Source organism: Pinus tabuliformis, chromosome J (genome assembly GCF_031772625.1).
Source record: "Pinus tabuliformis cultivar Carrire ecotype Pingquan chromosome J, CPIR1, whole genome shotgun sequence".
Lineage (NCBI taxonomy): Eukaryota > Viridiplantae > Streptophyta > Pinopsida > Pinales > Pinaceae > Pinus > Pinus tabuliformis.
Window position 1 is genome coordinate 1,015,252,689 of NC_142295.1, and position 144,179 is coordinate 1,015,396,867.

At 38.9% G+C, this 144,179-nt stretch overlaps 1 protein-coding gene across 4 annotated transcripts; it reads left to right on the top strand.

Annotated features, from left to right (window-relative positions):
• The first annotated feature begins 8,540 nt into the window (after positions 1-8,540).
• Positions 8,541-115,943, top strand: LOC149230308 (polyadenylate-binding protein-interacting protein 12-like). 4 transcript variants are annotated; one of them, XM_089378936.1, is made up of 10 exons: positions 8,542-9,416; positions 66,154-66,264; positions 66,571-66,615; positions 66,727-66,805; positions 66,914-67,026; positions 67,182-67,241; positions 67,392-67,439; positions 67,554-67,622; positions 115,338-115,399; positions 115,485-115,943. In XM_089378936.1, exons 1-10 carry the CDS (start codon positions 9,003-9,005, stop codon positions 115,540-115,542), a joined length of 1,059 nt encoding a protein of 352 aa, XP_089235062.1. In that variant the 5' UTR covers positions 8,542-9,002; the 3' UTR covers positions 115,543-115,943. The 4 variants fall into 4 exon arrangements, with proteins under 4 accessions (XP_089235064.1, XP_089235065.1, XP_089235062.1 ...); XM_089378937.1 differs by having other exon boundaries at positions 8,543-9,416; positions 66,733-66,805; XM_089378938.1 differs by lacking the exon at positions 66,571-66,615 and having other exon boundaries at positions 8,541-9,416.
• The last annotated feature ends 28,236 nt before the right edge of the window (positions 115,944-144,179 follow it).

Below are 144,179 nucleotides of genomic sequence, written 5' to 3' on the forward strand. Positions count from 1 at the left end.
GTGGTTCCCTTTCTAATGTTTGGTTTATTTAATAGATGATGAGGAAGATGAGAGACCATTCCATCATCCATTCTCTTGGGAAAAAAATGTTGTGAGAAAAAGGTTTCCCTAGCAGTAGTACGTTGATTAAGGGCTCGAGGGTGGCCAGTGGTAGAAATATTATGTGCAACTGAGCTTATGGTTGGGTGGAGAGTCGTCCCCAAAACTTTGTTGTGGTTAGTGGGGTTCAAATAGCGTTCAACTCCGAAATTACAACTAAGGAATATCATCGCTACAGGTAAGTTGCCTTTGCTCCTATTTCTCAAAAATTCTATGCTAATTAGTGGAATAGTTGTGTGTTGATTATTTATCATATAATTTGATGTAATTATTTATATATCTTAAATCGAAGTTGTTACATATGCTCTGATACCATATGTAACAACTTCGATTTAAGATATATAAATAATTACATCAAATTATATGATTAATAATCAACACACAACTATTCCACTAATTAGCATAGAATTTTTGAGAAATAGGAGAAAATGCAACTTACCTGTAGCGATGATATTCCTTAGTTGTAATTTCGGAGTTGAACGCTATTTGAACCCCGCTAATCGCAACAAAGTTTTGGGGACAACTCTCCACCCAACCGTAGGCTCAGTTGCACATAATATTTCTACAACTGGCCACCCCCGAGTCCTCAATCAATGTACTACTGTTAGGGAATGCTTTGTCAAACAACGCTTTTCTCCCAAGAGAATGGCTGATGGAATCCTTTGTCTCACAACACTTTTCTCCCAAGAGAATGGATGATGGAATGATCTCTCATATTCCTCATCGTCTATTAAATAGACCAAACATTGAAATGAGAGTCGCATGCACAAATTCCATGTGTCAACATGAAACTTTTATTTTTTATTTTAAGTTTTACTTAAGTTAAATTTTCTCTTAATTTATTTCTGTTTTATTTTCTTCATTTTTACTTTTTGATAACTTTATTTATTTTTAATATTTTTATAGTTTACTTATATATATTTGTTTAGAACTCTAGTATTGTTAGTTACTATTTTATTTATTTGTTATTATTATATTTATTCATTATTCATTATCTATTTAATATTATTATCTTTTCTTTATTATTTATTATTTATTTGCTTATATTTTAATATTATATTATATTTATTATTATTTTTATGATTATGGGACATTACATACTCCCTCTCTCTAAGGAACTTCGTCTTGAAGTTAAATTGAATCATTTAAAATTTTATTTATTTAGTTATTTATTACTTCATGTTTGCCCTATACCCTCTATTGAACTAGTATAACTAGCAGGCATCGAAAGTTTACACAACACCCGGGAAATCTCAAGGAATCTCTGTCATTTTTCCCACTTTCAGAAATAGACATAAACCTCATTGGTTTGTATCCTAGCCCAAGGCTAGCCCCAAGGCTCGCGCCCAACTCAAACCTCATTTGCCCCAAGGCAGGCACCTAGTCCCAGTACTCAATGACTACGGGCATCTCAGAAGGCTGGCCCACTCTCTCCACACCTACTAAGGTGCACAGCCCTAGGCATCGAAGTCCGTACACCTCCACTAGACTCCGTCATCCCAATCCAATACCAGGCACCTAGCCTACAATATCAGGCACTTGACCTCCTCAAGATGGTCCCATAGCCCTTCAAGAGCTATCCATCAAAAGTTATACAAGACAAAGGAACCACTGGCATATGTAGTGTTGATTGAGTATGTCCCCAGCCCATGGGAGCTCGTCACCTAAGAAACTCCATGGACTTGATCTAGTGACACTCCACAGACAACATCGCCAACAAAATTTGCAGAAATTACTTTTTTCCCCAGCAGAGACATCGAATTGTAGAGCCATCTATATTGTGGCCTATTATTACCCACCGAAAAGGTGTCAGGGTCTCGCGGTGGAGAAATAAATCTATCGGCTGCAAACGATTTTGACTAAATCTTATCACGGTTAAACTTGAATTTACAGTTTACCCTAAGGGTAGATGCCGTTAAATCAGATTTTGAACATCAACAAACCCTTTGATGTGGACATGTGTCCGAAAGTGAATCCGTTTTAATTTGATTACCTGCCCGGCACTCCTGAGTCCCGAGGTAGGGCAAAGGGATTTGAACTGGCCACTAGAAACATGCGCAAGGACAAAAAAACCATACAGATAATGCTGTGTTTGAGGAAAACACTTGGCGATAATATAAAATTACATGAAAAATAATGTAATTTCAAATTGACCCATATAAGACACCTATTTTCAACATAACACACAGTGAATACACCTTCTTTCAGCATTAAATATATAATATATACCATTTGTATATTTATTGAGTAAATATTTTATAATATCTATATTCAAATACCTTTATAATTATAATAAAGATTTCAAACTCTAAACCATGTTAATGGTAAATCATGTACTCATCTTTTTTTTTTTTTTAAACTAAGCCTATTGCAGGCTAACAACTTATTATTTTTTATTTATTTTTTTTAACTATAGATTTATGTATTTTCATATATCTATATATATATATTTTTTTTAAATGTTTTTTTTTTTAATTATAATATATATATATATATTTCACAAAAATTATGGATAAACTTAATTAAGTATCTTATCCAAATTTATAGCAAATTTAATTAAACATCTTTTCAAATTTTTACCTGTAGGTCACACATAGTTGAATTCTTGCTTTGATATCATATGTAACAACCCCGATTTAAGATATATAAATAATTACATCAAATTATATGATTAGTAGTCAACACACAACTATTCCACTAATTAGCATATAATTTTTGAGAAATAGGAACAAAGACAACTTACCTGTAGCAATGATATTCCTTACTTGTAATTTCGGAGTTGAACGCTATTTGAACCTTGCTATCCGCAACAAAGTTTTGGGGACGAATCTCCACCCAACCATAGGCTCAGTTGCACCTAGTCTTTCTACCACTAGCCATCCCCGAGTCCTCAATCAACGTACAACTACCAGGGAATCATTTGTCTCGCAACACTTTTCTCCCAAGAGAATGGAATGATCTCTCATCTTCCTCATCGTCTATTAAATAGACCAAACATTGGAAAGGGAACCGCATGCACAAATTCCATGTGTCAACATGAAACTTTTATTTTTTATTTTAAGTTTTACTTAAGTTAAATTTTCTCTTAATTTATTTCTTTCTTATTTTATTCATTTTTACCTTTTGATAACTTTACTTATTTTTATTATTTTTATAGTTTACTTTTATATATATTTATTTAGAACTCTAGTATTGTTATTTACTATTTTATTTATTTGTTATTATTATATTTCTTCATTATTTATTATCTATTTACTATTATTATATTTTCTTTATTCTTTATTATTTATTTACTTATATTTTAATATTATATTATTATTATTATTATTATGGGACATTACACTGTAACTCGTAGGTGAAATGCGTTGCCCTCAACATGCAGTGATGAGTTAGACATTATAGAGGATTTGAACATGGGGCCTTGTACTCACATTTACTTTACATTTTCAAGGGCTTGCCAAATGAGCTCCCCCCGGGGGTGTGGGGTGGGGGAGAAGGGGGGTGTGCTACTCTTTAGCGAGGTATCATTTAATACTTCACAAAAGATCATGCATCATTAAATTGAAAACACAAAGTTATCTTAAGTTGTAAATATTTCACTATCAATTGTTCACATGTTCTTGCAACGAAATGAGAACACAATATATCGTTCAAAGGGAAACTGAATTTAATAACCACACACACTGTTCATAAAATTAAAAGAGCAACTGTAATTAATTATACTTATTAGTTTCTACAAAATATAAAATGAAGAGCAATAATAGTCAAGTCGAAGGGCCCTCCCAACTGACTTCATGCATATTAGAAAACTATCGTATTGTAAACTGAATACACACACAAACTATCTTAAAACACTATCTCAATGACTTTGTATTAATGAAATGAAGGATGGACAATACATGTCGATGTAATGTCTTTATTCCTCGACCCAACAATCAATGGATTAAAGGATAAACTAATTGCCAAATTACATAAACAATTCATTGATTGAAGATTGCTACTTTTGTTGTTACATTACATCACTTTTTATATAGATTGTACACATTACAAAAGGGTGTACAGGTGAACCCTGATCAGATCTCCTATTCTATGCATATTGAATACATATCACAAAAGGTAAAAAAAGATAATTTGGTAATTTTGCTTTGCAAGAATAGACCACGATCAACTTAAATGAGATAAGGAAAACCCTAATTGTTGCCCTCCACCGATTCACTAGCTAAACACGCTGTTATTGGCATAATTTGATACAAGTTTGACTAGAGGCTAACACTTACCCTGTCCGAACTAGTTAGATGAACATGGAAGCACCTCAAGGCATCTAAGAGAAAAACCAGTCTTAATTTCCATTTTAAAAGCATGCAAATATGCTAAACAACGAGGTCAATTATAAGATATATGAATTACAAGACATGAATTGGCTAAACCATCATTAATAATAAAACAACTCCTTTAGCCCCTTAATTCACTAAAAAATAATAGAAAAGCTATTAAATTAACAATGTAATTACCTTGTAGTTTTCACATGACGTTTGCATTGAAAATATGGTTAAATGAATGATAATGGGGTAAAAAGGGAGTTTAATATGAGTTAAAAATGACTAAGTGACATTTTTGTTTTAAAAGCATGCAAATATGCTAAACAACGAGGTCAATTATAAGATATAGGAATTACAAGACATGAATTGGTTAAACCATCATTAATAATAAAACAATTCATTAAGCCCCTTAATTCACTAAAAAATAATGGAAAAGGTATTAAATTAATAATGTAATTACCTTATAACTTTCAAATGACATTTGCATCGAAAATACAATTAAATGAATGATAATGAGGTAAAAAGGGAGTTTAGTATGAGTTAAAAATGAATAACTAACATTTCTGTTTTAAAAGCATGCAAATATGCTAAACAACGAGGTCAATTATAAGATGTAGGAATTACAAAACATGAATTGGTTAAACCATCATTAATAATAAAACAACCCTTTAAACCCCTTAATTCATTAAAAAATAATGGAAAACTATTAAATTAACAATGTAATTACCTTGTAGCTTTCAAATGACATTTGCATCGAAAATATGGTTAAATGAATGATAATGCGGTAAAAAGGGAGTTTAATATGAGTTAAAATATAGGAATTACAAGACATAAATTGGTTAAACCATCATTAATAATAAAACAACTCTTTAAGCCCCTTAATTTACTAAGAAATAATGGAAAAGCTATCAAATTAACAATGTAACTACCTTGTAACTTTCACATGACATTTGCATTGAAAATATGGTTAAATGAATGATAATGCAATAAAAAGGGAGTTTAACATGAGTTAAAAATGAATAACTGACACTTCCGTTTTAAAAGTACGCAAATATGCTAAACAACGAGGTCAATTATAAGATATAGGAATTACAAGACATGAATTGGTTAAACCATCATTAATAATAAAACAACTCTTTAAGCCCCTTAATTCACTAAGAAATAATGGAAAAGCTATCAAATTAACAATGTAACTACCTTGTAACTTTCACATGACATTTGCATTGAAAATATGGTTAAATGAATGATAATGCAGTAAAAAGGGAGTTTAACATGAGTTAAAAATGAATAACTGACACTTCCATTTTAAAAGCACGCAAATATGCTAAACAACGAGGTCAATTATAAGATATAGGAATTACAAGACATGAATTGGTTAAACCATCATTAATAATAAAACAATTCTTTAAGCCCCTTAATTCACTAAAAAATAATGGAAAAGCTATTAAATTAAGAATGTAATTACCTTGTAGCTTTCAAATCACATTTGCATCGAAAATATGGTTAAATGAATGATAATGCCCTAAAAAGGGAGTTTAACATGAGTTTAAAATGAATAACTGACACTTTCGTTTTAATATGAGTTAAAATATAGGAATTACAAGACATAAATTGGTTAAACCATCATTAATAATAAAACAACTCTTTAAGCCCCTTAATTCACTAAGAAATAATGGAAAAGCTATCAAATTAACAATGTAACTACCTTGTAACTTTCACATGACATTTGCAATGAAAATATGGTTAAATGAATGATAATGCAGTAAAAAGGGAGTTTAACATGAGTTAAAAATGAATAACTGACACTTCCGTTTTAAAAGCACGCAAATATGCTAAACAACGAGGTCAATTATAAGATATAGGAATTACAAGACATGAATTGGTTAAACCATCATTAATAATAAAACAACTCTTTAAGCCCCTTAATTCACTAAAAAGTAATGGAAAAGCTATTAAATTAAGAATGTAATTACCTTGTAGCTTTCAAATGACATTTGCATCGAAAATATGGTTAAATGAATGATAATGCTCCTTAAAAAGGAGTTTAATATGAGTTAAAAATGAATAACTGACATTTCCGTTTTAAAAACATGCAAATATGCTAAACAACGAGGTCAATTATAAGAATGCAAATATGCTAAACAACAAGGTCAATTATAAGATATAAGAATTACAAGACATGAATTGGTTAAACCATCATTAATAATAAAACAACTCTTTAAGCCCCTTAATTCACTAAAAAATAATGGAAAAGCTATTAAATTAACAATTTAATTACCTTGTAGCTTTCAAATGACATTTGCATCGAAAATATGGTTAAATGAATGATAATACGGTAAAAAGGGAGTTTAATATGAGTTAAAAATGAATAACTGACATTTCTGTTTTAAAAGCATGCAAATATGCTAAACAACCAAGTCAATTATAAGATATAGGAATTACAAGACATGAATTGGTTAAACCATCATTAATAATAAAACAACTATTTAAGCCCCTTAATTCACTAAAAAATAATGGAAAAGCTATTAAATTAACAATGTAATTACCTTGTAGCTTTCACATGACATTTGCATTGAAAATATGGTTAAATGAATGATAATGCCGTAAAAAGGGAGTTTAATATGAGTTAAAAATGGATAACTAACCATAAAAATCACATCAAATCAAAGACATAGCATTTTCCTAGTATTTTCTTCCTTTCTTTAATTATGATTTTATTTTCTGATTTTTTTTTTTTTTTTACCACATATCATTTCAAATTTAAATAAAATAATACAAAATTTATTAAATAAAATGTAAGTTAATTACCAACATTATTAAAATATAACTTAATTAATACAATTTTTACAATTTTTAATTATTATTTATGTGACTACCATTAGGGTGGCACACCCAATTTAAGCTACAATAAGTTTAAAAATATTGAATTATAAGTTTAAAAATATTGAAATTATATGTTTGAGCAATTTTACAAGTTTCACATACAACAATAAAAAAAAATTTAAACTATAATCATTATATCCTCTTAAACCATACAATTCATAAAAACACCCTATAAATGTAGAGTTATTATCAACATAGATTTAATAATCTAACTTATTAAATGATCAAAACAGTGATCAACACATATGAATATCTTATCTAATTTCCCATTTATATAAATTATTATTATGAATGCATTCCTAATTTCCCATTTATATTAATTATTATAATGAATGTATTTCCTAATTTCCTATTTATCCTGCTACTATATATTTATTTTCCATACTAAATTACAACTAGATATACAAAATAATGTAACTATTTACTACATTATTATGAATGTATTTCCTAATTTTTCATTTATATTAATTATTATGATGAATGTGTTTCCTAATTTCCTATTTATCCTACTACCATCATATATTTATCTTCCGTACTAAAGTACAATTAAATACACAAAATAATATAACTATTTACTACATTATGTGAGTTAGTTAATTTATGATTTCCAACATTATTACTTTATCTTATTTTTTCGGTTTATTTGTTATGTGTTTATAATTAAATACACAAAATAATGTAACTATTTACTACATTACGTGAGTTAGTTAATTTATGATTTCCAATATTATTACTTTATCTTATTTTTTTTGGTTCATTTGTTATGCGTTTATTGATATTTAATGTATAAATTAATTAGTAATTGACACTTAACTTTTCATTAAAAATATTTAATTTGTAATTTCAAATAAAATCAATAAAAATACAATAAAACCAAGAAAAAATTAATACTTTTAAATTAATATATATTTTTAATAAAAATAGAATAATTTTATCATATTTTTCTTTTTCATATATCCCAAATAAAAAAAAAAAATTGTAAATACAAAATAATTTTGGTCATAATGCAACTTTTATATAAAATATAATTAAACAAAAAAACTTTCACCTATTTTAAATCCATTTGTATTTTTAAAAATGTAACATAACATTAAAGAGTGATATGAATTTTGAACGGTTATACCAGCAAAAGTCTAAGCGTCCAATCCTACACATCAAACTAACCCATCTTCATGAGTCCTTCCTCTGTAAAAAGTCAATATGATTGATGACATAAACCCATAGCATTCAACAATTGAGGCTAACCGTTTTATGGGAAATGTAAAGCAGCAATACCATGGGAAATTGAACCACTGATTTAATTTTTCGATTAGCGCAAACACAATCACGAAAAAATGGGGAAATGTAATATTTTAATGCCAAGGACATGCAGAGCTGACTGATATAGAAAACGAGGAGGGAGCTGGAAACCCTGCCGAGGAGCAGATCCATAGCTCACAGCGTCATTTCTCGGCCAAATTTCACCAATGCGAATCATCGCCATGGCGCAGGGTAGGGATTAACTCGAAATCGATGGCCTTTTAGGTGCTAATGGGCCCAAATTCTGTCCGAAACGGTCAACTGTACGTTGAGTTTCCAGGTGTCCTGGTCATGGTTGGCAGTCGGTAGGTGAAGATCGCGGAGAACAGACCGAGCTGCGGCGGGTACTGTAACGAAGATTATAAGTTTATTTGTTTATTTATTTATTTTTGATCGGTCATCATGGCTGTCGCGGGCGATGGTGGCGCACAGGACTGCGAGGGATTGGGAATGGATTTAGGATCTTCTGGGAGTTTAGGGCATTTGAAGGATCCGGACAGGAATAAGGAGAATTTGAGCTCGGAGGGCGGTGACATGCAGCAGACCGGTGAGATTCGCCAGAATTTGAAGGAAAATTTAAGGCAGATCTCGAAGGAAAATTCTCAGGCAAATGTGGAGCAGAGCGGGCAAGAAAATGTCCGGCAGAATGGATATACTAACAATGATATGAAGGAATTGGTGGAGCTCCTGTCCAAATTGAATCCTCTGGCCAAGGAATTCGTTCCACATTCCCTCGGGGATACGTCTGCCAATGGCAATGGCAATGCCGTTGCCGCCACGCCAAAGAGGAATGGGAATATTGCTGCCAATAGACGGGTGAGTGCTGCGATCTTCATGCACGTTGGTACATTCAAGTCTTATTTTGCTCTGGCATTAGGTGATTGAGTATATGGCCTTGATCCCGAATGCCCGATTTTTATGCTAATGAAATGAAATGCAATGCAAATAGAATAAATTTATTGGATTCCTCGGGACACCCTGTAGGATCTTTGCAAGGGATCTGAAAAATACAATAACAGGGTTGCATTTTCTTTCGTCTTGCGACTTGACGAGCTAGAAACATTACCTCCACTCACAAACGTTCATAATTACAAGATAGATAAACATCTATACTAAGTCGTAAATATTTTCCTGTATATATAACTATTTTTTTGTTGGGAAAATGAGATTGAATTGTAATTGAAAGAGAGACAAAGATCCACAGACGAAAAAATAGTACAACAAAGATAAACAATTTCCTCAGAATTTTCGGGTATCTATAACTTTTTGCTTCTAAATTAAGATTGAATTAATTGAAATAGATACAAAGATAGAGATACTAAAAAACAGTACAAGATAGATAAACAGCTGTACAATATTATCAAAATTTTGGAGTATCTATAATTTTTGTTGTTGCGGGTTAAAATGAGATTGAATTAATTGAAAGATACACAAAGATATTCCCACGAAAACAGCCATACAAAGTCATCAAAATCTTTGAGTATCTATCATATTATTTTCCTGTAAAATAAGATTGAATTACTTGTAAGAGATACAAAGATACACAGACTATTAATCCGATAGGAGAGTAGAGTAATTATTAAGTCATCAAAATCTTTTAGTATCTATCATATTTTTTCCCTGTAAAATAAGATTGAATTACTTGTAAGAGATACAAAGATACACAGACTAAAAAACAAATGGGAGAGTAGAGTAATTATTAATGTGAGATGAAATCCCATCACAAGGATATAACATTCACATAGGTAACAATTACAAATCAGAGAGGGTCCACAAGGCACGATGTCAATACTACCAGTGATATTAGTACCAGAGCAAAGTGAAGTGAAGATGCTATGTCATCAATCCATGGAATTGCATCCCCAAGTAATTGTCTAAATTGGCAAAGCTTTTGGTGCAGGAAATGCCTCATAAATTCTCTTTGATTCACAATTGTTATGCATGTGGGATTATTCGGAGCATGTACAATGAGAGTTTCCTTAGATTCAAAATTGGCAATAAAAAAGCTTTGCATCTCGAGGGTCTCTCTTGGTACTTGGTAGATCCAAAGTGAAGATGGATTTAGGCTGGTTCTAGTTGTAGGTTGTCACAAGGATCATTGTTATATATATGTATATATTTGAGATGGAATCTGATCATGTGAAATTTACCAAGTATCATTTATAATATAGATAGTACTATGAAAAAGGAAATTCCAAAACTATTGGTGTTGAAACTTTAAATGATCATCTTTTGATTTGTCTACACATGGTAACTTTCCCATGTACTTGTTGGAAAACTGATTAGGGCAACATATTTAATTTAATGTTTTCCTTAAATGACATTTACTTGTGATATTAGGATTTTTTTTTTCTTAATTATGATTATGTTTTCATCATCAAATAAATGCCAAAAAAAACATATGTGAACACAAGATATAGGCTGCACGCCATGGCAAAACCCCACAAGGGGAAAACCCAGAACTTCTCTTCTTATCAATTTTCAAAGGAGACTTCCAAGACCCAACACAAGACATCTAACTCCCATCAAGATACAAGTCAACCAACCAGCCAATCTTCACTTCTGCAATTTCGTTACTTCTCTACATCTGTAACTTCGGTCTTGTGGAAACCCTAACAAAATCTTTCCAAACTGCAGACTAGAAAACAAAGGGATATGTGAACTTCACTCTTGTCTTTCTTCCATCCTTGCTGGGCTCGTCTAGCCTCCAAATGATCTTCGCACGCCTCTCTAAAACTACAGACTGAATTATTTGATGATGATGCTCTCAAATGAGGTCGATCCTCCTTTATATATAGCCTTCCAAAAGGGGTCCATTAGCCCTCTCTAGGCCGACATCCACTGGTTGGCCGACTTGATCTTGGGAGTATATCTAGACACTTCTATATCAAAATAAATTTCTCTTTTCTTGATATAAGTGCCCAAATGGGTCTTTTACATAATAGTAATGACCAAGACTCATGACAAAAACCTAAAAGCATACAATGGATGCTTGACCTATTGACCAAATGACATAAGCATGAAACCCATGCTTTATAAATATTTTTCTTTTACATTTTCTTTCTTCTTCTTCTTTTGACAAATATAAGAATTACATCATATCATGAACCGAACAATAATTATGATGACCAACACTAGTTACATTTTCCAACACTCCCTCTTAACTAGGGAGGTATTCATAATTGTTTAACTGATACAAGGACAATACTCACTTTGAAAAGTTCTCATAAGAAGAGTATCACAAACAACATGTACAGAGTTATAAATCTAGATACCATCTAGGCTAATTGCCAAGGTATCAACCCATCTAGGTACCACCTAGTCTACCTGCCATGGTACCATCCAAATAGGGATCTAGGTGTCATCTAGGCTACCTGCCAAGACACCAACCCTAATAGGGTTTTAGGTATAATCTAGGCTACTTGCTAAGATACCAACTCAACAAGGTTCTAGGCGTCTTCTAGTCTACCTTCCAAGACACCAACTCAACAAGGATCCAAGTGTCATCTAGGCTACCTGCCAAGACACGAACTCAATAAGGATCCACGTGTCATCCAGGCTTCCTGCCAAGACACAAACTCAACAAGGATCTAGGTGTCATCTAGGTTACCTGCCAAACCAACATGTATCTAGGTACCATCTAGGCTACCTGCTAAGGTACCAACCCTAACAAGGATCTAGGTATCATCTAGGCTACCTGCCAAGATACCAACCCTAAATACCATCATACGGGCTATTCAACCTAAGGTACACCAACTCACCAAACCTCTCTGAGGTCATTAATTTCTTTGCACATTCCATCTTCAAGTAACAACGAGGTACAACTCCATCTTTAATGATCAATGTGGACTCTTTAATATCATGATAACATCTCCCTCTTTCCATCATTTGTATCAACAATGTTCCTACAACTTCCTCTTTCCATTATGCCCATCATGAAGTCTTTTTTAAGCACGAGATTTACTTTTGTCTTGTTTCTTACATCTTTTTCATACAATCATGTACTTTTCAAGATAGGGGAGGTGCTTTGATTCTCAAGATTTAATACGAGGCTCCCTTTGAATCAAGGTTTCGTCTTCAAAATTCTCTCTCTTTTAGGCTCCCTCTGAGTCTAGTTTCAACCTCTTGACTCTATATTTGATGAACAGTCTTTGGAAGATACTTGCAATCCTCTTCTAGGGAGATTATAAAAGAAAAGGTTATAATCAAGTAATAATAAAACTAGTAATACTGAGGAAGTCAACAATAATGTAATGAAAGAAAAAAAATGGAATACTTATCTTTTGTGAACAACAATGACTTCATATGGATTTTGTATTGATGTTGATATCATTGAAGTATTCTTATATTCATTCATTTTATTCTCTATGGATCGAGCTTGATTACCAAGCTTTATTATTTTCCTTGAAGTTGTCATTATTTATGAACTCGTTAGCATCATGCTCATCATTAATTGCTTTGCTTAGCCATCCTTCTCGTTTTGCTTCCTTCATTATGTTCCCGCGATATTCACTGACAAGTACCACCAAGAAAAATATACAAGTACAAGAGCAAGATTATGATTTTGACAATCTAGGGATTCCATGGTATCTTAGAGAGGGAGAATTTCTAGGGTTTTCAGATCCAAACCCTAATTTCCTTGATATTTCCCTTTGAAACATCAGCCGTAGGTTTTGAATCCCAAATTTTCATCCGATTCCACCCTCACTAGGCTTTGCCATATACCTTAGGTTACTTGCAAACCCTAGAAGTCAAGAGCTAGGGTTTTATGAGGTAACAAGCATATTAGGGTTAGGGTTTCTGTTGAGAAATCTAGGGGAAGCTAGATTAGGTGATTTCTCTTCTTTGATGACTGCTTGTGAACCTGTGATGTATAATTGCTAACTTGATCAGTTTCTTCTTTCACTTGATTATAGTTAGTGTTTTTATCATCAAAAAACTACCAAACAATAAAGAACAAGAGACAAGAGGACACAAGATACAAGCTATCAGCTAGGGCCAAAACCTCTCCTTTTGAAAGGAAAACTCACAAGAGCTCTTCTCTTCTTATAGTCCTTCAATTAATGAATTCCAAGACCAAGTCAACCTTTTCCTTTTCTAGCAAAGTCAAACCAAGTCAACCTTTTCCTTGTAGCTATAATCTCTCCTTTGACCTAGACTTCGGACTTGCAACCTTAGGTTGCAATTTTGACTTGCAATTTTCAGCTACTGTAGAAACCCTAGTTTCTGCACGTGTGGGAGAATGCAGTGTTTTCACCCTTCTCTCATTTTCGCTTGGACAATGGCTTCTTCTTCAGTAGCTTGCAAGATGGCTTGTCTTACACTTGTTCTTGACCTTGTATTGTGACTGCAATAATTCGATCTTTGTTGCAACAAATAGTACCCAGACTTCTTCACGTGTGAGGAATTTAAAACAATCTTCAAAAATTCAGATTCTTTCTTCTTGAAGTCTTCTCTTCCTTCCCCAGTTTTAAGTCACCATTTCTTGCTTTGATCGAACTTCTTGATGCTAGATGTCTGTCTCCTTGAATGAGGCCGAATGCTCCTATATATAGGCTTCCTTGAGTGCCCTAATAGGTCGACTTGTCCCTCTAGGTAGGCCGACTTGTTTGTAGCACTATGACAAGGTCTTGGAGGGTCTTTGACTCTAACTTTGACTCAAATAAATTTTCTTTACAATATGTAACATGCCCAAAAGGGTCTTCCATACATGACAATGACTCAATTGACTTGTAGACTCAATGACAAGCCCTAGAAGCACTCAATGGGTGCTTGACCTATAAAACAAATGACCTTGAGCATGAAACCCATGCCTCAAGAATAACAATAATAATTTTATTTTCCTCTTTACATCAAACACATGAAATCATGATTACATGTCATTATGAAGATCGAACCTAGTTACATATTTCAACAGTTTCCACATGACTAGGGTTTCCAAGTGCCTTCTTGGGTTTGCAATTCCTAGATATCAACAACCTTCAACAAGATGAAGACCACAAACCCTAGAATCAAACATGTGGCAAAACCCTAATACAATTCATGTTAGACCCTTTATGTATAAAAACAATTATACGTACCTTATAGACAAAGACTACATACCTTAGTCTTTCATAATTGAAGGAAGTCTGCTACAAAGTCTTCTTATAGATGCCATGATCTTCTTACTGTTTTCAAGAGTGAAAACTTCTAAGATGCCAAAGCTAGAGATTGCCTTCAAACGTACTACTACTTCCATTGATGTCATGATCCTTTCAACACTAAAACAAGATGCTCTTTAGATGGTGACTGATAGATTTTTTTATTGTTACTGTCCTTCATCATTCAAGATCTCAAGAAACTGCTACAAAGCTGTTACAATCCTTCTTTATTGAAGCTTCCACGATCTTCTCAGACCTTTAGACACTTGAGGTTTTTATTGTAGTTTTAGTCCTCAAACTGAGGTCACATAAATGACCTTGCACACCTTCAAAGAGATGTGAACTTGGAGATGTCATAATTTTGTTAAATTGAAGAAGAATTTGGTCTTTCAAAAGAGATCTGGCATCAACTTCTGTTATTGTTCTCCAACTTTGGTCCTTAGCACAATCTTCTATAGTAATTTAGAGCTTTCCATACGCACTTCTAATGTGATTTTTTCCCACAAGCTAGGGCTTAGCTGGCCTCAAAGACTATTTCTAGGTTTTGGAAATTGTAGAGTAACTACAAAACTAGGCCTGTCACAATGCTATTCTTTCTTGACAATGCCTCTTCTTTGCCTTCCAGATCTTGTTCAAGGATATAGTTTCTTAGAATTTTGGAAGGTGACTTCGGCCTAGCATAGTTACTTGTAATGTCTTCTCAGATCAGAGTTAGTACTTCGCAAATTTTAAATTCACAGAACTATAAGGTCTTATTTTAGTGCTTACAGGATTTCGGTCTAATTGAGACCTCTCGAATCTTCTGAATGAAGTGAAGAGTCCTTTGGCCTCTAAAAACTTCGGACGCTTGGAAAGGTGTTTCTGGTTACTTCAGGATTTCAGTCTTCTTGGTATAGGACTGTGGCCTTACCATAGAGATATTCCTTCAATCCACACTTGATTTAAATGGTACTCTTGTAGATTGAACTCAGAGGCTTTTGATGCAAAGATCAGTTCTCAGAGATTTTCGGTCTATATGCAATCCCCATCTTGATTTGAAAAGTCTTCACCATAGTGATCTTCTAGCTGCCATAGGTACTGACCTTAGCTCTGATACCATGTTGGAAAACTGATTACGACAACATCTTTAATTTAATGTTTTTCTTACATGACATTTACTTGTGATATTAGGATTTTTTTTTCATAATTATGATTATGTTTTCATCATCAAATAAATGCCCAAAAAAACAAATGTCAACACAAGATATACGATCCACGCTAGGGCAAAACCCCACCAAGGTGAAAACCCACCAAAACTTATCTTCTTATCTATTTTCAAAGGAGACTTCCAAGACCCAACACAAGACCTCTAAATCCCATCAAGATACAAGTCAACCAACCAACCACTCTTCACTTCTACAACTTTGTTACTTCTCTACTTTTGCAACTTTGGTCCTGTGGAAACCCTGACAGAATCTTTCCAAATCGCAAACTAGAAAACACAGGAATATGCAAAATTCACTCTTGTCTTTCTTCCATTCCTTGTTGGCTCGTCTAGCCTCCAAATGATCTTTGCATGCCTCTCTAAAACCACAAACTGAATTTTTTGATGATGATGCGCTTAAATGAGGTTGATCGTCCTTTATATATAGCCTTACAAAAGGGGACCATTAGCCCTCTCTAGGTCGACATCCACTGGTTGGCTGACTTGATCTTGGGAGTATACCTAGACACTTCTATATCAAAATAAATTTCTCTTTTCTTGATATAAGTGCCCAAATGGGTCTTTTACATAATAGTAATGACCAAGACTCATGACAGAAACCTAAAAGCATACAATGGATGTTGGACCTATTGACCAAATAACATATGCATGAAACCCATGCTTTATAAATATTTTTCTTTTACATTTTCTTTCTTCTTCTTCTTTTGACAAATATAAGAATTACGTCATATAATGAGCCAAACAATAATTATGAAGACCGATACTAGTTACATTTTCCAACATTACCCACACTTGTTGTCTTTCAATCTTTTCATATTAATCATATGGGAAAGGAAGTTGATTTTGATAAGCATTCAAACACATAAATATGGATTCCTTGTCTTTGTTGATTTGCAATATTAATAGTTTCTTTCTCTAGTATCTTACAATGCCCCACCAAGTTTCTATAATGTGGGATGTGTGGGAGCACCCCCAAATTTTAGGGAAATTCAAGGGGGATAAGGCACACGGGAATGGGATTATGCATAGGTATATGCTCCCACACATCCCCCCTATGCATAACCCCATTATATATAAATGATTCAAATTTAGTAATGAAATTCATTGATTCATACATTATAAATGAATCATTCATTATTCATCATTCGTTATTTTAGGATCTGATTAGTACTAAGCAAAATAGTAGATATTAAAGTTTGAAGACTCGAATAGTAAATTGAAATTACTCAGACTCAAAAATAGTAAAAAGTGATAGAGTCAAACTCTTTGTAATATTCCAAATTGAAAATTTACAGTAAATAACATAAACATGTACAAGGAACAACAACCATAAACAAATACTGCACATGCATATCAAAACACTAGGAAAATAAAGTAAAACAATTGAACCATTTTATTACTCTCGAGAATGATGAGTGCAATGAGTAAGGAAAGTGGAACCAGGGCTTGCTCCTGCAAGTTATGCAAAACTCAGGTGAGACAACTCTGATTTGGAGGAAATATTGGCCCAAACTGGTACTGCGCACTATCCAGGAAATTACCACTGCTACTGCTAGAATGGGACTGAATATTCTGCTTTGAAGAATGCCTGGATCACCTTGAAATTGCAGCCACAGGCTTCATTCCTCATACCCAAAAATACCCAGGGAGGGTTTGGCCCAACTCCAAGCCAAAACTAAACCCACAAAGTGATGCAAATTTACCAACTAATCAACAATACGCCTTTCTATAAGAATGATGATTTCGGGCCTGAATATCGCCTAGAAAATTTTGTAAAATTTGCCAGAGTCGTCTCTCAATAAACCCACAAAAACCTAGAAAGGGTTTGAGCTGAATTCATTGACCCCCGGTGACCCCCAACAAGTGTGAATTGCCTAATCTGGCCAGAAAATGACCCACAGTTTTGGTACTACTGAATTATGCCCAAATATACGACGAGAAATTTCTCCCAGCTCCGACCAAATTCTCCATTGAGAAATACCTCCTATCTTCAACCCTTATCTCTCCTGGCTCCACTTCTTTAAACCCCTGTGCAACACTTGGTCAAATAGCTTCTGTGCCCCTGCCAAAAGATAGAAAAATTGACCTAGGTAATAACCTCCAATCCAGCCTGGCAAATCGTTGTCCAAACTCTAGTCTAACAATAAGAAAATTCCCTGCAAAAGCCTTGAGCCTCTAACCCACGCGTGCTCCCACAATGTGCTCCACAAAAATACCTCTGCGCTCAAGAAATGCGCATTGCTGAGTAAACTCTTGCAATGATGTCCAATGGAAGCTTTGAATTGAGCTCCCTAAATTGCCTCACTAGGGAGACACTTGTAGTTCTCCGAATTGAGGGTGGAATCCCCACTCGGAAATTCCTTGTGCAGAAAAACACGGGTTGTCTTGGCTAAGTAGCTCAAGAGAACTAGTGTTAAATTGTCAAATGATCAAAAGATACTAAATGGAGGCCTCTAAGCTCTATTTATAATTGCTAGCCCTTTCCCTTGGTGGTCCCCACCTTCCACTAATAAAATATTACTTTGCCGCCATTTTTCATTAAAATAATAATTTCCACTTTTCTCCCACAAAATAATATTTTCTTATTTTTATTTAATATCACCAAAAATTGGCAAAACTTAGTGAATTTTGCACTCACAAAAACTGGGAACATTATAGTCCTCCCCGCCAAAAATTGCTTGATCTCAAGCAATATCCTGTTGCTCCAAAAGTTGGCCTAGCCATTGTTAGGGTCCCAAATGTGCCACTGAACCACTCCTCATTGTTGAACATCCTGCCATACTAGTGACACTCCCCATGTCAACAACGAATCACTAGAACCCAATGGAAGATCTGAATGATCTCCCCTTGTAGAAACCAGCTCACCCCTGAGGGTAGCTGAACTGCCAAATCCTGTTGTACTCGGATCCCATGCTAGTCTCAGAAGGGTGCCACCATGTTGATGCTGCGCCACTCTGACTATGACAAACTACCCATCATGATCAGACTGTATCCTCCCCTCCTGAAACCCGATGGTGGAATATCTGTGAAGGCCAAGCTTATCTTGCCTAGGCATCTCCATGATGTCAATGTCTACCCATCCACTGTCAATCTCAATCCTGAGCAGCAACAAGATCAATCTACCTCAACATACAATGGAGGTTTCAGCGATCTCCCATGCATCACAACGAAGGTGAACTAGATCACCCTCTCCCATGATCTCGCTCATCATAGAATGGAGTGTCCTATCAATCAACTGGATCCCTGAATCCCATAGCCATACTAGAGATACACAACTCCCAAACCTCCCTGCCTGCGGTTGTGACCTACTGCTAGCTGCTGGGACCCCTTTGTGCCTCGTCTCTGACCCCTGTATGTATCTAATAGATGGACCCCAAGTATTAAGAATCTGTCCCACGCATGCCAATCTGCCTTGCTCTTGCCAGACCACACTGTGAAATATGCTATCCCACCTCCTGAAAGTGCACCCCGATACTACCTAGAGTATAAACATTTTCCTATAGACGAGGTTTACCATCCACTGCACCTCATGCTCATATACGGCCTCAGACTGTCTCGCCGAAAGTGCATCATGCAACTCCCTTGCAATCACCTACCTGAGTGTGAGCCCAGGGGTGGAACACATGCTACCTCGGTAGTAAACCACGCCATTTGTAAGCCTGTATCTATCAGCTTGTGCACCCACCAAATGTCTCAACTGGGGAGTCTCCCTCCTGCCCATGACACATCGTGTTTCATCCAACTACCTAGGGTGAGCCTCCCATGTCCTGTTGCCTGTACTAAGAGCATCAAGGGGTAACAACCAAACACTTTGTGACTGTAAGCAATATTGAAGAGTGATGGGTTGGTAGGTCCCCAAGGGTATGATCAAGAGTCAACAAGGATATTGAAGAGTAATCCTATGGACGTCTCTCTCTCCGCTTCGAATATGTTGATAACCCAATCAAAGACCTATCTCCACTGAACATGGCATCCCCAGATGCTCAACACTGTCCTCATTGAGCCTGTGTGAGTTGCACCCTATGGTACCTTTAATATCCCTGCTCGTAAGTCTCCTTGGAGGCAATGCTCCAAGAACCCACTGTGACGCATCATATGCCACTGCATACCACCATGTATCCCTGTACTCCTTGGCATGCCACCGTACACCGCAACCTGTCCATGTACACCACTGGATACCCCCTGCTACTGCTATACCATCCTATACCGTCTCGTGTCTTACCTGTGTCACTATACCTGTCACTCCCCGCGTGTACTCAATGCGATGTGAGATGCTCCTCCTACTCCACAACACAATCCAACACACTACGACACACCACCATGCATCTCCATGCCCACTTGCAAACCACTGCTCAACGCTGGATGCTCCTACACATCCTTGGATGTCATGGCCTAAAGTTGTGACAGTACACGTCGGCCCACACCCAATCGACATCATCACCTCCACTGTCGCATCACCATACCCTCCGATGAATGAATCTCCCCTCCAAATCCTCCCTGAGGGACCCGAGAAGTGAATCTCCCTAGGTACCAGTAGCGATGCCACCACTGCTCTGCTCCTTCGTGTCCTTTGTGCCCCACATAAATGTGGAGAATCCCCAACCCCATTCAAGGCATTGTTTGGTGGCCTGCCAATGCCACCACCTCCGACAATCTCTTGCTAGAGTGTGTTGATCATCCCGTGACCCCAAATACAACCAACATAACCATATGACCCATTGATTCCCCTCACATATCGACCATCCACTAGTGCTAATTGAAACTTCCCTAGCAAATGTGTGCACTCAACTGCTGGGTCAACTATACCACCAATGGTATAGTCAATCCGCATATCTGGTAAATGGTAGGTAGTCCTACATGGATCCCAATGCTACCAGGGCCTCTAGTATCTCGAATGCCTGAACGCGCCTGTTGACTCTCACTCTAAACTATGACGGACTCCATAACCTAGCCCACTCCACCAGGTACCAACTCAGAATCTCTCGCCATCCAACCCCAAGGGAAGGATCAAAAGCACGAGCCCTCGTACACGGAACTAGCCCTCCAACCTTCGAATGTTGTGTTGAGGAATCTAAGGCAATTAGATATTATAGGATTTTTTTATACTTGGTAACAATTTGTGAAGCACTTTTTCAATTTAACTTGTTAGCTTGATCTTCTTCTCTTATTATTATTGTATGTGTGTTTACTTCATCAAATTGCTACCAAGAACACAAGAAACAAGAACACAAGATATTGGCTCTCTACCAGGGCAAAACCTCTCTCTCTTAGAGAGGAAAACCCTTCCGTAAATTTCTCTTATTGAAGCTTCTTATTGATCAATGCCAAACCCTAGACACTTGACAAGAATATCCTCCAAGTACAAGTCAAGTCCTTCCTTCTTTTGGCGCTTTGTTTCCCGGCACTTCGTCCTCCTTCTTCCGGCACTTTGTTCCCCGACACTTCGTCCTCCTTCATCCTTTGCAACTGGTGATAGACCTTGTTTATGTGAGCTCTATAAGAGATACTTATCTTTGATACTTAGTGAGATCCTTCACCTATGAAGACATCTTCCTTCTCTTGTCCAACCGAGCTTCTTCTTGATGTGTAGTTGCAGACTTAATATGACAGCACTGCAGCGCTAGTTTCTCGCACATGTGGGAGGTTTCCTTATATATTTGACTCCTTTTTCCTTCGCTTGGGAGAGCCTCTTCTTCACTTTAGTGGGTTTCCTCTCGCAACTGTGATATTGCTGTTGTAGTGACCGCAGACAACCCTCCTTTCCTTGCACGTGTGACTGTAATCTACCCTTAGAACAACCCTTTACACTTTGGTTTTGTCTCCTCCTTCTTCGCTGCATTAGAGGCTCCTTATGCTCATCTTTCTTCACCCTTTTCTTGGCTTCTTATCTCGTTGATTTCAGAGGCTTGATTGCTTGTTGTTGGAGGAGTGGACAACCTCTATATATAGAGGTTTGTCCCTCCTTTAGGTCGACTTGAGGCCGATTTGAAGACTTAAGGCCGACTTGAATTTTCCACTTCATTTTTGCTTCTTTTGGTGATGTCGTTGTATGGAGGACTTGTGACTTTGCTTGGAGGGATATCTTTGACTCTTATACAAATGTATACATAGTGTAACATGCCCTTAAGGGTCTTCAACATTTTCTTTTGACTCTTTGACTTACCTATAACACTTTGACATGTGCTAGACCTATTTCAATGAGCAAGAAACTCATTGATAAATATAACAAAAATAATATTCCTTTCTTGTATAAATACAAATACAAAAGTACATTTATGAAGACCGAACCTAGTTACACTTTCTTCAACACTCCCTCTTAACTAGGGAGGTATTCATAAATCATTACAAGGTGTTTGGCTATTTTTCAATCTTGAAGAATTCACAGAAGAGAAACTGGATTGGCAATTCATCTGTTATAGCATCATAGTAACCAACATTGTTTATAGCAAGGCCTTGACTAACAACTCTATCTCTCATAAGATCAAAGCACAATGTTGGCAAGATCAATGACTTACAGACACCTTTGTCATTGTCTCTCAAGGTACATACCCACCCGGGTGTTCACTGAGTATGACCTTCTAGGACTATTCTTGTCTTGGGTTCCCAGCCCTCAAAGAGTATTGATCCTCTTGCCTACTCTTGTCTTGGATGCCCTACACATCCTCATAGAGTATCAGATGCCAGATGATTACCCAATCCTTCCATTCTTTCTTCTCAAGTTAAGACAAGAATGTTGTGTCTATCTCTTCCTCTTAATTGGGGAAGATATGCCCAAGTTTCCTCCGACCAGGAACTTGACCAAGCTCCTTTGTAATTAGGAACTTGTTAGAAACTCCCTTTTAGCTAGGGACTTGTCCATACATCATTAACTTCTTCTTCGTGGGTTCTTCAGCTGCTATATCTCCTTCTTCCTTTGATGTCATGAAGTCTTTGTTTGAACTTCTTCTTTGTAGGGCATCGACCATCGATCACTTTCCTTCCTAGATTGTCCTGTCATTTCTTTCTTTGTGGAAAGTTGCCTTCTTGGTGTATGTCAGGTTCTTTCATCATCTGGCTACTCCTTTGTCTTCTGACTATGCTTCAGAATACTTATCACATAGATGCTTAGTTGTACTTGCTTGTTCCCATACTTCGATTTAGTAGCCCTTCATGACTTTATCCTGACATTACTTCAACATCGAATAGTGATTTTGTTGGATGGCTTCTTCATCATGACATCTTTGTAGAGTTGAATCAGTTATTTGTACATTAATATCTCCAAGGCCTTCATAGGTGTCAAGGGTCTTTTGATCTTTTTCTTCCTTTGTCAGAGTTGTCATGCCTTCTTTCAGGAGATGTCTTTAATGGATCTTGTTAGATAGTGATTCTTTGTGACCATGGTGTTCTTCACATGCTTGATCTCTTTCTTCATTTGCTTCTTTTTGGATTGATTAGTCAACCACCTTATACTCCTTATGGGAGCACTTCTTCATGTTGACCTTTATTGCATTGTAGTACATGCCTTCGAGCATGTCATTGGTGAAAGAGATCCTTTTATACTTGATCATGCTTTAGAACTATTCCCATGACCCAATAATATATATGATGACATGACTTTAAACTTTGATGCATACATACCTCATCTTGATTCTGCTTTGATCATCTTGGCTTCATTTGATGGTTCTTCTTGATTGGTGTAGCCTTTCTTGCTTCATCTTTTCTTGCCTACATATCATTCTTTCTTGAATCCCATGAATGGGACTCCCAATGAGACATCTGCTCTTATTTATGAACCTTCTTTTGAAGATTCTATCAGAGGATCTTGAAGACCCTTATCCTGCAAATGTTTCTTCCTTTTGATGATAGAGGCCTTCTAAGATTTTAATCATGATCAATTATTCTTTCATTGTGGATGAGGTCCTATAATAGGTATGCTCCTTCTACATGAATATATTGAGCTATATCTACACCATGCTCCTATATTCTAGAAGATGCTACTTAACCATGCATTCTATCCTATCTCTATATGCTCCTATGCTACTCAAAACTTTGAAAGAAGACATATGTAAAGAAGTTGATTTAGTCATAGTAGAGATCTAGAGGATCTTCCTTCTTCTGCTTCTTGTCTTCTTCTTTCACTTCTTGAGTTAAGTGAGCTTCTTCCCTTTTTCTCTTGTTGTTGTTGTCCTTCTTAAGTTTGGGACAATCCCTTTTGTAGTGTCCATATTCTTGACATCCAAAGCATTGGACTTTGGACATATCTCTATTGTTGGTTCTTCGTGGACCAAATTTGTCAAATTTTCCCTTTCTTTTAGCCATGGTAGCAAATGCTTGCTCCTTTGATCTCACATCATCCTTGGCTTTGAGTCTAGTTTCCTCTATCTTGCATAGAGACCATAGTTCACTTAGTGGGGTAGCTTCCTTCTTGGCATATATGCTTGATGTGAAGTTGCCCCAATCCTCAGATAGAGCATTAAGTACTACAATTGTCATTTCTTTGTCAAACATGACTTCTCCTAGTTCTTGAAGTTGCTCTCTCATCTCAGAGATCTTCATGAAGTAGGGAGCTATTCCTTCCTTTGATATCTTCATCCTGTACAAATCATTTCGTAGAGATATCATTTCTTCAGCTTTGCTTACCAAGAATAACTCTATTAGTTTATCATAGATTTCTTTTGATGTTTCAAATTTGGAGACATAAGGAATGAGAGAGTCTTAGATAACTTCTATTAGAATTCTTTGAGTTCTTGTCTCATCCTTATTGTACTTGGCTAAGGCTTGAGTTTGTTCCTTAGCAGGGATAGTGGTATTCTCCTTGATGAGGTCTAGAAGTACATTCTCTTTCAGAAGTAAATCAATCTTCTTCCATGCAAGGAAGTTAGTAGTCTCAACTAATTTGTTGCTTTCCTTCCAAAAAGACACTGATGTATGCTCATGAGGGGACATATATACTTGATAGAGTTTGAGATGTAGTGGACTTGCTTTCTTCTTGAAGACTTGATGGCTTGCCTTCTTGGATCTTGATGTTCTTCAAAATGCTTTCTTCAAATAGACTTGCTTGATGATGCGATTTGCTTGGAGAGTGATGACTTGACTTGTAGTTATTCGTCCCTTGAAGATGGTGTAGCTTGATGTAGGTCCTTCTTTTACTTGATCTTCTTGTAGGTGCCTTTAATATGAAAGGATTTTCTTCTTGCTTAGTAGTCTTCTTTAATGGATAGTAGATGGTAGACCTTCTTGTCCTTGATGCATTTGAGACTTCATGACTTGATGCTTCAACCTTGTAGTTGTTCTTGAGGTGCCCCTTCCTTGATGTGTCACCTTAGCTCTGATACCATGTTGAAGAATCTAGGGCAATTAGATATAGTAGGATTCTTCTATACTTGATAACAATTTGTGAAGCACTTTTTCAATTTAACTTGTTAGCTTGATCTTCTTCTCTTATTATTATTGTATGTGTGTTTACTTCATCAAACTGCTACCAAAACACAAGAAACAAGAACACAAGATATTGGCTCTCTGCCAGGGCAAAACCTCTCTCTCTTAGAGAGGAAAACCCTTTCGTAAATTTCTCTTATTGAAGCTTCTTATTGATCAATGCCAAACCCTAGACCCTTGACAAGAATATCCTCCAAGCACAAGTCAAGTCCTTCCTTCTTCCAACACTTTGTTTCTTGGCACTTCGTCCTCCTTCTTCCGGCACTTCATTCCCTGGCACTTTGTCCTCCTTCTTCCTTTGGCAACTGGTGATAGACCTTGTTTATGTGAGCTCTAGAAGAGATACTTATCTTTGATACTTAGTGAGATCCTTCACCTATGAAGATACCTTCCTTCTCTTGTCCAACTGAGCTTCTTCTTGATGTGTAGTTGCAGACTTGATATGACAACACTGCAACCCTAGTTTCTCGCACATGTGGGAGGTTTCCTTGTATATTTGACTCCTTTTTCCTTCACTTGGGAGAGCCTCTTCTTCGCTCTAGTGGGAGGCCTTATAGGCCTAAGTTTCTAGCCCAAACAAAGATAAATATGCAACTGTGATATTGCTACTGTAGTGACCGTAGACAACCCTCCTTTCCTCGCATGTGTGACTGTAATCTACCCTTAGAACAACCCTTTACACTTCGTTTTTGTCTCCTCGTTCTTCGTTGCACTAGAGGCTCCTTATGCTCGTCTTTCTTCACCCTTTTCTTGACTTCTTATCTCGTTGATTTCAGAGGCTTGCTTGCTTGTCGTTGGAGGAGTGGACAACCTCTATATATAGAGGTCTGTCCCTCCTTTAGGCCGACTTGACTTTTCCACTTCGTTTTTGCTTCTTTTGGTGATGTCGTTGTATGGAGGACTTGTGACTTTGCTTGGAGGGATATCTTTGACTCTTACACAAATGTATACATAGTGTGACATGCCCTTAAGGGTCTTCAACATTTTCTTTTGACTCTTTGACTTACTTGTAGCACTTTGACATGTGCTAGACCTATTTCAATGAGCAAGAAACTCATTGATAAATATAACAAAAATAATATTTCTTTTCTTGTATAAATGCAAATATCTAAAGTACATTTATGAAGACTGAACCTAGTTACACTTTCTTCAACATGCTGCACCCTGCGCAATTCATGTCTTCTCGTCTCGCTGGTCTGGTCAACACATATAATTTGTCTAGGTAACTCTGCCTCTCCATCTACAACGTGTAGAGGCAACCTGCCAGTGCTACAAGCCCTATATATGTATGTCTGAAGAGGGCTGCTCTGACGCTCCAATGTTTACTCTAGTTGTAGCCTGTACCATTAGGGAACCCACCCATTCCCCAATGCTAGTTAGTTTGGTCGCTGACTCAACACAAACCGTTCTCATACCCTCCAGCTCCTTGTTTTGTTGTAGAATGGCCTCTCATATTGTTGTGGCCTTCTTTTTCAATGCAAAAAGGCCGATCTGGAACTGACGAAACTACTGTGGGCGACTATTGTCTATAAAGTGGGTCACAAATTTTGACTCCTCTATGTCTCCTGGCACCTCGTCAATGATAGATATGTTGCCAAGAACCTCATCAATCTGCTATGGGTGGTCATCGTCTGAAAACTTGGTCAAAACGCTGGGTACCTCATCAATTGTTGGCACATCGTCCATGGGTGGCACCTCCTCAACAGATGGCCCTTTGATTGTATGCTCTACTTTCTCCATTGAGGTATCAACCGAAGCTAGCATGTGGATCTCCAACAAGGGTGACTTCCACGTCACACTGGGTGTATCTACGTGCTCACAACACCACGTGTCCTCTACCTCATGCTCAATCTCCTCCTTAGGCTCCTGATATGTAAAGCCAGGTCTCCACTAGCAGAAGCTCCCCCTGGTCTCACCCTCTAATTGCTGTTGCCCTGTCCACTCCTTTTGAGGAGCTTTGGTGCCCTGATTCTGTCGACTTTCCCCACATGGTGTAAATGGCTGCACCCCCATGACCTGTGCATTTCTATTGTCTCTGCTATAAGGCTGAGGATGGGTTTGGTATGTCACCTTCCTCAACTGGGCCAACCTCTCATTGTTCCAGTGGAATCCACCCCAAAATTCCTGTGTATTGAATCTTCCTTGAGCCATGGGTTTGTCTATGGTTTCACCCATCCTTGTGCATACATGCCCAACAACTTCATGATCTTGCTAGCTTCCCCACAACTGGAAAGGTCATGCTTTGATACCACTGTCATATTCCAAATTGAAAGTTTACAGCAAATAACAGAAACATGTACAAGGAACAATGCATATCAAAACACTAGGAAAATAACGCTGAACAACTGAGCCATTTTATTAATCTCGAGAATGATGAGTACGATGAGTAAGGAGCAGTTTGACTTAAGTGCAAGAGTTGGAGGCTCAGTTCATTTGTCTCCTAGTGCAAGTTATCTTTGGAAAAGGACAAGCAAGTGAGCTTCAGTTTCTATTTGAGGCAGGACAAGTTACATGAGTCAGTTAGACTCAGTTAACTTAGCAATCACAAGTTTGAGTTCCCAAAATAAACTTGCCAGATTTAGCTGATGCGAATTGCTTATAAGGAGGACGAAGGCACATAATTGATCATTGTTTTGTGTGAGCACAAGGTTGTGAGACAAGACAATAGAGAGCATGAGTTTGTGTGAAGGAGCTTGTGAGAGGAAGAGCATACTAAGGAGAAGCCTGTGTGCAGTTGATAGAAGGCAATTTCCTTGAGATTTGCACTAGGAAATATGGAGCAGGATCAGGGCTACTTGCAAAGTGTTTCAAGCTTAAGTCAAGCAGGGAGAACAAGGTTGTTTTCTATTGAAACATGATTGTATTGTAAGATATCAATTGCTCAAGACTCTATCAATAAAATTCTCAAACTAGCAAAGGGTTCCCTAGAAATTATTGTGCTTTTGCTATCGTGTGACTATGTTTTATTTCTACTCTATTCTGCGGCAAAAGAGTAGAGAAATTTTGTGTCTTGGTGTTACAAATTAATTTCAGATTTGTTCACTACAACAGTTGCAGAATTTCAATGATTTTCTACAATTTGGACTAGGAAGCCTAGCGAAGCGGTGAAGATACACAACAACAACTCGAGAGCGAGTCATCACAAAGAGAGATTTTCTCTAGTGTGAGTGGCTCAGTGGAATGGATCACAGAGGAGGAGAAGTACGGGAGAATTGAGGGCAAGTCTAGGAGGTTGAGTTGAGGAGATTGCAGGGTTGAATTGTTGGGGTAAGATCAATTTGATTTAGAGAAAGCTGAATTGCTGGGGGGTTGAGTTTTCCTGAGGTGTAGTGATAGCTCGCAGGGAGAGTGCAGGTCGATTTGCCAGCTGATTGATTGGGCTGAATTTCTCCAGGTTGATCTCTTCCAAAGACTGATTTCCTTGGGCTGAATTCATCTTGTGGGGGCCGAGTTACAGGTTCTAGTTATTGTATTTTCCCTTGTATCTATGTGGGTCAAAAACCCAAACTTTCCAGATTAATAAATGACAGAGAATTGTTGTGGGTGAATTATTTTTGCAACATGTCATTGATCTCTATTTAAAGTCCATTGCATATATGCATTTCTAGAAGTTAAAAATACCAGTGATTTTATTTTTTGGTAATTCAATATTTATTTGGTTAAATAAATTGTTGGGAATAAAATAATTGCCATGAGAAAATAAATCTTGCTGGTATTTGGAATTTAACAATTTATTTATTATAAATTCAATAGATATCTTATTCATTGTTTTCTCAATACTTTTTGGGCGTTTTTAAATTTTTCTATTACGAGTTCAATAAATATCTTATTTTACATTTGCTCGTATGCTTTTTTGGGTAAATTCTTCATTAAATATAATTACATAATTATTTCTAAGCTGACGGAATGGATTACATAATTACAAATTTACACTGATTGCAATACCATATGATCTTTAGTGTGTTTTATTGGCTCTGGGCAATGGTGGCTATGATCATATTTTAAAATTTTTTTCATAGTCATACTTTTTTTAAATATATTTTTAATGCTTTATTCTGACAAAAAAACATTTAATCAAATCAAAGAGTGCAACATAACGTTTCTACATTGTTGGTGAATTATACCACTCATGCCATTCGATTCAACTCTAAGTTGTCAGCATGACATAATATTTAACCTAGAACTGATTATAACTAGAAGTTGATGAATTGATTATAACTGGAATTTGATAAATTGTTAGCAAATTACAAATATATTTTTGGATAATCGCTCTATGAAATACATATAATAATTAATAACTAATTATGTTAATAATATATCTTATTTCCTGTGTTGCACGGGTACCCGCACCCGGGGGTGGGGTTCTCGAACCCGTCCCGGGTTCCCACACCCAAGTACCGGATTCGGGTATGGGTTCTTCCCAGACGAACCCAGAAGGTTCTTAAAAATTTTTTGGGTTCTTTTCCTTTAATGGGTTCTTGGGTTCTTCGGGTGCTTGGGTTCTTGGGTTCTTCGAGTTCTTCGGGTTCTTCGTGTGCTTGGGTTCTTGGGTTCTTCGGGTTCTTTGAGTTCTTCATAAAAAACTATATTAAAAATTTAATTTTCAAATAATTTTTTTTTATTGAAATTTAAAAAATGATATGCCATAGAATATAGAATATATGCCATAAACGAATGATATCATTTTTGGAGTCATTGATGGTCATTGGTCTGGATTGTTCTTCAGAGATGGTTGTAAGGTCTTCTGAATGTTTCTCAAGGAAATTTTTTGCCATCATTTCCAAAGATTACAGTTTCCAAAGACTGTCTTTGTTCACATGCCTTAGCATTGCTCTGTGGGCATGACGTGCTGCTCAAGGGTAATGAATCATTGTAAAAATTTATCAACAGTGATAAGTTTTTCAAAACTTATGAGCGACACAGTATTATGAAATCATATATGATTATGATATCTCAATATTATAAAAGGAACATTATGGGTGTACAATCCCACAAGCAGAATATCATATCATATTGGCTGTAGCTTTGTGGAAATATTTAATAAGGTGATGACCATAGTTGGAAAAAAAAGGGTAGCTGTTTGCACATTCATGAGTCCCTTCCTACCGCAGGAGACTCTTATGATCAGTCTCTCCATTAGTCTTATGCTATAAATTTATAAAAACAATTTCAAAACTTATGCCCAAGGTTTCTTAGAGTCTCAATGTAAATTATGAATCTCTTGTATTTGTGGATCTTCAATGCCTTTAATATTATATGGCATCAAAACCAGAACTGGAAAAGAGACCTCTTACTCTGTAATTTGAGCCTGCAGATTCTTGTAAATCAATTTGGAATGAATTTATGAAACATTCATTCCCGAGCCAAATAAGTTAATAACCATCAAATTATAAACTGTAAATTCACACATACAGGTTCAGACATTTTCGGTCCAATAGAAAGTAGGATTGAGACCAGCCATAAGCTGTAATCAGCTGATGTTGTTAAATGGCGAAGGGCTATTTTGGAAAATGGCTAAATTAAGTATCAAAATCTGCCAATTTCTCACAGCATTCTGATAACATCATGTTAAGATTAAAACTAGGAAAATATGCCTAAAAGAATAAGCGTGTTTTGTGGAAGGGTAAGGCTGCCACTGTTTTAATTTTTTGGGATTGTTTTACCACAGAGCACACCATGCATGGGGCAGGTGGATGATTAGACATCAAGAAAAGTCTAGACCACTATCAGGTTGAGAAGAATCTCCTATGAAAAAATTGTGTTTTTATATGGGAGAGACTAAACATGTTTAAATGATTATCATTAAAGTTTTCTTGTTTAAAGTTGAAAAAATATACAAATTCAAATTTAATATATATTATTAATTATAAATTTATAATTTATAAAATATAATTATTAAAATTTAATATTATTATATTACCCGACGAACCCACGCACCCTGTTTCTAAAAATGTCGTCCCCGTCCCTGTCCCCGTCCCCGTCCCCGTCCCCGCACCCACGTTTCCTGGCAACATAGCTTATTTCTCTTTCTTCTAAAAATAATTACACTTTCATAATATAAGTCTTAAATGTATGCAATCTAATATCTTAACATCATTTGAAGATTATAAATGACTCTTATTCACCCATGAAGCAATGTAAATATACCAAACAAATTATGTGTGGTGAAAATGTGGCCCACAATATTGACTTTGTTGTTGGGCTATGGTCTTCTATAGATTTTGCTGATAATCTTCAGCAGATCACTTATAACCTTTTATAGATCTTCTGCATATCTGTAGATAGCACAGCAATATGTGCTCATGTTTTGTAATTTTTTTATTATATATATATATATATATATATATTTTTTTTTCTTTTCCTTTTTCATTTTTAACTTGAGATTAAAGCTGATATTGTATTTTTTATTTACTTAATATTTTATTATTTTTCAAATGGGACGCATGCCAGCTCTAGGTTGAGCATGGAAGGAATTACACATCTCCCCATAGTTTGAGCTGTATATATTATAAAGTGCCTCTCGGTGCAATTACATAGATAACAACTAGAAATCAGAGACATCCACAAGGCATGATACCGATACTAATGACGTTAGTGCCAGAGCAAAAGGAGGAGGAAGACACTATGGCATCAATTCAGGGACTTGCATCCCTAAGCCAGCATCTGAATTGGTAAAGCCTTTGGTGCGGAAAATGTTTCATAAAACCCTCTCTGTCTTACAACTTTTATGCATGTAGGATTATTCACAACATGCACATGGAGAGATCTTTACATTCAAAATTGGGAATTTGCAAGATTGCCATAAGAACAAAAAATGGATTCATGGACTTGTTCTGTCATTAACACCTGGAAAAACCAGTTAAAAGATGACTAGGGGAGAGAGCTGCTTTTAACGTAATTGCTATCCACTCTGTCTTTTCCATATTACCTTATGAGCTTCTGCTTCACTTCTTTCTTGTCTTCTAATTCCTTTTCTGCCTTCTAAATTTCTAGTTCAATCTTATTGTAAATGACTAGTTGTTTAACTGGCATCTCACCAGGCTATTTTCCTCAGGCTTTCTTGCTTTATTGAGGGCTGCAGTTTTTTCTTCTCATACATTGCGCAATTTGCGTCACATATTAATGAAAAATGAGTGAGATTACAAAATGCATAATTTACTATGCTGGTGATGATGATTATTTTGGTACAATTATGTTCTTTTGGGTTTCTGTAAATAATCAACTATACCTTGTAAAGGGACATTTTAAGTTTTCAATACGGTTTGTGCTGGTAATAGACAATCATACTAAATTAATACTCAAGAGCATTGTACGTTATGATCTTAAACCCTATGATCATAATTTCTTGTCTTTTGGGCTATAGATAGAGTGGCAAGAGTCAAGACCCTTTGAGGTGGCCTGATGTGAATCCTGCTTGAGTCTGGAGGAGGGGACTAGGTGTATCCCCCTAAAAAATATATGCTTATTGTTTCCAAAAGTTCTATGTGCAACAATTCATTTGCTGTAATTCATTACACAGATTCTTCCCAATCCGAAGGTAGGTTTGGGGCCTGGGTTGATTTCATAGACTCCTCTCTCAATCTGTTTCTATTTTGATTAGATGTGCATGTGTGCTTTGTGGGTTTCCTTGCTAGTGATTGTGATGTCTTGTTATATACAAGCTTAATAAATCACTGCCCCATATCCCGCATCGAGGATCTTGTTCCATGTTAATATGGCTATTTCCTCGTGACACAAACCTAGGTTGAGTGGGTGAAGGGGACAAAGATTTTGGGACACATGAGCAATACAATTTTCAGGGTTTTAAATTCAAGAATGTTTTCCTTGTGACTTGTGTTGAGAAACCAAGTCCTAAGCTAAGTCACCTGACACGGGGATTCGGGACACGTAGGATTCGGGATTCGTGGTGTCGGATTCGGGACACGCTGACCCCCAGAACAGGACACGTTATATATTATTTTATTAAATATATATATATATATATATATATATATATATATATATATATATATATTAAAAATTAGTTATTAGCATATTTCTTACACAAATTTTAATTAATGATACAAATTTATTGATTTCAAACATAGATCTTCATCTATAGCTATTAGCATGCATAGTACATACAAAATTCAAATAAATGTCAGTGGTACTGGTCACATAAATAATAAATCTATTAAAAATTTAAATCATGATTCATAATTCATAACTGAAAGACAACTTACAACTACAAGATAGTAAGATAAACACACTGATAACTGTAGTTTTCTCATTAAGTCATCAAATCAAAATCTGTTACATAGGTAGTGTTGGTGCAATGCCAATGGCAAATAGAAATAGAAAATATAAAACAACTATAGGTATACAAGCCTCAAGGCATCAATCAGCATCACTGTCCCCATCATCATGGTCCCCACTGCTCTCCTCTGCATCCTCCTCCTCCCCTGTATCCATAGTCGCCTCTGCATCGGCTGGTATGGAGGTTGACCCCTCTAAGTCATCAAAACTAATAGGGTCTAGCACTGGATCACCGAGATCCATGTTGGCCAATGCCAACTCAACAGTGGTGTCCAACCCCTATCATCAGGAAAGACATCCCACATCTTTGTCTTTCCCCTCAACCACTCTTCCCTCTGCCTGTAAATAAGACGAAGGTTGGTGTGCACATACACCATTGTCTCTGCCCTGGACTGCTCAAGCCTGCTCTCTTCACAGTATGCAAATTCCCATATGTGCTCCAATTCCTCTCGCAACAAGAGGATGAAGTCACCTGAGAGAGGAGCCTCATGGCTAACTGCTGAAGAGGAGGGCTTGTTGCCCCATGATTTGCCCACCAAGAGTAGGGCTTCTTAAGCCCCCTGTCTCTAATCACATCATAACCTCCAAATCGACCAGTGCCAGTGGAAAACTCTGCAAAGGCATCCTCCACCTCAACAAGCAATGCACTATCCTGATAAATCCGCTTCAATGCCTCTTTTCTCCCCTGTGAGATTTCACCATCCATGTGAGGAGGGAATCTGCGGAAAGGTCCACCATTCAGCCACTCATGGCTGTAGTATTTGGGGTTCAATGAGTGAGCCAAACAATGTAAAGGTGTACAATTCTTGTCCCATCTGCGGACAAGAATATCATGTATGGTATCGCAGAAGGCCTCTGGTGATGTCTCATACTGGGGGCACTCACTCTGTAGAATAATGCTCCTCACAGACTCAATCATGGAATCCCATCCCTCATAAACCTCTCCTAGGATGGGTTTGTCTGTATCTGCAACTCGAAGCAAAGAGATGATAGGGTCCATGATCCGAATAATTAGATCTACCCTCTCCCACCAAGCATCATCTAGTACCGTGTCCTTCACTCTTGTAGAGGCTGCTTGATCTGTCTTTCTCCAAAAAGACCAAAACTCAGAAATAACCATGGACCCAAGAGCAGTCTTGACCTCCCTCAACCTCTTCAACATCATGAATGAAGATGCAAACCGTGTATCAGCAATCTTCAACAATGATAGATTGCTGTACTCCTTGTAGATAGTGAGGGCATTTGTATGATTTTGCACAAAGTTACGGATATGTCTTGCATCCTCAATAATGCTTCCAATCCAAAGCACATCAGAAGCAATGGATTTCAGTGCTAAGTTCAATGAATGGACAATGCAAGGTGTCCAAAACACTTGTGGACATTTAGCTTCCACAATCATGCCAGCCGCCTTGCAAACAGGTGCATTATCTGTAATGATTTGCACACAAGAATCAACACCTACCTCTTCAACAACTCTAATAAATAACTCACCCATAAATTGTGCATCCTTGTATTCGCCAAGTGTATCCACTGCTTTCAGGAAAATTGGACCATTCAAGGAAGACACCATGAAGTTGATGATTGGGTGTCGTGCTGGATCTGTCCATCCATTAGAAACAATGCTAACCCCAGATGTTGGCCATGATGCCATAATAGGCTCAAGCATTTTTTGCACCTCTTTTTTTGCCTTCGTCAACAATGTGGTTCTCAGCTTCTCTGACCCAGGAGGCACATACCCTGCTGGAGCCCCTTGAGTTAGAGCTCGGCACATCTCAACAAATAAAGGTGAACGTGCAACATTAAATGATATGAAGTTTTGATAGAAGAAGAAGGCAATGGTGAGATCAAGCTCTTCCCGTCTCTCTTTTTGGAAAATCTTGTCCATTGGACCAAGTGATCTTCTTTTTAATGCTTGTCCCCCAGTAGAAGTAGAACTCTCAAATGGAAATTTGGTGGTGGCTTTCCTCAAAAATGGAAGGGGGTCTTCATTCTTGCCCTTGGGTGCTTTTGATTTTGAAGCCAGTGCCACATGTTCCATACCAACATTGGCCTCCTTTTCCAATTCTTTTCTTTTTTGTGAAGTAATAACTTTACAAGATCCAATCCCACAACCAGGTATAGCCAACAAATGTGATTTCACACGGTAATATGTGCTTTTGAAAGAAATGTTACAAAAGTTGCATTTCCATTGCACATTGCCTCCTCCCTTTCCCTTGTTGTTTGGCCCATTCTCTCTTGTGACATATTTCCACAATGGATATTTTTCATTGTCTTTAAGTCTTCTTCCCTCAACATTACTTGCAGCAGACTCTGATGATATTGGGGGAGGAAGGGCATCTCTACCCATGACATTCTTGCCCTTCCTTGCTGCCTTTGATTGAGCCATGTTACCTCAACCTGTAAAAAAAATGAACAAACTGCTGTAAAAATTTAAAAATGCAAAAGAAATGAACAAGAATCAAGTTCAACACTAATATATATATTAATATCACTATATCAGTGGCCACTATCCATAATATCTTAAATATTTTATACTATATCAGTGGCCACTGGCCATGCATCAATTTGGTATTGGTTTGAATAGGTGCGCATTTAGGATTTGGTCTAGGCATACAAGCTAAACATAAGGAACATGGAAAGCCTTTCTGGTGGCTAAGAACAGAAGTACGTGGTTCTTGAATGCCTTGGAGCTGTAGATTTCTATCTGCAAAAGTTGTTGCTGAGTATGGTATGAGGTCCAACATTAATATGCTTAGGCAAACTGGTGTTTTGAATGTGGTATACTACTACAGCTGAATGTAAAACAAGGCTTTAAAAAAAGAAAGAAAAAACAAAACAGATAGATGGGAAAATGAACAGGGTAGGACATCTAAGACAAATGATACATAGCAGAAATGATGCAGAGTCAATGAGTTCACCCCTCTGTATATCCTCCTTACTATCCATTATAAAAACTTTGTACTTTTATGGTCTCATGCTGAATGATAATCAGTTTCGATATCCTGTAGGAAACCCTGCTGATTGAATGCGATATAACGTCTGCGTCCTCAAAACCATAGAGATTTTAGGCAAGAAGGAAGTTAGTAATGTCAACAGAGGCTCTATATACAGACAATGCTGAAGCCTGAGAATCTGAGATTGATATCAGTGTATCACGGAAATTGTGACTATGTCAAGAATCAAAGCAAATGGGCTTTTAATAGCTGAAGCATGACAAAACGTGCTAACTTGATGCTCATTCACGGCTTTCATGGTGGCGATTGAAGGTTGTAACCGGAGGTTTTATTCTTTTTATATTAGAAAATAGAAACTTATGCTATAGTCATCATACAAAATCTGTTCTGCACAGCCACGTGATTTTGAATAAACCGTGCCTTACCTGAAGTTCTGGACGTTGGGTGGACTGTGGACTTGGGCGGTCCGCTCCTCGCTGCAACAAAGCAATGATGCAATCCTTTGCGGCTTTGCCAAATACCTTGCAGAATGACTGAATCCTTTGCCGTCAACTGAGAGAGACACGCCCCCTTTTAAGTTTTAACCTAGCAGCAGTTCCGAAAACGAATCCGCAAACCAGGACTCGGCAGAAAAATCGAGACACGATTTCGAAATTCGGGCACGCTACTGGACACGACGTGCCACAAGAGGACACGACGAGTCCTGCAATCCTGACACGAGTCCGGACAGAATCGTGTCCGATTCGACCGATTCGCGATTCGTCCAGGGTTTTGGACGAATTCGGTTTCATAGGTCCTAAGTAATTTAATTCTTGATTTCTCTTTCTTGATAATTACTTGTGAAATACTAGCTATCTTCTTATTACTTTTATGTTACTCTTCATAAAGTAATTATACAAATGTTCAAAGCATAAAGATCACAGAGAGACAAAGAATACCAGAAATTAGGCTTCAAGCCAGGGCAAAACCCCACGAGCCGGAAAACCCAACAATCCCTCTCTTATAGAATCATATCAAAATGAGATATCCAAGACCAAGACTGAGATGAAAACTGCCACCAAAAATGCCAAGTCAAACCTCCTCCAAGTTAACTCCAATGTCAAAATCAATGATGGTTAAATCGTCCAAAATCTGGTCAACTCCTGAAATTTCGGCCCTTTAAATTTTGGGACTGCAGTAGCACAGGAAAAATTTGGCCTTCAAGTCTGAAATTTGGTAAAGCAAAAATATTCTTCTCTCTTCTTTGACTTCATTTCTCTCTCCTTTTACTTCTGCTTCTTGTCCTCCTTCGCATGGTTCAAATGTACTTCTTGTGTATGATTGGATGATCTCCAAGAGGGTCGAGCTTGCTTCTTATATATAGTTGTCTAGGAGGTCGAACAAGTGTCTCTTGGAGGCCCAGGTTGACTTGTTCCAAGGAGGGTCGACTTGACATTTTGTGGACTTATTGACTCAACATAAAATTCAAAATTCTTTTCTTACAAATGTCCAAATGGGACATGACTCAAGTACATTTTTCTTTGACTCATAATAAATTCTTTTTGACTCTATAAGCATGAAGAACATGCTTTGAACAAAAATAAATATAATAATAAATACATCAATGATTGTTTTACATTACATTATGAAGAACGACACTAGTTACAACTTCAACACTCCCTCTTAACTAGGGAGGTATTCATAATGACTCAACATGATATTCTTAAGTTGAAATATTCATATAAGAAAGGATCCAAATTGATAAGCATCAATGATGACTACATCATCATAACCAACATTGTCAAACTACCAAGGCCTTGACAAGTACACTCTATCTCTCAACTAGATCATAGCACAATTCTGGGAGGCATTAATTTGGACACCATCACCTCTTCCCAAGGTATGACTTCATAGGACCATTTCCTAATCCCAAGGAAATTTATGCCCTCCGGACCATTCTTCACCAAATTCATGTATCCAACTTAGGATGTTAATTCTAATCAACCACAATAAATGACTCAAGAATGTACGTCCCTGATGCTTATCTAATCCACCATTCTCCCTACCCGTGTTCATGCACTAGGCTTGTGACTGTTAGTCCTAGCCATAGTACGTGATACATGAAGAACACGGTGTCCATCCTCACTCCCTCTCAAACAGGGAGTTGATAACTACAAGCCCAAGCTTGTGTTGGAAGTACTCATACTTTGCTTACATCAACTACTTGTTCTTTCATGTAGATCTGTTGTAGCTTCTCGACTCCTATTTACATCGTACTCTGGAATCATAAAGTGCTTCGAATCCAACATCTTATCAAGTAGTCCATCAAACACCTTATGGAGCTAAAATTCTTCACCACTGATTGTACAGGCCTTCACATCTTCTTCTTTCGCATTGCAACCGAATTCTACATCACGCTCTTTCAAGAAATCATACCAGTTCCCAACCATCGGTGGTATCTTTATCAACATCAACACTGTTAACACAATTGATGTTTCTTGAATCGAATATATCAGGGAACTGTGAGAATTCCTACACCGGAATCCCTATTGCAGCAATTGATGATATTTCTCCTATTTGTTAGATTCCTTTAAACAAAATACTTGCAGCGTGCTACAACAAATATCGAAATACATACACTGCAACCTTCACTTAATTAAATGTAATGTGGAAAAAAGAAACTCAGCAAGAAAGTGTTGACAGTGCTGGACCCGCCAACATGTCAAGGGGATCTCCCCAGTAAGAAGTCCCAATTATACCTCAGACCGTTTGGTGTAGGAGTCCCAGTAGTGGGTCGTACGGTAATGCCTTGACCGCGGTTTCGCACAGAGGCAAGTAAGATGTCTCTGTTGGTAGCAAGGGTGTGACAGTTGCAGTAAGCCAAGGAAGGTGCATGAGTGGTTCTAACACAGAGGGTGAGGTGAGTGCGCCCCTTGGAAACCTGTGATAGCACAGAGTTAAGAAGGGAACACACGAGCAAAGATGCATCACAACATGGAAGGCAAGTTAGCTAGCAATCCAAAGTGATGGTTAAACCAACAACACATTTCAGAAAGATACATACATACATATACAGAAAGCTACACATGCATGCATAAGCAAACAGATACATATATCATTTAGAGTACTCAAGATAGCTGAAATACAATACAACATATGCATGAAACATGCTGGCTATGTTATATTAAGAAGTGTAAGTTCCAGTCATACAATACATCCATGTCCAACCACTAGTTTCGACAGCGGAACGTTATAGCCACAACCGCCTGCTCCTCCAAAGAGATATACTAGCTCTGCGCAATGGAGAAGCCAAGGTGCGTTACAATACTGTCCAAGCTCTCTCTAAGATAGTCTTATCGGAAACTTGGCTGACCAAAAGCCTTTACAATGAGTTATGAGGGACTATTTATAGCAAAGGGTGGGGTGGCCCTTGACATTCCCCTTTGTGACAATTCATCTACCCTCATGACTCTTCACCTACTCTATGATTGTTACATCCAACTATCAACACTTGAACTTACACTTAACAAGACGTTACATTACAATGCACATGTACCCATGTGAGACAAAATGGCTTGAGCAAGCCATGCAAGACATCACTATGACTCGGACAACTGTTGGAAGACCAACTCTTCGACATCCTCATGGTGATCGACAGTAGCGAACTAATGCCAAGCTTGGTAGTTCGTGTACTCTAAGGTGACATCTTTCTGGAACTTGACTCTTGCCTCCATAGCATCCGGGTACACTGCTCGGGCTCCTCTGTCCAACTCATCTGATAGCATGCGCATCTTTGTCTTGAGTGCGGCCAGACCAACAACATACTTGTGCATGGTGTCTGCACTGATTGACAAGTCTAGGTTGGTGGCTATGCGCATCAACTTGTCAAAGTACGAGTCAAGCTCTAGTCGGACCTGTGCCTTTATCTTTGCCTGGGTGAGTGTCCCAATAGATGGGATCGCATGTGCGCGCACAACAACATCCATACTCTTGAATACACGTGCATGGGAAGCCTGTAGACTAGTGATGAGCTGCGGGAGCTCTTCATAGTTCCGGATCTGACTCCGAATGTGTGCCTTCAGCTCGACCGCTCTGGGCTTCATCATCTTAGGTAAGTGAAGCGGGGCTCCCTTGTATCTCATCGTCCATGTTTGCATGTAATCAACAACAGCATGCACATTCGACAAGATACATTCTCTTCTAGCACATCGCTGCTACCATCTGTTGAGATGGATGATTGCCTTATGCACGGTACCAAACTTGGAATAAAACGCCCACATGACTGTGTCAAGGGACAATACTTCATCTAGTATTGCCTTCTCCAATTTTGCTCTGGCAGATGCTGTAACCAATTCTCCTCCCTGCTTGGCCGTTTGTAGCTCCTTCGCCATTCGCTCGTTCTCAGCTATTAGGAAGCGAACACTCGAGCTAGTGGCTTTGACATATGCTCTGGTAGCATCGGCTAATGCTGCTGGATGTTTGTGCACGTCAAACACGATCACTCGTTCCTCGAATTGCACACGAGATGTATGATCATCCGAAGTCTACACTCTGCGAGATTGCACAACTCTATGTTGAGACTCGTCAAATGAGATGTTGTGCATCTCCTCCTCCGGATTGTCTCCAAGGATTTTTGTGTCTTTTTTGTCGCTTGGGACTTGCTCCTCTTCTGTACACGGTGAAGCTGGTGGATTGACCTCTTGGTGATGAGGCATGAGGTCAATATCTTGCTCTAACTCCTGTTGCTCCATATCCGTATCCATCTGTTCAAGCGCTTGCTCTATCTCCTGAGCGAAGTCTTGCTCCTGCAATGGTTCACCCTGTTTGCTTGATGCCAACTGTTCTGATGAGTCCACTACCTGTACGGGCACAGTTTCATCTGTCTGTACAAGTTGCGCCCCTGCTGTACTTGTTCCTGCTGCACTTCCTTCTCCTGTCTACACAGCTCCTGTTCCTTTCGGAGTTGCTCCTTCAACTCATGCAACTCCTTCTCTGTTTCCTCCATTCTCCGTTTCTCTCTTTGCCTTTGCGCGTTTCTCTTGTCGCGTTGTTGCCTCTTTGCCTCTATGGCCAAAGCTGCTTTTTGCATAAGTGGGTCTGCTCGGAACTTGCAGCTTTGCTATTCCTCCATGCGGTCGACAATCTTCCTCTTGCCTTTGTCGCGCACTAGTATGTTCACCCCTATTGCTGCTGCTGCTGCTTTTGGTGATCTTCGAGATGATGCTTCGCTATCCATTCCACAGCGAGGCCGACCGGTTCATTGAGTCTGGAGGAGTTGTAACAATATCTCCATGGGTCTTCCTCCGCCCAATGACATGCCCCATGGATCTAGTTGAACTGTACTCTCACGCAGTGATCTTTCACAAGACAATGCGGGTCATACGGATTGTAACTTCGGAGGTCGAATGGATACTTCTTCATCTGCTCTGCTTCGACATTCGCATGCTTGAAACTCCGTATCTCGTATAACCCGATCCGCAATGGAAGAGCGGGCCAAGGTGCCTTCTTCCAGTGCAGCCTAGCTGTCAATCCTGCTGAGATGTGATATGATACTTCCTGCATGACGAGCTTGTCCAAGGCAAACTTCGGTAGAACATGCGGAGGCTTCTCCGCGCTGTACATCCGTATGAAGGTGCCAGACGGTGAGGCATACCAATCAGCTATGTCAATCAGTGCCTCCATTGTTGCCTTCGACATGTAGGGTGGATCCTGTTCGAATATCATCTTGTAAACCGGGGTGACAAAATGATCAAACAGCTGTGTGATAACTCCTCTGAAGCTGCATTCAGACAACATCTTACAATAAGTGTTCATAGCAGTCTCCGCCAGTGTCCATGCCCACTTCAAGCCTGGGAACTCCTGACAGGCATAGATTGCATCCAAGATGTAGGCGGACATGTAGATTTCTGCTTGCATACCTTTGGGCGGTTGTCGAGCCCTTGTTACCTGTTCCTTCAGTTGGTGAGCCAACATGTTGGACCAGTTGCATGCTTTGCCTTCTCTGGCCAGTTGGTCCAACGCGATCACCCAACTCTGTGGGAAGGTTTCCGTGCTTTCTTGGCCATACAGTCAACATGCAAAGATGACCAAGTATTGATACGCCTTCCGCAGTATCTTCGTCTTGTAGACCTGGTTGGGTGTCATCCTGAATTTGGCTGGCTCCTTCACCCAGTTCTTCAAAATGTCTCTGGAGTTGGCATTGCTGCTGGGTATGCTGAAGGGAGTCTCCATGATGATCACGGGCTTCGACATCTAATACATCTCATCATAATCCTGTGCCTTGAAGGTAGCAATCTCCATCCCACTGGCACTGCTCAATATCATCGTCTCAGGATTAGTGTGCGAGATGATCCAATGTATCATGTCCGTGCATGGGAGTACAAGATACTTGCATGCAATTTGGTACAAGCCGGACTTGTGGATGTTCACATAGACTTGGCGGTCTTCGAGGTCTTCCCCAAATGTTCTTGCAAATGCATCATTGACCTCTTGCCATTTCAGCGTGATGTCCTTGTCTACAATCAGCTTGATATCTTTATAGATTGGTAGACTTGTAGACAGTCGCTCAACTGCTGCTCCAGTTGCACTTTCGTCGGTGTCTTTTGATCTTGCTCTCTTGGAGGCCATTGATCCTGAACTGGCAAGAGGCGGACGAACACCTGCTAGATCTGGAGACAAAGCGACATGCATGGCAAGAAATTTGCCAGCGAAAACCAAAACAAATTGAGGAATGACATGCAACATACCTGGGGATTGACTGGCAAGGATTGCGCAATTTTTCCTGTGAGGCTGGGAGACTCGCTGCTAGAATTGTGCAAAAGGAAGTCTGGGCTGTCTGGGGAGGCTGGCTGGCTGCTGGAATTGCGCAGTGCCCTATTTAGGCTGGCCTGCTGGAATTGCACAATGCGCAATTTTCTGGGCCAACAGTCATTGTCCCTCAGAATTGTGCAATGCAAGACTGGAGGACAGTCATTGGGTAGAAATGCGCATTTCCTGAGAGGAAGACAGAGCCTTCCTTCTCAAGATTGCGCAATGTTGTCTTGGTGAGGCAGAGTCCGGGCCAAGGCTGCCTAGACCCGTCGACGGGCAACTGAAAGCAAATGTGAATGTGATTGCATGGTGATACTGAGTGTAAGCAGGAGTGAATGATCGTGCATGCAAACAGTGAATGAAAGATTCAGAAAACGGAACAACATGCATGTGGGTGAAGCGAGTCGCCGAATCGACGACCGTTCGTGCAAAACAGTTTCATGCATGCAATAGTAGTGAGATGCTAACGAAAAATGAAACGATGCTAGTACAAGCTAGTATGCATGTAAATGACAACAAGCGTTCACAGAAATCAAGCAAACAACACTCACACAAGCGAAAACACAAAAAGCGACAGAAATGCTGCAAAAGACAAGTTAAGACAACTTACCCGTGAATAGCTGAGCTGGATGTGTCGAAGACTCCTGGATGTGCTGTGGGATGTTAGAGCTCCAAGATCGATGTGAATAAGTGAGATTTGAAGGTCGAATAAGTAAGTTGAGGCTCACGACGCACATGCCACAAATCTAGGAAAAAACGACACTTGGAGGAAAGATTCTAAAAAGATCTTTGCATGTAACCTCTAGTTGCTAAAAATAGCTCCCTAAAATCTAGGGAAGCTTTTTGCATGTTGCTTTTTGTTATTTTGGGAAAAAGAAGCCCATGCATGCAAGTCAAGTTTTCCTAGTCCCAGGTGGAACAGTCAACCCAACTGCACATGCAACAGTCTGCTCAGCTGAGGGAAAAAAATACGCATTTCTGGGAGGGAGCTGGGCTGGCTGCCTAGAGGGATTGCACAATTTCTGGGCAGAGCAGCTCACTGCTACCTAGAATTGTGCAATTTTCTCAGTGAACAGTGACAGGCATATTTGCGCAATTCTGGAGCCCAGCAGGCTAGCAGACATAATTGCGCAATTTCTGGAGGGAAGGCTGGTTGCCCTCCAGAATTGCGCAATTTCTTGAGGGAGCTGCTCAGCCTGTAGCTAGACCAAGTTCAGAGAAACAACCTGTGAGGGGGATGCAACAGGCTCTGATGCACAGGCTGACATTGTGCAAGAAAATCACTGAAGCTTGTGTACTTGACAAGGCAAGACATGCTGTTGTGAAAGGTTGGTAGGGAGGCTCCAAAACGAAGTTAAGGAAAAATTTTGGAGGGTGGTTGTAGCCGTTACAATAAAAAGAAAATGCAACACAATAACATCGTTATTTTTGGACAAATGTCCCCGAAAAACCCAATGCGGGAAAACCGGTGCAACAGATCTGAGGGTTTTATTATTATATAGTAGTAAATCTGAGTACAATTCTTTGGATGCTGAACTAGAAATCCAATACAGAGAGAAACTGGACAAAACAAATAGTGAGATGCTGTCACCCTGTCACTGGAAGAATCTGATTCTGATCACGCTGGATTGGATCCTTTGCGTGGCTTCTGCACAAAATTGCGTAAGCCTCACGCAGTCTCTGCGTCACCCTTGTTGGGAATCATGCTACTCCTTCTTCGGATCCTTTGCTGGCTGGAAACTCCGAATTTTTGCCTGTTGGTTTCACACCCTGGCTCTCGGCTTTTGAAACTCGATTTCCTCGGCCAGAATTCGATGTCCCTCTAAGGCTTGTGTTGCCACTGCATCAGCTCTGCGTGGGCCAACATCTGCCTCTCTTTGGACGTCGTTCTGCCCTCTCTGTCTTGTACTCTCTGGCCCAGGAAAACTTCCCTCTTCCGGATACTATCTTTGCCCCTCACTGTAAAAGATCACTTCGATCACTCCTCTAGCAACTGTTGCCCCGTCCTCTCTGAGATATTCGATCTTCTTGATCTCTCTCGGTGTGTTTTTCAAATGACCCTCAAGCCTCCTTAAATAATATTCTCGTTGACATTCAACAGCCCAAATTAGAAGCTAATCAATGGCTAAGATCATTTCTGCTTGATCCTCGTCTTCTTCTAGAAGTTACACCCATTAATTATTTTAATTTCCTAAGTTTATAATTAGGGACACATTAAAAATAATTAATTATTTTAAATAAAATTCTCTGAGTGGAATTTCCCAAAACGCTTTTTGGGTTCTTTGGAATACATGTGCCCAAGCCTCCCTGCAAAATTTGAGACTTAGAGCACATCCGATGCTACTAGAAACCAATAGGAACCAATCAGCCGCTGGTATAATGATGTATCAACAATATCAGAACTCTTCAACTTCTTGCTAAAGGGTACTGCCATAGATATGTCATCCGTCCTTTTTGATCACAACTTCTTTGCCAAACTTCAAGTAGTATTGTATCCTTCTTAGATCTTATAGCTCCCTCTTTTTTCAGTTAAGGTAAGTAAACTTCTTCCCTTCTATTAAATCTTGTTTTTTTCATGTTGCCATCTAATTGACTTCTTTGATGCGTACTTCAAAGTGCTTTCTCCTTCTTTATTTACATCTATTAAGATTCAGAAAAATCTTTATGCTTTGCTACGTTCTTCCAATTCTTCCATTTGTTAGTCAAGCTTAGATAGTTCCTGTCTTGACCTTGTCCTCACATCAGCATGATGTCATTTCTGTCATCTTCAAGAGCTAGATCTTCTTCTTACAACGGAAATGATTAGTTAGGGTTTTGTTCCTAGGGTTTTCTAATTCAAACCTTTGCTAGGGTTTACAAACTCTAGATGCTTCAATATTTAAAGTCTTCAAGACTTTCCATTTAAGAATTGCAAATTCTACAAGCATACTAATGAGTTAGTTGCAAAACCCTAGAGATGTTATTGACAAGCCATCTATATGTGAGATTTCATTCATAAAAACCTAGTCTTCATATGCAAGGAAAGAATTTGAATGCTAACATAACGATCTCTAATATATCTATACAAACTCCTTTATTATAAATCACTATCTTTCAAAGGAGCATAAGATTGTTAGCTTACTTTTCATGTTCATTTCTAAATGTGATTTCACCATGACCTAGAAGACTTAGCATCATATGCAATATAGTTGACATAGGTCATTAGTTGCAAATGAACAAAAAACATATGTACCTCTTTCAACCTTACCTGCCTATCCTTGTAGTCTTTCTATCGCAGGGATTTGGTTCAAAGATTGTTCGTCTTTATATCATCTTCCTTCTCAGATCTTGTGAACTTAGTGTATCAGATAGGTCAGCTTTGTTGATACTAGTTACTGTTAGTTTTTGTAGCATTAGACATGTGTTCTAGTCTCATTTTGTGTCAGAGAGGCTAAGAACACGAGATCTTAAAAACCCAGAAAAGGTTTCGTGAGATAAGCTTGTGAAACGCCTTAATTAAATTAATTAACCATCATTTAAATTTTTCCTATGTGTAACTTAGGAAAATTGGTTAATTAATAGTAATTAATTAAGGAAAAGTGAGAATGCTCTAGAAAGTCACTCGAATTGAGTTTGAGATGATCTTAGCCATTGATGGAGATCTAATCATGGCCGTTGGTTCACCAACAAGAGATTATAAGAGTAGGTCGATGGGGATGGAGATAGACGCACCAAAGACACATCTAAGGAGAGCGAGTTCCTTGGTAGATCGAGCTATCCAGTTGCAGATGTCGAGCAGGGAAGAAGAGTTCGAGCCAGAAGGAAAGCAGAAGCGAGAGGGAGCAACAACAGTGATTTTCAGTGGATTTCCAATGTCGAAGAGTCATCAGCGAGAGGGCCACATTATTCCTAAGTGAGGCTTTGTAGGGCCTGCGGAAAAGGCTTTAGAAGGCAATTCGATTTAGCTAGAGAGGAGGTCGATTCAGGTGCTAGTGGCCAGAAGATGTTCTAGGAAGCCAAGTGAGTCATCTCTATTGGAAAATGTAACTAGGTTCAGTCTTCATTAAATGTATTTGAGTCATCATGTAATGTACTTGTCAAAAGAATAAAGAAAATAATAATAATTATTATATTATGACTTATTAAAGCATGGGTTCATTCTGTCAATTTTCTTCTGATCCTCCTACTCCGCATGGAGAATCTTCCAGCAATCATCGTGTAAATATGATTAAGTTTGTACCACCTTTTGATTGTTCTTCTGAACAAAGTTACAAGCATGTATCATTTTTTAATGTTCAAGAAGAACTGCTTGTAAATACTGTTGCTCCTACTTCTTCCCGAGGTTTGGGTTTTGTACAACAGTCTGCCATCCCAGCCTACAGAAGAAGTCCTATAGACAAAATTCCCAATTCAATTGAGATTCCCTCTGATGAAGAAATTATTGCCTTTCTAAATATTTTTAAGGGAATAGGACCTTACAATCCAGAAGATGACTGGAGAAAGAAGATGTTCCATTGGGACATCTACACTCATGAGAAAGAACACCTGTATATGCAAGAAGTGCTCCTTTTGGAGAAAAAGATAGAAAAAACTTCAACCAGCAAAATAATGAAGCATGGAAAGAATGGATGAAAACACAAAACCAATGGATATCATTCTATGAATGGTACTATCCCTCTGCAAGTCAGGTTGAAGAATCCTTGATAAAACAATTCAGGAATGAAGCCAAGCAAAAGAAAATCAAAGAGCCTAAAAAATTTGTAGAGAAGAAATTGGAAGAGAATCGTGTTATCATTCCTCCTCCACTCCACACTCCTGTTTTTTCTCCAAAAATCCAGAATATGCTTTCAAAGCCCAATGTCCTGAAATCTTTGATAGCAGTAAGAGCAAAACGAGAAGAGCTAATTAAATCAATATGCTCACAGTTCCATATAAATATGATCAGATCCGGAACTCCTGGAAAGCATAAATGGGAACTCCTTGATGGTTTTGTCCATGAAACAGACACAGAGTTTCCACCTTGGAAAATTTTTGTCATTCGACAGCAGGATGGTAAAATGTATAAGCTTCTTCCTTCCCATCCTGATGATCCCTCACTATCTGCAAAAGAGTCAGTAGCAGCAACCAACTGGACCAATTTGGCTATATCCAGTTTGGAAAAATTTATGAGAAATAAATTTGATTATGTAGAAATAGCCTGCTCAGAAATGAAATTCATGCTTGGTAGAATTCTACAGAAACAGGACTATAATACTGTTTGTTAAAATTACAGTGTGAAGACTCTAGCTGAAAATGATCAAAGCATTGCTCAGAGTCTGGACAAGTTGTCCATATAGACAGACAAAAAGATCCATGAAGCAGCTGTGGCTCATGGAAAAGAACTTGTTAGGGTTAATACTAGCCTTCACATAATGAAAAGACAAGTATGGGTTATTTCCACAGGAGTATAATCTTTGAAGAAGCTTAGTGCAGAGGCCTACAAGTCAAATACTCTATTCTCTGGCCCAAAGCCTTCAGTCCCATACTCAATAACTCCATCAGCGGAAAGCCTGATTAAAGCCCCTAGTGCTATAAACTTTCCACCTCCTAATTCCACACATCCTTACTCTCTATTTGCTAATCCCAACGTCTTTAGCAAAATTCCTTACTCACCAGAAAAACCTTCTGAAGAAAAATTCCCAGAATTCAAAGGAAGTGTTTTTGAATTTCTATTTAGTGAAGGTTCTGAAGAAAAGGATGACCCGGATACAAGCCTTCATAAAATTGAATTGACTCCAGAACTTGAAGACCTTGAAGCTTGTATTAGTAATTTTTCTGCACAAGACAAAGAACAGTTTGGCATTTTAGATTCTGAAGAAAATCTAGAAAATCAAATCAATGCCACTTCATCCAGGTCCAAGTGGAATACTACTTGGAATCCAGCTCTAGACTGACGAGACTTAATGAAGTCTGAATATCATAAGGACTGGACTGCAAATTCCACTTACTCGTGGAATATTGATAATTGCACAGAAGCAGAAGTTATGTCCGTTCTTCATTCCATGTTAGTATGCTACAGGACGTATCTTGCTGGTGACATTGGTCCCGTAAATGCCTGTAGAAGAATTATTGGTGGGTTTGAAGGCACTCTTGATTCCTGGTTGAAAGCTGAAACCTTAAAAGAACCAAATCTTCTTCCCTCTTGGGAACAGTGTGTGATGCTAAATGAAGATGGAACCACCTATATGGATCCTGTTACCCATCTTCCTATGAATAACATGATAGGACGCCTGCTCTATGGGATTACAGTAAATTTCATTGGATTCCCACAAATCACCAATGAAATTACCACAATAAGTCTGCTAGCTATGAAGTTGCATAATATGCAACATTTTGATGAATATTTTAATGAGTTTCTCCACAGGTTGCACACTCTATCTCCAGACTTAATTCTTGAGCCTAAATGGAAAGAGATTTTTGTTGCTTCTCTTCAACAATGGGTCTCTTCGGCCATTGCCAACAAACTTCCAGGGAGATTACAAATTTGGTGTTATCAGGCAAGCAATCAAAGCTGTTATTGTTGAGCTATGCTCTCAGATGAAAATTGCCCGCGCCGCAACCAATCCAAAGAAGCCGCATGGATACCAACAGCTTTGCAAACAATGGCATCTTGGGAAAGCTGGTAATTTTGAGGGGCAAAGAAGAAGGCACAAGCATTCAAAGAAGAATTTCCAGAGTTCCAAAAGCACATCCAAGAGACATTTCAAAAAGAAACCCTACAAACATACTGAAATGTTTTCAAAAGAAAAAGAAATAATATGCTACAACTGCAACAAGAAAGGACATACAGCAAATAGATGTCCTGAGAAGAAAAAAGAATCTTCAAAGAAGAAGATAACATACAGAAACAAGAAAGGAAAGATCAACTTCTTTGATCTTCCGAGCAGTTGTGATGAACTGATATCTTCTGAGTCTGAATCAGAAGATAATTTAAGTCTTTTGTACTTCGATTATTCCTCATCATCTGACGAAGAACTATGCAGGGATCCACATTGCTTAGAATGCAAAGATTGTAGTTGCAGTGATCCAGATGTATGTAACTGCAACACTGTCAGGATGATGAAAATAGATCATGAAGAAACCAGTAGAAATCTTTTCACACAAATGATGGCAGCAACAGATCCTCAGCTAAAAGAAATGTACAAATCATTATTGATGGATCATCTTAAGCAAGTACCCTCGGGTTCAAAGAACTTGCCACACAAAGGGTATGTTCCTCCTGCCTCTTTGTTCTCAGTCGAAGCCTTGACCAGACAGTTTAAAAATGAAGACTTTGGAGAAGATTTGCCACAGACACTCCCGAGTATACACCAGGCCATAAAGGAACTGAGAAAAATAGTGAAAGAAAATAAGAGGTTATGCATAGAGAATCATAGAGATCTGTCTGTGAGATTGATGCATGCAAATACAGCCTCCACAACTTCCACATCACAAAATCCTCCAGTATCAAGAAAATTAGAGAATTGGACATTCCATCCGAATCCAATCTCTGAACAAATAAATCAAACTCCCAACACAGATGATGAAGAAGAAACATGCAGAATGGGGTTGGGATGCAATATGGTTAATAAAGATGTGATGTACTGCGTCAAGATGAAGGTAAAGATTGGAACCCAGTATGAATACTGGAAGGTGTTAATGGATACTGGTTCTAGATTGAATATTGTAAGCGACACAGTGGTCAGCGCACATTTGAGAAGACCAACTGCCTGTCCCAGAGTCACCACGGCCAATGGAGACATTATTACAAAAACAGAAGCAGAAATAGATGTATTTCTGACTGAAGACATTGGAGTACGACTTGTATGTCCAATAGTTCCAGGAATGGATTGTGCTATGTATCTTGGAACACCCTTTTTCCAGAATTTCGACAAGCATGGAGCCAAGCTAGATACTGCTACTCAAAGGTATGGTTACTTTGTCAGCCTGAATGGTAAAGAGATATTCTTTCCGTTTATAAATTCAAATTCACCCAATAGGCTAAAAAGAATAGAAAGATTGGAAGGCCTATTAGCAAAAATGGAATTAAAGAAAGAATCTCTAAAAACAGAAGAGCTCCTAGATAATGGGAAATATGCCAAGGAAATAGCGGATATCACCGTTAAGTTTAAAGAATGTTGCTCAGATGATCCAAACGCATTCTGACATATTCACAAACATGAAGTTGAGCTTCCCCTAAAAGCAGATTTCAGTGGAAAGCTCAAGAGATCTAAAGCGATAGCCATGAATCAAGAACAACTAAAGATGTGTAAAGAAGAAATTAGAGATCTTTTAAAGAAAGACCTAATAAGAAAGAGTAAGAGCCCTATTGCATGCTTTGCCTTTTATGTTAACAAACACTCTGAGATTGCTAGAGGCAAACCCAGGCTAGTTGTAAACTATAAGCCTCTAAACAACATTCTTGATTATGATGCCTATCCTCTGCCAAAACCATCTCTACCATTTTGGCCCAAATATCCAAATCAAAGATTTTTTCAAAATTTGATCTCAAGTCAGGATTTTGGCAGGTTGGAATAAAAGAAGCTGAGAAATGGAAGACAACTTTTTCAGTACCAGAGGGCTATTATGAGTGGAACATCATGCCTTTCGGCTTGATCAATGCACCCTTTGCATTCCAGAGAATCATGGACGAAACATTTGAAGGTATGGATGATTTTCTGAAGAAATATATTGATGATCTGTTAATCCATTCTGATAATATTCCAGATCATATTAAACATTTGAAGATTTTCTTAAGAAGAGTTAAAGAAATGGGAATTGTCCTATCAGCATAAAAAATGAAACTCTTCAAAACCATGATAGATTTTTTGGGATACAATATCCAATATGGTTCATACAGTGTCATCCAGAGAAGTTTAAATTTTGTGGACCATTTCCCAGATGAAATAACTGATAAAAATCAGTTGCAGAGATTTCTTGGGAGCTTAAACTACATTTCTAAATTCTTGAAGCATTGTGCCCAAGAAAGAAAATTGTTAAATAAAAGACTCCAGAAGGTACCAATACCCTGGAATGAAGACTGCACTCAAGCAGTTAGAAGAATAAAAGACAGAGTCAAGAATATTCAGCCTCTGTCTCCCATAAGAGAAGAATGGAGAAAAATCATAATGACCGATGCTAGTCAAGCCGGTTGGGGAGTAGTGTTATGTCAAGAAAACCATGATAGCAAGAACTCCAGCAGCAAGAAAGAAATAGAAGCATGCCAATATGCATTAGGTCTCTGGGCCAAGAACCAGCTGAATTGGTCCAGCTTAAAGAAGGAATTGAGAGCGGTCTGCCTTGGAATTGCAAAGTTTAAAGACTTTGTTATTTATACAAAATTCACAGTTAGAACAGACTGCCAGGCCTTAAAATATGCTATCCACAAATGTGAATTTGAAGATGCAGCAATGGTAAGATGGGTAATGCAGTTGAGTCAATACACCTTCGATATAGAATTTGTCTCCAGTGATAAAAATAGTTTTGCTGACATGCTAAGCAGAGAATTCCTATCAGAACATTCAATTCTTGCCTTATCATGCAATTTCATTAGGAGAAATGAGAACACTGTGGAAATTGAAACCCCGTCAAGTTGGGTTAGCTATGACTTGGAAACTCCATTGTTGGTTCATGATGCCAATTGGGTCCCAATAAAAGAAATCAGATACAGAATAGGGATTCCTTATTTGTGGAATGAAACAATGCAGGATGAAATGAATGCTGAAGCACTGGAAGCATTAGATTATTTGGTATACATTGGAAGCATCACTTTTATCCTGGACAGAGATGAAGATGATGATGACCTAATAGAAAGCTGTCATATAGCCCTCCGCAAGTTCAACAATCATCTCCATCGAAATGATTTTGATGAAGATAGACAAAAGGAAGCATTTTTCTCATGCATGAATCTCCAAAATTATGCTTCTAATCTATTTCATTCCTTGTCATTTACTTTTCTTTATGAAGGTTGGACAGTGGAAGCAATGGAAGCTGAAGATCCTGTTCCTGAATGGTTTCATGAATGGTGGAAAATCTATGGATTATCTGCTTTAGTGATAAAACCATATTCTCTGCACCTGCTAAAGATTTACGGATTCAGTGAACCTACAACTCATCAGTCAGGGACCGTATACAAATCTGTGGAAAATATTGCCGACATTGAAGACATTCATTTCCTAAATGGAGTGAGAAGGTGCGGTCATGTTAGATGGTTTGTCACAAACCATTACAAAGCAAGGACAATCAATGACAACATCAATTATGAAGATTTCCATGATCAAATAAATCCGGAATCAAATCCTTTTGAGAATATCAACTTTTAGAACCTTCAGACAGTCATCCATCACAAGTGTGGGAATCCGAAAAAGAAGTGCGGGTCCAGTATTTCTCAAATCACCTGATCGAAAGACTTCGATATCAAGACTATTCTCATCCCCAGATTAGACATTATGTGATTTGATTGTGTTGTCTTTCCAGCCGACTTTGGTGTTGGACGAGCTTTCGTGGGTTCACTCGTTCATGAACCTCCACTGTGTAAAATCTAGAGTACAATAATAGAGATCATATGTCTTGATTCTCTACTTCACTTTAAATCTAATCTATGTCCTAGATTCGGTCCCCATATGCTCGAATCTAGTTTGGTACGCATCTACTTTCGGTGTTACACGGATGTTTGTCCCCCTAAAGTTCTATAAATAAAAAGAACTGTAAGGTAAGGCTCATTCGGAGGAGCACATTCAGAGAGAGAGAAGTCTAGGGTAGATAAGTCTGTCTAAGCTTGAATTCCCTGCTCTGCATCTGCGAGAAATTTTCTTGATCTGCGTGCATCACGGAGTTTGGGTTTTAAATCTATAAGTCTGTGTCTATAAGTTAGTTTTCTGGTCTCAGCCTGCATGCATGCCAGGTAGCCTACGGATTTCTTATCATGCTTGGGTCGTAAGGTTTTAGGTCAAATTCCCCATTGAGGACTTCTAGGATTTATTCTGAGTTAACAGAGTCATTGTACTTTTAAAGAGACACTTCATGGGCTTTTGAATCATGTAAAAAGGTATAGTATTGAGTCAAAAATGAAATATGTTGCCTCCACACCAAGTAGGCCTTAAGATGATCAAGTCGGCCTCAAGAAAGGCTATTCGACCTCAGCTAAAGGCTATAAATGAAGTAGTTCGAATTCCATTTGGAGGACATCAACTCAAGAAAGTTCGATATCTCTTTGAAGCTGGGAAAAAGTGTGAAGTAAAGGAGGAAAGCAAAAGGAGTGCGGGTTTGGTCTAGGAGAAGGAAGGAAGGAAAATCGAAGTTTTGGTGCATCTCTCTCTCTCTCTCTCGTGCCCTAGATTGGAAGATCGAAGTTCTCTTGTTGATGTCGTAGCCAGTTGCTGCATGTTGTTTCTGCTAGGTAAGAGTATAGGTCGAAGTTGCTATTGTTGGATGTTGCTGCGTCAGGAAGTTGTATTGGGCCAAGATCGAAGTTTCTAAGTGAAGATCGAAGTCTTTCAGTGAAGATCGAAGTCTCCAAAGCAAGGTCAAAGTTGTTAGGTCCAAGAAAGTGTTGCTATTGCTGCTGTTGCTGCCAGGACAAGTGGGATCACCTGAAAAGGAAGAAGAAAGCTGACTTGGTGTGGAGGAAAGTTTGTGTCAAGGTCTAGAGTCTTGGAATATCTCAGGAAAACTATTGAAGGAAGAATTACTGACTGGGTTTTCCCCTAGAGAGGGGTTTTTCCTTGGCTGTGTGCCTATATCTGGTGTCCATTGATTTATGTGCTATTGCTTTGGTAATTGCTTGATGAACTAAAAGTAAAGAAGATATAAAGAAACCTAATGAGAAATCAAGAGCATCACAAGTAATTATCAAGTATAAGAAAATCGTTTTGCCTTTTTGGTTTTCTAACATGGTACAAATCTTTGGTGAAGAAAGAAGAAAAATGCAGTCTCAAGCACTTGATCAAGGAATCATTCAAAAGTATTATTCAAGGGAAGAAGTCTACTATCTTCAAGGACAATGTCTAACACAATCAAGGGAGAGAACAAACTTGAAGGAGCCTCAAACTACAGATCTTGGAAAAAGAGGATTGGCCTCATCCTTGAAAAGAACAAGGTACTAGACTTAGTCAAAGGAAAAGTAAAGAAGCCTACAGATGACTCCAGTGATGCTGATAAAGTAAAGTTCAGAGAATTGGAATTAGTGGCCATGACTCTAATGGTAGAAGGAATAAAGGACAACCTTGTCCCATTTATAGCCAACATTAATCATGCTAAAGAAGTGTATGAGGCCTTGTCAAAGTTATTCATTATTCAGAACATTGGTTAAGTAGCAAGCTTGAAGAATGAACCAAGACCACAAAGATGACTAAAGAAGATACAATGGGCTCCTTCTTTGTAAAGATAGCAAGAATCAGAGATGATATTTTGGCCATTGATGAAATTGTTCCAGACAAAGAACTTGTGATCACTGCTCTATTAGGATTACCACGTACTTGGGGTGCATTTGCTGCAGGACTCAACAGTTGGAAGGAAGTTCCCACTTTTGAAGAACTATGGACTGCTTGCAGTCAAGAAGAATTAAGGATGTCATTAGTTGCCAATCCTGATGGAGTTTCAAATGCCTACACTGCTCAACGCAAAGTAAACTTCAAGAATCGAAAGGACTGAAGAGGAAGGTAGACATGTCCAAAGTAGAATGCTATCAATGTCATAAGAAGGGTCACTATAGGAGTGACTGTCTCGATAATCCAAGAAATAAGAAGAGAGAAAGAGATAAAGCCAATATTGCTGAAGAAGAAGACCTAAAGAAAGCCAAACCCGAAGAATCTGATATAAGGGACTTACACTACTAAGTCCTTTGCTTCTAGTCTTAGATATTCTATTTTGTATTTTTGATGTTTAGTATTTTTAGGTTTTAACATGTTTTTGGAAAAGAGATTTTTATTGTTTTTATAAGCTTATAGGTATCCCTCAAGCTTTGGAGGGAGCCCTCAACATCTCCCAAAGATAAGTATCTCATTTCCTTTTTAGTTTTTGGTTTCATGTACTCATTTAAGTTTTGGTTGTATTAAATACTAATCACCATTCTCCCTTTATTGTCTTAATTAGAAAAACATCTGCTATATCCTCAAGGAGTATGAAAGAGGGCCTCCCAAGACAAGGTTTGTCAAGAAACAAAGGTATGCCTTAAAGAATTATAATGATTCTTGTTTTGGGTGATTCATCATTTGATAAATCTACCCTCCTTATATCCTTGATTGTTCTTATAGAACCCTAAACAGGTTCTTTGGAAAACCCTAACCTAAGGGTATGAATCATGATAATGTTAATGTTTGAAACCCTAAAACTGCTTAGGGTTATTGGGAAATGTTATTTGAAGTTTTTGTTGATGATGTCATGTTTGGGGTTTTGATATGATCGTGAAAACCCTAAATTGTTAGGGTTGAAATGGTGTTGTCTGAAATCCTGAATCTTTGAAGTATCGGTGTAGTAAGGTTGCTTTGCCATGTTATGAAACCCTAGATCTTTAGGGTTTGGTTGGGCCAATAAGCAAGTCCTTTGTTACGTATTTAAAGATCCTAGGAATGAAACCTTAGGTATATATGTGTGTGTGTGTGTGTCCATTGGTTGAAACCCTAGCTTGGTCTAGGTTAGTGTCTATCTAATGTATTAATGTTGTCTGTGATATGATATGCTTATCCCTGATAATGAATTCCTAGATATGTGTGTTTACCCAATTATTGATGGTCACAAGTCTTATAGTTTAATCTAAGCTCTTGACTGAATTTGATATTCTAGATGATTATTGAATTGAGACTTCTGTGATCCATATCAATTGTTTGAGGAATCTTCGGCGAAAATCACATAGAAAAGTTTTTGTCGACGCGTTTCGAACCAGCCAGTGTGGTTCATCGTCAGGACAAGTTGAATGAGCAGAAAAACTTTTGTCGACGCGTTTCGAACCAGCCAGTGTGGTTCATCGTCAGGTCAAGTTGAATGAGCAGAAAAACTTTTGTCGACGCGTTTCGAACCAGCCAGTGTGGTCCATCGTCAGGACAAGTTGAATGAGCAGAAAAACTTTTGTCGACGCGTTTCGAACCAGCCAGTGTGGTTCATCGTCAGGACAAGTTGAATGAGCAGAAAAACTTTTGTCGACGCGTTTCGAACCAGCCAGTGTGGTTCATCGTCAGGACAAGTTGAATGAGCAGAAAAACTTTTGTCGACGTGTTTCAAACCAGCTAGTGTGGTTCATCGTTAGGACAAGTTGAATGAGCAGAGAAACTTTTGTCGACGTGTTTCGAAGCAGCCAGTGTGGTTCATCCTCAGGACAAGTTGAATGAGCAGAAAAACTTTTGTCGACGCGTTTCGAACCAGCCAGTGTGGTTCATCGTCAGGACAAGTTGAATGAGCAGAAAAACTTTTGTCGACGCGTTTCGAACCAGCCAGTGTGGTTCATCGTCAGGACAAGTTGAATGAGCAGAAAAACTTTTGTCGACGCGTTTCGAACCAGCCAGTGTGGTTCATCGTCAGGACAAGTGGAATGAGCAGAAAAACTTTTGTCGACGCGTTTTGAACCAGCCAGTGTGGTTCATCGTCAGGACAAGTTGAATGAGCAGAAAAACGTTTGTCGACGCGTTTCTAACATGGTACAAATCTTTGGTGAAGAAAGAAGAAAAATGCAGTCTCAAGCACTTGATCAAGGAATCATTCAAAAGTATTATTCAAGGGAAGAAGTCTACTATCTTCAAGGACAATGTCTAACACAATCAAGGGAGAGAACAAACTTGAAGGAGCCTCAAACTACAGATCTTGGAAAAAGAGGATTGACCTCATCCTTGAAAAGAACAAGGTACTAGACTTGGTCAAAGGAAAAGTAAAGAAGCCTACAGATGACTCCAGTGATGCTGATAAAGTAAAGTTCAGAGAATTAGAATTAGTGGCCATGACTCTAATGGTAGAAGGAATAAAGGACAACCTTGTCCCATTTATAGCAAACATTAATCATGCTAAAGAAATGTATGAGGCCTTGTCAAAGTTATTCACTATTCAGAACATTGGTTAAGTAGCGAGCTTGAAGAATGAACCAAGACCACAAAGATGACTAAAGAAGATACAATGGGCTCCTTCTTTGTAAAGATAGCAAGAATCAGAGATGATATTTTGGCCATTGATGAAATTGTTCCAGACAAAGAACTTGTGATCACTGCTCTATTAGGATTACCACGTACTTGGGGTGCATTCGCTGCAGGACTCAACAGTTAGAAGGAAGTTCCCACTTTTGAAGAACTATGGACTACTTGCAGTCAAGAAGAATTAAGGATGTCATTAGTTTCCAATCCTGATGGAGTTTCAAATGCCTACACTGCTCAACGCAAAGTAAACTTCAAGAATCGAAAGGACTAAAGAGGAAGGTAGACATGTCCAAAGTAGAATGCTATCAATGTCATAAGAAGGGTCACTACAGGAGTGACTGTCTCGATAATCCATTTTTTATTTATTACTAACTAATATTTTCGAAATTATTTTATTTTACATAAACTTTTAATTTATATTCATTAATATATTTACATCATTTATATATTAATTCTAACATTGTCCCTTACATTTTAATTTTAATATTAATAACCAATAAAATTTTCTTTTTAAAATTAATTAAAATAATAAAATGAATAATTTTTTTTTATATATATTAATATTAATTGACCCTTTATCTGAGTCAATCTAGCCGTTATCCAGTCAATTCTAGCTGTTGGTTGTTAACCGTTAAGTCATGGGATTCTCTGCCCTATCTATTTAATGTGCTTAGTGAGATCTGCTCATTCAACTTGTCCTGACGATGAACCACACTGGCTGGTTCGAAACGCGTCGACAAAAGTTTTTCTATGTGATTTTCGCCGAAGATTCCTCAAACAATTCTAGATGATGCTGATAAATCTAGGGTTTTGCAGCTAAACCCTTGTAGTAGTTAAATTCTATAGTATGTGTGATATGACAATCTGGAATCTATCTATATAGTAATTGTTGAGATTGTGCAAATATGAAATCTATGGTGTACATCAAACCCTAGTAGAAGCTAGTTGTTTTGCTGTGATCAGTTTTGATTGTTGAAGCTCATGTATAAAATCTAGGATATGTATGAAATCCTAGTGAGGAATCTAACATATGAGTTCTGAAAGTTGTTAGATTAATTGATCTAATTTGTTTCTAGGGTTTGCTATATGAAAGAACTTGTCATGTCATTGAAAGAATATTGAAACGCTAGATATAATGAGTTTGATATCTTGATGAGCTGTGGATGTGACTTAGGGTTTGTAACAAAACTTGGGCAAGAAGTTGAAGTATTAAAGTGTATCTCTTCCTGATTATGTTAGTAAAGTCTAATGCTTTCGTTATTATAAATTTTTGATATGGCTAACTTCATGCTTCTATAGTTTTGGTTGTACTTGCTATCTAAGTTGTGCAGGTATATAATCTTCAAAATGGTGAAGTTGTTTGTAAAGTAAAGTTGATGTGTTAAGCATGATGTAAATGGTGATGGTAATGATAACTCTAATGAGATGAATGGAAGCCATGAAAGATTCTCCGATGTCGAAAAGAAGAAGTTGGTCTCCCTAGGTTAAGAGGGAGCTCGGATAGAAGAGATCTCCCTGAGATTAAGAGGGAGCTTGGATAGAGGAAAGCTCCCGGGTTGAGAGGGAGGGCATAACATAGTTTTGTTTGGAGAATGCATTTTGAAGGATATATTGCTGTATATGAAGTAGGAAAGGAGAGTGTATGATTGAGGAATCTTCTATCAAAGATTTGGTTGATAGTCCTACTGTGTTGAGAAGCAATATCCGTTGTCTAAAAGACCTCGAAGGTTTGTATTTGATTATGTACATATGAAAATATATTATTAATTGGGGTTGTGTTTGTACAGGTAAACCTCTCGAAGTTTTGATAGCATGCTGGTTACTGATCAGTTTGATTGGGAGAGATTTGTTGTCCTTGATCTGCTGGATCAAGGAGTGTTGAGGCTTTGTGAGTGAAGCATTGCTTGGGAGGACATCTGGCCGACACTTTGTGTTGATGTCTAGTTCTCGAAGTAGAAAAGGTGGCGTTGGTCATTGAGCTTTGACATGCACTTGAATCTTTTGGTTGATGGTTAGCAAGTAAGCCTCATGGTACCTGTTGTAGCTATTTCTTACACCAAAGAAAGCTACATTTTTTTTTTAAATCTGCGAGTTTGTTTTCTAGCAAAAGGGTACATATTCTCATGACTAAAGGATGCATAGATAAATTCTTGGTTTAATTTTAATAATATTTTTTATATTATAAATGAGTTTAATTTTATAGAAATATTATTTTTTATAAATTTATTAATTTTTAATATAAAATTATTATTATAAATTTTAAAAGGACAAAAAAAGGGTGCATGCCCATCCTCCAAGTTATCAAACTATTATGAAGTGTCAAACCAAGTCAAAATCCATCGAGCATCAAGTCACAAGTCAAATCGAAAAAGTCAAAATTAAATATATGCCCCCACCCCGCACTTAACTATTAAACCACCCTAATCTTTCATGCCTCGAGATATGTGCAAATTTAAATCAATGGTTATTGATGGATTTCGGGGGGGGGGGGGGGGTGGCGGCGCTAGCCTTTTCGATTTTTAACTTACCCCCTCCGAAAAGCAATTCCATCTTTACTGCTTTTTACAATTGTCAAGTTCTAGTTCACTTCACCCCCCCCCCCCCCTTCCTAAACCCCTTACTACCTACCCCCTCCCTCCCCGAAATCCATTATTTACGATAATTTAAATCTTATGATATATGGCGGGAAGGTCATTGGTTCCATTTGATTAATCGAATTTCTCTGGAGTTGGAGCTTGGATTGATATGTCTATGAAATAAATTTTCAGATGAAAGACCTAGTAAAAAGAGATTGAGGTCAAAGGATATTTTTATAGGTCATCCATTTAAGTAAATGAGGTTACAGGTGAAAGCAAAAGGAGGCCAGTAAAAACATTTTTTTTACAGAGAATAAAGACGTTTTTTTTTTGCTATGGTATAAAGAGGATATATGCAGGCGACATAGATTTGGATAAATAATAATCCAAAAGTTTTACAGGAGTAAAAAGACAAAGTAAAAAATACTTTACCAACCATGGCCAAGCAAGACATGGTTTTTAAAATCCATGGGGAGGAAATCAATCAATGGTTTTTATAAATATGTTTATGAATTCATTTATTCATCAATATATTAATTCATGGCAAAACAACATATGGTTTCCAAAACCTTAGGAAGGAAATTAGTTGATGGTTTTATGAAATATGTTTATGAATTGTAATTATCCATAAATGTATAAATTCAGGGAAAAACAAGACATAGATTTCCAATCAAGACATGATTTCAAACAATGGATGGATTTACGGGATGCAATTATTTGAGGAGATATTTTGAGAATTTCATTTAGGAAATTCATGAAAATAGAGAAATATGAAATTCATTTACAGAATATTTGAATTTTTTTTATAAAAATACTTTCATCCAAAATATTTTACAACAATGGTGAAGCATTGTCAAAAAGTGACATAAAATCATTAGTCAAATTCAAGCATTGGAGGTTCAAAGGACACCTAGCAAAACAGATCAGTCAACTGGATTATAGACATGATTTTAACATTTGAAGGAGGAGGAAGATCAACAGTCATTCCTATTCAGATTTAGAGGCAGAGATATCAACATTGAAAAGACACCTAGCAGTAGAAGATCAACAAAATGGGATCAAAGTGCAGTTTTCAAGCAGACAGTTTGAGAAGCTCAAAAGTTCAAGGCAGAAGACTTGCAAACAACTCAAAGTTGCCAGCACATAAATTAGAGATTTTTATTTATTGTTCATGATTTTATTCCAGAAATATTGTAACAGTTTAGGAGATATTTATTCTATATATTGTTTCATTTGTAACGTAAAAGGGTTGGCTTTTGATGCCAAGACCTGGTCACTTTGAAAAACTTTTATTATAGAAATCCTAATCAAAGTATTCTAGTTCTGGTTTTTGACAGAAATTGTGTTTCCTATATGTTTTTATAGTGCTTTCATACTCATTTCTGCACATGTTTAAAGTAACATAGGCGATCTGGGTAAGAAGAGATTGAGTATCAATCTCTCTGAAATCCCCTGCAAAGTTATAATCATTTACAGAGATTAATTAATAGGACTGTCTGTCTTGGTTAATTCCTCTACATCTGTTAATTGTTGCCTTTTGTCATCTCTTGAATGTGTCTTGTTTGGCTGTAGAAACCCTCTACACACATTGAAATTTGCTTGGTTGATTAAGTATTCAGTATGACTGCTTAATTATCACGAATTCCCTTATATTCTTTTGTCAAATTCTTTAAAAATCATGTTATTCTGTCAGGATGGATGTTGGCACTTTGACCAAGGACTCTGTAAGAGGGGTATTCATTCATAAACAGAGATTGGACAATCATCAACAACCACCCAAAATTAAATCATAAATATGGCCATTGTGCTTCATAGGCTGCTGTCTAGTGACAGTGAACAACGTTAAACAAAGCCTCGTAACAATTGAGGGAGTCCCCTCTGGTTCAAGGGCCAACTTGAACCTAAAGACTGGTCGAGTTGGTTTCTCAGCATAGTTTTTGCAGCTGAGAACTGCCTACGAGAAACAAGTACAACAATATCTAAAGAGGCTGAAAGCTTGAGTACATCTTAGTCCCACTTGGATAGATTCCTTGGTCAGGAATCTAGTCCATGGCATTGTGGTGCCTGAAATTCTTCTTGGTTCATATAGTTGAGATCTTCTTTATACTTGTATATGATGAATACCTCCCTAGTTAAGAGGGAGTGTTGGAAAATGTAACTAGGTTCAGTCTTCATTAAATGTATTTGAGTCATCATGTAATGTACTTGTCAAAAGAATAAAGAAAATAATAATAATTATTATTATTATGACTTATTAAAGCATGGGTTTCATGCTTGGGTCATCATGTTTTAGGTCAAAGTCCCCATTGAGGACTTCTAGGATTTATTCTGAGTTAATAAAGTCATTGTACTTTTAAAGAGACCTTTCTTGGGCTTTTGAATCATGTAAAAAGGTTTAGTATTGAGTAAAAAATGAAATATGTTGCCTCCACATCAATTCGGCCTTAAGATGATCAAGTTGGCCTCAAGGAAGGCTATTCGACCTCACCTAAAGGCTATAAATGAAGCAATTCGAATTCTCTTTGACACTGGGAAAAAGTGTGAAGTAAAGGAAGAAAGCAAAAGGAGTGCGAGTTTGGTCTAGGAGAAGGAAGGAAGGAAAATCGAAGTTTTGGTGTGTGTGTGTGTCTCTCTCGTGCCCTAGATTGGAAGATCGAAGTTCTTCTGTTGATGTCGTAGCCAGTTGCTGCATGTTGCTGCTGCTAGATCAGAATATAGGTCGAAGTTGCTATTGTTGGATGTTGTTGCCTCAGGAAGTTGTATTGGGCCAAGATCGAAGTTTCTAAGTGAAGATCGAAGTCTCCAAAGCAAGGTCGAAGTTGTTGGGTCCAAAAAAGTGTTGCTACTGCTGCTGCTGCTTCCAGGTCAAGTAGGATCATCTGCAAAGGAAGAAGAAGGCTGACTTGGTGTGGAGGAAAGTTTGTGTCAAGGTCTAGAGTCTTGGAATATCTCAGGAAAACTATTGAAGGAAGAATTACTGACTAGGTTTTCTCCTAGAGAGGGGTTTTGCCCTGGCTGTGTGTCTATATCTAGTGTCCATTGATTTATGTGCTATTGCTTTGGTAATTGCTCGATGAACTAAAAGAAAAGAAGATATAAAGAAACCTAATAAGAAATCAAGAACATCACAAGTAATTATCAAAAATAAGAAAATCTTTCTGGCTTTATGATTTTCTAACAATCTCTAGTGGTTGAGTTGGGCAGAACGACAGAATCAGAGCAGCGCCATAGGCAGTGCGAATAGAGCATGCGCAGAGTTGACGTAGGGGTTTCAAGTAGCCCAGACAGAGCCAATTTCGGAGTTGAGAATAGTTGTCGTCTGAGACAAATTGACTCACTAATATTTTGGCCAGATTATTTTGCTGGAGGATTGTTAGTTTGGGCATCCAGATATTGTACTCAGATTTTGCTGCTGCATATAATAAATAACCCTCATCTGCTGCACCTGTTCTCCCAGTTGGGTTTTTCTGGGGACTTTTGTCCAAAAACATTCGTGTCATTTTTATTTTGTGTGTGTTCTATTTTCTTAGTTCCAGTTTATTTTCCGCAGTGCAATTTTATTGTGAAGAAATTGTAGTGTGATTTATTCGTTATTTGCCGTAAGAAATAAACTGCATAATTAATCAGTTAGAAAAATAAATTCTAGTTGCTGCATTTCAAGGAAATTGTCACAGTTACAAGTCTTACATTACATTATGAAGACCGACACTAGTTACAACTTCAACAACTTGAACCTTGGTTGAATAAATGAAAGGTGTGTGAGATTATGTTGCACTTTTTTTGAACAACTTCCTCTTATCATGATGTGAAAAGTGTGGTCTTCCCCAATTTTGGAGTTTTGCATTGCAGTGTATGTGGTTTACAACATTCTGAAGAATCCTCTTGCTAAACAACTTGCTTGTGTGGGCAAAATGGCCCACAAAAGACGAATGATGTCTATGCTGATTTGAACCTTGTGTATGGAATATGAGCACCCCCACTTAACCATCAAACCAAGACCCTATTGACAATTAAGAGATACATTCAGGCGTCTATTCATAGGGAACCTTTAATTTCTTGCATCCTCCTCTATATATGGGCCTTTAGCGTGATTAGGATACATTTCTTCCTCCAAATTTGACCATTAGAATGCATTCAAATGGTTATAGGGAACACTAAGATGTGCCTTAGTACATATTAACATAACAAAATATGAAAGATATCTGAAATGTTTTCCAAGATGTTTGAAACAGCAAAACCCAATGTTTTGGTAAAAGATTGCAGAGAAAGAGAAAATGATCTGTATTGTAGTTGTTAAGATTCATCCCTTTATTATATCATATTTCTCATGCAGTCATAATAGAAAAACACAGGTCAAAAAATTGAAGAAGGTCACTGTATCTAATCACCTCAGCTTAAAAGAAATTCCACATTCTGTTGCTTATAGAAAATGAATCAAGTTGTGTGATCTTGATGCAAGAGTTACTGGATAGTGATATAGGAACCTTTGAAGTCCCTGGGCTGGCTGATTTAGGGACATTTACAATCAGTCAATCCTAGCCCAACATTACTACCAACTTTAAAAAACTAAACATTAACAGCACAGACAAATATCTATTCCACAGTTAAGGAAAAAAGTGTAAATGCAGAATAGACAGATGCAGAGACAGAAAAATCACAGTAATAAGAAACCCGGTTCAGCAGTGCTTTGAAATGGAGTATCGCACCATACAAAATGAGGGAAATTGTCTCTGTTGTTTGTATACACAGAAACGTATATATACATGAAGAGTACAAGAGCAGAACTTGAAACTCCCAAGTGTCCCGTGCAGCCTAAACTTTTCAGCTCTCTGCAGATGGATTTATTCACTATGTATACTCTATGATTGAGTATTTAGTATTTAAAGCACTGAACAGAGTGCCTAAAGTAAATCAGCTCAAGTAGAATTGCAATCACTAACCTATGTCTAATTGGCCAATGATGGGATATAGGTTGGAAGGAAGTCGTTCATTTTGTCTAAGTTTAGCAATAATACATGATTTTTTCGCTTGTTTACTGACTTAAATTGTTCTGTACACCCCTTAGAAACGGAATGGCTACAATCAGGTGAGACGGCGAACAAACTCCAGAATCAGCAGGGCACAGCGTGAAGAAAGCATCAGGAGAACTGTCTATGTCTCAGATATAGATCAGATGGTTAGTTTATTGTTTCTATATTTGAATAATTTCTTCAATATTTAAAGAAATCATCAGAGTGAACATGTATAGCAAGTGCTATACAAGAACATCATAAAAAATCTCAAAATGCAAAATAAAGGAAAGTGCAATGTTGTTTTTGGAGTGTAAATAGTACATTTTGTTTAGCAAATGCTGTTGTAAATCCTCACATATACCGCTTAAAAGTAGTAAGTTGCAGTGCTGTACCAAAGACAGCTTCCGTTAAGGCATTTTGTTCTTCATTCCTTAAATTTTTTTTTGTTTGCTTTTGATTCCCTAATGAAGGTGACTGAAGAGCAACTTGCAGCTCTGTTTATAAATTGTGGACAGGTAATTTTCTCCATCCAGCTCCATTTATCTTTTTCTCTTTTGTCATTATCTCATTTCCTTGTATGTGTAGATTGGGATAAATGGTTGAAAAACTGACTTTCTTTTGTTTAGTTGCAGGTTGTTGATTGTCGTGTTTGTGGGGATCCAAATTCAGTTCTTCGCTTTGCTTTTGTAGAATTCACTGATGAGGGTAAGTCGCAGTTTATTAAGCTGGAGCCTGATCACCAAGCTAGTAACATGCATTATTATGTTTTCTTCCTACTGAGTGAAATTCTGTTTTGGTCATGTGAATGTGCAGAAAGTGCTAGAGCAGCTCTTAGCCTCTCTGGGACTATGCTCGGGTTTTATCCAGTTAGGGTCCTCCCCTCAAAAACAGCAATTCTTCCGGTTAACCCTACATTTCTCCCCAGTGTAAGTAATGTGTTCGTAGTTGTAGCTTACAGGAAATGTATCTTGACATTGACAGGCACTCTTAATGCACACAAATTGGTAAGGTAAATTTGAATGATGATTAATTTGGTGTTACGCATGAGTGGCTGTTAAGTAATTCTAAATTTTCATTGCAGTCAGAAGATGAAAGGGAATTGTGTGCCCGGACAATCTATTGCACAAATATAGACAAGAAGGTGATGATAAGATTTGCTAGAAAGATTATAGTTGGTCAACTTTCTTTAGTAGTTTGACAGTGCTTATTCAGCACGTGTCCCTTTCCATGTTTGTGTAAATCTCAATAAAATACCAGTCTGAGCAGTGATATTATTATGACTGTTTTGCAGGTAACTCAAGCAGATGTCAAATTATTCTTTCAGTCACTTTGTGGAGAGGTGGGGCATTTACTTCATCTTTATGAATAATTAAGAATTGTGTTTATATAATTAAAGGTATTTTTGTAAGAAATTCTCACTGACATGACATAATTCTTTATATCCTATATCAAGGTTTCTCGATTGCGGCTACTAGGAGATTATCAGCATTCAACTCGGATTGCATTTGTTGAATTCGTTCTTGTAAGTAATCAATCCCTATCGACCAGCAAGGATAAATTTAATCCCATGATATAAGACATTGTTTCTTTGTTTTCATTTGTTGAGGTTGGAACAGTTTGTTAGATTGTGCGGTCAGTTTAGATGTTTAATAATGCAGTAGTAAGTGTTAAATTTTACATCATAGTTCAGATCTGCACTCAAAGAATGAAACTGGCTGGTCCTAAAATTTGGAACATAATTTATGCCTGTCAAAGCCTAGATCTGCATTTACTAAAGCCTCTATAAATTGAGTCAAGGAATGCAAACACTGCAATCTGTGTGTTAATTCAAAACAGCAGATATAAGGAAGCTAAATACATACGTTTGCAATTTGGAAATTACAAACAGTTATGCAGATTCCAACATAAATCAGATCAGGTCACTGTTATTCAGAAAATAATACTACAGCAGCTATTACACAGATTGCTTACACTTGCTCTCACTGCAACACATTGTAGAACTTCTTAGAATGCTTACTAATAAGCCCCTCCTCATCCCTTTTATAGACTAAGGAAGAGAGGTACAAAGTGGGCCATACATGTCTATGGAACACCCCACTCAAGTTCATAAATACACTCCACTGTCCACCAATAAAGCACACCCTCTAGCCTAGAGGAATGCTTTGCACTTGATTTGGAGTAAATGCTTTAGTTAAGTACGTCCCTAAGGAAAGGTACTACCTGCATTAAATATGCTATTAGGAATTAATGTGCCTATCATGGAAGAAGGTAACCAACATTAACCCATTCCATCACTCAGTGCTAATGCACCCTACCTAAATGCACTCTAACTCCTACAAACCAAAAAAAGGAAGGTAGAGACTTATAAAACCAAAGTGCCCTTCTTTCTTCACTATTGCTGCTTGCTCACCATTGATGAGGGATGGTCAACCGTCCCTCATTTTTTCTAGGGATGACTGAACTGTACTTTAAAAGTCCCTGAATTCGGCCATGGATGGATTGGGAATGGCTTGGACGTCCCCAGGTCATTGATGACATCCCTGTTACCCCAAAATCTAGCAGGCCTAGTGCGAAGCCCCACTAGGCAACCTTGTTAGTTTTTGGTAGCATTGGAAGTGCTCTAACCTTGAAAATTGGTGGAGAGGCTAAGGCACATGAGTTCTAAAGAACCCAGAAATTATTTGGTGAAATTCCACCCGGATTGTATTTTATTAAAATAATGAATATTTTTAATGGGGTTCCTAAGTCTAAACTTAGGAAAATTAAAACATTAATGGGTATTAATCAAAATATGTGTGAGAATGATCTAGAAGGCGGATCAAGTCATGTTTTAATCTTAGCCGTTGATTAGAGACAATCTCGGCTGTTGAAGACTCAACAGGAAAAATATGAAATGGAGGCTTGGGGTTGATTTGGAAACAGAGAGAGATAGAGAGAATTGATCTAGAGTTTGATTTCTGGGGCTAGGAAGATGAGAAATTCGAACTAAGTGATCATTTTGCAGCAGAAGGGCAGTGAGAATCCGGGAGAAGGATGTTCTGGAGAATACTGACAAAGAGGCAAAGAGAGCTTGCAGAGAGGTAGCGCGAAAGCCGGGAGAGTTGATGCTGGGCCAGTCTGGGCCCACGCAGTCCTGACGCAGAGCCAAAAGGGCCAACGCAGAGCAGAAAAGATGCTTGTCACAGAATCCAGAACTGTCGGGAACAGATGGAACTGCCGAAACAACTGGGATAGTTGATGCAGAGGGAAGAGAAGCTGACGCAGGGTTGACACAGAGCCTGAAAGGCTGACGCAGGGCCAACGCCGAAATAATCGGGGTTAACCAGTCTTGTGTCAGATCAGCTAGAATTTTGCCAGGTGAAGTGAGGTAAAACTCACTCAGATTTTCCGCCAGTATTTTATCTGTAAAGGATTGCTAGCTAAGCATCCTAGATATGTATTTAGATATTTTTCCCGCAAAATAATAAACCCTCAGAACTGCTGCACCTATTTTCCCGCATTGGGTTTTTCCGAGGAATATTGTGTCAAAAAATAAGTGTGTCTTATGTATCTTGTTCTTTGCTCTGTTTTCTTTGCTCTTAGTGTAGGCTGTAGAAGTAATTTGCTTCAATATTCAGAAGAATAACTTGATAATGTATGTTAAAAAAAATCAAGTAGGTGAAGTAGATTCAGATTTACTACAGTAGGGGTTCCTTCGAGTCTAGGAATTTTCACATGGTATCAAAGCATTGATTTTGAAACAGAAAGAGCAGATTCAGTGCTGAGCAGTGAGGCTGAAAGCTGCACTTAGAAGCAATTCGAATCCCCTTGAAGGGATTACATAGCCCTTGCCGGAAGCAGATCCGAGGAAATCTCTCTCTCAGTGAGATGACAGAGAGGGATGATTTCCAGTTCGTGAGTTTACAGAGGCAGAGGGAGTGACGCAGAGCCTCAGCGCAGTGCTTGAAGGGCGCAGTTTCTGCCAAAAATCTTATGGAAAAGAACGAAGACACGTAGAAGGGGAATTTTCTCCTTAGAGAAATTTCCGCCAGAAAGTTCAAATTTCTCACTTGCTGAGCAAATATGCAGTGCTAAGAAGTGACTAGAGGAGTTAGTTCGACAATTGGGTGAGATGGCATCGCATGGGCTCAGAGATCAGGACAGGTTGGAAGGTGCTTCCAACTATATCAAATGAAAGACCAGAATCTTAGTTGTTATGGAGGAATATGATCTCGAGGCCTACGTCAAAAGTTTTGTAGTTGTTCCTGCTGATAACGATCAAAAGAAGTACAAAGCCGAGTAGGGGAAGGTAAAGAGGCTCATTCTCGATAGAGTTCGAGATCATGTGGTCTCACACTTGCAGGGCAAGGATACAATCGAGAGATGTGGGAAGCATTGTCTTCTTTGTATGAAGGCTCTTTCGAAAGGTGTATTTAGAGCAGAAGTTGCAGCGGACTTTGATGCAGGAAGGAAAAGGGGTGAACCTTTAGCTTCAACATCTTCAGGACACCAGAGACCAACTTGCCACAGTGGGGTCCACTCCTCAACCAACCGCGATGGTGAGGATAGCCCTGAATGGAGTCTCGGATGAATGGAAAGTTTTCATCCAAAGCATATTGGGCAGAGAAAAACTACCTTCATGGGAGGAGATGTGGGCGACTCTTCAACAGGAGGAGTTAAGGAGGGACCTAGTGAAGGTCAACCTCAGTGGCAACAGTGGGAGTGGCACAAAGACGAAGGAGGAGGAGGAGAACACAACTCTAGCATCGAAGGGACAACAGAAGCCAAAGCGAAAGAAGGACATTTCGAAGGTGAAATGTTTCAGTTGTGGCGAGATGGGCCACTATGCATCCCAGTGTCCTTTGAAGAAAAAGGATAAGGATGAGAAACATGATCTTAAGGCTGCTTTAGCAAAGATTGACGAGGATGAGTTTGCCATGAGTGCCCACACATCTCCAGGAGGGAGATGGGGTGATATTGAGCTGTAGTTGGGAGGACTACATGTGGGCAGGATCCTTGAGGAGTCCACCTCTTGGATCAATTCCTTGCTACGGGAGCCCAAGATTCAGCAGTAGCAAGATGGACTTAGTGTCAGATGATGCAGTGGATTGTTTGGAGGACAGATGCAGTAGCTGGGGACCAGAGACTGATCAACGCAGAGCAAGGTTGGTAGCAGTGCAAGAGTCAGCAACAGCACAGAAGATTCAGAGGGTCAGAATCAGCAACAGTCAGATTCCAACATTCATTGTATTATGCTAAACACAGTTAAGTTCAACTAATTTTGGATGTTTTTCAGTTGCTTCTCTCAGCAACTGAGTTGCAGTACGGATGCAGTGTTAGCAGTGGCAGTGCTAGCAGCATAGCAGATGTAGTGTTTGAGAGGGAGTTGTAGTACAGATGCAGCAGTGGTAGTGGCAGTGTCATTTCCTCGCTAAGAGGGAGTGTTAGTTTTTGGTAGCATCGAAAGTGCTCTAGCCTTGAAAATTGGTGGAGAGGCTAAGGCACATGAGTTCTAAAGAATCCAAAAACTGTTTGGTAAAATTCCACCCGGATTGTATTTTATTAAAATAATTAATATTTTTAATGGGGTTCCTAAGTCTAAACTTAGGAAAATTAAAATATTAATGGGTATTAATCAAAATATGGGTGAGAATGATCTAGAAGGCGGATCAAGTCATGTTTTAATCTTAGCTGTTGATTAGAGAGTTAATTTCGTTTGTTGAAGACTCAACAGGAAAATTATAAAATGGAGGCTCGGGGTTCATTTGGAAACGCACAGAGAGAGAGAAAGAGAATTGATCTAGAGTTTGATTTCTGGGGCTAGGAAGCTGAGAAATTCGAACTAAGTGATCATTCTGCAGCAGAGGGGTAGTGAGAATCCGGGAGAAGGACGTTCCAGAGAATACTGACAGAGAGAGCTTGTAGAGAGGCAACGTAAAAGCCGGGAGAGCTAACGCTGGGCCAGTCTGGGCCCACGTAGTCCTAACGTAGAGCCAGAAGGGCCAGCGCAAAGTATAAAAGCTGCCTGTCACGCAAAATACAGAACTACTAGGAATAGTCGGAACAACCGGGATAGTTGACGCAGACGGCAGAGAAGTTGACGCAGGGCTGACGTAGAGCCTGAAAAGCTGACAGATGGCCTACACAGGGCCAGCGCAAAAATAGCCGGGGTTAACCAGTCTTGTGCCGGATCAACCAGAATTCTGCCGGGTGAAGTGAGGTAAAACTCACTCAGATTTTCCGCCAGTATTTTCTTTGTAAAGGATCGCTGGCTGAGCATCCTAGATATGTATTCAAATATTTCTCCTGCATAATAATAAACCCTCAGAATTGCTGTACTGGTTTTCCTGCATTAGGTTTTTCTGGGGACTATTGTGTCCAAAAATAAGTGTCCTATGTATCTTGTTCTTTGCTCTTTTTTCTGTTTCATGAGATCAAACATTTAATTAGCGTAGGTTGCATAAGTAATTTGCTTCAATATTCAAAAGAATAACTTGATAATGTATGTTAAAAAAAAATCAAGTAGGTGAAGTAGATTCAGATTTGCTGTAGTAGGGGTTCCTTCGAGTCTAGGAATTTTCATAGGTCTTATGGCAACAAGACATTGAGCACCACTGTCATCTTAGTGGGTTCTCTCTAACTATTTAGTGGTGAAATTAATCCCACAAGGGAGGCTTCCCTATGAAGATCACTAGAAAGGTATTCAATAAAAGAGAGCTCAATGGTGATACAAGGTCTAATGATTTGGGGGAAGATATCGGCAGAGCCTATAAAGGCTAAGATAAGAGTTGCCGATAGTTCAAGTACACTTCCCTAAGACCTTTATCATTTACAAGATAGTTGTTATAAGTTAGGGTTTGTAAGATATGCAAATTTATGGCACACTATGGCATATGGCGGCTCTAGAAGATAGCTTATCAAGTGTAAATCAATAAAGAAGCAAGGCTATCAAGGGGGTAGATAGGGTTTAGGGCAAACAATGTAGTTTTTTATGGCTGAAACATGCATAAAACAATAATAAATAAGATGAAGTCATCCCTAGTTTAGGGTTTTGATATGCAATTAATGCTAAATTTTGTCTTTTTCAAGTTTATAAATGCAATCCCTTTACTAGGGCAATAACACAAACATAAAATGCAAATTTAACCTAATCCTAACCCTAGTTACCAAGGAAAGAGAGAAAAATAGAAATTAAGGGTTTGATCAACACTTATGAGACTAGTGCCTTTACCTAATTAGGCAATGGAGTCATTTAGGATAAGATTGATGAAGAGGCTGAGAGATTGAAGATCCCTACTTTGAAACCCTAGCGACTTCTTTATATTGGAGATTTTAAGTTCAAGAGATGCATATAACAAAGTTCTCTTAAATGATTCTTGCAAACAAATTTTACATACCATGAAAAGTTAAGATCCCAAGAAAAGATATTCCAATTCTTAGTATGGCATACATGGAAAACCCTAATTTACATAATATAACACGCAAAATGGAATAAAATTAGCATGTAACTTACACCATTCCACAAGAGTCACTTCAATCAATCCCAACAAAGTCTACCCATGCAAAAATCTCCTTCACAAGGCAAATTTGCTCCATAAAAATTACATTGCATCTAAGTAGAAGACAAATAACTAGTGCACACTTCTTAAGAGAAGAGAAGTATGATGAATGATGATGATGAATAATGGAGAGTGACTCCCTTCTATTTATATGAGGGCAAGCAAGTCACTTTTCCATAATTTTACAAAAGAAAGGCATAAAAACATTTTTCAAGTGTTCAACTATGTCAAAGGTTACAAGCCAACCTTGAGATAGCTCAAAAACATAATAAAAATGGAAAAATAACCAATGTTACACTAATCGTTATTGGGATAATTTTGGCACGGAGAAAAATTGGAAAAAATCGTAAAAACCGGGACAAAATCGGTAATAATCAAGAAAAAATCGTAACATACAAAAATATTCATTTTTTTCAATTTTTTTAATATCTAAACCATCTACAACATAAAATAAATACATTGACACATAAATATGATAAAAGAACTAATATATAAGATGTTTAATATCATTTCTAGTGCTACATCACACATAACAGTGAATCATGTCCTGAATAGTAAGTCCCGACTCTTGAGTCCCAACTCAACCTCAAAATATCAACAAAAAATATAATAATGTATCTCATGAGTCATATCATGAGTCATAATGTCATATACAATGAAATGAACAAAATAACTAAAGTCTAATACTATTGATTTCCTCTGCCCCTCTTGCGAGAAAATGCCATAGCTTTCCCTTTCCCTCTAGATGTACATGTTGGTGCTGGTAGAGTTGGCAGTGGACTCTGCTGTGCTCTAGAAGCTGAAGAACTAGGAGTAGGAGCTATAGGAGGTAGACCACGTCCTCTACTGGTGGCAGGGGTAGCCCGGGCATGTGGTGTCACTTCCTCCTCCTGTTGCTCCGCCTCCTCCTCCTCCTCCCCCTCCACTACATTCTGCACTAACCAATCATCAACAGACTCCATGAGAGGCCTCTCGGCCTCAACCCTCCATGTAGCAGTGGTGTCAATCCCATCCAATGAGATGGCCTCCATATCAGGTGTCCTCTCAAGTTGCCTCACCCACAATCGAAGATTGTAGTAGACGTAGACCATGTCATTAATTCGCTGGGACTCCAACCTGTACAAAGATCATGAAATACTAACTATAAAAAAAATATTGTTTAATGAATTCAAAAAATTATTTGGAAATTTGCAATATTTTAAATTTTTAAGTGTTAACCTATTGCGCTTCTTGTTGTGTATTTTTTCAAATACAATCCAGTTGCGTTCACATCCTGAGGAGCTACATGTTTGGCTGAGGATTCGAATGGCAAGCTTTTGCAGAAGGGGTACCCTGGCACCATACATTCTCCACCATGCATCTACAACAAAATTACAAATAAAATTTTAAATAAACATAAGAAAAAAATGGAATTTGAAGAGACAATGGAATTTGAAACAAACTAAAAAATACCTAACATTTTAATCGTCTTATCAGTCACAGCCATGTCAAAGCCAAATGTGCCACCTGCCATCCTATATGTCTCAATTTCTTTAGAGATTTCTGTACGTTCTGCTGGAGATCGCACCATCTACTGGACACAGGTTAAGAATCCATCCATGATCTCAACATCAAATACGAACCCATATGCGTAAGAAAATGCGGGGTTCAGTTAGATCCCTGCAGCGTGAATGGGACGATGGAGTGTGTTGTTCCATCGTTCATCAGTCACTCCCCATAGGAGGAGTTGTCTCTGAAACCCCTTATCTCCCTTATCATCGTAGTAGGTCCGAATGGATTCTTTCGCCCTGTCCATGACCTTATACAAATAGCCCATTGTGGGCTTCTCACTATCAACTAATCGAAGAACCTTTACCAAAGGTTTAGTAACAGTGCACACCTCATGCACTCCCACCCAGAAGTCTTCCTGGTATGGAACTAGTCTGCATATGGCCTCTCCCTCTGGTTTGCAGCTCATTGTCAAAGCACGCCACTCCTCTGAAAGAAACATTCTCTTCACATCCCACATAGAATTCAAGAGGGATTGAAGAGATATGAAACTGGTGGCAAACCGTGTAATGGCGGAGCACACCAGCTCTTTGTTGTTGGTGAATTTTCTCATCAAGCTAAGCACAGAGGTATGATTATATATAAATTTTTGTAATGCTTTTGGATGACTCAACAATATCTTTGACAAAGGAAATTTTCCCTGTGTCCTCCAATATCAAATCAATACAATGTGCAGCACAAGGTGTCCAAAATAAAGTAGGATGCCTGTTCATAAGCATCCTGCCAGCAGCAACATAATTTGCAGCATTGCCCATTATGACTTGGACAACATTTTCTGCACCCACCTCCAAAATAAACACATCCAACAAATCACATAAAGTTCTTGCATCTTTGATTTGTGCAGATGCATCAACAGATTTGATAAACATAGTCCCCTTGGGACAACTAACCAAGAAGTTTATAAGGGTTCTCCCCTTTTGGTCAGTCCAAACATCTGACATCACAGTGCATCCTGTTTGTGCCCATGATTCCCTAAAATCCTCCAATCTTTTGGTGCAGTCAAGCTTTTCATTTTGAAGAATCCAGCCTCTAATGTCATGATAAGAAGGGATTTTGTACCCTGGGCCAACAGTTGCAATAGCATCAACAATAGGCTGGAAAAATGGATTATTTTTTACAATGTTGAAAGGAATATCACTCCAAAGGAGAAATTTGGCCAGCAACTTGTCAGCGTGTTCTTTCTCAGTTTTTTAAGCATTGAAGTGATAGATGGTTGTGAACCAGGTGTGGTTCGGGGAACAAAAAATGATGAGGCAGCAATCGGGTTGGTTGATGCTGCAGTAGAACCACTGCCCCTTCCTTGTTCAACTGACTTTTTTAGTTGCCTCTTCATTTCTGCTTTGGCCTCTCTAGTGTGGTCTAAATTTTCCAATGATCTCATGGCTCTTCGGATGATTTCAGGATTTGTCCCTGTGCAGGGCTCTACATTAAATTCAGGGATTTGTGCAAGGTGATACTTCAATCTGTACACCCCCCCTGGACATATGGTGCCCACACAACTTGCAAGACAAGTTTATTCTATCATTCCCTCCATCAGGTTCACCAAATTCCCACAGAGGGTCCAATTTCCTTGGCATGTTTGACTTTGAACTTTGAAGTTGAAAACTTGAATGGTGTTTCGGTGAACCTATGGCAAAATAAGGATTACAATTTACAAGTTACAAACTTACAATTCACATTGTACAAAAACTTAAAAAAATTACATACAATTTAAGAAACCCCACCCCAAACCCAACCAAAAAAACTAAAAAAAATTTACATTGGAAAAATGTCAAAAGCCTCATTCCAAACCCAAAAACAATGGGTTATCTAGATTCCAAACCCAACCAAAAACATAGAAAAAAACCAAAACAAAGTTACAAAACAGTGAAGACACAAAACGTTGGTGCCTATATCGGTTTTATGGGGAAAATTTGTCTCCTCCTTAGCTCACACTTTGTTTTTCTCCTCCAGTTAGCGGATTCAGCTCCAAAATTACCAAGACCTCACTCCAAGACTCCAAACCCCCGTCACGTGCCTGTCTGCTGTCCAAATGAAAAATAAAATCGTGTTTTTCAAGTTATAATCCGCGCTGCCCGACATAGCCACGATTTTTTCATAAAAATCGGCCAAAAAAAAATGTTTTTATCGTGCGATAATATCATTTTTAAAAAAAAATCGCGATAAAACGATTTTATCGCGATTAGTGCAACACTGAAAATAACGCGCACATGGGAAATAAGATTCTCCACCATGATGTCATCCTCTAAGAATGATTGATCTCCATAAAAAAGTGATGAGATGGTCCATTGAGTGCTCTTCACTATAAGAAATCATTTAAGTGTATGGGTACATCTCAAAAAGGCACCTCCTCCACCATGACATCATCCACAAAATGCATGTAGGGATCATGTGTCATCATCTAGGGTGAGCATTAGCATTAAGGCATTGTGTGCTAGCCCTTCCAAGTCATCATGGTGACTTTCATCCTCATTTGGGCTTTGGAACAAGTCAATGTCCATCAAACAGGGCTAAGGCCAGCCTAGGGGCATCCTAGGCCCATTAGGGCACATCCTCAAGTAGGCCAACACCCAAGATTTTTGTCTCAATGTTTTAGTATTTGTAGGTACTTCAAGAGGTTTGGAACCATGTGGAATCTGCTCAAGGTCCAACACCTATCTCTCAAGGGGCAACAAGGTTGCTTCTACTCTCAAATAGGGGTAAAGCATCCTTTTCAATGTGTTGGGCATGGGATCCCCCGCAGCAGGTTTTGGGGCTTAAAGCCCGAGTTTTGGTCAATTGTATTGTAAGACTCCGCGAAGTACGGGCACGGAGCGCGAAAGTCTAGGATGAGTCATAGGGTTGTCCGCCCTAAGAATTGTAAAATAATGTAAAGTTGTGTCGGCCTATCCATGGTCTGCGACCATGGGATTGCATAAATAGAGCAAGACTTTAAGTGTAAAGAGAGTTTTTGGCAAGCAAGCAATAGATAGATGCGAAGGCATGGTTAGAGCATATGGGAAAGTTGAAGTGTATTGGGTCGTAGTAGTAGGAAGAGGCTCTGCAGTTGAGTGCACAGAGGCCTAGTAGAGTCCGCAGCTGAGTGCGCGGACCCCTGCAGCTGAGTGCGAAGGGCAGAGTCGGGTCTGTACTTGGATTTGAAAGCTAATAAAGAGAAGTCTTATTTTGTGCATCTATTCTTGAATTTGTATGTTGATGTTATGCATTACTTTACTCTGTTATTTACTGCGCGCAATTGATAATTACGTGTATGAATGCTTATATGTGAATTTAATCTAAGTAATCGGCTAACGGAGACTAATTAAGGAAGACTTGGGTAAATAACACGAGTCGCGCTGCAACTAGAACTGCGCAAAGATAGTATCACAGGGCACAGGGTGCTCGTAGGTGCGCGTAGCGCAGTAAGTGTGAAGGTAGGACCGCGTACCAATCACTGCATATCAGACATCCCCAGGGTGAGGAAACCTGGTTTTAGCACCCTCCCGTACTACTTTGGGGGAGACCTCAGTCCGCATTTCGCGGACTGTTGCCGAAAGGGTCAGTAGTATCGAGATTTGCTTGGCTAAATCACTTCCGAACCTGGGTCAGGCCCCACTAAGCCAATAAATGGTTCTGTTGCCGGGACCGGGATCTACATAAGGGATGTCTGATGTCGTGCCACTAGAACCCAACAAAGAAGGAAATTGAAGAGTGGTTGGATAAGAAGATTCACGAGTTCGCGACACAGGAAAACAGAACCCCGCAAGTATCTGAGAAAAAGTGGTTGGAGCGCTACGTGTATACAGAAATCCATGAGATTTTCTTTGCATCCTTTCCGTCTGAGCTATATGAGTGGATTATGAGGTTAGCCAACAGCCAGGGAAGGTGTAGGCTCGACCAACCAATAGTGTGGACTCCGGAGCTAGTGCGCAGACTAGAAGCCTCAGAGGATAAGATAGCGCGAGTTGTGGACCACTGGCTCGACCGAATAATAGGAGGATTTATTACTGAGTTCGCGGTGGACATGACCGTCAGCTACAACAAGGCAGAGCGATGTTTTCTCAAAGCACCGCGAGGTAAGTATATTAAATCTTTGAACCCCTGGATTAAGATGCTGTTATGTGAAAAGCGGGTTATGCGAATAAATTAATGTTTGGGACTACGCGGAGCGGAAAGATCTACAGAAGCGGAAGTAGTGAAGAATTAGAAAACAGTCCCTTAATTTCACCCTCGCGGGAAAGCGAGGACGAGCTCGCGAAGGTTTCTCCGAGAAGCGCGGTCAGTTTGATAAGGCAACGGATTTCGCGGTTACCACCTCCACCCACACCGCCACCCGCTTCACCCCCCTCACCTCCATCTCCACCCACACCGCCACCCGCTTCACCCCCCTCACCTCCATCTCCACCCACTCCACCTCCACCACCTCCACAGTTCAGTATGGCGAGTGCGATCAAACTACTAGTGTTCAGAGGAGTAGGGAATGAGGATCCGGACCAATTCTGGTTCGTGGTAAGAGCAGTATGGGAAGCACAAGGTGTCACAGATGACAATATTAAGAAGGCTACATTGGTGAGCGTGTTGCAGGATCGCACATTAACGTGGTACATCAAGCACTCTAACGACCACCCAAATGCAGGGATAGCAGAGATCCAAAATGCGTTGAACAGAGAATTTAGCAGGCCAAAATTAGAGACGCAATCAATCATTGGGTTTAAAGAGATCGCAATGCTTCCAGGCGAGACTCCCTGGGATCTGGACCAAAGGCTAAAGAGTACGATCCACGAGGCCAATATGACGCTAATGGATGCACAACATCGCGCATGGTTTGTAGCATCTTTGACACCACACTTAAGAACAGTGCTATCACAACAGAAACTTTCTACCCAGGCCGAAGCGTTGGAAATGGCGATGAGATTACATGAGACCCCGATACAAGACCCTGGGTTGGGAGTTCAACAAATCCACGTGCAACTACAGAATCTGTGTTTGGAAATGCAAAGCTTGAAGCAGGATAGGGCATCGCGGCCAGAGGCGCGCGAGGAAGTATGGTGCATAAAATGCAAAGGCCAGGGTCATGACAAGGATCACTGTCCAGTGTTCGCGAACTACTTGGCAAGAGGAGGATGCCTCACTAATGCCTTCTGCAACAAAGTTACCTACGTACGTCCCCCCGTGGAAAGGGAAAGCCAAGATACCAAAAGACTTGGAGGCCATGAAGAGTGCGCTCCAGACCCCGCTCCTCCCTGACGCTATAGGGTTTGAAGGTCCGCCTTTGGGACGAGTACCTACCATGAAGTTCGAGGATTGGGACCTCGCAGGCAACGAGAAGTTCCCACACCTGGTCACAGAGAGTTTAATGAAGCAGAATTCAAAGGGGCCCGAGCCGCAAAAATGGTTGCGCGGTGTGGAGAAGGTTGGGTTACTCCATGTGCGATGGATACCCCACTACCACCGTGCGCCCATCACCATTTTCATCATTAGGCAGCTGCTGTGCCTGGTGCATGATGGGTATCTCTGGCTGGAGGAGCGTATTCCCATCACGACCGACCTAATTCATAGAATTTCTTCACTGCCCTTCAAAAGACACGACCCCGTGGCCATAGTGGGAAAAAGCAGCAACCTGGCCCTTGCAGAAGCTATGAAGGCCAAGTATAAACTAGAGAAGAAAAAGCGGGGGTATGCAATCGCAAGCATTAAGGACAAAGGGGTGCGCGTAGCCACCCAGCTGCTGGCCGACAAGCTGATGAGGAAATGTTGCGCCAACGAAGTACCAGCGTCTGTGATTGCGCTAGCAGAGCAGTGAGTGGGGGGGGTACAGTTCAACTAGACACAGTGCCTCTGCGAGGAGTTTTTGACGAACTGCAAGGAGGCTTAGGAGCAAGGTAAGACCTTCCACTACGTGTGGTTGCTCTTATCCATCTTGTTGGTTGCAGGGGAACTGCCGGAGGACAGCCAATTTCCCAGTATTGAGCATGATCTGCCTGAAGCCGCGAGGTACACCTCACTCTGGGCTACAAAAGATGCGAAGAGGATTTGCGAGATGAAGGTGTTCTGGGTGTTCATGGAGGCGAGCATCCGAAAATGGGTCAACCGAAGGCCGTGCCTGTCTCCCTCGGTTTATAACAACGTGCAAAGCTCGGCAGAGTTCAAGGCGGATATGCATAACCTATATATCCGGGCGCGCAAGGATCCAGTGCAGAAATGGGTGAAGCTTCCGTTCATCGCAATGGATGATGCGATCTTTGCAGTGATGGAGTCATGGCCTCTAGAGTGGCGCGCCCCGGACTTGGCAGGAATGGAGAAGGCCGCAACCCAACAAAGGAAGAAGGACACCAAGCTGCGCATTGCGCAACTGGCTGAAAAGAGGCGCCAGGAACAAGAAGCAGCCGCACAGCAGAAGACGACCGATGCAGCAGCAGCGGCGCAGACGGCAGAAACCACAACAGGCTAACGAAAGAGCTCGAGGAGGGTTAGGAGATGTCCACAGGGCAGCAGACTGGGGAAGTGGACAGGACAGAAGAGTGCGCGGACCCCGGTTCAGCATCGACCCAACTCAAGCGACCGCGCGTCCTTGAGAAAACAGCTCCTAGGAAGAAGGTGAAGGCGACAAAGACATCCGTTGATCCGATCACGCTCATAGAAGGTGATTTGTTTGACATTGGTGAAACGGTTCGCGAGGTCACAAAGGACGTGCTCCAGGAAATGAGGATGGAGCAAAACATTGTGTTGGGGGCGCTCGGCGCGCAGCTACAAGGCTTACAGGTACAACCCTCCCAAACAGGTATAATGGCTCCGTACGTCGCAGTAGGAACCGCAGAGGCTGAACAGGTGCTGCGCGCCTGTAGGGATAACCCTTTCGTGTTGCTCGAAGGTGCCCTAGCAGCAGCAAGTGAGGTTGATCGGGCTGCGATGAGCAGCATGAAAGGTGTCGGCTTAAACTTGGCAGCCCTGCCGCGTGAAACCCTGTACCAGTTACAAGATGGGGTCATCATAGAGCTCCGCGCCAGGGAAGGCCGTGCGATCCAGGTCTTGAATGAGCAGAGAGTCAACATGGATCAGCTCAGCCTCCAGCGTGATGAGCTTGTTGTGTAGGCTCGCGGACTGGAGCAGGCGGTAGAGGATGCGTGTCGGAGCATCCCAAAGCTAGCCGTGCTGGCAGAGCTACCAACAGCAGAGCGGGTCCACCGATTGGCGGCCGGAGTCCGTGAGGCCAGGGAGGAAATGACGAAGGTTCAATTGGAGCTGAACCTGCAGATCGTCGAGCTACGGTTGAAGGCGCAGCCCTCCACGCCCCTAGAAGTCAGAGAGCAACGCGCCCGCGCTATCCAAACAGGGTTGGAGAAAATTGGCCAAGCGGTACAGGACTGCACTGGGATGTTGGATCAAGCACTAACAATGCTTACATACCTGCAGGAAGATCCAAACCTACAACGCCTAGAGACAGAGGCGCGCGAGTTGCAGCAGGAGTACGACAGTGTCCGGGGGACCGTGTAGACGGTCGTCCTTACTCAATGACTCGCCAAACTGCAGCAGGCAAGGGCATTGAAGGACCAGTTAGACACCGCACGACAAAAAGAAGCCTTGCTTAAAGCGCGCATCCAGCCATGGATCGATGAAGCTTTCACAATTACAGCTACCATTGAAGGAAAGCTGGCACAAATGTAGGGACTTTATGCGGTTAGACAGGAATGTGACCCTGCTCATGAAGGTTCAGAGATACGCGTGTAGCAAGTACAACAGACAGCAGAACAATGTGCCGCGGACCAATGTTTTAAAACTCCGACTCGGTCGAGGGTCGACTTCGACTCCGACTCGGTATCGACTCAGCCGACTCGATTTCAATGACTTGGTCGTTGTAAAAAATACATTAAATATCTATTTTTTTTTATAAAAAAACATAATTTTAAAGATTTTCATTCATGTTTCCAAACACAGCATTAGAATATAGATGGAAGACAACATATGATCAAAGTAGGCTCATGAATATATCCATTAGATCAAAATGGCACCCAGTGCACTGTCCAATACATACATGATCAAAGATTCAAAACAAAAACACATAACCAAGGAGGCTAGAAATGGCCTCTACAACAAAAGTAAACTATGACCAGTATACTATTGGGCCACTGGCTAGTAGCTATTGCCAGAGGAGCCAAGATCATGTGGATCAATCTCTGGATCATCATCAGAGTCAGACAGGGGGCTCCATGACTCCTCATCATCATCTCCAACTGCAACTGTAGAAGTGGTAGCACTAACAGGCTGTGCAACTGATGCAAGCCAAGATAGAGATGATACGCAGTTGCACTTCTGTCGTGGCTGAGCAGAGGAAGCGCTTGCAACTGGAGTCCTTGCTCGCTGTGAGGCTGAGGCTGGTAGCACAAGTGGATCGGGATTTGCATTCAACTGAACATCATGTTCCAGTAATGCCTCCCTATCTAAATCAAAATAAAGATCCTCATTAGGATCAAACTCTGCTGGATGACTCTCCACTACCCAATCTGATGTTGGATCAATGTCTTCCAACACAATGGGATCTGAATCGGGTCTTTTGTTCAACAATTGGTTGTGTCTGAGCTGAAGGTTGTATTGGACATAGACTAGATCATTTAACCGTTGCTGATCCAAACGGTTTCTCTTCTTTGCGTGAATCCTCTCAAAGACAGACCAATTGTGCTCACACTTAGTAGCACTGCAAGTTTGACTCAAAATACGAATTGCAAACTTCTGCAATTCAGGACAATGGCCACCAAAAGCCTCCCACTATTGCGCTGCAAAAAACATAGGAGTTTAATGAGTTAGCTCAACAAAATTACAAGTTATATCCAACTTTCAAATTATAAACGTTTTAACAAAATTTTAAAAAACTATTAAGAATTTGAAAATTGAAATTTTTGTTTACTTGGCTCATCTTCTTCTCTTGCAATCTTTGCTAGGTTCTTCCCAAAGGTACCCGAGGCATTGCTGAAGGTCGTGACCTGTCGGTGTATCTCCAGCTGATCAAATTCCAATGGGATCATGCGATCAATGCAATCAATCAGTCCATCTCTAACCTCCCCCCTCAAAGCTCCTGACTCCTTAGCTTTATAATGATACCTTGGGTTCAAAAAATACCCAGCTGCATGTATAGGGCGATGGAGTTGATTGTTCCATCTTTCATCAATAATTGCCCAAATGGGCCCATACTTAGCCACTTTATCCTTGTATGCCCTCTTTATTTGCTCCTTTGCTTGATCCATAGCCTCATAAATGAAGCCCATAACCAATCTTTCCCCATCCACCAAGCACAACACCTTAATTAGTGGCTCAGCAAGCTTGACAATCTTTGCTGCCTTTTTCCAAAATATTTCTTCATTAACTTTCTTTTTCAATTCTTTGCTTTCCAGTTTGTGAGACCAATTGCTTTGATTCCATTCATCACTGGAAAACATCTTTTGCAAGTTTTTATTTTGGGAAAGCATAGATTGCAATGTCAAAAAATGAGTAGCAAATCTAGTGATGGCAAGCCTAATAATATCCCTGCCCCTAGTGTGTTTCTTCATGAGGCTCAAAATCCATGAATGGTTGTAGATAAATTTTGTTATGCTTTTGGCATGATCTACTGTGTTTTTGACCCATTCTAATTTTCCAATATCCTCAAGCATGAGGTCTATGCAATGTGCAACACATGGGGTCCAAAAGATGGTCTTGTGTTTTTTCTCTAACAGTTTACCAGCGAGAACATAGTTAGAGGCATTATCTGTGATGACTTGAACAACATTAGCCACCCCCACCTCCTCAACAACCTGATCCAATAGCTGAAACAACAATTGCCTATCTTTTACCTTATTAGATGCATCAACTGATTTTAAAAACATGGTTCCCCGTGGGCAGAAGATAAGAAAGTTTATGATGGTACGGTTTCTTTGATCAGTCCATCCATCTGACATGATGGTACATCCTGTTCTTGCCCATGAGTCCTTGAAATCTTTCAAATACTCATTAATGGAGGCAATTTCTTTCTGCAAACGATACCCCCTTAGCTCATGCATAGTAGGGCCTTTGAAGCCTTTTCCAGCAGCATGTATGGCATCAAACATAGGCTCATAAGATGGTGAACGGGAAGCATTGAAGGGGATATCAACATCATACCACCATCTAGCTATGTAATCACAAGTAGTCTCCCTCAAATCTATCTTCCAATGGTCATCTAAAGTGGGCTGCATTTGACTTTTACTAGCTTGAGGACCATGTGCATCTGATGGAGAGGAGGGAGTGAAATAACTTTTGATAGTCATATCACCCTTTTTCATTCTACCCTTTCCCTTTTCTTGAATAGAATCAAAAGAGGGAGGAACATATCGGAAAGGGTTGGATGCATCAGTACAAGGGATAGAGGAAGAACCCTCAAAATCATAATGGGGGTTGGTAGCCATCATTTTTTGTATCTCCCTCTTCCTCCCAATTTCAGCCTCTCTTTTTGCCTGGCCTTATCTTCTTTAAACTTCTCAAAGCTGGCTAACAATTCCTTCTTAATCTCCCCAATTTCTGGTGAGGTACATGGAGTAATTTGGCCTCTAATCCCCGCCAAGTGTTGTTTCAGAGTATTAATGCCCCCAAGACCTTCCTTAATTTTCCTATGGCAAAATTTGCAATGCATTTGACTATCAACCATTTCAACATATGCCCAAGCAGCATCTTTCACTCTAGGTGCCATTTTTTGACTTGGAAATGAAAGCAAACAATCTGAAAATGAAAAAAAAAACATTGATTCAATGTTCATTTCTTTCACAAAAAACACTCTTTAGGATTTCTAGATATGCACCTAAAATTTAATAAGCAAAAACAGATTTGTACAAGTGAAAAAAAATACCTCCAGGCACAAACTGCCTCCTCAAGCTTGCTCCAAGAAATCAACTCCTCAATGCTGCTCCAAATGGCTGCCCAAGAAGCTCCTCACTCCAGCTACAATGCTTGCCCAAGACTCCTCACTGCTGCTCCAAAAACAAACTCAACAACTCCTCACAAACTCTCACTGAAGTTCTCACTCAAATGCATGAGATGGCTGTGAGAGAATGAGAGGAGTTGAGTGGGTTAAATAGGGTTTGGGAGAGGGGAATGGACCCCAAAGACCAACTAACCAATTAATAAAACCATTTGGAGTCCCCAACACACAGCAAAAACATAAAAAAATAAAAAAATGCGGTTTTATGGGTTTACTGGCCACAGGAAGTGACCCGGCCGGGTTGATGCGGACTCGGCTGAGCCTGCCGGGTCATTACATGACTTGGCCGGCCGAACCGGTTCGAACGCTGTGTTGCAAATTTTTTTACCCGCTCGGACCAACTCAACCGAGTCGGTTCTGAGCCGGCCGAATTTTAAAATAATGCTGCGAACACCCAAGTTGCGCAAGACCTGCTGGAGGGGCTCCGTGCCAAGATTGCCACACCAGCAGAGTGACTCGGGACGAGTCACGATTATTGTGTTGGGGGCCTGTTGGGCATGGGATCCCTCACAGCAGGTTTTGGGGCTTAAAGCCTGAGTTTTGGTCAATTGTATTGTTAAGACTCGGCGAAGTACGGGCGCGGAGCACGAAAGTCTAGGATGAGTCATAGGGTTGTTCGCCCTAAGAATTGTAAAATAATGTAAAGTTGTGTCGGCCTACCCATGGTTCGAACTTCGTGGACCATGGGATTGTATAAATAGAGCAAGGCTCTAAGTGTAAAAAGAGTTTTTTGGCAAACAAGCAATAGATAGATGCGAAGGCATGGTTAGAGCATAGGGGAAAGTTGAAGTGTATTGGGTCGTAGTAGTAGGAAGAGGCTCTGTAGCTGAGTGCGCAGAGGCCTAGTAGAGTCCGCAGCTGAGTGCACGGACCCCTGCCGCTGAGTGCGTAGGGCGGAGTTGGGTTTGTACTTGGATTTGAAAGCTAAATAAGAGAAGTCTTATTCTGTGCATCTATTCTTGTATCTGTATGTTGATGTTATGCATTGATTTACTCTGTTATTTACTACGCACAATTGATAATTACGTGTATGAATGCTCATATGAGAATTTAATCTAAGTAATTGGCTAACGAAGACTAATTAAGGAAGACTTGGGTAAATAACACGGGTTGCGCTGCGACTAGAACTGCGCGAAGACAGTATCACAGGGCGCAGGGTGCCCACAGTTGCGCGTAGCGCAGTAAGTGTGAAGGTAGGACCGTATAGCAATCACTGCATATCAGACATCCCCAGGGTGCGAAAACCTGGTTTTAGCACCCTCCCATACTACTTCGGGTGAGACCTCAGTCCATGTTCCGCAAACTGTTGCCGAAAGGGTCAGTAGTACTGGGATTTGCTTGGCTAAATCACTTCCGAACATGGTCAGGCCCCAATAAGCCAACACAATGCGCTGGAAAGGAGTCAAGCCATCCCTTATGGGATCTCTGTGGCATGCGTGATACCACTTGAACAAACCTCTCAACATCAAGTGTGATCAACATCATTAGGAACACAAAACTATTAAAGCATCATAATAGACCATATTTAATGCTAGAGGCACATAAATACTTCACACAAAGCCTAACTTCAATTCTCTATGTAGCTCAAGATATGTAAACAAGTTACTTTACTTATGTTAGGGACATTAAGACTGGCAACATTAGAATGTGCGTTGACTTTAGGGATCTCAACTAAGGTTGCTTAAAGGATAATTACCCATTGCCCAACATGGAAAAGCTATTGCAAGGAATAACCGGGTCACGAATGATGTCATTCTTGGATGGGTTTTCTGGGTACAATCAAGTCATTGTAAAAGAGGGAGATCAATTGAAAACCGCCTTCACCACACCATGGGGAACATACATGTATCTTAGGATCCCTTTTGGTTTACTCAATGTTGGGTCTACTTTTCAAAAGGCCATGGATTTGCTTTTAAAGACCTCATTGGGAAAATCATGGAGATATACCAAGATGTTCTGACTGTTGCTTCCAAAGAAAGAAAAGACCATTGCAAGCACTTGAGGAAGGTATTTGAGAAATGTAGACAATACAACATATCCCTCAATCCAAAAAGTCATCAAAGGTAAGTTGCTTGGGTATGTGGTCTCTAAAGACAGGATCAACATCGACCTTGAAAGAATCTAGGTAATCAAGCATTTCCTCCCCCAAAGGACCAAGGTGCCGTTAGGTCTTTCTTCAACAAAATCAATTTCATGAGAAGATTCATACCCAATTTTGCTGAGATCGTAAAACCCATGCATGACCTCTTAAAGAAAGGCACTCCTTACATATGGGACCATACTAAGAATAGTGCTTTTGAAGAAATTAAAGAAAGAATCGCCTCTTCCCCTGTCTTGGCCAGCACTGGCCTTTGATTATACCAAGGATTTCATCATTTATTCATTTGCCTTTAAAGATACTATCGCTGGCATACTCATGCAAAAGGATGATGAAGGAAGACAGAGACCCATAGCTTTCATGAGTAAATTGCTTCAAGATGCTGAGACAAGATACACATTCATTGAAAAACAAGCTTATGCCCTTGCCAAGTCTCTCAAGTATTTTATAGCGTATGTGGGATACTCATACAACAAAATACATGCATACATCCCCTACCCCGCTGTGAGAGATGTGTTATTGCAAACTGATTGCCTTGGATCTAGAGGGAAGTGGGTAGCCAAAATCCAAGAATATGACCTTGATATCTGTCCCAAGAAAATCATCAAAGGTCAAGGCCTTGATGAGATGTTGAATGAAAATAACAATGAAGCCATTAAGGAAGGGGAAGAGGAGCAGGTATGTGCCACTTCTGTTGAACTTGAAGGTGACGATTGGTACATGGACATCATATACTATTTATGCAATCTATTGACCCCTCCTCACCTCACCAATCACAAAAGAAGAGCCCTGAGATTGAAAGCATCTAAGTTCTGTTTGACCCAAGATGGCCTTGGTTGGATGAGCCCTGATGGAGTGATCCTTTGATGTGTTAATAGGGAAGAATCTGAGAAGCTAATGAAAGAATTCCACACTGGGTTTTGTGGAGGACATTACGCCGCTAGAACCACTACTCACAAGATCCTGAGGGCTGGCTACTATTGGCCGACCATTTTTACTGACACAATGAACTTTTTGAAAAGATGCCAACCATGCCAATTGTTTGCTGGAAAACAACAATTGGGTGCCATGCCTTTAAGAAACATTGTTGTGGATACACCCTTCCAACAATGGGGTTTGGATTTTATTAGTGAATTCAAGGATAATTCGAGCCATGGGTATAGGTGGATTCTCATGGCTATTGACTATTTCACAAAATGGGTTGAGGATATACAAACTAAAAATGCATCTGATCAGGGAGTTATGGACTTCCTCAAGGACAAAATTATTACTAGGTTTGGTGTCCTAGCCAAGATTGTTATTGACAATGCTAAGGCATTTGATTCCATGGCTTTAACATCCCTGTGTAATAAATATGGTATAATATTGTCACATTTGTCTAACTATTATCCTCAAGGAAATGGCCAAGCTGAGTCAAGCAATAAGAACCTCATAAAGATAATCAAACGAACTATTGGGGAGCATAAAAGGGATTGGGATAGGAAGATTAAGTATGCCTTATGGGCAGACCGAACAATTGTGAAGGCATCAACCGGGTTTAGTCCATTTCAATTAGTCTATGGTTCTGAGGCCAAATTGCCTATCCAACTCTAGTTTCCCACCCTTGAATGCCTAAAAGCTTTCCTCGACCAACAAGATGCCATACAAGCCCGTATTGACCAAATTATTGAGGTCGATGAAAATAGAAGGAAAGCCCTTGATCAACTTGGTTGCAGTCACGATAAAATGAAAGATGCTTTTGATAAACACGTTCGAAATAAATTCTTCAAACCCCGTGACCTTGTGCTTTTGTGGGATAAGAGGAGGGAGAAGCCTGGCATGCATAAGAAATGGGATAACTTATGGATAGGCCCATACAGGATAGTTGATATAGCAGGCATAAACTCTTACCATCTGGAGACTCTTGATGGGGAGTCCATTCCTCTTCCCGTGAATGGGAAACTCCTTAAAGAGTACTACCCCGAGGGCACTTGACATTGTATTATATGCATGTTAGAGTAGGATGCATTGCATGCTCATTTTCTCATTAGAACTAACATCATATAATATTTTCATGATAAAGTAGTTGCATTTAGATTAAGTCTACATTTCTTTACTTTCTTGTTGATTTTTTTACAGCTTAATATTAAGCATGGGTGATCATAAGACACCACAAAAACATGCTGCTCTGTGTGCTTGGTCTTTGATATGTGTAGGTAACAGGTTTGCGATACCAAGGGATTGTTGGAGCCAAATGTTACCCACAACTTGCAGGTAGTGTATATAGGGGAATTTTTTTCTCTTAGATGGTCCTCAGTCGACAGCTAGTAGCCGCTTGCAGCCACCCAATAGCTCGATGTGCCATTGTTTCCGCCACCTAAGTCAGCCATGTGGTCCCTTGCCCACTTGTTATGATTGTATGTTTGAAAGTGGGCCTCTCGACCCCGAAGGTATGTTTGAAGGTGGTTCTCTCGACCCCGAAGGTATGGCTTTTCATTGGTATAGTTGAGTAATTTTCCTTACTTGTCATGGGCACTTTTGGGTATGGATTGGTGGGGGGATTTGGCGGAAAGAATAGGCTAGGTTTGTACTCTTGCCTCCATTGCCCGATTTTGTGGTTAGCCTTGTATCCTAATCTCATGGGATCTCCTTTACTGGCTATTAGCTTTAAGGTTGGCACTATATGGGAAATTCCGATTTTGGTTGCGTGATCCCACTTCCCGATACCATATACATCACTCCTTTCCACTTATTTTAGCTCCATTCATCTCTTTTCCCATCAGGGTCCACATGGGTCCATTGGGTCCACATAGGGTTAGCCTCCCCTTCCCCTTGTCCACACCTTGGGTCGGGTCTGGAAAGATGCCCCGGAGATTGATGCAGTTAAAAAGAAAAGAAAAAGCATAATTTGGCCACTCTCAACAAGAAATGTACCACAAAATGCAAAAGATGGCCGGGACATACAAATTTGGCATGTGGGCAAAAGGCAAACATGAGCTCTACCCCTTATCCATGGCCATCACCCTGGTTCCTATGGGACCTAGATGAGCCCCCTCCATCATTAAGGAACCCATGATCAATGTTATCAGAACTGAATCGGTGATTGAACCGAAAAACCTTTGTGGACCGGGTCGGAACTGGACCAGAACCAGTAAAAAACTGGCAAAAAACCTGGTTTACCAAAAACACATAAAATATTCATATTTTAAAGGAAAACATATATATTCATGTGCATCCATATGAATCCAAACCATTATACACAAATATGCAAAAGTTCTCATTTAAATAGCAAGTAATAGTGCATATAACCAAAATAGCATGATAGTATGATACTACAGTCTACAATACTACAACTACAACCTACAAGTGCTAATTGTCAATGTCATCATCAGAACCATCATCCTGATCATCCTCCTCATCCTCATTTGAAGAATGAGTAGCATCTAAGTCTACAATCATTGCCTATATTGGGATCTTTGTCATCAATATAACCCTCTAAACATTAAAATAAGATAGCAAAAGCGTAGCATGTTAAGTCAAGGTTTTGTTTGACTGATGGTTATATTTTTAGTAGAGTCATGATAGAGGAGTTCAACAACCATTGCCACTAGCATCAAAGTACATAGAGGGATTGGTGCTCTTTATTAAATACTAGTTCCTTACCCTCGTACATGACAAAAGCGAATGGAAATGTTGCAATCCCCGCAATCATGATGTCTTGAAAAATTGTTAAGTCTGCTGGCTTTTGAGTGATATCTAAAATTCTACTTTCTCCTTATGAAATCCAATGAGGTTGGAACCACTCTTAAACATCTCGAGTCATTTCATGGTAATGTTAAAAATTTAAGTAAAAGGATGGAAATGAAAGATTAATGAGAATGTCACTTTTACTTTAAGAATTTAACATTATCATGAAATGCATAGCAATAATAAGACCATAGGCTTGAATATTAGGTTGAGAGAATTAGAAGTCGACCAATCAATTGAAAAAATAAAAAAAGGCAAATTTTTTACGTTGACCTGGGAAGATACAATGGTCCTGAACCGGCCAGTTCGGTGGAATTGGCCGGTTCGGTACCGAACCGTCCACTTATGGTTTGGAGGCCTAGTTCGGATTGGTTTTGGGCCAAAAACAACCGAACCGGTCGGTTTTGATAACATTGCCCATGATTGTCCCAATCGCTGGTGGGCGATGAACTGCCCCACCTTAAGGGGGTATCCACTGCTATATATTACACATCATGCTCTCATCCCCAGGAGCCCCGAGCAATTATGAAGAAAAATCAATCAAAGGCAAAAGAAATTTTTTCCCATGGGGGCAACTCAATTGGTGATTACCTTACTATGAATTATTGTGTAAACCATGAGATTCAAAGTTCAAATCCCGTGGGTCAAGCCAACGAAAATAAAATGAAATAAACACATTGGATTTTTTAATTCAAAAAATTAAATAGTGGAAACAAACACAGGAAATCGATCACATAGAAAATTCTCCGCCAACTGATATTTGTTACCGCTCAAACTAGTAGGGGTCCTAAAAGGGGATCCTTGAAGGGTTACTACTAGGCTAAGGGCAACAATGGAGTGATAGCCCACTGTCACCTTGGCTAAGGCTCCCTACTCTTTACGGACTTTCACCGATGGGAGGAGACTTGTTATGATAAGGATCACGAAATGGATGGACCAATGATAGGGCAAGGGGTGATCCTGGAAGCCTATTCACAAGAGAGGCTCAAATATGTGGCTTGCTTGTCTTAGAAGACAAGATGGAAGGCTCTCTAGGAAGGGCTTGGGGAAAATTTCTAGGGTTAGGTTTTGAGTATGTGTCTTATAAAGGAGATCCCTAAGCCCTAGAATTCTTGTGGAAACTTGGGTTCCAGGTGATCTTTGAAGAATTAACCTTGATAGTGCATGGGACCACACGGGACCAAGTGGACCCGAGGTTCAGTCAAGGGGATAGGATTTAGCAACCAATGATATGCTTGACCTAATTAGGGAGAGGAAAGGGATCAAAGAATGAATTTTCAATGAAAAGCAAAAAGGCAATGCAAGAATCCCAGTGAGGTTTCTAGCCTAAGGGAAACCAAGGGCAAGAATTGGTCTTCGAGCTAGGGCTTGCGATATCTCAAGATCCCACCGTTGGAATCTTATGAAATTTGGAGGGCTTCTTGAGGACACATCAACGCAATTGTGGACTAAAAATTGAAGTATTTGGATGGCTAGGTCGTGAGATAATTGATGCCCTATGTGACCTAGAGGACTAGACATAGAGAAGAGGAAAGGGCAAAAGGAAAATAGGTTTAAGTTGATCACCCTTGGGTGGACCAGTGCCTAATCCCTTGGGGAGATTGAAGTCAGGTAGCATTATGACTATGGACCTTTGAATTTTCTAGGTCAAGGAGGCCTCAAAGACAACTTTGCTTGGCATTAGGGTAGCAGCAAAAGTAGCTTCAAAGACTTTATATTTCGTTTTGCAAGATATTGTTGATTTTGGGTAGCATTGGATATGCTCTAACTCTAAAATTTGGTGGAGGGGCTAGAACACATGAGATCTCCAGAACCCAGAAATCGTTTGGAGGAATTCCACCCGGATAAGGAGTTAGTAAAATAATTAATATTTTTAATGGGTTCCTATGTCTAAACTTAGGAAAATAAAAATATTAATGTGTATTAATAAGAATATGGGTGAGAAACTTCTAAGTGATGAGGATCAAGTCTGTTTTAATCTTAGTTGTTGATTAGAGATTAGATCACGACTATTGATTCATCAACAGGAAAAGTATAAGAGGAGGCTTGAGGGTCAGTTGGAGATACACTGAAGATCAAAGAGTTCAATTTTTTTGGGGTGAGGTTTGCTGAGAAAATCGAGCTAGTGATCTGAGTTGCAGTGAGGGGTAGTTTGGCAAAGGGACTTCAGTCCAAGGCCGAAGAATACATAGCAGAGAGGTAGAACAACACCAGGAGAGACAACGCAGCTCTAGAGAGGGTGACGCAGAAGCTAGAGGGGCTGATGCAGGTGACACAGAAGTTGGTGGAGCTGACGCAGTCGCTTAGAGGCAACACTGGGGATTTTCTGTGGGGCAGAGATGGAGCAGTTCAACATATTAACTTTTTGAGCGAGGGAGGCTCACTAAGAAGGTGATGCAGCTCGTAGAGGAGGGTGATGCAGCTCCTAGAGGAGGTGACGCAGTTCCAGCGTAGAGCTTGGAGCAGTCATTGCTGCCCAACATTGGGGACAACATTTGTCATTTGTGGGGTTTGATCATCCAGTTGCTGGATTCACCGAAATATCTGTCTCCGGATAGAGGTACTTCTGCCAAGGTTATTCTCCGTTGAGTGAGCTGCATTTGGCATCTTAGTTGTATTTAGAAATTTGCTTAATAATACAAACCCTCTATATGCTGCACCGGTTTTCCTGAATTGGGTTTTTCCGGGGACGATTGTCCAAAAATAACGGTGTCCCTTGTGTGATTGTCTCAGTTTATTTTAGTTCATGATCTGTATGTATGTGTAGGCTGCAATAGTGTTTTTCATCGATGTTTATGTAATTAAATAACTTGTTAAATGCAAAGAACAAGTAGGAGATGATAAACCAGTGATTGCAGTAGGGGTTTCTGATGTGTAGATTCAGAAATTTTCACATGGTATCAGAGCATTGCAGATCATAGGAGATTGAAGACACTAGCCAAGATATCTGGAGAATTTGCTGCAGAGAAGCAGTTGTCTTGAGTGACAGTGTTGTTCCAGAGCTAGAGACGCAGGAGTGATGCAGTGCCTACGTCAGCACTCTAAGCCAGGTGACGGTGACGTAGTAGCTGGGAGGAGCCTATGCAGTAGTTGCGTCAACTATCTAGGCCAACGCAGAAGCAAAGGGGGTAGATCAGGCTCACGCAATGCCACATCATCTTTCTGAGCCAGGAAGGATTGATGCATTGGCCAGGAGGAGCTGATCCAGCTCACGCAATGATTGCGCAGAGCTAGAAGGTCTCATATTCTTCAATTGCCGGGGCTTAGGGAGTAGAGAAGATTTCGATTTGAGGAGCTTGTGGAACGTTGTTTCTATTGGTGCAGAACAATGTCTAAGGAGACTGAGCCAAGGTAGAGGGAATCACTGCGTTGACAGATTTATAGCCAAGAAATCTAGATTCGAGTTGCAACAACAAAGGAGGATTGGAGAGAAGCGATTCAACAGTTGGCCGGAGGATTTCCGAGAGGGAAATCAGGACTCAGAGGGAGTCTAGAGAGGAGCTTGTTCCTTAGAGGGTTTCTTGCACCCAAGGAATCCAGATCCAAGTCCTGCTAGATTGACAATATGAGAGGGAGAAGAGAACCAGTCCTATTTTTGACCAGAGATGGCAATGAATGGGTTGAGGGATCAGGACAGATTGAACGGAGCATCCAATTTTGTCATCTGGAAGGCTAGGATCCTGGCAATCCTAGACAAACATCGCATCAAGGACTGTGCCTTGAAGGTAGTTGTTGAGCCAGTCGATGCTGATCTATTGAAGAAGTACGAGGAGGCCTAGGCTAAGGCCAAGTGCATGATCCTAAACGGGGTCAAAGATCATGTAGCACCACATATTGTTGAGAAGAACACAACTAGGGAGATGTGGGAGGCGCTGATAACCTTGTATCAGGGATCTTCTGTCCAACGGAAGATGCTATTAGAAAATCAGCTGAGACAGTACCAGATGTAGAAGGGAGAAGAGATCGATCTCGTCATTCTCAGGTTGCAAGGGATTCGCGACCAATTGACTTCCGTGGGGTCTACACCAGATCCCGAGTTTATGGTCAGGACTGCCTTGAATGCAGTCACCGAGGCCTAGGAGACCTTTGTCCAAAGTATCTTGGGCATAGCGACTCTCCCTAGTTGGGAGGAGATGTGGGCAGCTCTTCAACAAGAAGAGCTCAGGAGGATGACCAAGACATGGAGTAGCGGCAAGGGAGCCTGAGTCAAGAAGATGGAGGAGGAGGATGCAACTCTCGCATCGTCGGGACAACAAGTGCAGCAAAAAAGGAAGAAGGACATCACCAAGGTCAAATGCCTCAATTATGGGGAACTGGGGCATTTTGCCACTTAGTGCCCCCAGAAGAAGGGCAAGGGGGAAGCTTCTGAATCGAAGGCTGTTTCAGTGAAAGAGGACAAGGAAGGCAAGGATGACAATTGTGCCATGAGTGCTCATGCGTCTCTGGAGAAGAGGTGGGGCGACATGGAGTTGTAGTCAAGAGGACTACATGGAATAGGTAGGATCCTTGAGGTACCCAAACTCTTGGATCACATACGGCTATGGGAGCCCTTAACGACAGTAGCAAAATGATAGGTGTCGGTTGGAGAGAGGTGTGATGGAGCGACAATGGCAGAGCTAGAGTGCCAAAGTCTGAGGTAGCGCAGTGGATGTAGCAGTGCGAGAGGCACAAAGCAGTTTGCAGCAGCGCAGTAGCAGCAGAGGGTTAGCATAGATTAGCAGCAGAAGTTGCTTCAGCATCACGAGGCATCCATACTGACTAGGATGTCAGTTTTTGCGTGAAGTTTTAGTTGCTTACTTCTCAACAACTGAGTTGCATTGTAGCAGTTAGCAATGGTAGTGCTATGGGTAGCATGATGCGACATTTTTAGAGGGAGTTGCAGTACAGATGTAGCAGTGGCAGTGACAAAGTCATGGGCAACAGTATAGGAAGTAGCGGTGTAGTGGATGAAGGGCAGCAAGCCAAGCATCAGTAGCACAGAGGACGGATGCAGCGGATCAGTATAATACTTATGTTGAGAAGTGTTACTAGAGCACATTCCTCGCTAAGAGGGAGTGTTGATTTTGGGTAGCATTAGATGTGCTCTAGCTCCGAAATTTGGTGGAGGGGCTAGAACACATGAGATCTCCAGAACCCAGAAATCGTTTGGAGAAATTCCACCCGGATAAGGAGTTATTAAAATAATTAATATTTTTAATGGGTTCCTAAGTCCAAACTTAGGAAAATAAAAATATTAATGTGTATTAATAAGAATATGGGTGAGAAACTTCTAAGTGACGAGGGTCAAGTCTGTTTTAATTTTAGCCGTTGATTAGAGATTAGATCACGACTGTTGATTCATCAACAGGAAAAGTATAAGAGGAGGCTTGAGGGTTAGTTGGAGATACACCGAAGAGAGCAAAGAGATTGATTTTTTTGGGGTGAGGTTTGCTGAGAAAATTGAGCTAGTAGTCTGAGTTGCAGTGAGGGGTAGTTCGGTAGCGGGACTTCAGTCCAAGGTCGAAGAATACATAGCAGAGAGGTAACGCAGCACCAGGAGAGGTAGCACAACTCTAGAGAGGGTGATGTAGAAGCTAGAGGGGCTGATGCAGTCCCTTAGAGGCAGCGCTGGGGATTTTCTGTGGGGCAAAGACGAAGCAGTTCAGCATATCGAATTTCTGAGCGAGGGAGGCTCACTGAGAGGGTGGCGTAGCTCCTAGAGGAGGTGACGCAGTTCCAGCATAGAGCTTGGAGCTGCCATCACTGCCCAGCACTGGGGACAACATTTGTCATCTGTGGGGTTTGATCATCCAGTTGCTGGATTTGCCGAAATATCTGTCTCCGGATAGAGGTACTTCTGCCAAGGTTATTCTCTGTTGGGTGAGCCGCATTTGGCACCCTAGTTGTATTCAGAAATCTGCTTAATAATACAAACCCTCTATACGTTGCATCGGTTTTCGTGAATTGGGTTTTTCCAGGGACGATTGTCCAAAAATAACGGTGTCCATTGTGTGATTGTCTCGGTTTATTTCAGTTCATGATTTGTATGTATGTTTAGGCTGCAATGGTGTTTTTCATCGATGTTTATGTAATTAAATAACTTTTTAAATGCAAAGAACAAATAGGAGATGATAAACCAATGATTGCAGTAGGGGTTTCTGATGTGTAGTTTCAGAAATTTTCACAGATAAATGGCCTGTCAAGATGAATTTCAGTAATTAAACATCCCTAGGAATATTCATTCATTATACATGGCTCATACATGAAGTATTCACTATCCGGAAACAAATTTTCCACAACTTCGCATAAGAGATGCAATAAATAAGCCCTAGTATAGCGTAATCCCAACAACAATGTATGTGACAAAATTAGAAAGAAAGAATAGCATTAAAATGTACTTACATGTATAAGAAAATATCCAACCATCCAAAAACTTGCCATCAAGAAGCTCCAAGACATATGAAAATTATTCAAACATCAAAATTCATTCCATGCTTCAAAAATTCGTCCTCCAAGAAGGATAGCAAGAATCTCTAAAGAGATACTAGTTTCAAATCCAAGTGATGATGCTAAAATGAATCCTCATCACTTCTTTTTATACACTTGTAATGAGTTCGATTTAGCTACTTGGGCCTATATTAGCCCCTAAAATAAAATAATGTGCAAAACAACTAACTTTTGGTGACAAGCCCAAAAAACTAGCTCATAAACAAATGAATAAGGCTCTCAAGAGGTCGAATGATCAATAATACATGTCGTTGGGCCTTCTAAGAAGCCTGATGAAGTCCATAAGTGCCACAATGATGAATAGGACTCCCAAAAGTAGTGGAAAAGGGGTTGGCCCTTTGTTCTCCAAATATTAAACTTGTGGCTCTCCCAATGGGTGTGAGGGCACACAAGGAACCTCATGGGTCTCCAAGTAGATTGAAGATGCCTGTAGACCATCTGTAAGGGCTCAAAGGATGGTGTAAGTGATGCCACATCAACATACAAGTCCTGGGTCATCTGCCAAATGCATGGTACAACTGTGGGTCCGACTGGGCATGGTGAACTAGGTGCATCTTCCTCCTCCAATAGGTGAATCTCGAGCGATCTTTGAACATCTCTGGGGATCCATGGAGTGCTGTCTATTGTTGTGGAGACTCATGACTCTATACACACACCCTACATGTGCCAATGTAGCCCTTTGGAGCATTAGAACCACGTATAGGGAGGCCAAACCCAAAATGGAGACCATCTGCAATCCTGCATAAGATCCAATGTATCCCCTAGCCTTCCAGTACAACAAGTCATTTAAGGAAATCGAGTTAAAGAGCTTACAAACCATGGACAACTGATTGGCACTTCATAATGACATGCCCTTCCATAGCGGGTTTTCACATGTGCTAATGTCTCCAAGCTCCAAATGGGGTTAACCAAGTACCCTATTAGGTGGTTTCAACTTTCTACCTTTAAAGGGGATAGTATGTCCAAGGTACATCCTTCAAAGGGTGATGGCATGTGATAAGAGATGAATGGAGTAGGGAATGAACGGGGCAGCTCTGGGCCACATGTTGGGGTACAAGGGTAGCTAGTAAAAGGGAAGCCCACTCTTGGTTATATAATGTATAGGAGGGAGCAATCGTGGTGCATGAGGTGCCCCGACCTTGATTTTTCCCCCTTCTTTATATGCCTTTTTCCTTTTATGATTTTTCTTTGACTAATTGCTCGGGGCTCAAGGGATAAGAGCATGATGTGTAAGGTATAGTAGTTGAGATCCCCCTTAAGGTAGAGTAGTTCATTGCCCACCAAGGGTCGGGACAATCATGGGTCCCTGAATGATAAAGGAGGCTCATCTAGAGCCTATAGGAACAAGGGTGATGGCCATGACAATGGGGTAGAGCTCATGTATTGGCTTTTGCCCACGTGTTAAATGTGTTTGTCTTGACCATCTTTTGCATTTTGTGGTACATTTTACTGTTGGATGTGGCCAATTATGCTTTAACTTTTCTTTTCAGCTGCATCAACCTCCAGGGCATCATTCCAGGCCCGACCCAAGGTGTGGGCAAGGGGAGGGGGAAGGCTAACCCTATGTGGACCCAGTGGAGGGATGTGGACCCAAGTGGGAGAAATGATGAATGGAGTTATAATGAATGGAAGGGGAGTGATATATGTGGATGAAGGAGCGCGACCACACAACCAAAATCAGGGTTTCTCATGTAGTACCATCCCTAAAGCCCAAAGGTTAGTAAAAGAGATCCCACAGGACTAAAGTCCAAGGTTAACATCAAAAGGAGATCTAGGAGACAGGAGCACAAACCTAGCCCACTCATTTTGCCAAATCACCCCCATTAATCCATGCCCAGAAGTATCAATGATAAACAAACTACAAATGACAAGGCATACCTTTAGGTTCAAGAGGCCCACTTTCAAACATGCGATCATGACATATGTATTATGGACAAGGGACCACATGGTTGGCTCAGGTGGTGGAGAAATGACACAACGAGTTAGTTGGTGGCTGCAAGGGGTTGGTGGCTGCCGGTTGAGGACCATCTCGGTGAATTTTTTTCTCCTAGAGATATCACCCACAAAATGGTGGGTAACAATATTCACTTTTATTTATTAGAACAGTGAGGGCTCCCTAACAAGAAAGATGGCCCATTGAGAAAATTACACGCTACAACAAATTTTCCGAAATAAATTGGGCACTTGTACAACTTGTAAAACCCTTAGAAAAATTCTAGACTAACCCCAATACCCTACAACCTTGTTGTTGTACACATACTATAGCACATTGTGGCTGTACGAACCACATGCGATTTGTGTGTGTTGTACCTTCTCCTCTCACACGTGCGAATTGACTAGGGTTTTGCGGCAAGTGTGAGGCGGCTTATTCTACACCCTCCTAGACTTGCACGGGTGTCTTGGCCCTGCTATTCTTGTGTACAACCTACATTGGGGTTCACCTTTGTTGCAGAAATTTCTCGTCAATTTTCCTCTCTTGGCCTTTAGTATCACTCTCATTGAGAAAGTCACTCACACAAATCTCTGTCACTAGTGTCTTTCTTCTCTCCTTAGACTTGCTTTTATAATTTCTCATTGAGCTAGATACTTGATTTTCAAAGTGATAGATGGCTAGGATTAAATCCTAACAAACTTGAGATTAATGATTGATATTAAAAAAAATTCACTAATGTAATTGAAATTACATTTCCTTAGTTTTCCTAGCAAAATAGGCAACATTAATTAATTAACTTAATTAATGTGCTTTTCCTAAGTTAGACTTGAGCTAAGTCATAAAGAGAACTTACTCAATAAATTGAGTAAGTTTTTTAAGGAGGCTTTGGATGATTCCTGCATGTTTGACACCTAACCAATATAGAAATAGTTGTTCATTGCTACAAACATCAATACGCTGTTCTACCCACTGAAAGATTTTCAACGATGCAAAAATCACCTTAACCAAAATTACTATGCAAAAGTTATGTCTCTTGCAAGTTGACCTACCTTGTTGACCACCATCATACCAAGTGGATGCCACATCAATTCCCATTACTTAGACATGTGGGCCTAGTCACATGTGGACTTTCAAGAAGATTCTTAGAGAGGGTCCAAAAACCCTAATATCAATTGAGTGTTAAGACATGCAAAAACCCTAATCTTAGCCCTAGATAGCTATTAGGCAGCAGAGCGCAGTTACAAATCAATTTGAAATAGCTTTACATACACACAATAATAAATATTTCTAATGTCCCCTCTAATTAAAAATTAGCTAAGTGAATTCTGCAATTTTTGCAATTTTGGGTGGAGAACAATTTTGGACATAAAACTTAGGAAAAGTGGGTAAGAGGCAATTAAATTTAATTTTGTGAAAGGGAGGCTCCAAACATTAGCACAAGAAGGAAAATCATTTGCATAGTGGGATGCAGAGATCACACTAAGAGGGAGATTCAAACTCCCTTGGAGAATTTCGAATTGGAGGGAAGGAGAGAAGGGGTCGAATTGTGGAGCCCACAAGGAGAGAGGAAAGACAAGAATTATAAATAGAAGAGAAGGCCTCCAATTTTTGGACTTTTTTGTCATTTTTAGATTTGAACTATAGTTTGCTTGTGCTGCTCAACCAAGTCAACTGGTGCTGCTTAGCACAAAGGTTTCCGGGCGGGAATCTCACCTTCTTCTTCAGTGCACTGTGAGTGCCACTCTAGGGGAGTTCATTTCTATCATTCCAGAGTTGTTTCAGAGATAAATACAGGGAAAATTCATCCCCTTTGTGAGTAGACTGGGCTCAGAAGAAAAACTCACTCTTTGGGAGAGGTAGCTACAGTGCAGATCCAGTACCGGGAATTTGAGGAGATTCTCTCTTGGAATTTTGTTGGAGGATTGCGGGAATTTTCAGGCTAGATTTGGGGAAGATTGTGAGGACGCAATTGTGCATTTCTGGGCATGTGCAGAGCATAGTTGCAGGAACCATGCCCCCCCCCAAAGGATCAGGAGGCAGAACCACGTCCTGTATGGATCTGCCATCGATCCTCTAGCGGAATATTGTCTCCAAAAATTGGATCCGCGGTTTCGCCATTTTTTGGCGATTTTTGGAAAAATGGATCTGCGGGGGGGGATCTGCGGATCTAGAAAGGATTGATTGCAGATTTGTGGAGGTTCGGGCGAGTATCCGCCACGGATCATGAGCGGATCCCAGAGAAGATGGAAGGTTCAGATGGTTCCGTGGGGCATTTTTTGTTTTTAGTTTTGAAATTTCAAATTGTTATGTGAGGAACTATGCTTTTTGAATACTCCCAAGGTGCCCCTTGATGCTGCCTAGATGCTTCCTAGATGCCCCCTAATAGTAATGTTAAATTCTTAAAGTAAAAGGATGAAAATGAAAGATGAAGGAGGAAGCATGAAAATGAAAGATGAAGGAGGATGTCACTTTTACTTAAATTTTTAACATTACCATGAAATGACTCAGGATGTTTGAGAGTGGTTCCAACCTCATTAGACTTCATATGGAGAAAATAGAATTTCATATCCCATTCAAAAATCGGCAGACTTAACAGTTTTCAGGGTCAATGAGATTGTGGTGTTTCATTGGATTATATCATGTATGAGGGCATGTGATTGGCATTTAATCAAGAGCACCGAGCCCTATATGTGCCCCAGTGTTGGTGTTGTTGATTGTTGAACCCCTTTGTCATGGAATTAGCAAAAATGTACCCTTCACTCAAATCAAAATCATTGATCAAGCATGTTAAGCTTTCTCTACCATAATATAAGGCTTGGATTAGGTCGTTTGATCAAAATTGGGCAATGTTGACTAATATCCCTAGAGAATCGAAGTAGAGGCAAAGGTTAGACAAGAGAAGGGGAATCTAGATTCTAGATGGTTGAAGTTGGAATAATTAATCATTGATGTACAATGATCTATCTTGATTTATGTAAAAATATGCATGTTTTCATGTCTTCTACAACTAATTTGGTATTTTGGATGTTTTCTTTAATATAAATGCAAAAAAATATAAAAAAATTATATATATAGTAGACGCTTCCAAGACGCTTCGCTTCCTAGATTTTTGGGAAATGACACTTCCACGTCCCCGCTTCCAAAAAACGTCCCCGCTTCGTGCAACATTGGTGCAGAGGGTCTTTGGCAGGGCCTGTGTGGGGTTAGAGCAAGGAGAATTTGTGGTGAGAAAGGGCTGGAGAAAACCAGGAGAAATTTGCAGAGATTTTGGCAGGCCTTTTGGGGAATTTTGGGAGTACTCTTCAACAGTTTTCCAGTGGTGCGTACCAGAGGGAAGACTGGGAAATTCACTCTCATTCGTGGGTTTTCCGGAGGGTTGGATTTGAGCTAAAAGCTTTCTAGGGTTTGCTGATCTTGGTGGGGGAAACATTACAGCTGAAGTTTCAGAATTTTCAAAGCATTTTGGAGGGCAGAAAGCCAGAAATCCTCTCTCTCATCTAGCAGCAGCAGCAGTAAAATTATGGGCCAGCGCAGATCATGGATTGGAGTCTATACAGCACTTGGAAAACATAAATTTCACCTGTGTTTGGCTTTGCTTGCTGTAGCAAGCTCAGGTTCATCTATTCCTATCGGATGTACTCCATTTCCATCAATATAATAAAATGGCTCAGTTTTTTGGCGCAGATTTCTGGTGTAGCTGATGTTTTTGGTTGTGTTTATTTCTGGTTGCATGTTCATTGTTTTGCTTCTGTTATCACTAAATAATTCCACTAGGAATATTACATATTTCCCTCTTCAACTCAAATTCTTGAAAATGTTGTACCTCAAGTCCAAGTCTTTTTCAAAGAGCCATATCCTTGAAAATTTACAGATTAAAGCATATTAATTGAGAGAGTTATCTCATCTGCAATGTTTTCCTATCTAACACTTATTTTTGGGAAAGTTACAGGATTGTCCTTGATGATGCAACAAAGTCCAAATGAATAGTCAACTCAGCAAATTGCACAACTTGTTAATAGCTTGGCATATTCTAAAATCCCTCTAAAAGTTTGCAAAAATTGCTTCCTGCTACCCAGCACCCATCATTCCATTCAGATTTGAATTAGATGGAAGGCATGTAATGCTGATTTGCAGATGATTATCATGATTGCCCTCATGTTATCTAATGGACTCATGGACTCCAAAATAACTCTGAAATTTCTCTCACGGGCTGAGCTCAAACAGTAGAAGAATTAATATAGAACGAAATGCCTCTCCCTCTAGTTTTATCATAACATCTTGCCTGAAGGATATTGCTCTTGGTTTTCTCACTTTGGCTTTTGCTTCCATCCAATATCTTAGAATCTAAACACGAGGTTGTATTGCCAAAAGAAACACGTTTACGAGGTGTGGGGATGAATAATTCCAAAATGGTTGTAGACTGTCTCTTTGGGTCTTGTCTATGCTGGTGGGATTGTTGTGACCAATGTTGCACGAAGCGGGGACGCGGAAGCATCATTTCTCAAAAATCGAGGAAGCAAAGCATTTTGGAAGTGTTTACTAGATATATAATTTTTTTTTTTAATATTTTTTTGCATTTATATTTAAAAAACATCCAAAATACCAAATTAGTTGTAGAAGACATGAAAACATGCATATTTTTACATAAATCAAGATAGATATGGCATCCATTGTACATCAATGATTAATTATTCCAACTTCAACCATCTAGATGCATCAGCGATCTAGAATCTAGATTCCTCTTCTCTTGTCTAGCCTTCGCCTTTACTTCGATTCTCTAGGGATATTAGTCAACATTGCCCAATTTTGATTAAACAACCTAATCCAAGCCTTATATTATGGTAGAGAAAGCTTAACATGCTTGATCAATGATTTTGATTTGAGTGAAGCGTACATTTTTGCTAACTCCATGACAAAGAGGTTCAAAAATCAACAACACCAACATTGGGGTACATATAGAGCTCAGTGCTCTTGATTAAATGCCAATCACATGCCCTCATACATGATATAATCCAATGAAACGCCACAATCCCATTGACCCTGAGAACTGTTAAGTTTGCTGAATTTTGAATGGGATATGAAATTCTATTTTCTCCATATGAACTCTGATGAGGTTGGAACCACTCAAACATCCTGAGTCATTTCGTGGTGTTGTCGCACAGATTGTCACGACAACGCTCAGACCGGGGGCTGTCACCCTGATCCCCGATCTCTCCGTTTAAGCCTGTCTCCCGCGGCTAAGGGGGGTAGACCCTATGAGGTGATGGAGACAAACTGTCAACCAGTTGGGTTGGGAGACACGAAGCTCTAAAATGGTTTTGTTAATTTAGCGGACCAGTGCCTTATGAGATTGATGTTTAAATGATTACTTACTAGATGATGTAAAAATATAAACCATGAACAGCAATCATTTATCATCAAATAACTAGAACAGTGCAAGATATCCACGAAGTTCTTATAATGACCAAATCTTAATAACGATATCCAGCAATTAAAAATTTCGAAAAAGATCAATGCTTTAAACAAACACGCAATTATGAATCATTAACCAGATATCATATGCAGCAAATCTTTAAGATGATCATTCATGCGCAGACTTGTCTAAAATGATAAACATTCATTCCACATAAATTTAAATCTCAGCGTGAAAAAATATGACGTGATGATTTCCCGAGAAAAACTGAAACTGGCAAAATTTCCCACAATACCTTTTATGATAGATCTAAATCTATACTTAAAAGAAAATTTTCTTCTCTCTTTTTTTTTTAAGAAAATAAAGCTAAAATAAAAATTCAAATTTCTAAACTAAAGCTAAAGCTTAAAAAATAAACTATCAAAATATAAAAACTTTTATTTTTTCTTTGATTTTATATTTAATAAAAATCTAAAAAAAAAAAGAAATTATTTAATAAATCTAAAATCTAAAAAAATGATGTTAAAATATGACTAAAACCCTAATCTAAAAGAACTAAGACTTGGCCACGCGAATATCTATATCACAAAACTGAAGATTAAGCCGCGGAAAATATATGCTATACACTGCACGCTATGGTTTTGATACCCTATATGCACGATGCTACTGCAATCAGACAAAACGATAGATCAGATAAAACCTGAGACTGCAATCACAACCATGACGAGCTAGGCGAACGCTGCTTCTGAAGGGTATGGCGTACATATAAAAAATTGAAATTGTTCACTTGCTAGATCCGCAGGCTTCGCAGGTTCAGACACCAGACGGCGGCGTTTTGACAGCGTCGATTTCAAAAATATGATGGTATTAACACGCGATGCCAGCAAAGATCGTAGATTCAAAACCGCTTCAGAGGTTACCTGAGGATGCCGAGCTACAAGACTTCGATTGAAATCGGATCTTCTTACCTGGCGAGGAACGGTTCACGCTTACGCCATTGTGCAGCCTCCAACAATCAGATGGTGATGATTGAATAAAAGCGTGGGTGTTTTCAGGTTTTCAGATGACAGCTGGGTGAACATGCAGCGTTTCAACACAACATATATCACCTGGACAGCGAAATGATAACCCTGCAGAGCTTAATTTTTCCTCCAGATCTTGTCTCAGGTCTGTAACCTGCAAGAAGAAAACAAAACCCGGCAGATATACACAAAATTTTAAAGTAAAACCCTCCAAAACTAACCTAAAATCACAAAAAAAAATTTGCAGTAAACAAAATCAAAACCCTAGATCCAGCAAAAGAATTACAGTATTTACAAACCGAAAGCTCTTAAGAAGCCAGATTTATCAATAATCACAGTAATATTATTAAAATTTGATTTTAATGTAAAACGCTTCAGAAAACCCTGCATGCATTCATAAAAAATATTTCGAATGATAAGCCCGGGATTAAGAACTGGCTGGGCTCTTTCAAACAACACAACCTGGGAGTTGGCTGGTTCAACCGAGAACTTCCCCTAACGCCTGGTAATTTGAAAAAATGATTTCCTGCACAGCTTAAAATCAACCATCAATGTAGAAGGAGAAAACAATAGTGAAACCCCGATCAAATGGAGATACCTGCCAATATATTTCAGAATCTAAACTATCATTCAAACCCCAAAGATCAGACAAGATACCTGTGCCTAGATCAATCTTCATTAAGCTATCATCAATGGCTGAAAATGAGATTATGCAGAAAAAATAGAACAATCTTACAGCATTTTTAGAAGAGTAACACCAACAAGATTTTTAACCCCAAAGTCTTCTTTATTGCACAAGAAAAAAAATGAACTACAAGAGAGCTTCTTCAGCACAAGACTCACAGATCCAATGATCTGGAAATGACCCCTAGCACCCTACTTAAAGGAAATGATTCCAACGGCTAGTTCGAGTGATCCATGTCGAAATGATCTCGATTCTCGACCGTCGTTGAGGATCAAGACATCTCTTAATCTCATCCGTCGAATTTGTTGATTTATTAAAAAAAGATATTTTGCATGTATTTACTCAAAAATATTATTATTTTATTATTTTTAGGGTTTTTGCTTTATTTTATAATTTTTTATAATTTTTTTATAATTAATTTTTATTTTTATTTTATTTTATTTTTTTATTTTAAATTTTTTATTTTTATTTTTTAAATGGATCCTCGAACTTAACCTTTGGAAAAATCTCCTAGGACCTAGGACTTAAGACATATGAGGGGATAAAACATTTTCTAACCCTCAAGACACCTTACATCATGACTTTTACAATTTTACATCTTAAGGGGGAAAACCCATTTAACATAGACCTTCATAAACCACCCAGTTCTGCGACACAACTATAATCTAGCAGATTAACACACTAGGATTCTCCTAAAATTCTAATGACAAAATCCATCCCGGCTTTGGGGTCAGGCTGAAGAAAAACTCTGCCGATCATGGATTGGTGAGACGAAAAACCTTCCGGGATGTAGATTATCACTGGAAAGTTAGGTCCATCCAGGCAATTTACATACATGACTCATATCTGCTAAGATTATTTACAATTCATACATGCAGACTGGGTTTACAATTAAAATTGATCAAGCTATCGATGACTGTCGAATGGCACGGGCATGTCGATCAAGCGCTATCCCTTTTTTGCGAAGAAAAGGGGGTGCATTGCTGGGAAGTTGACACGTAGTGGTCAACATCTAGCTCCACTTGGGGACACGTTGCTGCACTGTAGGAATGTGAGAATCCAGAATCTGCACCCATGCAACACACAACAAAACATAAGTAGCGTCCATCCAAAAAATCATCATATAACGTTAAGCACATGAAAGATATAAGCTCTTCATTTATTAACTATCTGGAAAAGCAAATCTAATCCTAAAACAGAAATGAAATGCTGAAATGAGTATGACAAGGAGTAGGGTTAGAAATACAATACAAAGGATGCCCCATGGCATCAGATGTGTTCAATATAGTGTATACTGAGCATTTGCCTGCTTTCAAGCAAATCTGTCAGCTGTTTGTCGGATGTGCCATGTCCAATTCTGCATATGGTAGGACTTTTTCCTATCCGAAAATCAAGCTGCTCGCGGCCATCTGATGCATCAAATCTTCTTCTTATTTTCTTTCTCTTGCGCTTTTTCTTTGTGGCGGGTTGTATCACTGATGACATGGAACTTTCTGTTTCAAAGCTATCAGATGAAGTATGTAAGATATGCGTGACATGTCTTTCTTTATCCTGCATCTGATCTTTATCATTTTTAAGTCTATCTGGATCACCTTCAATTAACCATCTTTCAATCGAACCAATGACCTCCTCATAATAAGATGGAATTTGTTGCAACAAATGAGAAGGCTCATGATCTGTTGATGTCCCCTGGTTTCTCTCATCCTCTGACCATTGTTGAAACTTTTGAACCTGTATTTTAATGGCATTTATCTGGCTAGAGTGTTCAACTTTCATAGCATTGATTTCCTTGGCATGGTCTTCTTCCATCTCTTTCATTACTTTATCGTTCTTTTCCTTCATGTTCATCAAGCAATACTGCATGGAGTTTATTTCTTCTTTATGATTTGCTTGCATGATGGCCAACTGATTATTATGATCGAACGTCATGATAGTCATTTCTTCATCCATAGTTAATAACTTGTTTTGCATAGAATTAATTTCGCTATCATGATTAGCTTTCATTGTTGCCATATTTTCCTCTAAGCCTGACATTTTGCTTTGCATGAAACTAATTTCTGTGTCATGATTAGTCTTTATGGCCTCAATTTCTTTAGCATGCTGCTTTTGCATAATCTCCATCTCCCTATTACGTTTTTCCAGGTGGGTGCATAAAGTTCTCACATCATTGACGTAATTAGTTTGATTAATCTCCATATTTTTTACCAGCAGCATTAGTTCTTGTATAATTTGCTTTTGATCCTCCTTTTCGTTGTCATTTGTCCCTGCTTTTCCACTATCATGGACTTGATCTGAAATAGTACAAGTGGATGACACATTCTGATATGAAGAATCGTCTTGGAATCTTTCACCGACAACTGGACCTTTTATCAAATTACTTTTATTTTATTGCACAATTGTAGGGGCAGAAGGCAAGCTGTTTGGATTACCATATCTATCTTTAAAAGCATTGACAATGTCTTGTAAAGAAGTGAAAGAATCCTTAGGAAAATTGTTAAACCAATTCAAAGCATCATCCTCTAAAGAAAAGACAAAAAGACGCATTTTGATATCTTCATGATTAAACTGAGGGGGTCTACAATATATGATCACTATACGAGTAAACAAGCCTAGATGCCTTTTAACAGCGACTGAATCACCACCCGAGAACACAGGTAATTTAGAAATGGTCTCCTCTGGAAAATCATGGAGACGGTCAGTAAAATGACATGGTTTAAATGAATAATCCATGATGAATAATAAGGGATCAAATGGATGATAGAACGAGATCTCTGCTCAAGAAAATCAATAGATGAAAGAAGTGGAGTCGCCACTTGAACAATGAATCTGATTCTAAGATCCAAAAAGCAACCAACAAGTAGATATGAGGGAGGTTTCTTGTCTGGGAAAAATAAGAAAATGGAGTCGCCACCTAAACAAGAAACAAATCGAAGAGAAGTTGCTGATATGACGAAAGATAAGATCCAAATGATGCCAAAAAATGTTGAATCTGCCAGCTCAAATGAGAGATGAGAAAGATGAAAGATGATGAAAAATGAGAAGATGAATGTCGAATAAACCAAGGACAAAAAAAACTCTTTCCCCGGCAACGACGCCAAAAAATGTTGTCGCACAGATTGTCACGACAATGCTCAGACCAGGGGCTGTCACCCTGATCCCCAATCTCTCCGTTTAAACCTGTCTCCCGCGGCTAAGGGGGGTAGACCCTATGAGGTGATGGAGACCAACTGTCAACCAGTTGGGTTGGGAGACACGAAGCACTAAAATGGTTTTGTTAATTTAACGGACCGGTGCCTTATGAGATTGATGTTTAAATGATTACTTACTAGATGATGTAAAAATATAAACCATGAACAGCAATCATTTATCATCAAATAACTAGAACAGTGCAAGATATCCACGAAGTTCTTATAATGACCAAATCTTAATAACGATATCCAACAATTAAAAATTTCGAAAAAGATCAATGCTTTAAACAAACACGCAATTATGAATCATTAACCAGATATCATATGTAGCAAATCTTTAAGATGATCATTCATGCGCAGACTTGTCTAAAATGATAAACATTCATTCCACATAAATTTAAATCCCAGCGTGAAAAAATATGACGTGATGATTTCCCGAGAAAAACTGAAACTGGCAAAATTTCCCACAATACCTTTTATGATAGATCTAAATCTATACTTAAAAGAAAATTTTCTTCTCTCTCTTTTTTTAAGAAAATAAAGCTAAAATAAAAATTCAAATTTCTAAACTAAAGCTAAAGCTTAAAAAATAAACTATCAAAATATAAAAACTTTTATTTTTTCTTTGATTTTATATTTAATAAAAATCTAAAAAAAAAAAAGAAATTATTTCATAAATCTAAAATCTAAAAAAATGATGTTAAAATATGACTAAAACCCTAATCTAAAAGAACTAAGACTTGGCCACGCGAATATCTATATCACAAAACTGAAGATTAAGCCGCGGAAAATATATGCTATACACTACACGCTATGGTTTCGATACCCTATACGCACGATGCTACTGCAATCAGAAAAAACGATAGATCAGATAAAACCTGAGACTGCAATCACAACCATGACGAGCTAGGCGAACGCTGCTTTTGAAGGGTATGGCATAGATATAAAAAATTGAAATTGCTCACTTGCTAGATCCGCAGGCTTCGCAGGTTCAGACACCAGACGGCGGCGTTTTGACAGCTTCGATTTCAGAAATATGATGGTATTAACATGCGATGCCAGCAAAGATCGTAGATTCAAAACCGCTTCAGAGGTTACCTGAGGATGCCGAGCTACAAGACTTCGATTGAAATCGGATCTTCTTACCTGGCGAGGAATGGTTCACGCTTACGCCACTGTGCAGCCTCCAGCAATCAGATGGTGATGATTGAATAAAAGCGTGGGCGTTTTCAGGTTTTCAGATGACAGCTGGGTGAACATGCAGCTTTTCAACACAACATATATCACCTGGACAGGAAATGATAACCCTGCAGAACTTAATTTTTCCTCCAGATCTTGTCTCAGGTCTGTAACCTGCAAGAAGAAAACAAAACCCGACAGATATACACAAAAGTTTAAAGTAAAACCCTCCAAAACTAACCTAAAATCACAAAAAAAAATTTGCAGTAAACAAAATCAAAACCCTAGATCCAGCAAAAGAATTACAGTATTTACAAACCGAAAGCTCTTAAGAAGCCATATTTATCAATAATCACAGTAATATTATCAAAATTTGATTTTAATGTAAAACGCTTCAGAAAACCCTGCATGCATTCATAAAAAATATTTCGAATGATAAGCCCGGGATTAAGAACTGGCTGGGCTCTTTCAAAAAACACAACCCGGGAGTTGGCTGGTTCAGCCGAGAACTTCCCCTAACGCCTGGTAATTTGAAAAAAGGATTTCCTGCACAGCTTAAAATCAACCATCAATGTAGAAGGAGAAAACAATAGTGAAACCCCGATCAAATGGAGATACCTGCCAATATATTTCAGAATCTAAACTATCATTCAAACCCCAAAGATCAGACAAGATACCTGTGCCTAGATCAATCTTCATTAAGCTATCATCAATGGCTGAAAATGAAATTATGCAGAAAAAATAGAACAATCTTACAGCATTTTCAGAAGAGTAACACCAACAAGATTTTTAACCCCAAAGTCTTCTTTATTGCACAAGAAAAAAAATGAACTACAAGAGAGCTTCTTCAGCACAAGACTCACAGATCCAATGATCTGAAAATGACCCCTAGCACCCTACTTAAAGGAAATGATCCCAACGGCTAGTTCGAGTGATCCATGTCGAAATGATCTCGACCGTCGATGAGGATCAAGACATCTCTTAATCTCATCCGTCGAATTTGTTGATTTATTAAAAAAAGATATTTTGCATGTATTTACTCAAAAATATTATTATTTTATTATTTTTAGGGTTTTTGCTTTATTTTATAATTTTTTATAATTTTTTTTATTTTTTATTTTTATTTTATTTTATTTTATTTTTTTTTTTATTTTTTATTTTTTTATTTTTTTAATATATTTTTTTAAATGGATCCTCAAACTTAACCTTTGGAAAAATCTCCTAGGACCTAGGACTTAAGACATATGAGGGGATAAAACATTTTCTAACCCTCAAGACACCTTACATCATGACTTTTACAATTTTACATCTTAAGGGGGAAAAACCATTTAACATAGACCCTCATAAACCACCAAGTTCTGCGACACAACTATAATCTAGCAGATTAACACACTAGGATTCTCCTAAAATTCTAATGACAAAATCCATCCCGGCTTTGGGGTCAGGCTGAAGGAAAACTCTGCCAATCATGGATCGGTGAGACGAAAAACCTTCCGGGATGTAGATTATCACTGGAAAGTTAGGTCCATCCAGGCAATTTACATACATGACTCATATCTGCTAAGATTATTTACAATTCATACATGCAGACTGGGTTTACAATTAAAATTGATCAAGCTATCGATGACTGTCGAATGGCACGGGCATGTCGATCAAGCGCTATCCCTTTTTTGCGAAGAAAAGGGGGTGCACTGCTGGGAAGTTAACATGTAGTGGTCAACACGTGGTAATGTTAAAAATTAAAGTAAAAGGATGAAAATGAAAGATAAAGGAGGATGTTGCTTTTACTTTAAGAATTTAACATTACCATTAGGGAGCATCTAGGAAGCGTCTAGGCAACATCAAGGGGCACTTTGGGAGTATTCAAAAAGCATAGTTCCTCACATAATAGTTTGAAATTTCAAAACTAAAAACAAAAAAAGCTCCATGGAACCGTGTGAACTGTCCACCTTCTCTCGGATCCGCTCGTGATCTGTGGCGGATACACGCTTGAACCTCTACAGATCCGCAGTTGATCCTTTCTAGACCCGCGGATCAGGTAGCCGGAACCGCGGATCAGCCCCTCGTGGATCCATTTTTCCAGGAATCGGCAAAAAATGGTGGAACCGCGGATCCGATTTTTGGATCTGCGGTTCTGTCGGAGGATCGGTGGCGGATCCATATGGGACGTGGTTCTGCCTCCTTATACTTTGGGGGCGGTTCCTAATTATGGTTGTGACAAACAACTGAATATTTCATGAAAAGTACATTTTCATATTTAGACATTTATTTTACTATGTTGAGTTCTTTACAAGTTATTTCAATTCGAACTTGTAAAAGTGAAATGAGGAATGTATATATACTTCTATTCTTTGTTGTGACAAACCATTGAACATTTCATGGGAAGTACATTTTCATATTTAGACATTTATTTTACTATGTTGCGTTCTTTACAAGTTATTTGAACTAGTTGTAAAAGTGAAATGAGGAATGTATATATACTTCTATCTTTATAATCAAAAGAATGCTGGAAACATTGCCAAGTTTTTGGTGGCAGACCTTTTCTTCAAATAGAAAGGTAGCATTTTGTAAATTGTCTTCAAAAATTATGGCCACACTTGTATTTTTATAATCAAAGGAATTCGGGAAATATTGACAAGTTTTTGGTGGCAGGCCTTTTCTTGAAATAAAATACTAGCATTTTGTAAGTTGACTTTAATAATTATGACCACGACATAAACGAGAAATAAGTACCTCCTGGGTACGAGGTAAAACTGCAACCGGGTATAGTATCCTCTATTGATGGAGCTAAGTTGGGGTGGGTACTTGATACAACATGACCTTTGCCTGCCTCAGTGATGATGGAGCAGAAGCGACACTGGGTATGATACTGGTTATCTTGGGGATATTATAGAAGGCTGAAACTGCCCTTTTGTTCTTGGAGTAAATGCTTAAACTACTTTCATTCAACTAAGAGCTTGTTTTTCTTGGACATAAAGAAACAGGTTAATGCCCCAATACAAAGAGGCATCTGGCAGGAGTGAAAGTCTGCCCCTTAGATTTTTTTAGGTGGCGTGGTTTTTCTTGAATAACAGTGATGAGTCATCCTACATTCGTGCATAGCAGCCAGTGATGGTTGTCCTCATTGCCAATTAAGAATTGAGTTATGATAGATTTTGCCACAAAGGAAAAAAGAGAAAAAAAGGAAGGAAAAAAAAAACCACACAACATTGGCATTGTTTTTATTGAATGCCTCTTTACAATGACTTCAGATGTAGAGCATTGACATGAAGCATCCTTGCATTTGGTACATTTTCAATGCCTGTTTCTATGTGTGTTTACTTTTGAGGAGTGCTTCTAAAGCGTGGATTTAACTTCCAAAAACTCGAAACTAAACATTCAAAATCATTTGTTGTTCACATATGTTCTGAGATTTTTGCTTTCTTTTAATGTTGACATGTACTTTCTGTTTTTTACAGGCTGAGAGTGCTATGGCTGCATTAAACTGCAGTGGTGCGATTCTGGGATCTTTGCCCTTAAGGTAATTAGTCAACCAGAAAACTTGAATCAGGCTATTTCTTTCTGACGAGGCAAAACTCATGTATTCAGTTCTTTACATGTTGCAGGGTAAGCCCATCAAAGACCCCAGTGAGGCCTCGTAACCCTCGCCCGCACATGCAATAAATGTGGTTCTTAAAGAGTGATGAAAATTTCCATATGTAGGCTGAGAAAAGAAATTTTCTTTGAGTGAGGTCATCAAAGTAGACCTATTCTCAGTTGTAACGGTTCCTTTATTTTTTTCACTAATTTAGTGTACTTGAAGTCAATGTGGTCTGAATATGTCAAAGGGGTTTAGGTATGGACAATCTTCTGCATATCCCCTGCAACTTGCCGAGCACAGTTTATTCTTGTATATTCTTCGAAACCTTCATTGTGTGAAATTGTTCTTGAGATGGATATTTTGACTGCAAATATTCCTGCACGTAGACTTTTGACAAAGTTGCTTGATTGAAAAATTGCAAGATGAACATGATATTTTCTTAAAGAGTTTGCCACTGGACAGAGATCTGAATTTTCATTCATAAGCGTCAGGCTAAATCTTATTCATTAGTTAGTGACAGAAATTTACCTGAGGATCGAATTCGCACACGCACAGCTTGCTTCATGTTATCAATTTATTTCCTACTTCTTATTTTGACAATTGCTTTCTTTATGGCAACTGGCTGGATTTTTTCTTTTCCGTGCTACTTTTTGAGTATAGCGTGATGGGTATTAAATTACTAATGTTTTGGTTCTTATTATTAGTCCCCGTCGCTTTCTAGTCACAACGGACAATGCTTATAAATTCGACTCCATTTTAGGTTGCGGAAGTCCCAACTTCGACGCTTTAGTAATGCTACTTTTTCTAAAGTTTGAAGGTTTTACAGTGCAATGGTATTTGTCCAAAGTTTCTGCACTATTTTTGAGTTCGACCAATTGACACTGGAAAAAGTTCTCAATCAATCGCTTTGAGGCCCCTATGCACGTATATGGAAACTTGGGTGTTACAATTGGAGCATGACAATTTAGATGCACAGAGAGGAAGAGGAAATTCTAAAAGCAATCTAGGTAATCGTTGATGCTGCGACGTTGGTAGAAGATTTTAGTTATTGTTTTCTTTGCATATGACCTACTAGCATTTGAATAATCTTCTCGTATCAGGATATAACATTTGAATAATCTTCTTATCAGGAGATCAGGAGATTACATAGTGGAGGGGATTTTATTTGTGTATTCATTTTTGCCTTCCCATGGTTGAAGGCAAGTTACACTATTAAACATGTGTACTTATTGTTCATTAAAACCTTAAAACATATGATGTTTCATTAAAACCTTTACTCTTATTTTATATGATCTATAGTGTTTCATTAAAACCTTTACTCTTATTTTATGATCTATGGTGTTTCATTAAAACCTTTATTCTTATTTTATATGATCTATGATGCTTGATTAAAACCTTTATTTTTATTTTATATTATCTATGATGTTTCATTATGAACTAATGACATGATTGGTAATGGTATTCTGTTGGTATTAGAAAAGCACTTATCCTTATTTACAGTATTTTTTGAGTTTGATTTAGCAATGTAATAGGAATGGCGGATGGAGTGGCTATGTATATGGAATGGCACATGGAGTGGCTATTTTATATTGTGGTTTATATAAATAAAAATGGTTAGAATAATGAAGTATACCGAAATGAAGAATTTGTTAACTTGTGAACATAAATGTAAGGAATGTTTTTTGCATTAGTAAATTGGTCTTCCTATAGAAGTGCAACGGATGTTATGTAGCTTCAGTTTTGTGCCATGCAACTATTTGCAGTTAAGATTTTCTTTGCTTACGGTTTCTAAAGGAGGCTTGTTATAAGACACACTTTTTCACCTTGGGACTAGCAAATTTTCAGTTCATTGCTAAAAAATCAGATTTATTGGTTGTGACTTAAGTAATGCTTTTTTGTTTGTTTGTGAAAATAAAAACTGCAGAATTATATTAATTGTAACAACAGTGATCGACATAATACATCAATTTTTAATTGTGTGAGGATCCTACACAACAATACAATCCCGATTGTTGAACAATTATAATTGGAAAATGTAAGTGTATTTTTAGCCAAGCTATCAAACATTACATAAGTCAAAAGGGATTTTGTGTACCATTAACAAATACAAGCAAAAATATTCTTGAAATACCAAAAAAAAAAGGTAGGATGATCTTCTGGATGGAAAAAAACTCTCGGTGAAGATAATTCTAACCCATGCTCGAGTCAAGCTTGCTAGAAAAAAAATGATTTATGGTTGACAAATTGTATGTGACATGGACACATTTTGATTTATGATTGACAAATTGTATGCGACATAGACAGATTTTGAATCATTGTTCATTGTATAAGTGATGGGCGAGCCTATGAATGAGGAATGTGGTGTCCCTTCCAAGAGCAGTGTGACTTTGTGAAGTATGACAAACCTCCAAAAGCAATTGTGAAAGTAAAGGTGTTAGAAGGTTGTTGAACAAGGAAATACAAATGACTAGATAAAAAGCAACACAAATAGAGCCCCTGTGGAGATCAATATGCCAAACTTCACCACAGAAAGAGGATGAAGACTACACTTGTCATTATGAAGAGACACACCTAAAACCCCAGGAAGCATATCCTAATCCAAGGATAAAATGTGAGAAATATTGAAGTAGGGGATGATTACTAGAACATATTGGTCAAATTAGAGACACAATTAAGGTAGGAAGCATGAAGAGCCACAAACATTCTTCGAATTATCAGACTCACCCTTCTCTTGTACCCCATTGAGCAAAATCATGGACAAGGGAATAAGAGAAGTCATGTAATAGTGACATAGGAGATTAAAGGAAAATATAAAGTTAAGAGGAAAATAAAAAGCGTTGTTGTATCATTAATCTCCCAACAAAAAGTCCCCAAGAGTCTACTTGTCAGGCCTTCAACAAGCGTACAATGAGGCACCATCTAATCTTGTTGCCATTTCTATGTAGATGGAATATAGAGTGAAGCATGCTCTCTATACAATGTCATTGCTTTATGTTAGACTTATTTTGGCCACTAAAAATTGTGAGTGATCCTAACCTTTCAAACCCTTATCAAAGAGCTAGTTAGATGACATTCATGTAGTTCTACTTAATATTTTCAGATAAACTTACAAACAACTCATTGCATTATTATTAGAAGAAACTAGTAAAACTTATCATAAACTAGCATATCCCCTTCGACTTAAAATGTTGAGATAAAGTAACACCACATTATAATGGTGTGACATATTCATATACAAATGAACAAATACAAATTGGATTGACTTAACCTAACATTGTAAGTAATTATTGTTATCCATATATATATATATATATATATATATATATATATATATATATATATATATAGTATGAAACATTTTAAGAAAGATAAAATAAATCTATTATGGAAGAAAATTCACTATGAAAGGTTTAATACTTATTTCAATCACATTCTAGTTATTAAAGTGATTTGATGTCTCTCTTCAACAAATAGATAAGAAAACTAGTACCATGGCTAGGCAAGAGGCCTAACTTTTACTATTTTAATTAAAAGAAATATATTCATCATGATAAAGGGCTATATAACTTTATTGGCACCTAGAATACTTGGTAACTTCTTAGCACCACCTTTTCCTTCGCTTATTTTAATCAAAATCTTGTCAATATATAATTTTTATATTGTTCAATTGCTTGGTTTGTTTTAATTATCTTCATCTCATCTTTTGTTTACTAGGTACCTTGGTCTAGTTCTTCATTAGAACCACCCTTGCCCTTAGATCCCTTAGTGGCTTTTGAGTTGTTTTTTGCATTAAATTCCTCTGTTTTTCTTCACTATCCATGATATCCATTTCAATGTACTCATCATCTATTGAATTTGACACCTATAATGTCTTTCTTTAGTTACTATGTTGTTTCACATGATGTCTCCTATCCTATTCCTTGTGATACCTTCATAGTGTTTCTTGCAAGAAATCTCTTCCCCAAATTCATTGTTTTGGTCTATTCCAATGCAAAGGTTCCAAGAATACTGATGGTGTCAGAAGATATCTGTTAGACACCTAATTCTTTGGGATTGGGTGCATAACTTGTAAATATGTAAATTAAGGGAAATAAGAACAATTAGAATAGGAACCAATCTTGGAAGATGAATCCCAATGGTTCAAATTTTATGTTATATAAGTCTCTTCTCATTGATACAATGTCAGCCAAATTTTGGGAGTTATTACTTAGCCTACTAGACATGGTATTAGAGCCAATTTTAGATATCTTTGATGGCATGCTCCTTTTCCATCCACCCTTTGCTTAGAACATGTTTTTTCGATTCTACTCCTGCCTGTCAATTCACCAAACGTCTCAAAGAGGATTTTGTCTTATTAGTCCTATCAATTTTGTTGATTTTGTTCAGTATGTTGTCATTGATGTCAAAGTTGGTGTAGCATATGCAACATATGCAGGATGTCAAGCAACAAGTGCAAGATGAGGTGTATGAAGTCAGGCAATATATGCATGATGATGATGCAGATGAAACCTAGGATGAAACTGTAGCCCTAGGGGTTGGATCCCTTGGAACCCATGATACAGGTGATGATGATGTAGCTCGATGTGATGAATTATTGCTGATGTCCACAACATGTTGCAACTGTATGATGTAGTTTGTGAAACCCTAGCCACAAGATGAAGCCCTAGCTCCAGGGTTTAGCTTCCTTGGAAGCTGAGCACACCCCACAGTTGTTGGAGTGTCAGATCAGTGAACTTGCCTTGGAAACCGTTGCCAATGTATTCTCCTCGTCATGCTGATTTTGTTGATATATGGAACGTCTTGAGTGGCCTCACGGTTGGAGAAATACACTTAGCAAAGTTGCAAGCTCCATTTCATGGTCAAAATCTCCGAAGGGTTGTTGATGTGGCAACATTCATTTGGCTCCAGCAAATAAAGTAAATTGAGGTGGCATATAAGGATTGACGGGCTCAACATAATAATGATGTGGTAACACATTGTTGGAAGAAGAATGCTTTATTGAAGGAATTAGCACCAAAAGAAAACTTAAGTTAAATATATGGTGGTCCAAAACATTACAGAGAAATTAAAAAAATAAATTGAATTTATGGACCAAAATATTATAGGGAATTTTCAATTTTCAAATTAAATATTTTACCTCCTGAAAAGGAACTTGGATACTCAAATTAAATGCTCATATAAATCTATATAAACACATTATTTTCTTCTCAAAATACATGTGTGGAGAACAAAATTTATATGTATGTGTGGCTTGAGGAAATTGACGACGAGTCATTTTTTATTTATTTTTATTATTATTATTATATGGCTATGCTTTGGATTCATTTTTAATTGTGGGATGTTTCACTTTGTAAGTGGCTTGAAGGCATATTTTGTGTAAGGAGATAGATAGAAATTATTTTAACGTCCACGAGGCTAAAGATAGCCTATGAGACATATTGCTTCTTCATCTGCTTGATGTATTTGGCCCTTTTTCTGTGAAGCTTCAAAATAAATCCTCCCAACTTCTCAACAAACCCCTCGCTAAATAGATTATCCCAAGAGCTAGCTGCCAACATATCTGCATAATTTTCCTTGTTGTCTTTAGAGGCCTCACATTCTAAAATGAAACGTTTTTCTGTTTCCACTTTTCCGGAAGAACAAAAAATGCATACTCTTTCCTCCCACACTTCTTTTGGCCTTTTCCAGTGTCCTGTTTCACAACGGAATTGATGAGAATTAGTCCTTAACTGAGCAATAATATTTTTGGCTCTCCAAGAGATATTGGCCTCTATGTATGCTTTTGGTTGATGACTATGAGTGGGATTAAACACTTCAATATAGTATTTTTTCTTTCTTCCTAGCTCCTTATCCCAAGTACGCTTATGGAACTTTTCCATAACAAAATATTTTATCTCTTTGTTGTTTATGGGACACGCATTCCAGCAAATATCCCATTTACTAAACCATTTGTTATTTTGTTGCATCCAAGTATTTTTTCTCTTGCACAATCTGTCATTAAAGACAACTTTAGGCCATCTACGCTCTTCCATTTGCTCAATTTTTTTAAATACCTTATGACTCGCACCATAGCAATTGCTTCAATAGGGGCAGTCCCTATTTCACTTAACAAGATAGCATAAGGAACTGCACTTTTAATCTTGGATTTGTTTGTAATCAAACGCTTCTGAATTTTCTCAATTTGTCTCCACTGCATGTCGGATGTACTGCTATCCCATAGTTCACAACCATAGAGAATCACTGGAATCACTAGAAGCCCAAAAAGAGTTTGAGTGGATTTCCAATCCCATAACTCTGCCTCTCTACACCTATTTTGAAAAGCATAAAATGCTTTCCAACTCCCCAAAGTTCTTTTCTTTCTACAACCATTCTAGCTTAGATTTTTGTTGAAGTCAATTCCGAGATATTTGTAATCCACAACTTCTTCCAGAATGTTGCTTTCAAAGTCAAACTTATGTTGGTTATGTTTTCTTTTCTTAGAGAAAACCACAAATTTTGTTTTGCTGATATTGACTTGCATCCCCACACTTCTATAAAAATGCTCAAGGGATAGTAAGTGCTTTTGCAAACCAAGAGCCGATTTAGCAACCAGAATAAGGTCATCTGCATGCAAAAGAAGCCTTATAACAAACTTGCCCAAATGGATACCATCACCCCCTTGCGAATTTAACCTCCTCAAGCTTGTCGATATATAAACCAAAAAGGGTAGGAGATAGTGGGCAACCTTGCTTGACCCCGATATCGCTTCTAAAACTTTCAGAAATGCCTGTTGAAGTTCTAATTTTGACTTTCACCTCTTCATACATCCTATGCACCACTGCTCTCAAATGTTTAGGAACCCCAAGTTCCTCCATTCTATGCCAAAGCTTATCCCTAAGAACTGAGTCAAACGCTTTTCTGAAATCAACAAAGCAACAAAAGACTTCTTCCTTTTTCTCCTAAACTTTTTCAATGATGTGCCTTAAAGTTATACAATGATCAACTGTGGAATGTTTAGGTCTAAAGCCTGCTTTCCCTTTAGCACGCTTATCTCTTTCTTCTGCCCACTTGTTAATTTTGTTTTCTAGCATGCTTCCAAATAGCTTTGCAAACAAAGGGTTTATCATGATGGTCCTACAATTGGAGGGATTATTGATGTCACCGCTCTTGAAAAGAGGCATTGTCAGACTAGTTGTCTAATCTATGGGGAGCCCTTGTTGTATGATGTTGTTGAAAATTTTTATAATGTGAGGTGCAAGAATCTTTGAGCCCCACTTTAGATATTTTGCTTGGAGTTCAGCTAAGTCTTTTTCTTTTCCAACACCCAACTTTTTGATACCCATCTCTACCTCTTGCACCATGAAGAGATGAGTATCAGTGTTGATCAAGGGGGGAGGGTCACCCCTGGGATTCTGCTCATAGAGTTGTCTTGCATAGTCAAACCATTTAGAATTTGTAATACTATTTCCAGTTTGTATCTTTTTCAGTTGGAGCTCCTTCCAAAATAATTTGGGATTATTTTTCCCAAGGAAGATTAGTTCTTCCCTCCTTGAAACCATGAAATAGGCCTTTTTCTTGCTTAATAATTACTTGTAAGCTTTGAGATTTATGTTATCCTTGTTTGACTCTTTCCACATTCTCCTTGCCTTTTTGCATTCCTCGTCAAACCAAGCATTAACCAGAAAGCAATTTGTTTCAAACTTCTTAATTTTTGCTCCTTTTCACTTTGCAAGTGTGCATTGAATTAAATGTGTTAGTTCATGACTATGAAGGTTGTGAATTGTGATTTTCTCCTTCTTGAAGAGTCTCTCTAGCGTCATTTTGAAGGTATTACAATTTTCTAGGGTCAAAAGAATTCTACCCTATGGGAGGTTTTGTTGGGCATGCTAATTTTTTGATTCTAATTGTTTCTTTCTAGTCCAAGAGAAACATAAATAAATTGGTTTGTGATCTGATTTAAAGTCCCATTGTTGATCTCCAATCAAAACTTCCTCCATTTTCTCACACAACCATGCGAGCAAATTACATAATCTACTACACTTGCTCCATTGTAAGTAATGTAAGTGAAATTACCAGACTTTGCCCCATCTAGTCAAGCCACTACAAATGACTAAATCAAAGGTCCCACATAGAGTAAGAAATTGTTCACCAAAGAGATTGCAGCCCTTGTCCTTTGAAATTCTTTCCCACTGATGATTACTCTCTTTTGTAAGCCAAATAGGGCCGCAATCATCTTTACAACAAAGAATGCTAGCTTGCTCACTTGCAGTCATAGAATTGAAATCACCCACTATAAGGACTTCACCTAGCTACAAACGAGTTGCAATATCCGCTTTTAAGGACGCAAATGGATCTTTGTGGTCAAGTCCTCTACCTTTGTAGATTTTTGAAACTTGCGGCGCAAAATAACATGCTGCAATTCTGATGTGGTTTCCATTTTCTAATATTTTAAACCAAATGAATTGCTTATGTGAGTCTTCTTTTTCTAATTGAATGAGACGACCTTCTTTCTCCCTTACTAAAACCATGATACCCCCATGCCCTTTTCCATTCCCTGCTGCCTTGTTCCACACTGTCATCTTCCAGTATCCTTCAAACAGAGGTGTCTTGAACCCTTCATGCTCATGTGTTTCTATGAGGCAAATTATGTCTCTATCTTCCAAAATAGGCCCTAACCCAAGTCCTTGTCTCCATGGGTAACCTTTGCAGTTCCAACAAACTAATATTAAGGAAACTTGGGTATGACTTGATTTCTATTTATTTTGACATGCAAGACTCACATTTGAGTCTTTGTCCCTACTTTCCCATACTGACCTTGCTTCCTGGTTTCCTGTTGAAGAGTTTGTTGCCTCTTCTTTATTATCATCTTGCTGCTCTGTTTTGGAAGGAGGTCAAAATCACGCTATCACAACTTTGCCTTTATAAATCCATGCTCTCTTTCCTTCATATCTTGCTGACCTAACCTTTAACATTTCCTCCCTTCTTTCCTCTTGTTGTTTTACAATTAAATCTTCTTCTAGGAAAAAACAAGAACTCCTCAAGAGATGTTTCTTCGTTAGAATGATATATTTATCATGCAAGCTAGGCATGATGACTTTTATGGGCCTGGATCTCTCCATGTTAAACTTACCCGCCCTCCATGCTTGGCATATTTGTCCTTGCCATAGCAACTTGTCTTTCAAGAAGTCTCTTGCAAGGTCATGAGTACATTCATTTTTCCCATAGTCTTTCACCCCTTTAATAATTATATTTGTTGCCCTATTTTGTCTTTCCTTGCCTTCTCTATCTTGCATGTTGTCAACCTGAATGTTTTTTTCTCCTTCCTTATTAGCAGAATTGCTAATAACTTGAGCCCAAGTTTTGGAAACTTTGGTGGAATATCCTTTCCTTCTTTTGCCTTCTCTTCATGGTTGTCTATTTGGGCAATCATTTTCCCTTTATTCTGGGATGATTTCGCATTCACCACCTCTGTACTTTCCTCTACATATTTCTTTATGTTTTGCACATCCACCTTCATGCGTTGCCATTCTGTGTTCCCTACCATGAGAGCTTCCTGTAGCAATGCCACTTGTTCTTTTAAAACATTGTTTCTTTCTGCTAAACCCTTGTTCTCAACTGTTATTATATGAATTTTATGATCTCTTTCCTTCTCTTTAGCTTCTAAAACTTCCAACCTTTGTTTTGCATTTAACAATTCTTTCACATAAAGATCAGATGACTAGGTGAGAGGTGTGGATGTGGGAATATATAATGCAGAATCATCAATGACTTTTCCTCTGGACTTCTTGTTGCCACGTGCTTGTAGAGGGGACTTGTTTGAGTGCTTCTTGCAAAGGGCTCGAGTACTTTCCTTTTTAGACCATTTTTCCTTGTCTGCTCCCATTTTAGATGGGCTAGCCTTCGTTTTAAAATGCCCCGATATTGTTTGGCATTGACCCAAACCCACTTCCCAAATCTTGATGAGGCAATTTTCACTTGTCCTAAATCACTTGTCTCCACATGTTCTGAAATTTCTTGTCCCTTTGTCATGTTTGAATGCATTTTCCGTCCAGCCTGTTTCAAGAAATATGTAGGTCTATAAAATGCCAAGATTACTTCGCACTGCTCCCTGCTGTTCAGGTTATCGATGCTCCTTTATCGCTGCTCGATACTTCTACTGCATAAAAGCTCCCCGCTTTCACACTGCTCACTGTTCACTGCTCGCTACTCTCATTGCTGACCACCATAAGTGAAAATGCGTGAAAATGGAACCGATTTCTTTGATGAAAATGAAACCATATGTGGCTAGCACATTGGTTATCCTAAGGACATAGATCTGTGGCCTAGCAAGTGATTTGGTTTCATCGAGTTTCTAGAAATATTTGACGGGGATTAATTTATTTTGATGCATGGCATTGTTAGGGTTTTATTTGCTTACCTTGCAGGTGGATCACAACCTCTTCATGATACCTATGTCAGTGGTTGGTTAACCATATAATATTCGGCATGGTGTAATTGATTCATGGGCCAAATTTTGAGACAATACTTGTGCATGGCATTCTTGGACTTGCTCGGCCTTGTAGAGAAGTGTTTTTTTTTTGGGCTTTCCGATTTGTGCATCCATTTGAAACAACACATTGATGAATTGAGCTCTTAAAACAATTTCGGCTCCGGTGGTGTTTCACTAGATCAGACAAACAATTTTTGCAATTGATTTATGGTATTTGGTTTGGGGATACACTGTCTTTTTATTACAGGTGGAGTCTAATGACAAATCATTATACAAGGACATGGATTTTGTGTGTGATTTGTGACAGTTCGATCTTCACTCTTGCAACCACGTTACCTATTCCTATGCTGCCATGACTGGTTTGTTTGGGAAGCATTCTATCTGAGCTTATGGTTTCCTATGTTGGAAAAACTAATGCGAAATTATTAATGTAGCCTAGTCAAAAGTACATGATCCTATTTCAACACATTCTTACCAGTTAGGGATTGATTATCTCTGTAGACCTGAAGCTAGTGTTTGAAGAGGTTCAGATTGTGATCACATTATGAAGATTCGATCTTGCAATTATTTGTTAGCATATCTAGTTACATGAAGCATATTGTAGGCTTGTCATATGTGGTCTTCATTTTCACAATTTTTTGGATTTGCTAGCTCTATTTGAATATCCTCACGATACATTCAATTGATACAATTTGCTTGTACTGATAGGAATTATCCTGAAGCTTGGACGTATAAGGATTATGTCCATAAGTCGTTTGAGTAGACCTCCATTATACTCTATGCATTAGATATGAAGGTTACTTTTCTCTAAGAATTATTTGATGGTCTCCTATGCACTCTGAAGATTTAGAGTCTCTATGAAATCTCTGACCTAAGTTAACCTTTGACAAAAAATATTAGGTCAACACCTTGTCAACATTAACAACAATATGTGACTATATGTGACAACATTAATACAAAGATCAAGAGGCACAACCTAGATCTCTGAAGAACTAAGACATTGTTTTCATCTTTAGTAGTAAATGAGGTTCTTGACAATGCTCTTGAGTGACCTTGATGTATGATAGTCATCAACACTTTTAGTATATTTCTAAACAACTCAGTGATCTATGAACTATTACAATGATGACGCACTTTTACAGTAATGTGTTAGTAAGACCATGAGGAAGTGATATATTAGATAGTGAGACTATTGATCGAGTGACCTGTTGACGGTGCTGGACCCTCCAACATCTCAGGGGATCCCCCCGGTAAGAATTCCCAATTAGAACTCAGATCGTTTGGTGTAGGAGTCCCATCAGTGGGTCGTACGGTAATGCCTTGACCGCGGTTTCGCACAGAGGCAAGTAAGATGTCCTTGTTGGTAGCAAGGGTGTGACAACTGCAGTAAGTCAAGGAAGGTGCATGAGAGGTTCTAACACACTGAGGGTGAGGTGAGTGCACCCCTTGGAAACCTGTAATAGTACGCGGCTTGGAAGGGAACACATGAGCGAAGATGCATCACAAGATGGAAAGCAAGTTAGCAAGCAATCAAAAGTGATGGTTAAATCAACAACACATTTAATAAAGATTCATACACGCTGATACAGAATAGTCCATACATGCATGCGTAAGCAAACAAATACATATATCATTTAGAGTAAACAAGATAGTTGGAATACAATACAACATATGCATGAAACGTGCTGGCTTTGTTATATTAAGAAGTGTAAGTTCTAGTCATACAATACATCCATGTCCAACCACTAGTTCCAATAGGGGAACGTTACAGCGACAACCGCCTACTCCTCCAAAGAGATATACTAGCTCTGCGCAATGGAGAAGCCAAGGCATGTTACAATACTATCGAAGATTTCTATAAGATACTCCTATCGAATTTTGGCTGACCAAAAGCCTTTACAATGAGCTATGAAGTTCTATTTATAGCAAATGGTGGGGTGACCCTTGACATTCCCCTTTGTGACAGTTTATCTACCCTCATGAATCTTCATCTACTCTATGGCTATTACATCCAACTATTGACACTTGAACTTCCACTTGACAAGACTTTACATACAATTTGCACATGTACCCATGTGAGACAAAATGGCTTGAGAAAGCCATGCAAGACATCACTAACACTCGAATCGTTGTGGTGAGACCAACTCTTTGACATCCTTGTGATGGTTGATGGTGGCAAACTGATGCCAAGCTTGGTCGTCTGTGCACTCACTGGTGACATCTTGCTGAAGTGAACTCTTCCCTCCGTTTCTTCTGGGTACACTGATATGGCTCCTCCGTCCAACTCGTCTGATAGCATGTGCATGGTCGTCCTGGGTACGACCAGACTGGCATAATGTTGATGCATAATGTCTGCACTGATCTCCAAGCATGTGCTGGTGGCTGTGTGCATCAACTTGTCGAGGTACATGTTGAGCTCCAGTCGGACTTGCTTCTTGTCTTCTCCTCGGTGAGTGTGCCGAATGGGTGGGATCACATGTGTGCGCATAATGACATGCATACTCCTGCAATTACTTGCATGCGATCAACAAGACTGCTCACCTTATCTGCATCGTGCTAGCTGCTAGGATGGATCTATAACTTGTACGAGCGCAGTTTCATCCGTGAGTGCATGTTGCCCCCCCTGCTGTACCTATTCCTGCTATGACTTATTCTCTCATCTATGCAGCTCCTGTTCTTCCTTGAGTTGCTGCTTCAGCACATGCAACTCCTCTATTCCATTCTCTGCCTTCGTGCGATCTTCATGTTGCACCGTCACCTCATAGCCTGAGTCTCCAAAGCTTCTTTCATCATAAGTGGATCTGCTTGAGCTTGCAACTTTGTTCCGCCTCTGTGTTGTCAACAACCTTCCTCTTGCGTTCGTTGCATCCGATATACTGCCTTCAACTGCTGTTGATGGTGTTGCTTGTTGTGATGTTGCTGCCATCATATCTTGATGTCCTTGTCTATGAACAACTTGATCTCTTCATGGGTAGGCAAGTTCATAGACACATGATTGACTGCATCCCCAAGTGTGCTTTGAACGGTGTCTTTGACTCTTCTCTCCTGGAACCATTGTACCTGTGCTGCTGAGAGGCAGATGAACACCTACGATACTTGGAGACATGGAAACACTCATGGAAAGCAATCTATCAGTCGAAAACCAAAGTGAACTTGAGAACCGACTTGTAACATACCGGTGTGATTGATCATGGAGGTTGCGCAATTTCCGCCGGGAGGTTGGGAGACTGATTTCCAAAACTGCGCAAGGCACAATCCGGGCTGTCAGGAGGCTGACTTACTGCTGGAAATGCACAATGCACGGTCTAGCCTGGCCTGTTGAGGACTGAAACTGCGCAATGCGCAATTTCAGTCAGCGGTGGCATGTAACCAGCAAACTACATTGCATAGTTTCTGCGGCCAGCAGGACACTGGCTCCAAGAATTGTGCAATACAAGCCTGGAGGTCAGTGCTCGGCCATGCTTGCACAATTTCTAGGGAGAGGGGAGAGCCTTTGCTTCCGGAAATGCGCAGTGCTAGCCGGGCAAGGCATAGTCTAGGCCAAGGCAACCCAGTCCTACTGGTGGGTGACTGAAAGCATGAGAAGTTTGAATGCATGGTGAGATGAGTGCAAACAAGAGTGAATGGTCATTCATGCAAAAAACAAGTGCAGGATTCAGAAAACGGGAAATCATGCATGTGTGTGAAGCGAGTCGCCACAACGACGACCATCCGTGCAAAACAGTGTCATGCATGCGAAAACAGTGAGAATCAAACAAAAACTAAAACACTGCTTATACAAGATAACATACATGAAAACGACAACAAGCGCTCACTAAATTCAAGCTGACAACACTCCCACGAAGCGATACACAAAAAGCGACATAAATGCAACGTAAGACATGAAGGTGGGCTTACCCCAAAATAACTGAGATGAATGTGTCAACGACTCCTAGATGCAATGTGGGATGTTAGAGGTGCAAGGTCGATGTGGGGAATGAGATATGCAACTTTAGGTTGATGAGTTTTGATAAAATCGAGGTTGCAACGCGTATGCCACAAATCTAGGAAAAGCGACACTTGGTGGGAGGTTTCTGAAATGATCCTTGCATGTAACCTCCAGCTGCTAAAAGTAGATCCTTGAATCAAGGGATGCATTTGCATGCTGCCTTGGGAGAATAAGTCCATGCATGCAAATCAGTTTTGCTCGGTCCTGGAGGGAACCGGTCAACCCAACTGCACATGCAACAATCTTCTCAGTTGAGGGGAAAAATGCGCATTTCTGGGAGGGAGATGGGCTGGCTACCCAGAGGGATTGTGTGATTTCTGGGCAGAGTAGATGACTGCTGCCCAGAATTTCTCAATTTCTAGGCTGAGAAGCCTTACTGGGAGGAATTGCGCAATTTTCTTAGTGAACAGTGACAGGCAGATTTGTGCAATTCTGGAGCCCAACAGTCTGCTAGACAGAACTGCACAATTTCTAGAGGGAAGGCTGGTTTCCCTCCAGAATTATGCAATTTCTTGAGGGAGATGCTCAGCCTGCAGCTAGACCAAGTCCGATGAAAAACCTGTGAGGGGGATGCAACAAGCTTTGATGGATAGGCTGTCATTCTGCAAGAAAATCACTGAAGCTTGTGTACTTGACAAGGCAAGACATGCTGCTATGAAAGGTTGGTAGGGAGGATCCAAAACGAAGCTAAGGAAAAATTTTGGAGGGTGGTTGTAGCCGCTACAACATGACCTTAATGAAGTAGTTGACATTCGTTTTTGATAACAATGGTCTAATGATGAGTTTCTGAGCAGTGGTAGGAGTAGATAGCAGGAGCAACAATGGACAGTGGCAACAATGCCGAGAATGGAAGCAATGGAAAAAGTAGCAACAACAATGAGTGATTGAGGTTGTAGCAGTGACATACGTGTCAGCGAAGTGAATATCATAGTTAGGCCATTATCCCTGGTACCGGAGCCCAAACCTTTTTTAGGGAGCATTTTCTGCTTTCCAGCTTGCTGGTAAAACCCCTGGCGAGTCTTTTACTTCATTCTAGTTCAATTGGTAAATGTGTATGTAACCATACATGACAAATCTTGTTTGGGCGACAAATTCTATGTATTGTTCATTGATGTGTTTTTGTTTCATGACTATGTAATGTTTTGAATGTTTTAAAGTAATATAATAACCAATTGTGTGAAAAGAGAAGGAAATACTAATTCACGCCCCTCTTAGTATTTCCAACAATTCGTATTAGGGTAGGTCCTTCTTTTAATCTTAACCGCTTGAAGGCAGATCTGTAGCATTCAGAGTTGAGTGATGGAGATTGTAGTTGAAGATAAGATTGTTGCTGATTTGAAAGATGTTAATTCCCTCAAAGACAAGGTTTGAGTAGTGACACAAGACAAGGATATGACCATAAGTATGTATAATAGTCTTTATAGGGAACATGAATACCTAAAAGCCGAGAAGACAAAGTATTATAATAATTGGAGATATGCCATAGCTGATATCATCCGGCTTGAAGCTCAAATTAAAAATCTACAAACATCAGAAAAGGATCATGAACTTGATGAAGCAAAGAAGGAAGTGGATCATCTCAAAAGCATGCTGGAAGAAACAAACAAGAGGGAAAGCACACTGTCAAATCAGCTCAAGGAAAAGGAAAAGCCAAATAAATGGAACAAGCAAGATAAAGAACTTGGCAAGAAAATCACTACCTTGAAGAGGGAACTTAAAGAAGCCAAAAGGACCAAGGATGCTTTACGAAGTCAAATGAAGCAAAAGGAAGAAGACTGCATGAGCCACGAGCTGGAAATTGTCACATTGAGAGTAGAAGTGGACAAGCTAAAACATAAATTGAGGAGTTCGTAAGTCTTGGATGACATTATCGATTGCCAAAATTACCACTTATCAAGGCAGGCCTTGGATATGTTGGTGTCCTCATGCTCCAAAAATGAAGAAAAGCCACATGTTAGAGAAGGGAATCCTCATCCCAATGATGAATACTAGCCACATGAAGATAAACCTCATCCCAAAGATGAAGTGCAACCACATGTCACTGGGAAGACAAAACGTCTCATGAAAGGAAGCCACATGAAAAAAATGAAGAAAATCGCAAAGTGAAAGTTATGCACAAGTCAACCAACATTGGAAGTTGGAAGATCAATGCCTCACGAAATCAAGATAATGCATTCAAAACACCAAATTAGAGAACAAATTTTAGATTCAACAAGTTAGAAGTTGTGGGCTCCCTAATTTGTAAAGTCAACCATGGAAAATTTTAGGGGCGAATTTTCGCCCTTGGGCTAAATTAAGGGGTTTTATATTTTTATTGGGCGAATATTTTATATCATAGTACATTTTTACAAATTGCCTCAAATTTATTTTATGAAAAAATTAGGTATGGAGGTTAGCCCACCTTATTTTAAGGGAGAGGGTAAAAAAAGTAAATTTAGCCCTTGAAATTATGAGTTACAATCTTCCATTCGCCCTCATTTTCAGGAAAATGTATTTATGATAGTTATAAATAAAAATATAAATACAGTGGAGGTATGGTAAATAAATAAAAGCTCTTTTTATATTTACTCCAAAGGTATGGTAAATAAATAAAAATACAAATAAACTAGAGGTATGGTAAATAAATAAAACCTCTTTTTATATTTAGTCCATAACCGTCTTTCTATTTAAGAAGGTTCAAAAATGAGGTTTCATTTAAGTGAATCCTATGGGCCAAATACCATATTTATAAAAGGGGTATGGTAAATAAATAAAACATTTTTTTATATTTACTCCATATGTCATCTTATATTTATGAACACGCAAGCGTGTAAATAAATAAAAGTATAAATAAAGTGGAGGTATGGTAAATAAATAAAACCTCTTTTTATACTTCAAAGGTATGGTAAATAAATAAAAATATAAATAAACTATAGGTATGGTAAGTAAATAAAACCTCTTTCTATATTTAGTCCATAACCCTCTTTCTATTTAAGAAGGCTCAAAAAAGAGGTTTTATTTAATTGAATCCTATGAGCCAAATACCATATTAATAAAAAAGTATGGTAAATTAATAAAAATATAAATAAACGAGAGGTATGGTAAATAAATAAAACATTTTTTACATTTACTCCATAAGCCACCTTATATTTGCGAACACTCAAAAAATGTGTTATATTTAGGTGAAGCTTATGGGCCAAATACCATGGGCCAAATTATTATTAATACCATGCAACAAAACATTATTAACCCTAATATTAGTAATAATAAAAATAAAGATGGCACATGGTATTCACATGGAATGCAGCCTATTTAAAGGGCGAATTAAACTAGCATAGATCCATCTTTACTCTAGATCAAATATCGTGATATGCAAACTAACATAGAGTGAAAAAAATATTTGATCCCTCTCGGGGCTTGGTAGATCAAGAGTAAAAATGGATCTTGTAATTTAATGTCACTTAAACATTTTAACTTGGTTAAAATAAAAAAATAAAATACAAATCAATTATTAATTTTATTAATTTTTATAAATTACTAATAATAGTTTTTAAGCTCTAGGTTTATGATAACCCATGGTATTTACCCATGGTAATGTCATGATATTCATGTGAGCATAGACTATTTAAAGGGGAAATTCTATCAGCATAGATCCATCTTAATTCCGAGTCTACCAAGTATTGGGAGGGATAAATAGATTTCATCCCTCTAAGAGTGATAGATGTGGAGTTAAGATGGATATAGGTTGGTTTTTATGATAATGAAGATATTAAATATACTTAGGAAATTATATTGTAAAAAAAATCTTAAGGTGAATGGTTAAAACTACATTTAGTCACTTCACAAAATTTAGTAAAAAATACCGATATCTCAATTAATATTGGTTTTTCTGATTTAACAAAAAAAATTCAAAGCAATGAAATCTTAAATCTTTCCACATCACCCTTGCAGAAGAGAGATAGTCTGCCCAGATTTCCCACCATTTTTCAAACATTCTCAATATGATATCTTCATGAAAAAGTTAAGGTACTAATATTGGATTAGTTGTTTGAAAAATATGCTGGTTTGTTCAACCTTTCATCTTCTTTGCTATTCTTAATTTGTCGTAATGATCTATAGGGGTTGGGTCACTACACCATATTGTCCTAAAAGGTGGAGATTGTGCACCAAAAGGAAATGGTATGAAGGTAGTGAATTATGCTAATAAGAAAGTTAGATTGGGAGAGAATTAATTAAATTTTATTATTTAATTGAAGATTTACAATTAAATAATAATAAATCTACATTTATATATTTATATATTGATTGGAAGGCTTCTGACAATGGTCACTTCTTTCCATTAGATCCCCTTCAGGCCTTTGGGATACCTACTACTTCATTATATTATAGTTGGCGCTTGCTACTTGTTGGCATGTTGGCGTAAACAAACTTGATGTGGTTTTTTTTTTTTATCTCACAGTTGGAGTCTATGGAATAAGAAAGAAATTTGATAGCTTGGCAAAAGTGGTAGAGAAAACATTAATCTCTCCTACCATGACAAACATGGCCACTAAAACTTGCAACATCATTTGTAGGAAGTGAAAATAATGTTTCTTTTTTCCAAACATGTATGTTAGTATATTACAGTTTAATGAATATGTTTTATTATTATCATATATGGTTTCATACTTTAACAAAACATTCGCCAAGACTTCACAATGTTTTATTATTTAGTGAAAGATTTTACAAGATCTTACAAGATTTTATAATTCAGTGAAAGATTCTCCATGACTTTACAAGATAATATAATATGGTGAGAGATTCGCCATATATATATATATATATATATATATATTAGTGATAAAATCACCTCCCATTTTTACTATGTATCATGGGGATTCGCCCATTTATTATACATATAAATTTAGGGTGGTTCTTAAAATTTTCCCTGAAGTCAACTCTCAAGCCAATAATCGTAACTTTTTACCACATGACAACATTCAAATATTTATACATGTCGGGTTCACCTTAGCTAAGTCGGTTTCAATATTCGACGTTGAGCATTGGTCAACTCCACCAATTCATACAAAATTGTTCAAATGTGTATATATACGTGGCCTGGGCTCATTCAGTTCATTGATCCATCTTGGTTATAGAAATCTCATAAAGGAACAATATCTCAGTGAAGACAAGCATCTACAACACTGAAGTTTATCCTTGTATATTTAGCTATATGCCTTAGGGTTCAAGATAGTTTGGATATCTGATCGTGAAAGGGTCATGTTGTTCTCGCAAGTGGGAGGTTTTTTAATTTCTGAGCATAAGGATATTCGTTTTTTCATCCATGAATCGATTGAATTGCCTTGAGTTTTGAAATCTCGGATTTTTCGAAAATACTGGATGAAGAAATCTTGTTGTGTGGAATTTCTAGGCCACATTCTTAAGTTTCAAATTTTTTTGATAAAGGGTTACACTTGCAGGGTTTGATGTTGGATGAGCGATCATCCTGAATATTGAACGAAACGTCTTGTGCTTTGAAGTTTCCAATACATCTTTTGGAGGCTCTCACACCTTGAGGACAACAAACAATGAATTATTAGCAAGTGGATTGTGCTTAGAACTCAAACTACAAAACTATTACATACCTTGGACCTGTAGCTTAAGTAGACAGTCATAAGGAATTGTGGCAACCACCTGTGATTGCGAAAAAGTGGAGGAGGTCTACCTTTTAAGTATTCTAGAGTAAAAGACTTGTGAATTGAATTTCAAGCAGTAAGATACTAGCAGTTGTTGCAAACAGTTGGACTTGGAGCAGTTTTAGGACCTTGAGACATTTTTACAGAGCATATTTTAGATATGTATTCAAGTTTATGTAGTAATAAATACTACACTTGTGATACCTTTGTGAATATATTTCTATGAAGTTCTTAAGGAGATAGACGAGATATTTCTGAGGAGACTACAAACACACCTCGTAGAGCTAAGTCTCTATGGCCTATAATGTTTATACTCAGACATTGAACTTCAACGGTTAAACGCAAATACCTTGAATTGGAGGATAGCGTTATGACAACAAAAAAATAGTCTCTTGTTAGCTTTAGATCTGTGGAGAAAATGAGACCTCAAAACAATCATCATTACAACTCAATGTGAGGACAAAAATTTGTGAAACTTGGACCTTCATCTCGAACCTGGGACAATAAAGCATTTGAAGAAGAATTTGCCAAAATAGTTATTGGAGCAATTTGTGAGCATATTGAAGCAACATAATAGACTTGAAGTGGACAGATCTTGTGTGTGGGAGAAGAACCTTAAAATACTATTTTGGAGCCTTGAAGATCGTGGAAATCCTTGGAGCAGTTTCTAGAGTAGGTTTGGTGCAACGTATTAAAGAAACTTGGAGACACCCTTGAAGACCATGATGCATAAACCATCATGAGGTGACTTGGAGAATTTTATTGGGTACCACGAAGGACAACAAAGACACCTTCATGTGAAGAGCTCAAGGTTGTCATTGATGACATAACATGGAGACTAAAGTGAAGACGAAGATAGGCAGGGCTCATTGAAGAAGACATTAGGAGCCGTGAAGTATAACCAAATACATCTTGAAAAATTTAAGCTAAGGGTTGGAGCCCAAGAGGTTAGAGCCTCAAAAATACAAGTTTGGTGCCTTGGAAGATAGGGTTGGAGCCCTTGGGGTTGGTGCCTCAAAATTGACAAGGTTGGAGCCTTGGAAGTCCAAGGTGGTGCTTGGAAAATATAGGTTGGAACTTGGAAGATTGAAGATCGATGTCTTCATCTAGGGTTGGAGCCCTACATATATTGTACTTGATTAATTGTAAAATAAAATCATTTATTCTTATTGTTTATTTTGTGTTCTAAATATAAGTGATCTAACTGATAAAAGTAAAAATTGAAAAGAAATATTGATTCACTCCCCCCTCAGTATTTCCAACAATTGGTATCAGAGCCAATACCTTCACTTACAAGCCTAACAACTTGAAGACTGATCCTTAGAACAGAAATGGCGAAGCCAAGGAAGAAAGCCTCTAATCTTCCTAAAGATGTCTCTTCCTCAATTGTAAAAACTAAAGACAATCAAATTGGGAAGGTTCCATTGTTCAATGGAAAATTTAATGTATGGAAGGTAAGAATGAGAAATTTCTTAATGGCTCAAAGTGTTGAAGTATGGGAATTGATGAGTACTAATAACATGATGAACGGAGAATCCAAGGAGTACAATCCAAAAGCCATGAAGGAAATATTGAATGGGCTACTAGATTCTATAAAGGCCAATTTGAAAAAATGTTCGTTAGCAAAGGGTATATGGGACAAACTTCATGACCTTCACTCAAAAGAAACGTTGGTCATGACCACTAGTCAAGATGATGGAAAGCAAGAAGGAAATCGAGAACCCATCAAGGAAGCTAAAAATAAGAGTGATGACATCAAGGCTAAAGAAAACCTTGAATATGAAGAATACTTTGAAGATCTCCTGACTAAACTTATAGCTTCCATAGAAGAGATTAATAGTTTGAAAAAGGAAAATGCAGAGCTTAAGAAGAAGGTGCAAGATGGTGACCATGACAAGGCAATGAAGGAAGTTTTCCTTTTCACACTTCAAGTACAAGAAAGAGATGAGGAGCTCACCAAGCTTAAGGAGGAATTTCACCAAAACAAAAGGAAGCATCATGAAGAAGTCATATCCATGAAAAATCAATTAGATAAGGAAAATAAAAGGAACGAAACTTTGTCAAGCTACCTTGAACAAAGACAAAAGAGTTTAAACAAACTTGAAGCAAAGAGTGGTCAATACAAGGAAGAGGTCTCCTCCCTTAGATCTCATCTAGAAGAAGCAAGGTAACAAGCATAAGGAGTTGAGAAGGTGATGGAAGATTTGGCATTCATAGAAGGACAAGTTGATGATGCAAAAAACGAGAGAAACACCATGACATGCCAACTAGAAGAAAATGGTGATGACATCATCAAGTTAAGAGTATAAATCACCTCACTTAAGGCACAATAATATGAAGCAACCAAGATGAAGGAAGAAATGGAGATTAGTTTATCAAATAAGGATGAAGAATGAAAGAAAATGAAGGAAGAAATTGTCTTTCTTAAAAAGGAAGTTGAATTGCTGAATAAGAACTTGAAAAGCTCTCAAACCCTAGATGACATCCTAAGTCATTAAAGGTCTCCCTTGATAAATCTGGTCTTGGCTATCCAGGTGAATCCTCAAGAAAGAATGATAATGCTTTAAACAACAAGGATGTGAGGAAGCCAAGAATAAATGTTGATGCTCCCAGTTCCAGCAAAGGCAAGGAGAAGAGTCAAGAAAACAATGGAATAAATCCTACTACAAGGAGACTTGCAGATGATGTCAAGAATACAAAAGGCAATGAATATCATCAAATAATTCCAAGGAAAAAAGACTTCAGAAGTACATCAAGGAAATATTCATCTCTCAGGCACCAAAGTATATTTCTTGGTTATTGATATTCTTGTGCAAAGTTTGGACACATGGTAAAAGATTGTAGGGCATATCACAAAGACAAATATAATGGTCCCATCAATCTCCTAGAAGGAATTTTGCAAGAAGAAGTCATGATTTCTTATTCATGAACAAGATGTAATTCTTCAATTTACATAACATTGGACATATGGCACATGGTTGTAACTTGAATTGGGTCCCTCAACAAGCTAAAACTATGTCAACCAAGCCAGAGAAGAAAGTTACACAAGTATGAAGAAGGAAGAAAATTGGATTCGGAAGTCCCTTGATCACTCCAGCCAACGATACATGTTGTTGATTTGATGAAGTCATCCTTGATATTCAAAGTATTTGATGGTGAGACTCTTCCAAAAAGGAGACCATCCATACAGTTAAGGGGAGTTTGTGATTCTTGAGCATTCTTGGAAAATCTATCTGTAAATGGGCCCTATGAAATCCTTGATGAGTCATACATGGACAATCATCCTTTGATAGATAATCTCTTGGGAGAAACTCCATTGAAGAATATGATCCCTTTCTCATCCGGTGGACTATTGTTGAGGATCTCTTCTTTTTTATCACTAAGCAAGTAATCTTTCTTGAGGTAGAGGAGTTTATGCAGACAGGGGGAGTTGGTTCATCCATGAAGAAATGCAACTTGGACCATATTTCCAGATGAAAGAGCACCATGACAGGGGGAGTAACATACCTATGAAGAACTACTATTGATGAAGAAAATATGATGACAAGAAACAACTTGACAGGGGGAGTACTTAGGCACCTCATTTTCCATTGATGTCAAAGGGGGAGAGAATGCTGAGAGGGAAAGAATATTTCCATGAATGGAAAGGGGGAGACTATTGGTCAAGGTTGTCATTGATGTCAATATGACATTGTTAAAGATGGAAACTATTCTTGTGATGCTTAACCCTTTCGTGATGTTACCCAAGCATGAAGATAATGCATAAGTCAAATTTCCTAGCCTACAAGAAGCCCTAAGTAGATAAATGAGATATTTTTGAGGAGACTACATGAACACCTCATAGAACTAAGTCTCTATGGTCTGTAATTTTTATACTTAGACATCGAACTTTAGTGTTTAGATGAAAATACCTTGAAGTGGAGGATAATGTTCTGACACCAAAAAAAATTCTCTTGTTAGCTTCATACCTATAGAGAAAATAAGACCTTGGAATAGTCATAATTACAACTTAGTGTGAGGACAACAATTTGTGAAATTCAGACCTTCATCTTGCACATGGGACAATGAAGCAATTGGTAGCTTGGACAGTGAAGCATTTGGTGGATGATGAAGCATTTGAAGAAGCATTTGCCAAAATAGATCTTGGAGCAATTTGTGAGTATCTTGAAGCAACATACTAGACTTGAAGTGGACAGATCTTGTGTGTGGGAGAAGAACCTTGAAAGACTAGAAAAGTTGGAGCCTTGAAGATTGTGGAAATCCTTGGAGCAGTTTGTAGAGCAGGTTTGGTGCAACATATTGAAGAAAAGTTGAAGAAGTCTTGGAGACACCCTTGAAGATCATGATGCATAAACGATCATGAGGTGACTTGGAGAATTTTATTGGGTACCATGAAGGACAACGGAGACATCTTCATGTGAAGAGATCAGGATTGTTATTAATGACATAACATGGAGACTACAACGAAGACGAAGATAGGCAGGGCTCATTGAAGAAGACATTGGGAGCCGTGAAGTATAACCAAATACACCTTGACAAAGTGAAGCTAAGGGTTGGAGCCTTGGAAAGACAAGGTTAGTGACTTGGAAGATAGGGTTGGAGCCCTAGAGGATCGAAGTCCTCAAGAAACTAGGTCAAAGCCTAAACCAGATATAGGGTTGGAGCCCTAGAAGTCCAAGTTGGTGCTTGGCAAATACAGGTTGAAGCCTCGAAGATTGAAGATCAGTGTCGTCATCTAGGGTTGGAGCTTGGAAGATAAAGATCTGTGTCTTCATCTAGGGTTGGAACCCTACATATTTTGTACTTGATTCATTGTAAAGGAAAAATTAATAAAATCATTTATTCTTATTGTTTATTTGTTTTCTAAATATAAGTGATCTAACTGGTAAAAGTAACAATTGAAAACAAACATTGATTCACCCCCCTCTCAGTATTTCCAACAATCGCACAAGTGTTGTCATGGTTGCCCCAAAGTCTTTGCACTTGTCGTAAATCGTAAAGTGGTCACATAGAGGGAAATACATTTTTCATGTATCCTAGGTGATCTATGTTGTTGTGTTGTCAAGTATTTTAAGTGTGAGATCACAATGGAAGTCTTATCACTATTCACATTAGTCTAACCGGTCTTACACTTAGCCATTTTCGAGAAGGCTTCACGACTAACATTAGGGGAATTTTGAGGTCTAAAATGGGCCTCCTAAGGAAATTATATAATAATAGTGGAAATAATAAAATAAGATTACATTACATCATCAAATTTTAGAGGGAAAAAAGAAAAAACTATTTTTTCAACTCGTATTTTCAACTTATCTCTGTATGGGTTTACTCAAATTTCGAGCAAAAACACTTGTGGGATGCAGAATTTGATTCCTCGTTGTTAATTTTAGGATAAAAATGGTATGTTCTATGTTTAGAGCAATTTTACTTCAATTTATTTATTATCCCAATATCAATATCCAGTTTAGCAATCACATCAACATGATAATAAAATGCAGATAGAACATAAACAATAACAGTAGAAGACTAACCAAGACAAGAGGACAGAAGATATGGCACCAACCAAGGACAATATCCAATGTGGGGAAACCCTAGATCAATTCTTCTTATAATTCTTCAAGAGTTCAGGAGAGAGAGAGAGAGAGAGAGAGAGAGAGTACAATGTATAATATTCACTTGCCCAATTACAGTGAAAATCTGATAAGTCAAATAGTAGAAACAAAAAGCCTTAACTAGAAAGCCAACATTGGTCAATAGGGCATAATTCTTCCTCAATTCATCTCAGTCAAACCCAGTCAACTTTGGCTTACAACAAGAAGTATAATAAGCCTAGAAACAATCCTTAAAAGTTTAGTCAAACCGAATGGAATTGTATTTTTTCCACGGAATTTAGATTGGTGGTTGTCATGCAAATGCAAAAGGGAGGAGATCTGGCGTTCATGGCAGCGTAGGGTTTAGGACTATTCCACTGGGCAGACTTGCAAAGTTTGCAGTAACTCTGCCAAATCTTATAGCAAAATGACAAAACATAAGGGACAAGGGAGGCACGCGAATCATGAGTCTCCCTCAGGGGGAGGCCACAGAGCCTCCCCCAAATGAAAATGAACACACCCCAATGCATGAGGAAGCCTGCAAACAAACTGTCCAGGAGGAAATGGAAGAAGCACATAACTCACAAACAGACAAGGAAACAATTAACGAGAATCCCAAAGTGACTTCAACCACATGCAAACCGGTTGCAGCCAAGAGGCCAAATATTGAGCTACCAAGTTGTAGGATTAACACTCAAATCCAATATATGAAGGATCATGTTTTGATCGGGAAGTTTATTGGCTTTTGGCCCACGGAAAAAGTGCTGCAAGGTTGGATAGCAGCCAAATGGAAGCCGAAAGGACATATAACCCTACAGTTGGGCCCTAAGGGCTTCTTCACGGCGTTTTTCAGCTGTCTAAAGGATAGGAACAGAATCCTTGATTGAGGGCCGTATTTATTCAACGCGACTGGACTGTATCTAAGAGATTGGGTTGAAAGATTTAACCCCGCTAAAGAAGATCTCAGTTGGGGGCCAATATGGATCTGCCTCTACTCCCTCTCTCTGGAGTACTGGGATGAGGCTTCACTACAAGACATTGGTAATGGCTTTGGTGAGTTCGTCAAGATTGCAGAGGAGACTAAGCTCAGAAGATACAGCTCATATGCTCGAATATGCGTCTACATGCATCTCAACAACACTCTTCCAGATGCGGTAAACCTTTTTCATGACGATTTTGAATGGATCCAATCAATAGACTATGAACATGTTCCGTTCTGCTGTAGGAAATGTCACGCACTTGGCCATTTATTTCGAGATTTCCCTTCTAATCTGAAAACCTCGGCCCCTTCCCCCTCTGGAAAATCTGACGCAGAAGGCTTCACCAAAGTCTCCCACCGCAAAAAGCACCCCAGAAAATCTGGTTCGAACCCCAAGACTTTTGTTGATAACCCCTCCAGGCTGTCCACAAGGAACAACTTTTAATCCCTAGCCCAACCAGAGCTGAACAACCTCGAATCCCCTACTCCCTCTGAGGAACAACCAAAGTCAAAAGTCCATTCAGCTTCCATTGATCTTATCTCCCCCTCTCCAAGTGTTACTCCCGCTTGGAAAACTCAAATCATGGATGAGGACAACACGTAGACTACTTTCAAAAATGCAAAAGAAAATACAGAGGAAAGAAATGAAATCCAGAACATGGAAAAGGAACTAGAAAGCATAGATATAGGAGATCTGGATATACTAGGCTTAGAACAAGCTTGGAAAACAAAAAATTATGACAAGATTCCAGAAAGACAGTTGGAAAACTTGGAAGTAATTCTGTCTAGAGCACAGCAAAAAAGAACCCTTGGCATACAGCCTGGAAGTCAATGGGACGACAAGAACCTCATCAAAGATAATAAAGAGAGAGGAAGGAAAACGGATCTCCAACGAACCATTCGCATTGGGGAAATGTTGGTGGAATCTGGAAGATATTCCAAGCTAACGAAGTACTACAACACCCTTCCCAATACCCCATCATGAAGCTCATCTCATGGAATATTAGAGGGCTCAACAGCCCTGGGAAGTACAGGATGATAAAAAGCATGATTCAACAGGAGAAACCCAATATCTTCTTCATACAAGAAACTAAATGCAACTCTACAACTTGGAACGAACCATAGCAAAAGCATGGCCAGGTAGTAATGCAATAGTTGTGGATGCCTCAGGGGCATCAAGAGGCCTCGCAATCATCTGGGATGCACATGCAATCATGCTTTCCAAGCTGCAGGCGAACAAGCATTTTATTCAGTCAACCTTCCATATAACAGGGACAAATATACATGGGCACTTAACAAATGTGTACTTTCCACAGGAAGCGATGCACAAGATAGACATACTGAATAATCTATCCTTAATCAACGCTAATAGAACCCACCCGCTCTGGATCATAGGAGGGGACTTCAACATGATAACCAAATTGGAAGAAAAAAGGGGATGTAGAAATAAACTTGATAAGGAGAGTTGTCATTTAAAAAACTTCATCCAAAACAACTAGTTCATTGATATGCCTTTCAATAATGGAGCTTTTACCTAGAACAATAAAAGAGCAAGCTCTCATCAAATTGCCTCACGACTAGATAGATTCTTGCTTTTTGATAATGCAATCCATTTAGGCAGAGACCTCTCTGCTTCAATCCTGCCCATCACATGCTCCGATCATTGGCCAATCGCACTTCAATGGACAAGACTAGGTAACACTGCTCGTCGGCCTTTCTGATTTGAAGCTTTATGGCTGACACATCCAGACTTCAATAATTTCATAAATATGGTCTGGAAAAGCTACATACCTTTGGAGGGCTCAAAAATGTTTCAATTCCAGCAAAAACTCAAAAACCTCAAATTCCACATTAAACAATGGAATCTGGTCTACTTTTGGCAATATTTTTCAGGCTCAAAAATCTTTAAATAAAGAAATGAAAGAGTTACAACAGAGACTTATCATGGAAGGTAGATCAGAGGAGCTCTTGGAGCAGGAAACACACCTGCAGTCTCAAATCTTGGAAAGAGACAAGCAAGAAGAAGTTCTTTGGCGGAAAAAA

What these genes read in the sequence shown, in the direction of transcription:
- LOC149230308 (XM_089378936.1), top strand. Translation starts at nt 9,003, where the DNA reads ATGGCTGTCGCGGGCGATGGTGGCGCACAGGACTGCGAGGGATTGGGA. An exon ending in TGTAGAATTCACTGATGAGG is followed by an intron (nt 66,806 to 66,913) that starts GTAAGTCGCAGT and finishes GTGAATGTGCAG; the next exon opens with AAAGTGCTAGAGCAGCTCTT. An exon ending in GCACAAATATAGACAAGAAG is followed by an intron (nt 67,242 to 67,391) that starts GTGATGATAAGA and finishes ACTGTTTTGCAG; the next exon opens with GTAACTCAAGCAGATGTCAA.